Source organism: Schistocerca gregaria, chromosome 4 (assembly GCF_023897955.1).
Source record: "Schistocerca gregaria isolate iqSchGreg1 chromosome 4, iqSchGreg1.2, whole genome shotgun sequence".
Lineage (NCBI taxonomy): Eukaryota > Metazoa > Arthropoda > Insecta > Orthoptera > Acrididae > Schistocerca > Schistocerca gregaria.
The window spans coordinates 594056209-594200387 of NC_064923.1; positions in this window are offsets into that span (position 1 = coordinate 594056209).

Sequence of the window (144179 nt, forward strand, 5' to 3'; positions counted from 1 at the left end):
CGGACCGCCACCCCTCCCCGTGTATGTATTGTGGGGGGCAAACATTGAAATCTTCAATGAAACTCCCGTTTATTATGGTACATTACGATTCTACAGCGAATTTGCATACGTCACCAACCTTTTTATCTGAAGCACTATCTACGTTTCGCCACAGTTGATTCCGTAGTCGGAGGAATATAAATGAGTAAACAATCGTAATTTATGACATGCTGCTCAATGGCTTTTGAATATCCAATGGAACGTGTGACCTCACCTCCATTCTGGAAAGGTAGTACAGGTTTCTTCTGAATGGAAACTCCAATAACAGAAAAGTGGCTCTGAGCACTATATGACTTAACATCTGAGGTCATCAGTCCCCTAGAACTTAGAACTACTTAAACCTAATTAACCTAAAGACATCACACACATCTATGCCCGAGGCAGGATTCGAACCTGCGATCGTAGCGGTCTCGCGGTTCCAGACTGAAGCGTCTACAATCGCTCGGCCACTGCGGCCGGCTATGACAATCACAACGTTGTATTCCTCCGACACATCGAACAGATGACTACTCGACGCTCCTCCATGGCTGTGTTGCGAACTATGACATATCATAACAGGCGGTACATTGCGACCGGAGCTCACATATTTATGTAGACGTAGAACAGAAAGCAGCTCTAAACAGTACAACATGTCATTTGGAGAACAGACTTGCAAGTGGACTATGAATGTTGCGACCACAGACGAAAGAATTGAAATGCATCTGATTTACGGAGAACGTAGGAGCAGTGTTGAGGCTGTTGTTGCCTCGTATGTTGAGCTGTTTCCAGAAAAAGCTCGCTCTCATTTATTCTTTTAAAGTGCTGTGAACGCGTTTATATCTGATGGCAGAGTACAGACTGGCAAAAGGAAATAGAAGTAAATGTGTTACAGGAGAAGCTAATAAAATAGCTGCACTAGTGGCAGCGAATCACAACCCATACCACGCTTCTGCTTTGTCCATAGGGAGTACCGAATGGTTGTAATTAAATGTTCCCTATTTAACGCATTATAACACGGAAACTAATTACTGCACTAATACCAAACTTGGTAGCCTTGATGTACACAGCATGGAGTGCATGAATTCTGTGTCTCACAGCGCCACCACCCAGTTCCAGCTCTAGCCACCAACTGCTGTGGTCAGTAATCGTGATTCATAGTCTCACACACCTGACCGTTCCCAGTGTGCTTGTTGACGTGTTAACATGAGCTTTGATAAAAGGAGCAGGGAATTATTAGTGAAACTCTATTATCAAAACAATAATAACGCTGCCGTTGCACTTCTAAAATATCGCCGGCTGAAAGGATTATGGAAGGGTCGTTTCTTCTCAACCTGCTGTGCTGACCATGATGAAGAAGTTCGAATCAGCTGACGAACTGGGCGTCAGTCCGGTAAGAGACCGAGGACTGGTTGCACCTGTGGTGTCACCGCCAGACACCACACTTGCTAGGTGGTAGCCGTTAAATCGGCCGCGGTCCGGTAGTATACCTCGGACCCGCGTGTCGCCACTATCAATGATTGCAGACCGAGCGCCGCCACACGGCAGGCCTAGAGAGACTTCCTAGCACTCGCCCTAGTTGTACAGCCGACTTTGTTAGCGATGGTTCACTGACAAATTACGCTCTCATTTGCCGAGACGATAGTTAGCCTAGCCCTTCCGCTACGTTATTTGCTACGACCTAGCAAGGCGCCAGTATCCGTACTATTGATATTGTGAATCATGTACCATAGAGAGCGACGTTCGTCATTAATGGATTAAAGTTAAGTATTCCACCAGCTACGTCAGTTTTTCTCAATTCTAATTCCCTTGTCATGTTCCAGACCTCACGCCAGCCTGCGTGAGCTAAGACGCGTGCATTTCGGCCCCCTTTAGTAACCCTGTGTTGGCTTTCCTGCCAACCACAACAGCACCACAAGTGGTTGATGAAATCGCTGTTGCTATGGCAGACAACGCTGCGCGCAATTCCCGATCGTCAGGTAGTGCGTATGCTGTGTGTGTGTGTGGTTTGAGGTTTTCGGGCGCTAAACAGCATGGTCATCAGCGCCCAAACGCGTAGAAATTGGAACACATGCGGTGAAGGGACGAAGACTGACAGAGAACAAGGAGAACAGCTAAAAGACACAGACCTGACGCAGTTTCAAATCCTCCCATGCAGAGGCAAAACAAGAGGAGAAGAAACGGACAAAAAAAGAAACACAAGGAAAAGTGAACAGAAATCGAAGTGAAACAAGTAGGTAATCGTGACTGGTGAACCTCTTACCTAAATCCTGGGTGAGCCAGTCACCCAGCAGCACATTAAAACCTTCTCCCTAAAATCCGAGGCAACAGATTGGACAGGACACAAAACCGTAAGAACTTAACCACAGTCGTTGCGTCGTCTTGCAAAATACACGGCAAATCCGGTGGCAAGGAAACCTCCGCCCTCTGGTCAGAGAATAAAAGTCAAGTAAAATGTGGCGGACAGTAATCTGGACGCCACAAGCACTGCAGATTGGGGGGTCCTCCCGCCAGAGTAAAAAACCATGCGTTAAGGGACTGTGCCCGATGCGTAGGCGAGTGAGGAGAACCTCGTGTCGCTTGCAGGACTGGTAGGACGTACGCCATGGCCGCGTGGTGGCCTTACCAGACGCAGCTTATTTTCACCGGCTACGAGCCACTCCTCTTCCCATTGACGCATAACACGAAAACGCAAAAGTGAGGTAACAGCATGGAGGGGGACGGCACATTCAACAACGTGAGGGAGGGAACATGCATCTTTGGCATCCACATCCGCCAGTTCGTTTCCCCTAATATCCACGTGCCCCGGCACCCAGCAGAAAGAAACCTCCTTGCCCTGCCGTTGCAGGTGGAGTAGGGCATTGTGTATGTTCTGGACGACCGTATCTACATCTACATCTACATTTATACTCCGCAAGCCACCCAACGGAGTGTGGCGGAGGGCACTTTACGTGTCACTGTCATTACCTCCCTGTCCTATTCCAGTCGCGTATGGTTCGCGGGAAGAACGACTGTGTGAAAGCCTCCGTACGCGCTCGAATCTCTCTAATTTTACATTCGTGATCTCCTCGGGAGGTATAAGTAGGGGGAAGCAATATATTCGATACCTCATCCAGAGTCGCACCCTCTCGAAACCTGGCGAGTAAGCTACACCGCGATGAAGAGCGCCTCTTTTGCAGAGTCTGCCACTTGAGTTTGCTAAACATCTCCATAACGCTATCACGGTTACCAAATAACCCTGTGACGAAACGCGCCGCTCTTCTTTGGATCTCCTCTATCTCCTCCGTGAACCGGATCCCACACTGATGAGCAATACTCAAGTATAGGTAGAACGAGTGTTTTGTAAGCCACCTCCTTTGTTGATGGACTACATTTTCTAAGGACTCTCCCAATAAATCTCATCCTGGTACCCGCCTTACCAACAATTAATTTTGTATGATCATTCCACTTCAAACCGTTCCGCACGCATACTCCCAGATATTTTACAGAAGTAACTGCTACCAGTATTTGTTCCGCTATCATGTAATCATACAATAAAGGATCCTTCTTTCTATGTATTCGCAATATATTACATTTGTCTATGTTAAGGGTCAGTTGCCACTCCCTGCACTAAGTGCCTATCCGCTGCAGATCTTCCGGCATTTCGCTACAATTTTCTAATGATGCAACTTCTCTGTATACTACAGCATCATCCGCGAGAAGCCGCATCGAACTTCCGACACTATCTACTAGGTCATTTATATATATTGTGAAAAGTAATGGTCCCATAACACTCCCCTGTGGAACGCCAGAGGTTACTCAATGCCATCATCATCCCGGAGTGTCTGGATATGCTGTTTCGAGCCACTTACTGATTTAACGTAAGACCAGAACTTCCTAGGATTTTCTGTCAAGTCGGTATATAGAATTTTACTTTCGAATTCACTGAACGCTTCACGCATAGCCCTCCTTACGTTAACTTTGACATCGTTTAGCTTCTGTTTGTCTGAGAGGTTTTGGCTGCGTCTAAAGTTGGAGTGAAGCCCTCTTTGCTTTCGCAGTAGTTTCCTAACTTTGTAGTTGAACCATGGTGGGTTTTTCCCGTCCCTCACAGTTTTACTCGGCACGTACCTGTCTAAAACGCATTTAACAATCGCCTTAAACTTTTACCATAAACACTCAACATTGTCAGTGTCGGAATAGAAATTTTCGTATTGATCTGTTAGGTAGTCTGGCATCTGCCTTCTATTACTCTTGCTAAACACATAAACCTTCCTCCCTTTTTTTTATATTCCTATTAACTTCCATATTCAGGGATACGGCAACGGCCTTATGATCACTGATTCCCTGTTCTGCTCTTACAGAGTCGAAATGTTCGGGTCTGTTTGTTATCAGTAGGTCCAAGATGTTATCTCCACGAGTCGGTTCTCTGTTTAATTGCTCGAGGTAATTTTCGGATAGTGCACTCAGTATAATGTCACTCGATGCTCTGTCCCTACCACCCGTCCTAAACATCTGAGTGTCCCAGTCTATATCTGATAAACTGAAATCTCCACCTAAGACTATAATATGCTGAGGAAATTTATGTGAAATGTATTCCACTCTCAGTTGTTCAGCCACTAATGCTGCTGAGTGGGGAGGTCGGTAAAAGGAGCCAATTATTAACCTAGCTCGGTTGTTGAGTGTAACCTCCACCCATAATATTTCACAGGAACTATCCACTTCTACTTCACTACAGGATAAACTACTACTAACAGTGACAAACACGCCACCACCGGTTGCATGCAATCTATCCTTTCTAAACACCGTCTGTGCCTTTGTAAAAATTTCCGTTGAATTTATCTCTGGCTTCAGCCAGCTTTCTGTACCTATAACGATTTCAGCTTCGGTGCTTTCTATCAGCGCTTGAAGTTCCGGTACTTTACCAATGCAGCTTCGGCAGTTTACAATTACAATACCGATTCCGCATGTCCTGACTTTTCCCCGCTCCCTTTGAGGCTGTTGTCCTTTCTGTACTTGCCCGAGGCCATCTAACCTAAAAAACCGCCCAGTCCACGCCACACAACCTCTGCTACCCGTGTAGCCGCTTTCTGCGTGTAGTGGACTCAGACCTATCCAGCGGAACCCGAAACCCCACCACCCTATGGCGCAAGTCGAGGAATCTGCAGCCCACACGGTCGCAGAACCGTCTCAGTCTCTGATTAAGACCCTCCACTCGCCTCTGTACCAAAGGTCCACAGTCAGTGCTGTCGACGATGCTGCAGATGGTGAGCTCTGCTTTCATCCCGCTAGCGATACTGGTAGTCTTCACCAGATCAGATAGCCGCCGGAAGCCAGAGAGGATTTCCTCCGATCCATAGCGACACACGTCATTGGTGCCGACATGAGCGACCACCTGCAGATGGGTGCACCCTGTACCCTTCATGGCATCAAGAAGGACCCTTTCCACATCTGGAGTGACCCCCCCCCCCCAGTATGCACACGCACACGGAGTGCACATTGGTTTTCTTCCCCTCTCTTGCTGCCCTATCCCTAAGGGGCCCCATTACGCGCCTGACATTGGAGCTCCCAACTACCAGTAAGTCCACGCTCTGCGACTGCTCGGATCTTGCAGACTGACGGGCAACCTCTGGAACAGGACAAGCAGTCATCTCAGGCCGAAGATCAGTATCAGCCGGAGACAGAGCCTGAAACAGGTTCGTCAGACAAACTGGAGAGGCCTTCTGTTCAGCCCTCCGGAATGTCTTTCGCCCCCTGCTACACGTCGAGACGACCTCCCACTCTACCACAGGTGGGGGATCATTCTTAATGTGGGCAGTATCCCGGGCAGCCACAGTCGTAGTCCGATCGGGGGATGTGTGGGACGAGCTGACCGTCCCAGACAAATCCCCATCCGGACCCCCACAGTGATGCCCATCGGCAACAGCCTCAAGCTGTGTGACCGAAGCCAACACTGCCCGAAGCTGGGAGCGAAGGGATGTCAACTCAGCCTGCATCCGAACACAGCAGTTGCAATCCGCTGGGTACAAGTGTTGGATGGTATGAAGGGCACTCAATGAGTCAGAAGAGATGAGAATCTTAAGACTGGGAACACATCTCATCTGCTACAATGCCCGTGAGATCGCAAACAATTCAGCATCAAAGATGGTAAACGCTGCGGGAATTCGTAACTTGACGACTCGATCAGGGAAAACGCAGGAGTGCAGCTCCTCCGGTACTCTGACAAGTCTAAAATGACGCTGGGCCACTGGAGCAACGATGGATGCAGGCTTGTAAGACCCTGGAGTTGGGTTGCCACACGCTACACACCAAGGGACTCTAGCAAATGCTTGGCACGAATTCCGAATGGTCTCGTTGCCCTGGGACGACTGGAAAAGAGACGTTCCATAGCCGGTCGGGCAACGGTAGGGTACGCAGGGGAGGTAGGACAGGCAAGAAATTGACACCCTGTCGCACCATGAGGAGTTTCCGCCGGATGGCGAGAGGCGGTTCCCCTGCCTCAACACACAGGCTCGGGATGGGACCGACACGAAAGGCACCAGTGGCCAGACTGATACCCTCATCTTGTACTGCGTCAAGAATCTGCAGATACGAAGGCCTCGCTGACCCATACACGGTGCATCCATAGTCAAGACGCGACCGGACGAAAGCCCTATAAAGCTGCAGCAGACGCACCCGATCTGCTTCCCAGGACCGATGGCTCAGACACTTCAAAGTATTCAGTGCCTTCATGGCCCGCACCTTGAGGTCTTTAAGTTGCGGCAACCACGAGAACTTGGAATCAAAAGTGAGGCCCAGGAACCTCACAGTGTCGCTAAAAGAAAAAATGGTGTCCCTCAGACGCAATTCAGGGGAGGTAAAAAGACGTCGGGAACGATTAAAATGAACACACACACATTTGTCTGCAGAAAAGGTAAAACCCGTCTTTGCATTCCATGCCTCTAATCGCTTTATCGTAAGCTGCAACTGCCGACTAGCAGTGACAAGACCGGAGGAAGAACAGAAAACAGCGAAATCGTCCACAAACAAGGAGCACTGGGCAGGACTCCGGATAGTGGACGTGATACTGTTAATGACGACGGTAAACGCTTTCCTGAGGCACACCATTCTCCTGCACGTACAAATCACATTAGCACATTACCAACTTGATATCGAAAGAGGCGGTGGGAAAGAAAGGACCGAATGAAGATGGGGAGATGGCCACGAAAGCCCCACTGATGGAATTGATTGTGGATAACGCTGCTCCAAGTAGTGTCATACGCCTTATTAATGTCAAAGAATACACCTAGACAATGCTGGTTACGTAGGAAGGGCTACTGGATGGCCGCCTCAAGCAGGGTCAAGTTGTCTATAGTTGAATGACATCTCCGAAAGCCACACTGAGAGTGGCTAAGGAGCTGCTTGGTCTCGAGCAGCCAAACCAGGCGACAGTTAACCATGCGTTCCAACGTCTTCCCGGTACAGCTCGTCAAAGCAATACTCCGATAACTACTGGGATGCGTTCGGTCCTTCCCCGGTTTGAGGAGGGGAATCAAAATCGCCTCCCTCCACGAGTCAGAGAACGTGCTGGATAACCATATCATGTTAAAACAATTCAGGAGAACTTCCTTGGATGGCAGCAACAAGTGCTGCAGCATGCTGTACCGGATTTGATCATGACCGGGCGCAGTATCATGAGCCACAGACAGAGCCGAATCCAGTTCCCACATTGTGAAGGTCCAGTGTAGGGTTAAGAATTTGGAGACCGGAAGTCCAAGTGACCCCTCTCGATGGCAGTGCGATAGTGGCAGACATCTGGATCACAGTTAATAGTGGCGGTAGATTCGGCAAAATGCATGGTCAGTGTCTGGACAAACTCTCTCGGAGCCGTGCGGAGATATCCCTGATCAATGCCGTGACAGGTAGTTGGCTGCGTTTCACGGAAATCCTCCTGATGGCTTCCGATACTTTCGTAGAACTAGTGGAGTTGGAGATGGAGTTCAAGAACGATTGCCATGACGGTCGTTTGCTCTCTTTAATCACTCGCCGCGCCTTGGCCCTTGCCACCCGAAAGGCCCCAAGATTGTCAGCTGTGGGACGACACTTGAAGCGGCGCAGAGTTGCAAGACGGGTTCGGATGGCTGAGCGGCACTCAGTGGTCCACCAAGGGACAGGACGCCTCTTGGGATGACCGGATGACCGGATGACCGTGGGATTAACAATTCAGCAGCATGGGAGATCACGGCTGTAACATAGTCAACCCATTCGTGGACGCTGGCACTGTGTTCCAAAACAGCCAGATGGCTGAAAAGTGTCCAGTCAGCTCTGCAGAGGTGCCACCTGGGCGGCACTGGTAATCCAAAGGGGGTAGTGGTCACTAGAATGGAGGTCAGCAGCAACCTCCCACAGAGCAGAATCCGCGAGTTCTGTAGAGCAAAAGGAAAGGTCAAAAGCTGACGACGACCCAGAAGCAGTACAGGAATGAGTGGGAGCACCAGAGTTGAGGATGCACAGTTCTTCGGACGTCATGAGGCTTTCCAGAACGCGACCTCTGGGGCAAGTGTCGAGTCAGTTAAACATCCCGTGGTCCACTGTACAGAAGGTGCTTCGAATCATTCTCAAATGGTATCCGTGCAAGATCCATATCGTACAGCAGCTTGCACCACAAGACGCAAAACGAGGTGTTGGTCCTGGAACATCCTATGGACGGAGAAAGCTCGTATTTCTGTGACGGGTGAGTGAAACACACAGAGTTGCTCGAGCAAACGCGTAGTTGTGACGACCAAGGCGGACAGAGCCATCACACCGACGTAATCTCAGACGCCGTCGCAATCTGTTCCACCGCGCTACCGTGGGCGCCGCGGGCGGAGGGTATTTAAATCGGCCGCTGCCGCGACCGAACCCAGTTCCCCCTGAGCAGCCATAGCGTACTGATCTCCGTGCCGGCGCGTTCACAGGAGCTCAGTCCGTCAGTTCACCTGATGATGGCGACATGTTTGATCGCTGAAATATTGTGCCCGTTGGACACTATAGACCGGCAGTACACCCGTGGACATATTGATTATCAAATACGCCGGGAGAAACTCAATAATCACAACGATATAAAATGTAGACTGGCAATGGCAAGTAAAGCGTTTCTGAAGAAGAGAAATTTGATAACATCGAGTATAAGTGTCAGGAAGTCATTTCTGAAAGTATTTGTATGGAGTGTAGCCATGTATGGAAGTGAAACATAGACGATAAATAGTTTGGACAAGAAGAGAATAGAAGCTTTCGAAATGTGGTGCTACAGAAGAACGCTGAAGATTAGATGGGTAGATCACATATCTAATGAGGAAGTATTGAATAGGATTGGGGAGAAAAAGAATTTGTGGCACAAATTGACTAGAAGAAGGGATCGGTTGGTAGGACATGTTCTGAGGCATCAGGGGATCACCAATTTAGTATTGGACGGCAGCGTGGAGGGTAAAAATCATAGAGGGAGACCAGGAGATTAATACACTAAGCAGATTCAGAAGGATGTAGGGTCCAGTAGGTACTGGGAGATGAAGAAGCTTGCACAGGATAGAGTAGAATGGAGGGCTGCATCAAACCAGTTTCAGGACTGAAGACCACAACAACAACAACAATGTAATTTCAATTGCCAGAGGTTTTGAAAAGCCGAACTTAACTTCAAATGCAACTTCACTACTGAAAAAGTCAGTGTTAATAACTCACCCATATCGTTACAACCTACCTACCCGAGTCATGTTTTTTTGAAGACATTCAATTTTTCTTAAGTGTTTTCATTTATAAGCCAAAAGAATTTCATGTATATTTCAAAGTATTACGGCCAGCATTGCATTCGGCTGAACCTGTAGATAATATATTTTATTCTTTTTCGTGACAGAGCAGAATATAAAGCAATCCATCGTTGCTGCTTTAGAGGTAAGATAATTTTATTTATTTGTTATGTGCACAGAGACCGAAGTTATCAGTTATGAACAGGGCCAAAAGATTTAGTACCTAAACGGGCGAATGTATTTTGCAGTGACTATATTTCTTTATTGTTATTGGGAGCTGAATTGCCCAATCAGTTCGTATAAATTGTTGCTAACAATAACACAGAGTAAGCGCACCACTTGTAGTTATAACACGCTACACGATAACACCAGTTTCTTATGAATTCCCAGTTCAGGGAATCATTTAAGCATTTTAATAATTTCTTAAAAAGATACGCTACACTAAATTTATAAAAAACGTTACAGTGTCAATAGGTATTGCTCCATTTTAAAGAAAGTTTGTTTGCTCATAAAATAAACCTTATGTTTATTGGCTAACAAACGAGCTCCTAGTACCAATCCATTCTGTGAAAACCGCACGTCAATTTCACCCTCCATTTACGTAATATTTGTGCAAGTTGTAGGTGATTCACTCTCTCTGAATGAATTTATTTCTGTTTATTCTGTGTCATTTCTTTACAGCTGTCGACAACACAAGTGATATTTGACAACTACAATATAAGAAGCACTTGAACCAACGAAAATGTGGATGACTTCATTTCCGTGGTAGAGAATAAGCCCGAAAACACGATGCTGAAGGAGGAGTCTAAAACTTCGTTTTGTCAAGGTGGTTGTACCATTGTTAATACATGCAGCTGTATACATCTTTTCTTACATCCATGTGAGTGCACTAGTATTAAGCTAGCTGAAAAAGTTCAGACTTGTTAATGAATTGAGAGCAGTATCACACACAATGTACAAATTTTGGTATATTTCATATGACGTACACAAGTATGAATTTAGACTTTCTGTTAATTCTATTACGTGAAGTAGCGTTAAACAGGGGAGGTATACAAGAATTAGTTGAGGTATTTTTCATACCAATAGTTAAATGGTAGAAAGGAACCTATTCATTTCTTATTATTTGATATAAAGGGGTAGTAATTTAGAAGAGAAGCGAGTGGTAGCTTACGAAATGTGGTGCTACAGAGGAACGCTGAAGATGAGATGGGCAGATGTGGGAACTAATGAATCAATAGGGAGCCGTGTTGGAGAAAAATGCAGTTTATGGCACAATTTGAATACAAGACGGGATAAATTGAGAAGACTCGTCTTGAGGCATGAAGCAATCGCCAGTTCGGTAAGGGAGAGAAGTGTGGGGGTAAAAACTTTAGAGCGAAGAGAAGGGATGAGTACAGTAAGAAGAATAAAATTCAGAAAGCAGTAACGAACGCAACAGATATTTATTTTTACTGGTAACAGGTTTCAGTCCATAATTTAGGCCATCTTCAGGCCGAAAGCTCCATGACGACGGCTGGTGGCAGTGGACGGCCTCAAGACGGTCTGAATTATAGATCGAGACCAGTTGCCAACCAAAATAAAAATCTGTTGGGAATATATTGTTTTACTAAATTTTAATATCTTACACCGATCGCTGTCAACTCTGAATGAAAGAATGTTTTTTTAATATTTTAAACAGTAAGTAGATTTAAATGGATGTAATTTGCAGGAATAAACTTGACTAGAAGAAGGGATCGGTTGGTAGGACATGTTTTTAGGCATCAAGGGATCACAAATTTAGCATTGGAGGGCAGCGTGGAGGGTAAAAATCGTAGAGGGAGACCAAGAGATGAATACAGTAAGCAGACTCAGAAGGATGTAGGTTGCAGTAGGTACTGGGAGATGAAGCAGCTTGCACAGGATAGAGTAGCATGGAGAGCTGCATCAAACCAGTCTCAGGACTGAAGACAACAACAACAACAACAACAACAGTCAGGAATAAAGAGGCATGCACAGCATAGAGTAGGATGTAGGGAGCGTTTGGAGTGATGAACAGAACAATGGCTACACATATTACACATATAATTATACTAAGATGGTATCTGTCCTTTCGGACATGTCCGAAAGAACAGATACCATCGGTGACCATGCAGCTCTATACATACAGGGTGTTACAAAAAGGTACGGCCAAACATCCAGGATACATTCCTCACAAACAAAGAACGAAAATATGCTATGTGGACATCTGTCCGGAAACGCTTACTTTCCATGTTAGAGCTCATTTTATTACTTCTCTTCAAATCACATTTATCATGGAATGGAAACACACAGCAACAGAACGTACCAGCGTGACTTCAAACATTTTGTTACAGGAAATGTTCAAAATGTCCTCCGTTAGCGAGCATACATGCATCCGCCCTCCGTCGCATGGAATCCCTGATGCACTGATGCAACCCTGGGAAATGGGGTATTGTAACACAGCCGTCCACAATACGAGCACGAAGAGTCTCTACATTTGGTACCGGGGTTGCGTAGACAAGAGCTTTCAAATGCTCCCATAAATGAAAGTCATGAGGGTTGAGGTCAGGAGAGCGTGGAGGCCATGGAATTGGTCTACCAATCCATCGGTCGCCGAATCTGTTGTTGAGTCGCGTACGAACACTTCGACTGAAATGTGCAGGAGCTCCATGAACCACATGTTGTGTCGTACGTGTAAAGGCACATGTTCTAAAAGCACTGGTAGAGTATCCCGTATGAAATCATGATAACGTGCTTCATTGAGCGTAGGTGGGAGAACATTTTGACGAAACTAAAATGAGCTCTAACAATGAAAATTAAGCGTTTCCGGACACATGTCCACATAATATCTTTTCTTTATTTGTGTGTGAGGAATGTTTCCTGAAAGTTTGGCCGTACCTTTTTGTAACACCACTTGACCATCTTCTTCTTCTGTGTGAATGCACAAACAGTGCCCGAACTCTTACGGGAATCGGCAACGGGCCGCGAGTAATGAGTATAATGGGCAGGGGCACTACAAATGTAGTGCGGGACAATACGTTGAGAATGTGGGTTTCGCGGGAGGCGTGCCAGTGATAAAGCCCTGCAGTCGCGCTATCCTCTGTGTCCTCGGTGACTGAGATGGTTGCCGGCACGGTAGCTCAGCGTGCTCGGTCAGAGGGCTGCGTGCTCTCTGTGATAAAAAAAACTGAGTCAAGAAATCAAAGATTAACTTGAACGCATGTCTTGTGACGTCCGCCGAGGCCAAACTCAACGAACTATACCGAAAAAAAAAACAAAAAAAAACAACTGGATAGAATGGATAGAGCGTCTGCCATGTATGCAGGAGATCTCAGGTTCTAGTCCTAGGCGGGGCACACATTTTCATCTGTCCCCGTTGACGTATGTCAACGCCTGTAACCAGCTAAATGTGTGCATTTCATTGTAATTTCACACATATAATTGTTACTGATGATGTTTTTCGAAGTTGTTATTTTGGTTGCTTCGTATATTAGCACATTTATTATGTATTATATGGGCCGGCCTCTGTGGCCGAGAGGTTCTAGGCGCTTCAGTCTAGAACCGCGTTGCTGCTACGGTCGCAGGATCGAATCCTGCCTTGGGCATAATCGTGTGTGATGTCCTTAGGTGAGTTTGGTTTAAGTAGTTCTAAGTCTAGGGTACTAATGATCTCAGATGTTCAGCCACATAGTGCTTAGAGCCATTTGATCCATTTATGATGCGTAAACAAGAAGAGATTTCAATTCTACACTTTTATATTTTGACATATGTACTCGTAGTTTCTGGCTGGGATGCCTGAAGGACTTCATCTGTTCATTCTAAAGAGATCAAGTTCGACATGGGCTTGATGGATGTTTATACAACGAGTAGAATCTTACCCTGTGGAGGCACCACTCCGCCCAGACCGAGTTTCACAGGGTGGTCCCGACGGTACGGAAGCCACCCTGTGGTTTGCCACCCCCCCCCCCCCCCCTACATCTACATCTACATCTACATCCATACTCCGCAAGCCACCTGACGGTGTCAGTCCCCTCAGGACTGACATGCTTCGCCGACCAGTCTTCCCCAGCACATCGGACTGATAACTCACCGGGCCAGCCTATCGTCTCAGCTGCGTTACGTTCTAGGTCCATCTGCAGAACCCTTTGATTATCCTCCTTTATTGTTATTTCTGATAACCATGGCGTGTTCGAGCTCGCTTGCGTCAGTGTATCAGCTAATGAATTTTCTTAGCTTCAGTTGCTTACAGAATCAAGAGAGGTATTTCATAAAATTAGAAAAGTGTACGTATTGCTGTCACGTGAACTAGTCCTGTCTGTTACGGAATAAGTCTTGGTAGCTGCGCAGTTTATCAGCTTCACCACCTGAAAGTGCTGTAGTAAGACTTCTCTTTCAAATGAATAGCCATACGCTGGTTTTTAAGGTCATAATAGCAATTTTACCAGTCTTAAGTCACGTCTTTAAGATCCTTCCGGTGATGACCACGTCTCTTAAAGTCTCTGTTTACAAACAGGTTGTTACTTCGGACATATGCGGACATAATACTTGTTACACTCCTGGAAATTGAAATAAGAACACCGTGAATTCATTGTCCCAGGAAGGGGAAACTTTATTGACACATTCCTGGGGTCAGATACATCACATGATCACATTGACAGAACCACAGGCACATAGACACAGGCAAAGAGCATGCACAATGTCGGCGCTAGTACAGTGTATATCCACCTTTCGCAGCAATGCAGGCTGCTATTCTCCCATGGAGACGATCGTGGAGATGCTGGATGTAGTCCTGTGGAACGGCTTGCCATGCCATTTCCACCTGGCGCCACTGTTCGACCACCGTTCGTGCTGGACATGCAGACCGCGTGAGACGACGCTTCATCCAGTCCCAAACATGCTCAATGGGGGACAGATCCGGAGATCTTGCTGGCCAGGGTAGTTGACTTACACCTTCTAGAGCACGTTGGGTGGCACGGGATACATGCGGACGTGCATTGTCCTGTTGGAACAGCAAGTTCCCTTGCCTGTCTAGGAATGGTAGAACGATGGGTTCGATGACGGTTTGGATGTACCGTGCACTATTCAGTGTCCCCTCGACGATCACCAGAGGTGTACGGCCTGTGTAGGAGATCGCTCCCCACACCATGATGCCGGGTGTTGGCCCTGTGTGCCTCGGTCGTATGCAGTCCTGATTGTGGCGCTCACCTGCACGGCGCCAAACACGCATACGACCATCATTGGCACCAAGGCAGAAGCGACTCTCATCGCTGAAGACGACACGTCTCCATTCGTCCCTCCATTCACGCCTGTCGCGACACCACTGGAGGCGGGCTGCACGATGTTGGGGCGTGAGCGGAAGACGGCCTAACGGTGTGCGGGACCGTAGCCCAGCTTCATGGAGACGGTTGCGAATGGTCCTCGCCGATACCCCAGGAGCAACAGTGTCCCTAATTTGCTGGGAAGTGGCGGTGCGGTCCCCTACGGCACTGCGTAGGATCCTACGGTCTTGGCGTGCATCCGTGCGTCGCTGCGGTCCGGTCCCAGGTCGACGGGCACGTGCACCTTCCGCAGACCACTGGCGACAACATCGATGTACTGTGGAGACCTCACGCCCCACGTGTTGAGCAATTCGGCGGCACGTCCACCCGGCCTCCCGCATGCCCACTATACACCCTCGCCCAAAGTCCATCAGCTGCACATACGGTTCACGTCCACGCTGTCGCGGCATGCTACCAGTGTTAAAGACTGCGATGGAGCTCCGTATGCCACGGCAAACTGGCTGACACTGACGGCGGCGGTGCACAAATGCTGCGCAACTAGCGCCATTCGACGGCCAACACCGCGGTTCCTGGTGTGTCCGCTGTGTCGTGCGTGTGATCATTGCTTGTACAGCCCTCTCGCAGTGTCCGGAGCAAGTATGGTGGGTCTGACACACCGGTGTCAATGTGTTCTTTTTTCCATTTCCAGGAGTGTATTTCTTCAAAAGTAAAGAACAGACGCATGTAAGGTTAGCCCCATGTGTAGCCAGTTACAAGCCTGAGCGATAAGGATAGTAAGGCTGGAATCAGACTGAATACTAAAGCAGACTATCTATACTGATTGAAGTGACGCGAGCTTTGACATTATAAAGACGCGCCCTTGGTTATTGTTCAGCTTCTTTAATCTATAGTAGTTTAAATACTATAGCTCAGAAGGTTTACTTCTTATTGGGCAATGAATTTGTTGACATATTTTGTTTGTACATTATTTATTATGAAAAGCATTTATTAAAATAAGCAGTACTAATTAACGCTTTCGCACTGGGTATAGGGCTTATGACCGTGGGCTCCATCTTGTGTGTTTAAATTTAGTTACTGAATTTTTTTTATTTATTCCTCTTGCTCATTAATATGTGCCAATAGAATCAGAAAAATCAGGACCCTATTAATTTACAGCGGTTTCATTAAAAGTGGCATTGAAGATTTAGAGCTTGTGAAATATTTTATTAACAATACCTTTTAAACTAATTAAGTGTTGATGGGAATTGAAGGAGATGGGACCTGGTTAAACTGACTAAACCAGAGGTTGTGCAGAGTTTCAGGGAGAGCATAGGGAACAATTGACAGGAATGGGAGAAAGAAGCACAATAGAAGAAGAATGGGTAGTTCTGAGGGATGAAGTAGTGAAGGCAGCAGAGGATCAAGTAGGTAAGAAGACGAGGGTTAGTAGAACTCCTTGCGTAACAGAAGAAATATTGGTCTTAATTGACGAAAGGAGAAAATATAAAAATGCAGTAAATGAAGCAGGCAAAAAGGAATACATACGTCTCAAAAATGAGAACGACGGGAAGTGCAAAATGGCTAAGAAGGGATAGCTAGAGGAGAAATGTAAGGATGTAGTTGCTTATCTCACTAGGGGTAAGATAGATACTACCTACAGGAAAATTAAAGAGACCTTGGAGAAAAGAGAACCACTTGTATGAATATCAAGAGCTCAGATGGAAACCCAGTTCTAGGCAAAGAAGGGAAAGCAGAAAGATGGAAGGAGTATATCGAGGGTCGATACAAGGGCGCTGTACTTGAGGACAATATTATGGAAATGGAAGAGGATGTAGATGAAGATGAAATGGGAGATAGTATACTGTGTGAAGAGTTTGACAGAGCACTGAAAGACCTGAGTCGAAACAAGGCCCCGATAGTAGACAACATTCTATTAGGACTACTGATGGCCTTGGGAGAGCCAGTCCTAACGAAACTCTACCATCTGGTGAGCAAGATGCATGAGACAGGTGAAATACCCTCAGACTTCAAGAAGGATATAATAATTCCAATCCCAAAGAAAGCAGGTGTTGGCAGATGTGAAATTACCGAACTATCAGTTTAATAAGTCACAGCTGCAAAATACTGACGCGAATTCTTTAGAGACGAATGGAAAAACTGCTGGAAGCTGACCTCGGGGAAGATCAGTTTGGATTCCGTAGGCATATTGGAACACGTGAGGCAATACTGACCTTACGACTTATCTTAGAACAAAGATTAAGGAAAGGCAAACCTACGTTTCTAGCATTTGTGGACTTAGAGAAAGCTTTTGACAATGTTGACTGGAATACTCTCTTCCAAATCCTAAAGGTGGCAGGGGTAAAGTACAGGGAGCGAATGGCTATTTACAACTTGTACAGAAACCAGAACGTAGTTATAAGAGTCAAGGGGCATGAAAGGGAAGCAGTGGTTGGGAAAGGAGTGAGACAGGGTTGTAGCCTATCCCCATTGTTATTCAATCTTTATATTGATCAAGCATTGAAAGAAACAAAAGAAAAATTCGGTGAAGGTATTAAAATCCATGGAGAAGTAATAAAAACTTTGAGGTTTGCTGATGACATTGTAATTCTGTCAGGGACAGTAAAGGACTTGGAAGAGCAGTTGAACGGAATGGATAGTGTCTTGAAAGGAGGAAGCAAAACGAGGATAATGGAATGTAGTCGAATTAGGTAAGGTGATGTTAAGGGAATTTGATTAGGAAATGAGACACTGAAAGTAGTAAAGGAGTTTTGCTATTTGGGGACCAAAAAAAACTGATGATGGTCAAAGTAGAGAAAGTATAAAATGTAGACTGGCAATGACAAGGAAAACGTTTCTGAAGAAGAGAAATTTGTTAACATCGAGTATAGATTTAAGTGTCAGGAAGTCGTTTCTGAAAGTATTTTTATGGAGTGTAGCCATGTATGGAAGTGAAACATGGATGATAAATAGAATAGAAGCTTCCGAAATGTGGTGCTACAGAAGAATGCTGAATATTAGATGGGTAGATCACATAACTAATGATGAAGTATTGAATAGAATTGGGGAGAAGAGGAGTATGTGGCACAACTTGACAAAAAGAAGGGACCGGTTAGTAGGACATGTTCTGAGGCATCAAGGGATCAGCAATTTAGTATTGGACGGCAGCGTGAAGGGTAAAAATCGTAGAGGGAGACCAAGAGATGAATACACTAAGAACATTCAGATGGATGTTGGTTGCAATAAGTACTGGGAGATGAAGAAGCTAGCACAGGATAGGGTAGCATGGAGGGCTGCATCAAACCAATCTCAGAACTGAAGACCACAACAACAACAAGTGTCGGTTCACGTAAACAATTTACTGAAAAGTGGAAAAACAGCTCTTTAATTTGGATGTGGTCTTTACTTCTGAATTTATCTATTAGCTCATATCCTTTTCCCTGCGCCTAGATCCACCAAATTTAGAAAGTGCAATATCTTTTGAAGGACATCACTTGTGACGAAATTAATTAGCTCATTGCAATCAAAATAATAACCTGAAGGTTCTGAATAACATATTTTATGGAGGAAATTTGATTCTACCATGCTGTTGATGTGCATTCTAAGTACTTCAAGTAGAAATTTAAACATCGGAATTTTTAAAAGAAATTTAGCGAGAACTTATGAAGTATGATGGGCGCCAGCCTGATTTGTCACAACACCAATAACAGTCAAGGAATACTTTTACGTTGGATAGATTCTTCTAACTACACTTCATAATTACCAAATACTGCAAACCAAACATACGAGGTCGGATTTAAAAACAGTGCAATGTTGTAAGGTGGAATCACACACAAGTTAACATCCGACAGGCGTCAGTGGGAATTACGTGAGACACAATGTGAAAGAGTTATATTCTGTTCCCATAAGCTTAAGGGCTGCACTCAGATCGCCAGCATAGCGGGAATGTGGGCTAGCTGGAGACACGTACAAATCATCATGCGACACATGGGGAGCATAGGCTGGAACCGCACAATGTACAACTTTAATCTTGAGTCTTTCACCGTGAAGCCGACGTGTCTCTGATGCAATGGAATATGACGGTGGTTACTAAGTGTTGATTCGAATGTAAATGTTCTTAATTTTACAATAATTATTATAAAAGTTACAAATGTTTATGACACCGAGTAATATGACAGGTAATAGAATATTAGAACTAAGAATTACTGGAGGTGTTAACAATCACAACAAAGGTCACATTTGAAAAGTCTTGCTTACATTAAAGGTTACTAATTATTCAAATGACCATTATTGAAACTGTAATTAGATAATAAGTGGGGAATGCCATAAACGCACCAATTAATAGAGTATAGGTAACGCTGTTTATAAATTAACTGCATTTATTCTTATAAGTTTAACTCACTTCTCTTGGTAATGAAAAGAATATGTGAGCATAATATACATCTTTAGTAATATCGTATGTGTTATTGTATTGTTTATGTCTTGAGACGTTACAAAAAGACCGTGATAAATATGAAGTTCTTTTAATATATTGTATATTTGTGAGAGCAGTTTTTATTTTGAACTGTTGTGATCATTAAACTTCGATACAGTGGCATGCGACGTCACAAAAAGTATTTAAGGGCGCACGTCGGCGTGCTTGATGTCTTTGATCGTTCTGACAGTGTTCTTTCTTTGGTGGCAGCTATTGTGGTGAGCTCCCGGAGGTAGAAGTATTTGGAGAGACGGCCGTGCGAGTTAACACTTTCCTGGGTTAAGCACGTTAGGCTTTGCGTAATTTTAAATGAACTCACACTGATACCTTAACTCTCTGAAGGCCTTCGAATACTCTGAACGCTGTTACTTTACGCTTGTGAGAATCGAGGCAGCAGTTAACTTTGAATGTTTTGTTCCAGTTTGTGGTAGTAGCTGCACGCGCAGACTTGATTATTTGGTTTTCAGTGATTGTGTAGAGTAATGAACTAGATTTAATGAAGGGACAATGCTTATGGTCTCTGAATGTTTGCTCATGCAGTTTCATAATTATGGCTTTAAGGAACGAACTTTGAAAATGCGTATTTCACGTTACGGTGTACTAGTTCACTTCGTTAGTTATTATTTGGTTATTAGCTTTAATTTGCTTCTGCCCTGATATGAGGTTGTCGTACGTTGACTCTTGATTAATGTCGATAAACATTTATTTAACTAAATTTATAATTCTGTTGAATTGAACGTTGATTCTTGGTTAATGTCGATAAGCATTTATTTAATGAAATGTGTAATTCTGTTGAACTGATCAACAACATTAGTCCTTCAGGACTCTTTCGTTCATTTTTAATATTAAATATTCGCAAACCCGCCTATAAATTACTAAAACAACTGAAAATTTCTTGTCTATACATAGGGTGCTACAAAAAGGTACGGCCAAACTTTCAGGAAACATTCCTCACACACAAAGAAAGAAAATACGTTATGTGGACATGTGTCCGGAAACGCTCACTTTCCATGTTAGAGCTCATTTTATTACTTCTCTTCATATCACATGAATCATAGAATGGAAACACACGGCAACGGAACGTACCAGAGTCACTTCAAACACTGTACAGGAAATACTCAAAATGTCCTCCGTTAGCGGGGATACATGCATCCACCCTCCGTCGCATGGAATCCCTGATGCGCTGAGGTAGCCCTGCAGAATGGCGTATTGTATCACAGCCGTCCACAATACGAGCACGAAGAGTCTCTACATTTGGTACCGGGGTTGCGTATACAAGAGCTTTCAAATGCCCCATAAATGAAAGTCAAGAAGGTTGAGGTCAGGACAGCGTAGAGGTCATGGCATTGGTCCGCCTCTACCAATCCATCGGTCACCGAATCCGTTGTTGAGAATCGTACGAACACTTCGACCGAAATGAGCAGGAGCTCCATCGTTCATGAACCACATGTTGTGTCGTACTTGTAAAGGCACATGTTTTAGCAGAACAGGTAGAGTATCCCGTATGAAATCATGATAACGTGCTCCATTGAACGTAGGTGGAAGAACACGGGGCCCAATCAAGACATCACCAACAATGCCTGCACAAACGTTGACAGAAAATCTGTGTTGATGACATGATTGCACAATTGCGTGCGGATTCTCGTCAGCCCACACATGTTGATTAAGAAAATTTACAATCTGATCACGTTGGAGTCCACATAACATCTTTTCTTTATTTGTGTGTGAGGAATGTTTTCTGAAAGTTTGGCCGTACCTTTTTGTAATACCCTGAATAGAGGCATTAAAGCACATGTGTGCAACTATGACGCCTAAAACGAACCAGTCAATAGTTCGTGCATTTTCCCATGCCGTCTCTGGAATTCATATCTTGCGACGTGCAGAAGCTGCATCCAGAGGACATACTTTCCAATTTAGTCGAAATATAATGCAAGGAAACTACGGCGGAACTGCAGCATTATCACAATACAAGGAAATACTGGAGTATTAGTCTGGCAGTGCTCAGTCAAGATGTAGGATGTGTCACATTTACCGTTTCAATCTCCGTTACAGTAGCGGAATAAGAAAAACTACTTCATCGTCCGAAATGACCTGTCACCACCTTGTACTTGTTGCTTTTTTTAGACATTCTCTTGCTACCCAAAGGTTCACCGATAATAAGAATTTTATGTTCAGCTGGTCCTTTATCACGTTAATCGTTATTGCTTCCACTAAGAAACTTTGTGTAATATGACTGAAGCGTGGCTTGTTTACGGAAGTGTAGGTACAAATGAATCAGATGTTCTAAGAAAATTAATGTATTTCATTTATGGCATCGTATGCTTGGACCTTAACTGATGGGATAAAATATCCATCCTGTCAGTCCTCCATAGCAACAAAACCATAACGCTAAGGTATATTTTTTAGATCGATAGATTACAGACTTGAGCAGGTAGTTCTTCAGCTCTGGCGTTCAGAGTGGAGCAACTAGAAAAACAGTTTCTGCAGTTCGAAAAACAAAATGCTATCCGTCGATCGTCTGTCTAAGACGCTTAAATTGTTTATATGTCTCTCAAAGCTCTTAGGTGAAACTCCAGCCGTGTTAGATAATGTATGAAAAAAATGGTTGTAACGGCTCTGAGCACTATGGGACTTAACATCTGAGGTCATCAGTCCCCTAGAACTTAGAACTACTTAAACCTAACTAACCTAAGGACATCACACACATCCATGCCCGAGGCAGGATTAGAACCTGCGACCGTAGCGGTAGCGCAGTTCCAAGCTGGAGCGCCTAGAACCGCTCGGCCACTCGGGCCGGCTAGATGATGTATGAGAAGTATTAATCCCTGTTAGTTTCATCGACGCTACAGTTTTTCGTTATTGGTAAAGAACACTGTCTTCTTCGCGACAGAACTGCAGAGAGATAAACTCAGATTTAAAAACGTTCCTAATCTAACAGAGAACTATATGACACTGACAACACCTGTGGGACTTTTTGATTCTGTGGTTTGAAAAATAATTTTTCTATTCAGTACACAAAATAATATTCACTGTTTGGTCTGGGAACTGGATGTTGTCAGTAGAGGCTTGATTAGTCGTCAGGACTGTGAATACAAACGCACTAAATAAATCATACCATTGCATACGTGCGTTGCTGTCTGCTTTATGACGGCGCAGTCATGTTACCGAGCTATGGTCAATGCATCATTAAATAGCTGGTTGATTCTGATGATGTCGTTTATACAGACTTATTTCGTCTGACCAACGTAACAGAATTCACATTTTTCCATTTATTTCTGCGAAGAAGATTTGCAAAACTGAACCGTCAGTTACTGCGACTTTCAGATGTTGCTGATGAAACGCCTGCAGTCCTCTCAGACAACGCGAAATGAAGATCATCTGTACCTCCGTAGCTGGCGGCAATGGCCGAGCGGTTCTAGGTGCTTCAGTCTGGAACCGCGCAACCGCTACGGTGGCAGGTTGGAATCCTGCCTCGGGCATGGATGTGTGTGCTGTCCTTAGGTTAGTTAGGTTTAATTAGTTCTAAGTTCTAGGGGACTGATGACCTCAAATGTTAAGTCCTATAGTGCTCAGAGCCATTTGAACCATTGGACCTCCGTACGAGAGGTCAGTTCCAGACTGCGTGGATGGTAGTCTCTCTTGGAATTAAAGTATTGTGTTTAGCAGGCGGTCAGTGGTAAGAGTAAGAAACAACAAAGAAGAATTACAGGTAAATAGTATAAACGTCCTAGGCTTGTTGCTTTGTGATATTTCGGCGTTGGTCAAAAACATGTACAGCACTTCCACTCTGGTGGAAACTGGAGCAAACTGACTATCCACGACTACGCTAAACACAGCGTCAAGCAGTTCGTACTGGATCACAGCGAACACTTTCGGACAAACGGTACACTCTTGCAAAGGATTCCCAGCACTGAAGGTGGGCTCCAGCCACGGCCTGTGCGCTCTGCTAATCGCGGGGAAGGCAGTGTGGATGGCGGCCACGTATGAGACGGTGATCAGCGGGGCCCGTCAGTTGCGACTCAACACCGAGAGGTTGCAGCCCCTGCTCGGGGATTCCTTCGCATCCCTGGTGCTGCGGCAAATTTCGCGACCAGCTGAGGCTTTCCGCCGGTGGATGGCTGCCTCCGAAAACGTCTCTACTCTACCGCCTTGTCGGAGCCTTCTTCACGTACAGTGTACTCCGTGTTCAGTTTGCTGAGGCGGTGTCGTTGGCTTTCTTACCAACCCGTGTCGTTAACATGGTGTTTCCGGCCGCAAATATTTTAGCCGTTTGTTTTGCAGCTGTCAAAGGAAGCCAAAACATTGGGGAACCTCATAAAACTGTTTAGTAAGAAGAATTTCCTTCACGTTTTGTCCCTGCTCAGGACTGGCAATGAACATAGTACATGGCCATGTTTAATTTTTTGGTCTTTTGCCTTCCTACTACAATGTTCCTACAAAGATAACCATAGATTTTAAATCCCTAGAAGATTAGATGGGTAGATCACATAACTAATGAGGAGGTATTGAATAGAATTGGGGAGAAGAGGAGTTTGTGGCACAACTTGACAAGAAGAAGGGACCGGTTGGTAGGGCATGATCTGAGGCATCAAGAGGTCACAAATTTAGCATTGGAGGGCAGCGTGGAGGGTAAAAATCATAGAGGGAGACCAAGAGATGAATACACTAAGCAGATTCAGAAGGACGTAGGTTGCAGTAGGTACTGTGAGATGAAGCAGCTTGCACAAGATAGAGTAGCATGGAGAGCTGCAGCAAACTAGTCTCAGGACTGAAGACCACAACAACAACAGTCGTGTGCATTCTTAGAATATCTTTTAATCTTTTATCAAGATGTATGCATCTCTTTCTTCTTTTTAAGAGATGGGCCAATGGAATCTTATTTAATTTCAGATATAGCATGTACTGCTTCCTCTTCCAGTTTCTTAATCAGAAAGTATACTTTCGGATGTTTTTAATTTACTGAGGAATTTAGTTTTCTATGCCTCCCTTCAACAGTATTTGTCATCCTGCGCTTCTGGTATAAAACAGGATACTAGGATATTCCATTCATAGATTGACCGTATAGTCTGAGAATTTCATTACATTTTCTCCACTGGGCGTTGTCTCTATTACTGCCACCCATGCCTCGTCAACACTATAGGATTGAAAATGCACCAATGCAGCAACCTAAAAGGGGTGCATTGGAGAACATTGTGTTCATACCTTTGATTGTATCCATTCCATTATTTAGCACCGCAGTTTATGGTGACCAGCCAGGTATCTTATTTTTCAATCCAGAAAAAGCATTTCATGTGTATTTTGTCTTGTGTCTGACAGAAAAGCGAACAAAACAGGAAACATCTTCGTCTCTTCCTCTGTGTCTCCCATGTCGACGTATATGATGTACAGTTATTCGAACTGTTTCGACCAGCCATCATATGTCCCGTCCAAAAGAGCAGTTCTATTTCACACTGGATTTTCTCTTCATCACAACCGAATACCAAGGAACAGATTCATCCTTCATTTTCATAAAATTTGCAACCCTTAGTTAATTTCAAAAAGTCTTCGGTCAGCTCAATATCTGAACTAGTGCCGGAACGGATAGCCCAGTAGAAGCCTTTCTTGCTTTACATAGTGCTGTCTTCGATTTCTCATAATCTGATAATTTGGGATATTTGCGACGAAATGTAAACGTATCTTTAAACTCGTAATTCCTATTAGAAATTTGCAAAATAGGCATTGCTTTTTGTTAGAGGACTCTTTTCCTCCAGTTATACATTCGTTTCTTAATCTGCACATCTGCTTTGTCAGGTGGGCTAGAATGTTGCTGTTAAGCTATGATTCTGCCATTTACAATATTTAAACGGCCTTGGCACAAAAGACTGGCATGCACATCACATTTTCTGTGTATCCGGTCGCGATAACGATTCTTGTGAAGATTATTTATGATAAGAAGCACTGCTTCACCCACTATACTCGGCCGATACAGCGCCATCGGATTTCCATTTATTCAAATTGCTATAGCATTTTGCAACAGCAAAAAATGAGAAAATGTCGATGTCGTCCAAAATTACGTCTGCAGATATTTTGCTCAAAAAGCGGTTGATTTTTGTCGATCGCCTTTGAATATTTCCGCATTAGATAGTTAAAGGTTGTTGATGATGAAGGTGATTACGTCATTGATTAAAAATATAAATTTGTTAACAATTCATCTGTCTTAATTTTATTTAAAATATAACATTTCCTTTTGTTGTTGTAATTATTTCCATTATTCACAGTGTAAAGAAGTTAGGTACTACAGTGACCGCAAAGTAATGCTATTTTTTACTTAAAATTCTAACAGCTGGATTTTTAATATTATTTATAATTAATTAATGTTATAACCACCCTGTTATCAACAATCTTTAACTATCTAGTGTTTTAATTTTCAATGGCAATCGACCAAAATCAACTGGTTTTTGAGCAAAATATCTGGAAATGACATTTTGGACATCATCCACATTTTCTCGTTTTTTGCCACTTGTAAACAGTTGTAACAATCGGAATAAGTGGAAGTCCGATGGTGCAATATCAGCCTAGTTTTCTGGGGGAGACATCTCTTACCATTAACCATTAATTTTTTCATAGTTCGTCATATGGATTACAGTCTTTCATTATCTTGTTGCAGAATAACATCTATTCTGTTCATAATCCCTGAGGACTTTTCTATTAAAGACTCATTTACATGATCCACTTGTTCACAGCAAAGCTGTGTACTCACAATCTGTCCAGGTTTCAGAACTACAATATGAGCGACGCTTCAAATACTCCACCAAACACACAATAGCACCTTCTCATGGTGTAAAACTGGCTTAGCTGTATTTCGTGGCAATTAATTCGGGGAGATCCACTGCCTTTTGCGTTTTGGATTATCACAGTGGACTGATTTTTCGTCTCCAGTGATCAAAAGATCAAAAAACGTTTCTGTATTGTGCCGCTGAAGCAATAACTTAGCTTCGTTTGGCTTCACCAATCTGTTGAAAATTCTAAGGCCCGCCAAGGTTGTTTAAGAGCGTCTGATAGTTCCTCGATTGTCTGACAAGGATTTGCTTCCAGTTCTACCCTTAACACCCCATGCTCTTAAAGCTGGTGTGCTTTCTGATCGACACGAGTCGGAAAGATCAAAATTACCGGATATGAATTTATAAAGCCATATTTGGTGGTTACGAACGTCTAATATACTTGGATAAACATCGCAAAACCTTTTCGTAGCAACTGTTGCATGACAACCCTCGCCAAAGTCAAAAAGCATACGATGCCGGATATGTACCTCTTGTGGTATTTGGCTGGAAGATTCAGAATAAATTGAAGAAAAAAACATAAGATTCAGTTATTTACCAGTATAAAAGTCATTTTAACCTTCAAATGTCTTTGGCTCGACTTTGAAGTTTACCATGAACTGATAAATGACAAACGAAAACCTGTGTGCGCAAGAACGGCATTAGTTTCCGGTCGCTGTCATAGCTTAGGCCATTGAGATAAAAAAAAAAGAGGGAGGTGGCATTACGTCACAAACTTGAAGCCTATGTCCACCCTCTTAACTAACCCAAAACATTCGGTAAATCGCATTCATACCTGCATAGTTCACCGCGGTTACACTTCACCATGACCTCAATCTGACTGTGTCACATTACTAGAGCAAATACACATTCAAGAACAGAAAAACATTCGAAATTGCGTTCCTGACGTTACTTTATACATGTATGCTCCATAATTTTAAATTTTTTTAAAAGTTATTGCGCGCACACGACAGAAATAATGAACAAGAAGCACTCGCAAACAGTAGTCTGCTAATGTTTTGGGCTACTTAGAATGGGGGCCGCTTTGGCTTCAAAACGACATACAGCGTTAAGTCTGTAACGCCACCTCCCTTCTTTTTACACCTCCTTGGCTGAGGCCCACAAAACTATACGGACACAAATGATCTCGGCAACGGCACTACCTGGCTGATGACGACAACACAACCGCTGACGATGAATGATTGGCGTAAATCACAAGTCATGGATGCTCTGCTCTGAAAACCCACGCTGCTAAATTGTTTGGTCGGAATGACCACGGTACCTTTGGCACCTATAAAAGAGTCACAAACACCACGATCGAACACCACGAGCCCATGTAGCCACTCAGGCTGCCATTTGGCCATATCCCTCCATGCGTTTCGTAACAGGCCGCTGGCCATTCATTACCTGCTTGAGTCCCGTCCGCCCACTGACACTGAGGAGTCTTTTCAGTACATTGTTGGTTGGTTGGTTTGTGGGAGGAAAGGGACCAGACTGCTACGGTCATCGGTGCCTCAGTAGATAAATATAGAGATGAAGAATGGTGTGAGTGGATGACGGATGTTGGGTGTGTAAAGACAAAAGTGTAACAAGAAGAATAGACCAAGGAGCTTCCACAATGACTGCACCACGATAACATCGTAGGGTTGCTCGACTGACTCTGGTGAGTAAACGGATGATAACAGCAGAAATCGGGACAGAGGTTATAGGTGAAGTGTCACCACAAAGAATCGGAAGCTGGACTATTGTATGGAGCTTATCGTAGACGCAGTACCAGATACAACAAAGCTGGCATTACGTGGAGGCAGAGTTAATTGCGGCATCGAGAAGCATCCTGTGGTGTTCAATGATGAGTTTCGCTTCTGCCTGTGGCGATTGGGTTGACACCAACACGTCTGTAGCTCACACAGTGAAAGGTCGCAGGAAGCAGGAATCTCCAGGAATCACAGAGTCGGCAGCTACTGGATACACAATAGCACTTATTTGGTAATTGTTAAAGTGGGGCTGAATATCTGTAGTAAAAGTGAAGACTGGTGACTTTCGGCATGACCAGGATATATAACTGCTTATTCTAGCACTGAAGCTCTATCACAAGCCCACTGATGTATGGGTCCATGACTAGCCTGCGTGATTCCCAGATTTATCACGGATAGATCACGTCTGCTATCCAGCCAACAGTTTTCATGAATTTTCACAGCGTGTGTTTCAAGAATGGCAAAAAATTCCTTCTATCTCTCTTTTCGTTTAGTCGGTTCCGACTCTCCGTGACTCCATGAACCAAAGAGTGCCAATTTCTTCTGTTCTGAACTTCCTCCCGTTGGCTTTCCGAGTTGGAACACATTACTCCTGTGCTGCCATCGATCCACCTCATCCTTCGACGTCCTCTTCTGCTAGTACCTTCGATCTTACCAGCAGTAGAGTCTTTTTTCCAGTGAAACATGTCTTCTCATGTAAAAAGTAGTTAGCTTTTGTTTTAGTATCAGACCTTTCAGGGACCACTCTGTTTTTATTTGCTCTAATATTTATCCATTCGTCCTCTTTGCAACCGAGAGAGTTGGCGCAGTGGTTAGCACACTGGACTCGCATTCGGGAGGACGCGCTTCAAACTCGCGTCCGGCCATCCTGAATTTAGATTTTCTTTGATTTCCCTAAACTGCTTCAGACAAATGCCGGGATGGATCCTTTGAAAAGGCACCCGATGCGACCGATGACCTCGCTGATTGGTCCCCTTCCTCGAATCAACCAACCGACCAAACTACCTCCGTCCGTGGGACTCTAAGAAATTTCCTCCAGCACTACAATTCAAAGGAGTCTATTCTTCGCCATTCCGCCTTTCTAATGGTCCAGATCTCACATACGTACATCACAGCTGGAAAGACCATAGCCCTTAAAACATCGATTTTTGTTGCTAAAGTTATATACCTACTTCTTAAAACCTTGTCAAGATTTGAAATTGCCTTTCTACCAAGCAGCAAACGTCTCCTGATTTCATGGCTGGAGTCACCATCAGCAGAAATCTGGGAACCGAGATAATTGAATGTAGAGACTACCTCCATTGTGTCTTCTCCTATTTGCCATGAAATGGTAGTTGAAGTTGTCATAATTTTCGTTCTCTTAACATTCAGCCCAAGACCAGCTTTTTCACTTTGTTCTTTCACCCTCAGCAACAATATACTAATCATCTGCATATCTAGGGCTGTTTGTATTTAACAAGTTTGTTTGTGTGTTTACATTTATCCCAGCTACTTTAATTCCAGTTTCTTCTTCATCTAGCTGGCATTGCTCATAACGCGCTCTGCATACAGTCTGAATAAGTAAGGTGATAGTATGCAGGGCTGCCATACATCTTTCTGAATCTTGATCCATTTAGTCGTTCTATGCATAGCTTTCACCCTGGATTCTGGGTCAGCGTAGAAAATCTCTATGAGACAAATGAGGTGATCTTGCACTCCCATATTTTCGAGCACTTCCCGTAATTTATTATGATCAACATAGTCAAAGGCTTTCGCATAATCAATAAATCAGAGATACACGTGTTTCTGGAATTTTCTTGCCCTTTCCATAATCTACCGAATGTTGGCAGTTTGACCTCAGTTTTCTCTTTCTTTACGAAATACTGCTTGTTGTTATTGTAGTTCTTGCTCTAGATACTGGCGAAGTCTGTTTTGGAAGATATTCAGCATAACTTTTCTAGCATGTGAGATAAGTGTGATTGTTCGGTGACCTGACCATTCTTTCGAAATTCTCTTCTTTGGAATCGGGATGAATACCGATCTTTTCCAATGCTCTGGCCACTGTTGCGTGCTCCGAATTTTCTGACATATTGAATGCAGCACTCTTACTGCGTTCTTTCCAATCACTTTGAACAATTCTGCTTGAATTCCATCATGTTCACTTGTTTTTAGCCAGGTTTTCGATAGCCTATTTGACTTCACTCTCGAAACATGCGGATCTACTTCTAAAATAACTTTAACTTCATCACAGTCATCATTGTCAGTATGCAGTTCTTTCTTATATAGATTTCCTGACATATTCTGCCCAACTTTCCTTAACATCCTCTGCTTCTGTATGAGATTTCCCATTTCTATCTTTTATTATTCCAATTTTCGCTTCGAATTTTCCTTTGACGTCTCTAATTTTCTTGTACAGACTCCTTGTCTTCCCTATTCTGTTATTGTCGTCAGCTTCTTTGCATTGTTCGCTAAAGAAGACATTTCTATCTCTTCTCGCTAATTTCTGAAACTTTATATTTTATTTAAACATTGCAGATCCATCCTCTTAAACTTTTTATTTCCTTTTCTGCTGCCTCCTTGACAGTGCTGTCTCTTCTGTCCACAGCTCTTGTGGGCTTTTGTCTTCTGCATGCATTAAATCTGCCTCGGACTTCTATTGTGTAATCAAAGAGTATGGTCTGAAGGTCGTATCTGTAAGATGGAACAGCTTTTACTACTTTCCTCAGCTTCAGCCGGAATTTTGCAATTAAGACCTTGTTACCTGATCCACAATCAACTCCAGGTCTTGTTGTAGTTGACTGAACTGCAGAGATCCACCTCTGATTGCGAAGTATGTAATCAGTTTAATTCTGGTGTTGGCCATCTGGGAACGTACAAGTAAGTATGCAGGCATCGTTTGGGCAGCTGGAACAGTGTGTTAGTAGTAACCAACGTATTATCTTGGCAGAATTATAAGAATCTCTGTCCTGCTTCATTTTGTTTTTGTTTTTTCGTTTCGAAACACCCATCTTTCAGGTACGTCATATCAATCACTTCTTAAATGCTTGTACTCTTTTCTTCTCCCAGTAGTCTTTCATGCTACCTGATCTCTTCTTTCTTTCCTCCTCTGATACCTGAATTGGTTTCCTGGTGTTGATCTTAACTAGGAACCTCTTAGTTTTGTCTTTGGACGCGGTCTTGGCTGTCACCATTCTTTAACATCACATCTACATTTACATCTACATGGATACTCTGCAAATCACATTTAAGTGTCTGGCAGAGGGTTCATCGAACCACCTTCACAATTATCTATTATTCCAATGTCGTACATCGCACGTAAGAATGAACACCTATATCTTTCCGTACGAGCTCTGATTTCCCTTATTTTATCTTGGTGATCGTTCCTCCCTAAGTAAGTCGGTGTCAACAAAATATTTTCGCATTCGGAGGAGAAGGTTGGTGATTGGAATTTTGTGAGAAGATTCCGTCGCACCGAGAAAGCCTTTCTTTTAATGATGTCCATCCCAAATCCTGTATCATTTATATGACACTCTCTCCCATATTTCGCTATAGTACAAAACGTGCTGCCTTTCTTTGAACTTTTTCGATGTACTCAGTCAGTGCTATCTGATAAGGATCCCACATCGCGCGAAAGTATTCTAAAAGTGAACGGGCAAGCGTAGTTTAGGCAGTCTCCTTAGTAGGTCTGTTACATTTTCTAAGTATCCTGCCAATAAAACGCAGTCTTTGCTTAGCCTTCCCCACAACATTTTCTTTGTGTTCCTCCCAATTTAAATTGTTCGTAATTCTAATACTTAGGTATTTAGTTGAATTTACGACTTTTAGATTAGACTGATTTATCGTGTAACCGCAGTTTAACCCGTTCCTTTTAGAACTCATGTGGATGACTTCACACTTTTCATTATTTAAGGTCAACAGCCACTTTTCGCAACATACGAATATTTCTTCAAAAGCGTTTTGCAGTTTGTTTTGACCTTCTGATGATTTTCTTAGTCGATAAACGACAGCGTCATCTGCCAACAACTGAAGACGTCCTCTTTTGTGAAGGCACTTCGGAAGACTGTGTTTAGTAACTGTGCTTTGGCAGCATTGTCTTCGCTGGTAACTCCATTGCTATCGTGCAGAGAAGGCATTGAATTTTTCTTGCCGCTAGCATACTTCACATACGCCCAGAATCTCTTTGGATTTTCTGCCAGGTTTCGAGACAAAGTTTCGCTGTGGAAACTGTTATAAGCATCTCGCACTGAAGTCCACGCTAAATTTCGAGCTTCTAAACAATTATGGCAAATTTAAACAAATCAAAACCCTCAAGATAGGCGATCTTTTACAGAAGCTCGAAATTTAGCGCGGACTTCAATGCGAGTCGCTTACAACCGAGCGAGGTGGCGCAGTGGTTAGCACACTGGACTCGCATTCGGGAGGACGACGGTTCAATCCCGTCTTCGGCCATCCTGATTTAGGTTTTCCGTGATTTCCCTAAATCGTTTCAGGCAAATGCCGGGATGGTTCCTTTGAAAAAGGGCACGGCCGATTTCCTTCCCAATCCTTCCCTAACCCGAGCTTGCGCTCCGTCTCTAATGACCTCGTTGTCGACGGGACGTTAAACACTAACCACCACCACCACCGAGTCGCTTACAACAGTTTCCACAACGAATCTTTGTCTCGAAACCTGGCAGAAAATCCAAAGAGATTCTGGACGTATGTGAAGTATGCTAGCGGCAACACACAATCAACGCCTTGTCTGCGCGATAGTAATGGAGATGCTTTCGAAGACCAGGCTGCCAAAGCAGAGTTGCTAAACACAGCCTTCCGAAATGCGTTTACAAACGAAGACGAAATAATAATCCAGAATTCGAATAAAGAATAGCTGCTAACAACAATAACGTAGAAATACACTCCTGGAAATTGAAATAAGAACACCGTCAATTCATTGTCCAAGGAAGAGGAAACTTTATTGACACATTCCTGGGGTCAGATACATCACATGATCACACTGACAGAACCACAGGCACATAGACACAGGCAACAGAGCATGCACAATGTCGGCACTAGTACAGTGTATATCCACCTTTCGCAGCAATGCAGGCTGCTATTCTCCCAAGAAGACGATCGTAGAGATGCTGTATGTAGTCCTGTGGAACGGCTTGCCATGCCATTTCCACCTGGCGCCTCAGTTGGACCAGCGTTCGTGCTGGACTTGAAGACCGCGTGAGACGACGCTTCATCCAGTCCCAAACATGCTCAATGGGGGACAGATCCGGCGATCTTGCTGGCCAGGGTAGTTGACTTACACCTTCAAGAGCACGTTGGGTGGCACGGGATACATGCGGACGTGCATTGTCCTGTTGGAACAGCAAGTTCCCTTGCCGGTCTAGGAATGGTAGAACGATGGGTTCGATGACGGTTTGGATGTACCATGCGCTATTCAGTGTCCCCTCGACGATCACCAGAGGTGTACGGCCAGTGTAGGAAATCGCTCCCCACACCATGATGCCGGGTGTTGGCCCTGTGTGCCTCGGTCGTATGCAGTCCTGATTGTGGCGCTCACCTGCATGGCGCCAAACACGCATACGACCATCATTGGCACCAAGGCAGAAGCGACTCTTATCGCTGAAGACAACACGTCTCCATTCGTCCCTCCATTCACGCCTGTCGCGACACCACTGGAGGCGGGCTGCACGATGTTGGAGCGTAAGCGGAAGACGGCCTAACGGTGTGCGGGACCGTAGCCCAGCTTCATGGAGACGGTTGCGAATGGTCCTCGCCGATACCCCAGGAACAACAGTGTCCCTAATTTGCTGGGAAGTGGCGGTGCGGTCCCCTACGGCACTGCGTAGGATCCTACGGTCTTGCGTGCATCCGTGCGTCGCTGCGGTCTGGTCCCAGGTCGACGGGCACGTGCACCTTCCTCCGACCACTGGCGACAACATCGATGTACTGTGGAGACCTCACGCCCCACGTGTTGAGCAATTCGGCGGTACGTCCACCCGGCCTCCCGCATGCCCACTATACGCCCTCGCTCAAGTCCGTCAACTGCATATACGGTTCACGTCCACGCTGTCGCGGCATGCTACCAGTGTTAAAGACTGCGATGGAGCTCCGTATGCCACGGCAAACTGGCTGACACTGACAGCGGCGGTGGACAAATGCTGCGCAGCTAGCGCCATTCGACGGCCAACACCGCGGTTCCTGGTGTGTCCGCTGTGCCGTGCGTGTGATCATTGCTTGTACAGCCCTCTCGCAGTGTCCGGAGCAAGTATGGCGCGTCTGACACACCGGTGTCAATGTGTTCTTTTTTCCATTTCCAGGAGTGTAGATATCATCGGAGTAGTGAAGCAACCTAAATCACTTCATAAAAGCAAATATTCTGGTCCAGACTGTATACCAATTAGGTTGTTTTGAGAGTATGCTTATGCAATAGCTCCATACTTAACAACCATATAAAACAGTTCGCTCTACGAAAGATCCGTACCCAAGAACTGGTAACTTGCACAGGTTACACTTAATTCCACTTAATTATGGGACCATATAATTGACGTCGATATGCAACAAGATTCTGGACACATATTGTGTTCGAAAATTATGAATAACTTCAAAGAATACGGTCTAATGACACACAGTCAACACGGATATAGAAAACATCATTCCTGTGAAACACAACTAGTTCTTTATTTTTCATGAAGTGTTGAGTGCTATTAATAAGGGATTTCAGCTTGAATCCGTATTTCTAGATTTCTGGAAGGTTTTTGACACTGTACCACACAAGCGGCTAGTAGTGAAATCGCTTGCTTATTGAATATCGTCTCAGTTATGTGTCTGGATTCCTGGTTTCCTGTCAGAGATCACAGTTCGTAGTAATTAACGGAAAGTCATCGAGTAAAACAGAATTGATTTTTGGCGTTCCCCAAGGTAGTGTTATAGACCGTTTGCTGTTCAATATCTATATAAACGATTTGGGAAACAATCTGGACAGCCGTCTTAGGTTGTTAGCAAATGACACTGTCGTTTATCGACGAATAAGATCAAATCAACTTAAAAACGATTTAGAGAAGATATCCTTATGTTGGGAAAATTGGCAATTGACCCTAAATAACGAGAAGTGTGATGTCATCGACATGAGTGCTACAAAAATGAAACAGGGTTTGGGGTGGACATCATTAAAACAAAGACGCTTTTCGTGGCTGCGAAATCTTCTCACGAAATATCAATCACCAGCTTTCTCCTCCGAATACGAAAATATTTTGTTGATGCCGATCTACGTAGGGAGAAATGATTACCACGATAAAATAATGGCAATCAGACCGCGTACGGAAAAACGGAGGTGTTCGTTTTTTCAGTTCGCTATACGAGATTCCAATAATAGAGAATTGTGAAGGTGGTTCGGTGAACCCTCTACTAGGCACTTAAATGTGATATGTAGAGTATCCATGTAGATGTAGATTTAGATGAACCATCCCGGCATTTGCCTGGAGTGATTTAGGGAAATCACGGGAAACCTAAACTACTGTCCATTAAAATTGCTACACCAAGAAGAAATGCAGATGGTTATCCATTGGACAAATATATTATACTAGAATTGACATGTGATTACATTTTCACGCAGTGTGGCTGCATAGATCCTGAGAAGTCAGTAACCACAACAACCGCCTCTGTCCGTAATAACCTTCAACACGATACCACAGTTCATCAAGAGTAGTGACTGGCGTATTCTGACGAGCCAGTTGCTCGGCCACCATTGAGCAGACGTTTTCAATTGGTGAGAGATCTGGAGAATAGGCTGGCCCGGGCCGCACTCAAACATTTTCTGTATCCAGAAAGGCCCTTACAGGACCTGAAACATGCGGTCGTGTATTATCCTGCTGAAATGTAGGGTTTCGCAAGGATCGAATGAAGGGTAGAGCCACGGGTGGTAACACATCTGAAATGTAACGTCCAACACTTGGGAGGCACTCGATAAAATATTCCTCCCATCTTTCAGCTTTCCATTCCATACTTAATGTTGTGGCTGACGATTTAAATTGCTTTATTTATTTTTATCAACGGTCAAACCCCCAAAAGCTAAATTTTATGGACCAACTATTTCTTCCTGCTTAACCATTTTGCCCCTTCTGTCTGTAGACATCTGCACACCCTTTCGCCTGCTTCGTTTGCCGATTTACTTTTTTCCTTTGTGAACTAAATTCTGTATGTCATGTGTTGTCCGCTGTTTTGAATTAAAAATTGTCTTTTTACTTCTACTGTCTTCTTGTTTGTCTCTCAAAGCTGCGCATTCGTCTTCTACTCTATCCCTTTCAACAGTTTCTGTCCGGTGTTGCATAACCCTTCTTTTGGAAGGCTCGGCAACCTCTGGCCTCTTTAATTATCCAGGTCCCCTTTTCTTCATTTCCTGTCTATTTGCAATTTCTTCACTTTCAATCTCCTTCGTAACCAGTAGATTATGGCCAACATATCCTCCTGGAAATTTTTTAAAGTTTAAAGTCTGATTCCGAAATCTCTTGAAATCATATGATCACTTTGAAACCCTCCATATGTCTTCCACATATACAGTCTTCTTCGATGGTTTTTAAACCTAAGTGAGAGCGATTGTTAAATTGTGCTTCATAATGGTTTCCTTGTCATATAATTGGTGATCTCAGTTGTATTTATAAGTAAAAAGATACTGCCTGGAATACATTTCCTTTTATGACGTCTACCGGTTTAGATCCGCTTTGCCGTTTATATTCAGGTATGACACCTCAAGATGAAATCGTTTGTTCCTTTTCACCAGTCCATGTTCTCCTGCTATTTTCCTCCTTTGTTTTTCTACTACCAAACTGCAGTCATCCACCACAATAAAATTTTCGTCTCCTCTAACTGTCTAAATAATATCCTTTGTCTTACATTACCTTACCTGTCTTGCATTTGATAATGTGTTCACCATGCTTTTCATGACAGCTTACTCGCATTCCTATTTTCTTATTCATTATTACCCCTATTATGGGTTACTCCTATTCAATTTTGTTGTGGTAACTCTTGCTGACAAGTGCAGTCGCTCAGCTCCCGGTACAACCACATTTCGGCAGCTCTCACTATATCTAACTTTCGCCCTTTCCATTTACCTTTTTAAATTCTCTTATGTATCTGTGCGGTTAAGAGATTTAACATTCTATAGTGCGATCCACAGAATGCCAGTAATGGATTTTCCGGTAACGACATATTAATGAGAAGTTCCCCGCCTGGAGCTGCGAATGGGGAACTATTTTACCTCCGGAATATTTTACCAAAAGGATGCCATCATAACTAAGCCTCACAGTAGAGCTGCGTTACCTCGAGAAAAAATTAACAGTGATAATTTCCCCGAATATCCCCTTTCTTCCAATCGTTCAAAGTACCAAGGCCACATTGCCTAATGTTAAGGTTTCAGATCACTGAGTCATGCAGACTGCTGCCCCTGAAACTACTGTAACGCTCGGTAGCCCTCTACAAAAACCAGAGGTTAGTCTGACGTCTTCATAGCTACACCTTTGATGTATTTGCATCTACGGTACAAGTTTCTGTATCATTGAGACAAGCAAACCATCTCCATAAAGTCCCAAGGGCCGGCCGCAGTGGCCTAGTGGTTCTAGGCGCTTTAGTCTGGAACCGCACGACTGCTACGGTCGCAGGTTCGCATCCTGCCTCGGGCATGGATGTGTGTGATGTCCTTAGGTTAGTTAGGTTTAACTAGTTCTATGTACTAGGGGACTGATGACCTCAGATATTAAGTCCGGTAGTGCTCAGAGCCATTTTAAATGTCCCAAGGTTCATTGGTACGTGTAGTATTTTAAAAATGCGCTGAAAGTCCCTGTAAGAACTTGTAGCAAAGAATAAAACAGTACTAGATACACTATATATAAGGTAAGGAATGATGAGGTTCTACGCAGAATCGCAGAGGAAAGGAATATGTGGAAAACACTGATAAGGAGAAGGGACAGGATGATAGGACATCTGCTAAGACATGAGGGAATGACTTCCATGGTACTAGAGGGAGCTGTAGAGGGCAAAAACTGTAGAGGAAGACAGGGATTGGAATACATCAAACAAATAATTGAGGACGTACGTTGCTACTCTGAGATGAAGAGGTTAGCACAGGAAAGGAATTCGTGGCGGGCCGCACATCCGAGCTGCATGGATGAACGCTGATGGTATACCCACTGCGTAGTTAAGATCCCAGTAACAATCTGGTATCTATAATTATTAATAAAAAACATAAGACCTTAACTATTCAGTACACAGCAAAGTACATTTCTGAAAACATAAAATAATGTAAAGCTGTCACCAGCCTGGAGGTTGGTTTGAATAACTCCGTCCAGGTCCTACTGAAGACGCTACGTACTCACCTGCATCCAAGCTTTAAACTGTCTTACTCTTGCTGTTATAGGGGTACCTAGTAGAGCCGCTGATGAGATACTGGCGTATAGATACATCGATTTTTCTCGTAAAAGAAGAAAAACTAGGGTGGATCGAAAATTAATGCCAGAAGTATTATAACAGTTTAAATAATGAATATGTAACAGCGGAATTAGTACTGAACAAAGTCATAACTGTTCTCTACACAATACCACCGTTCAACATACTAACCATGCATGTGTACAAATTCGTGCCATATATAAGTTTGGAGAAATTCAGGGGTGTGCTTCTTAATCCGCGTTCTTAAGGCTGGCCGGCCGGTGTGGCCCAGTGGTTCCAGGCGCTACAGTCTGGAACCGCGCGAACGCTACGGTCGCAGGTTCGAATCCTGCCTCGTGCATGGATGTGTGTGATGTCCTTAGGCTAGTTAGGTTTCAGTAGTTCTAAGTTCTAGGAGACTCATGACCTGAGAAGTTAAGTCCCATAGTGCTCAGAGACATTTGAGCCAATCATAAGGCTGTTTTAACCTCATCCGTGAAGAAACTGCATGGCGACGCTATAATGAACATCAGTAATGTGTGGCGTTGGGTGAAAATTTGGTAATGGAGAAGCGGACAGATAATTCGCGCAGCGGCCGCCTGGCAGAACCATGTCACTGATGCCAATCGGTGATGAAGTGATTCGAGGAGACGGACTTTTATAGAGTTCAAAATAAAGAGCCTTTATTATAGGTCAGAGTAAAATGGATAAAGGGGAAAAATCCAGAATTATTACAAAGTGACATACTGAAACACGTGAAACTGCAAGATAATTTATTTTAATTGCACCACCGTTTTCGTTCAGACATCATGTTACAGTGAAAATTTTTGTTAGTAGTAGGTGGCACATGTATGTAGCATAAAAGAAATGTCAAAACATAAAATTTTTAATTAAGATTTTGTTATACAAGGGTAGATGCGTGTAGTCATGGAAAACGGTCTCTGACCGTAACCAGACGAACAACTAAAAATAAATGATATACCTTTACGTATTATACACTACTGGCCATTAAAATTGCTACAACAAGAAGAAATGCAGATGATTAACGGGCATCCATTGGACAAATATACTAGAACTGACGTGTGATTACATTTTCACGCAATATGGGTGCATAGATCCTAAGAAATCAGTACCCAGAACAACCACCTCTGCCCGAAATAACGGCCTTGATACACCTGGTCATTGAGTCAAACAGAGCTTGGATGGCGTGTACAGGTACAGCTGCCCAAGCAGCTTCAACACGGTATAATACTTAATCAAAAGTAATGAATGGCATATTGTGACGAGCCAGATGCTTGGCCACAATTGACCAGACTTTTTGAATTGGGGAGAGATCTGGAGAATGTGCTGGCCAGGGCAGCAGTTGAACATTTTCTGTATCCAGAAAGGACCGTACAGGACCTGGAACATGCGGTCGTGCATTATCCTGCTGAAATGTAGGGTTTAGCAGGGATCGAATGAAAGGTAGAGCCACCGGTCGTAACACATCTGAAATGTAAAGTCCACTGTTCAAAGTGCCGTCAATGCGAACAAGAGGTGACCGAGGTATATAACCAATGGCACTCCATACTATCACACTGGGTGATACGCCAGTATGGAGATGACGAATACACGCTTCCAATGTGCGTTCACCGCGATGTTGCCAAACACGGATGCGACCATCATAATGCTGTAAACAGGACCTGGATTCATCCAAAAAAATGACGTTTTGCCATTCGTGCACCCAGCTTCGTCGTTGAGTGCACCATCGCAGGCGCTCCTGCGCCATGGTCTCCTCGCTGAAAGTCCATGCTGCTGCAAACGTCGTTCAGCTGTTCGTGCAGATGGTTGTTGTCTTGCAAACGTCTCCATCTGTTGACTCAGGGATCGAGACGTGGCTGCACGATCCGTTACAGCCATGCGGATAAGATGCCTGTCATCTCGACTGCTAGTGATACGAGGCCGTTAGGTTCCAGAACGGCGTTCCGTATCACCCTCATGAACGTATCGGTTCCGTATTCAGCTAACAGTCATTGGATCTCGACGAACGCGAGCAGCAATGTCGCGATACGATAAACTGCAATCGCGATAGGCTCCAATCCGACCTTTATTAAAGTCGAAAATGTGATGGTACGCATTTCTCCTCCTCACACGAGGCATCATAACAACGTTTCACCAGGTAACTCCGGTCAACTGGTGTTTGTGTATGAGAAATCGGTTGAAAACTTTCCTCATGTCAGCACGTTTTAGGTGTCGCCACCGGCGCCAACCTTGTGTGAATGCTCTGAAAAGCTAATCATTTGCGTATCACACCATCTTCTTCCTGTTAGTTAAATTTCGCGTCTGTGGCACGTCATCTTCGTGGTGTAGCAATTTTAATGGCCAGTAGTGTAATCTGATATTTTTAAAAATTATCAGAGCTGTGGAACACAATCAACGAAATCTATTTATATAAACTGGTTTTGGTGCCTGTGTTCAACTATGGCCCAAAACTAAATGTATTGGTAAACGAAGCGAGTTTTTCTCCGACCGCGGTCGTGTCGTTGTGGTTGCTGTACCAGTGCACAGTGCCAGAGGCTGAGTTAGCAGCGCGCCTGCCCGGCAACGACACGGAGTTGACGGACCGCTGCAGAGCAGCAGCGGCCCCGATGCGCCGTGCGGCCATGCTCGGTGAATCCCCTGTCGTACAAGCCCGGCGCCGTGTCGACACGCGCACACACGGCTTTGGGGAGGGCCGTGCTGCCGCCGAAGCACGGGCGCAGCCGGGGACGGCGTGCCGTGCTGGTGTTGTTTACGCCGGCCTACCGGGCACCACCGCCCACGCGTTTACGTTTCGTTGTCCCGAGTCCCTCTGACGGTGGAATGGGGGGTGCGGCGCGAACGTAGGGAGGGCAGCGTGTTTGTTTGCTGAAGGCTATGACACGGCCCGGCCCGGCCGTATTGAATGCCCGTGGACAAGGAACAACAGAGGCCTGTACGTGCTCTACAGCGTTGCGGCCAGCCCGTGTACCTGTTGTTTTCACGCCTCTGTGCCCTCGCGAGTTCTTCTTTTTCTAGAGGATTGTCTCGCTGCTCACGGCCCCTCGTTTACATAACGCTCTGCAAAGCCTAATGTTAAAATGATGTGAAAAAGTTCGTTTTCTATCATTGGCCTAAGAGCTTTTAGAGACTGAAGGTGCATCAACGTGTAAATTTTTTCGATATTCAACGCGTGCCTTACAAATCAATCCTGTGTAGATAATCTCTATCTTTATCGTCGGGACCCAGCGAGTTTCTCACGTAACAGTGGTGTGTTTTGCTGTTGTTAGAGTGACACCACTTTGCGCAGCATGTGAGTGCACGAGAACGGACAGCGGAAAGAATATACCTCCGTGTCCAGCCTGGCAAGAATTATGAGACGGGAGGACAACACAGAAGACCCTGCACCACTTACAAGACCAAAAATGAATATTAGGGCGTAATGTATCGTTCATGGCGAGCTTATTAGAAACGGAGATCGAAGTCGGATTGGGTAACGACGCTGGACGAAATCGACTGCTCCTTCTTCGAAGGAACTTCGAGTTTCTTTCTGCAAACCAGTGTGAAGTGCACGGCAGATGGCACTTCCCATTGCACCATATTGTTCTTTTTTCCGTTACGCTCACGCATGGAGTGCAAGAAGAATGAATAGATAAATGGCTCCATGCATGTTGTAATTAGCGCAACTTTTGCATTTCGATTCCTACGGCAGCGTTATGTGTGGGTCTACAATATATTCCTAAATCATTCGCTTAACTTAGCATTACCAACGCATTTTCCACAACGTGCATTACCAAGAGGAGGGTGGTTTATGCCCACCCCAAGAGAATTATTTAAAAAAAGTACGAAATTCGTTAATTGTCGTTGACTTATGTTAACATCATAACTTTTAAAGATGTACAGATACGTCAGTATGTAACAACAACGACTCTGTACTATTGTACATAGCCCCCAGGGGCTCAGCATTCATTTGCTGGGTACGGGCTTGGTGACCCCGGGGTTCCTGAGCTGGGGACTGGTAAGCGCCGCCAGTCCCCTGTCACCGTAAGCTCTGGGCATGCTTCAACGACTACCGTGCGGCGCGGCGGTGGAGTGTTGTGTGTCTCAGGGAGTGGGGATCTTGGCTTGGCCGCCCGGATCGCGAGGATGGAATAAACCTCTATAAACAACCCCTCAATCTCAAGGTGTGCTGCTCGCCGATGAGATCCATGGCTGTTGAGGTGGAACAGTCATTAGCGGGCAACCTCTGGGGAACCTGCCGCACCTCAGTTGTATAAAGCTTACCTAGGCACGTGGGGCTCTGTCTAGGTGGACTTCTAGTTCCCTAGCTGCTCGTGGGACCGAGATCGAAATCCTTTTTTCCTCCTCCCAGCGGAAAGGGTGGGCCGCTGGAGGGTCCTAACACCCAGTCTCTGAAGAGGGCTCGTGCAGTCAGTCCCCCTGACTGCAGCACATCTTTGACAAGTGAAGTCTTTAGTAACAGGATGCATTCTGGTGCTCAGAATGTGTTTCTCGTTGTGAAACGGAAGGAGGGTAGTTTCGAGAAGGTTTCGCCCTTCTATATACAAAAGGGATTGGAGGGCATCTGTGGCTCCTTGAAATCGGTGAAGCGCTTACGTAATGGGACATTGCCAGTGGAAACTTCCACTTCCCAGCAAGCAACTAACCTCCAATCTGCTAAATGTCTTGGCGAGTATGCCATAGACACTGAAGTGCACAGCACCTTGAACTACAGCAAAGGTGTTGTGACATGCCGGGATCTAGCTGACATTCCCAAGGACGAACTGCAACGCGAGTGGGCTCCAGAAGGTATCGTTGAAGTCCAACACATCATGAAGAGGGTTGATGGCAATCTTGTCAAATCCGACTCCTTTATTCTGACCTTCAGTAGCACATAACTTCCTGAACATGTTAAAGCTGACTTCCTTCGCCTTAGTGTGAGGCCTTATTTCCCGACCCCAATGCGCTGTTTTAAATGCCAGCGTTTTGGGCATACCACCTTAGGATGTAAAGGCGAAGCGACTTGTGGCAACTGTGGTAAGGCTGCTCATGAAGGAGTTGGTGGCTCGTCTCCGGCTAAATGTATTAATTGCACTGGGAACCACCCTGTTTGGAGTAGGGACTGCCGAATATTTTTAGAGGAACGCAAAGTCCAGGAAATCAAAACAACCAAGCGAATCCCCTATGGTGAGGTCAAGAAGATCTATAAGTCGATGCAACCTCCCACATTTGCTACATCTTTCGCATCCCTGGTTCAGAAGCCTACTCCAAAAGTCGATGCCTCAACGCAGACCGAGGTGGTGAGTGTTGGCACTAACACCTGCAGCTGTCAGTGCACTTGCAACACAGCCAGTGTTTCAGAGCCGGTAGCCCCTACTCGAACGGCAGACAAGGGTATAGTGGCGAACTTGGGCCAGCCCCTGTCACCTCCAACAGCTGAGGCTGTTCCCAAGCCCAGTGCGCCAATTACCACTCCCACATCAGCTCCCCCAAAGCCCACCAAACCACAGAAAGCTCCTGTACCGCAGCAACACCGGGTCAAATCCCGTGGTAAACCGTCTGACCATGCGGCTGTTGTTTTACGTGGGGCTTCATCTGATTCTTCACCAGAGTTGATGGAATACGACGTATGTGTGGGGCAAGCAGCTCACCCCACACCTGCCCCTCCACCTGCTGCGGTCTCCCTGCCCCGTCGGAGAGACAGGATGAAGGTGCTACCCCCAACATAGATGGCTCCCATACTTCAGTGGAACTTGCAAGGGTTCAGGACGCATGTGGAGGAACTTCGTCTACTCTCTCAGGGTAGACCACTGTGTCTCTGTCTCCAGGAGACTTATTTCCATCCCTCATATTCCCCTGAGCTGCGAGGCTATACACTCCACAAAAAGGACGACCTAGAGGAGGTGTAGGTATTTTCGTCATGACGGACTACCACTCCTCGCCTCTCTCGCTTATGACGACTTTACAGGCTGTCTCTGTGTCTGTGCAAGTACGTCATCCATTAACTGTCTGTTCCCTTTACTTGCCCCACATGAGGCACTTGATGAAGTGGCCCTCACCGACCTTCTTACACAGCTCCCCCAACCATTCATTACTTGTGGTGATTTTAATGCCCACAATGTGCTTTGGGGCTCTGCAATTACCTGCCCCAGGGGTAGAGCAATTGAGAGGCTTCTCCTGTCATCCTGTGCCTACTTGCTCAATGGAGGACAGAGTACTCATTTCTGCACAGCGACTCTGCCATTGATCTTTCGCTTTGCTCTCCAGCTCTTGCCGCCAGTGCTCACTGGGAAGTGGTCGCTGACTTGCATGGCAGTGATCATTTCCCCATCTGGATTCACCTGCCAGATGGCGTGTGCCCCGAAAGGAGACCACCACGATGGGTTCTCAGTGGAGCTGACTGGACACTTTATAGCCAGTTGGCCCAATTCGAACACTGTGCGACTGTTGAGGTGTGGGTGGATCATATTACCGAAACGGTCCACCACGCCGCTGCAGCATCCATTCCACAGTCCATGGGCCCCCGGAAGAGACCACCTGTGCCTTGGTGGAGTGCCGACTGCCGCTCTGCCATCAGGACCAGGCGTCCGGCTCTGCGTCGGTTCAAGTCTCGGCCGACTGCTGAAAATCTTGCAGTCTTTCGGGTGGCGAGGGCAAGGTGTCGCCGCATTATTCGTGAGAGCAAGAAGAGGTCATGGCAACAGTTCCTGAACACCATTAATCGTTCCACCAAAAGTTCCATTGTGTGGGAGACCATCAGGAGAATTTCTGGCAGGGGAGGGAGGTGTTCCATAGCTGCTGTACTGAATAACGGCACTCTCCACACGGATCCGCGAGACATTGCCCAGACTATGGCAGCGTATTTTGCCACAGTTACTGCAACAACCAGTCAGGATCCAGATTTCCAGCGTCATAGGGCCGTTGCTGAGAGATGTAGTCTGAACTTCCAGTCCACATCTCACGAAGTTTACAACTGCCCATTTTCTATCTGGGAGCTGGATTCTGCATTGTCTGGAGCTCGTGACACCTCCCCTGGTCACGACAGGGTCCATTACAGTATGCTATGGTACCTCACAATGCGCAACAAAGAAATCCTCCTCGCACTTTTTAATGGAATTTGGGCGTCGGGTCACTTTCCTGACGCGTGGCGTGAGGCAGTTTTAATCCGTTTTTTAAAACCTGGGAAAGACCGCACGTGCCCGAGTAGCTACCGTAGTGTTGCCCTCACTAGTTGCATAGGGAACACCTTGGAGCGGATGGTCAACCGCCGCCTTGTCTGGATGTTAGAATCCCGGCAACTCCTTAGTCGCTTTCAGTGTGGGTTCAGGAAGTATCGTTCCACCTTCGATAACCTGGCCCTACTGGAGGCGGCTATACAACAAGCTTTCCTACGCCGTCATCACCTTCTAGGTGTATTTTTTGACATTGAGAAGGCCTACGATACCACTTGGAGGCGTCTCATCCTGGAGCAACTTCACGAATGGGGTTTTCGGGGTTGTCTTCCTCTTTTTATTCAGTCTTTCCTCTCGCCACGATATTTTAGATACCGAATTGGTGACGTCCTGTCTGATCGCTTTGAGCAGGAGAACGGTGTCCCTCAGGGTAGCGTTTTAAGTGTGACTCTCTTTGCCATCGCTATTAATGGCATTACGTCCATAGTGAAAAGTCCTGTCCAGTGTTCTTTATTTGTGAATGAATTCTCTTTGTTTTGCTATTCTTCAAGCCTTGCAACGACAACTCGTCAGTTTCAACTTACAATTAGACGTGTGTATGACTGGGCGCGGAAGAGTGGTTTTAAGTTTTCCACCGAGAAGTCTGTATGTGTTCTTTTTAAGCGTTCTCGTTCGATTTTACCCTTTCCTGAGTTGCGGATGAGGGACACTATTCTCACTTTTAAAGACACGGTGAGGTTTCTGGGGCTCATTTTTGACTCGAAGCTCACGTGGTTACCCCATCTTAAAGACCTGAAACGGCGGTCGCTTAAAGCTTTAAGTATTTTAAAATGTCTTAGCCACAGTACATGGGGAGCTGACAGGACTTGTCTGCTCCAGTTTTACAGGGCGTTTGTGCGATCTCGGCTCGATTATGGGTGCACGGTGTATGGGTCTACGAGGCCTTCTTACTTGAAGATGTTGGACTTTGTGCACCATGATGGGCTTTGGTTGGCCACTGGGGCATTCCGAACTAGCCCCATACCAAGCCTCTGTGCACAGGCTGGTGAACCGCCACTTCCTATGCGGCGACGGCTACTTACGGTGCGCCAGGCGTATAAAACTTTGTCCACACCATACACCCCTGCATACCCTGCCATTGCTCAGCCTCCTCTGGCACAGTTATTTCATACCCGGCAACGTGCGACGCAGCCCTATGGGATTCACGCACAGGATTGCCTCACTGCGATGTCTATGGCTGGTCTTCGTGTTTTGCGTCGCGGTTGGAGCAGATCCCCCCCCCCCCCCCCCCCCTTGGCTTCTCCGGAGACCCGAACTTATTTCAGATTTGACTAATTTTAAGAAAGATCGCACACCAGATTTTACATTCCAATGTCTGTTTTTTAACATTTTAGATGTGCATCACGGTTTCACTGTCGTGTACACTGATGGCTCCAAACAGGAGAATTTCATTGGCTGTTCTGTAGTGTTCCTTGAAAAAGTTACCCGGATTCGCCTCCCTGCTGAATATACCGATTACGCAGCGGAGCTCCACGCGATCCTGAAGGCACTGGAGCAGATGAATCGCGTTCGGGGCGATCGATTTCTTCTCTGCTCCGATTCTCTTAGTGCCTTACAATCACTGCAGAACCTGTATCCGACTGAGGCGATGGTCCAGCTGATACATGACCAACTGTACTTGCTCCAACGGCGGGGTACAGAAGTATCCTTCTGCTGAGTGCCTGGTCATGTTGGCATCTGGGGCAATGAACAGGCCGATCGGGCCACCAAGGAGGCCTGCAGAGAGCAGGGTGTGGTCCAGTGTCCTATTCCCTTGCAGTCAGTCATCGCTGCACTCCACAGGAAGTGCATGGAGTTGTGGGAGGACGAATGGCTGGCGGTGACGGCCAATAAACTGCGGTTGATAAAGTCAACCACTCGACCGTGGCGTTCCTCCTGCCGGTTGCTCAGGCGGGAGGAGGTGGCCCTCACACGTCTTCGGATAGGGCACTGCCCTCTTACACCTAGCTTTTTATTACGGCGGGAGGATCCACCGTTTTGTGATGCTTGTGGTGTGCACATCTCTGTCCGGCACATTTTAACAGACTGCATTTTATACCGTGATGCACGGGCAGAAGCACAAGTTGCTGGGGATCTGCCTTCTATTTTAGCTAATGATGAGACGTGTGTGTCTAGGGTTTGTAAGTTTTGTGATGTGTCTGGACTGTGGCCTAAACTTTTAGGCTGGAGGTTTTAGTGTATTGCAGAGTGGCTGACTCCTCCCCTTTTTTCCTTGCGGTCAGCCAGCCACTTCCATCTGCTACATTATTTTAGCTTCTTCTATCATTTTCTTCCTGTGTTGTGCATGGTTTACTGCTGACGCTCTGCTTCATCCCACGCTTTGGTGTGGGTGTGCACATGTTTTTCAACAAGTGTTACCCATGTTTTCTGTTCCGTTTTATATTCCTGTTCTGGGATTTTTCTTGACACCCGTCTCACTAAGTTACTGAACGGGCGCTGAAGACCTTGCTGTCGTGCGCCCAAAACCCATCTACTACTACTACTACATATAAGTAATCCTTTTCATCTGATTTTACGATAAACATGTGTAATTGATGTTCTGATTTCATTTCTTTTTGTTTCATGCCATTATGTTAAGAAAACTGTAAATAAGTTTCAATGTATATATTAATGTTTATGTCAAATGTCAAGTAATATTGTAATAGAATTGAAACGTAACAAACGTAGAAACTGTTGTAAGATGTTTAAAATTGTAAGTGTGCGTCTGGTCCATACGTACGCAATATGTTAGGATACGTAGAATGCAAAACCTCGGGAGAAAACCTGGTCTGTCAGGGAGCGGTAAAAGGTGGATGGCCGGCGAGTGCGGGAAAATGCGCGCGGGCATGGACGGCACGACGGGCACAGTAGCGGCTGGAGTTTGGCACTGGTTTGAGCAACACCTTCTGGAGCGAGGAGGCTCTCCAGGAAGACATAGCTACACTGAGCCTCGGGTATGCCGTTCCAACTCCCACACAGCGTGGCAAAATTGTATAGGCACTAAATGGAAACGTATTGCTACGGTAAGAAGAATTAAAGTGCCGATACATCAAGAGCCTTATCTGTCATTGTCTATGTGCTCATTGCCTCGCCATCTTGCCGCCCGCCAACCGCCGCATCGAAACTAGCAGGTTGAAACTTTTAGTACTGTATTCGTATGGATCATAGCGTCAACTGTGTTTGTTTGGTGCAATAATAACCTAAATTTTACCAGAACTTTCCCATCATTTAATTATCCTCACAACTAGCCTAGACAGGGTCCTTTCCAAACGTTGTGCAATCCGAGTGCCCCGAAATGAAAATTAAAAATTGTGTTATTAATAATTATTTGCAGAACTAGCTATATTAGAATGGTGTTTAAAAGAAATGTTTTGTTAATGAACCAGTATTTGAATAGCGAAAGACTAACGAAGTCGAAAGATAACTTTAGTGTTGATATAGTAATGAGGTTTATTATTTCGATATAGATTTAAAGGCATTTAAATGAGCAGTAAATAAGATGAAAAGAGTAGTAATTTATATACTGCAAATTTTAAATGAATAATAAATTCAGTAATTACTTTTGTTTTAAATGCAGCGATCGTAACAGTTTCAGGGCCCCCCTTCATTGATTTGAATTCTGAAGTGTTCTAAATTGGTTCGAGCAGAAAAAGTTAAAGTCAATATAAAAGTCAAAATTTATCAGTGTTATATCTTCATCAAAATTGACAATTTATTTGTGGCATGAAAGTACAATTTCTAGGGTAACCTATGCCCGATTTTAATCAGATTAATAGACAGTATAAAGTTTTGTAGTGAACATTATCGTGTAGTGTTATGTATTCATGATTTTCCAAATCAGTACAGAATGTGAAACTATCAGTTCCATAGATTTTCTGGTTCTAAAATTCTACTATATTATGCAGTGTTACAACTTGTTGTTTTGCATGAATATGTACAGGGAAGAAACTCGGTTAATGCCCAATTAGGCTGGCGATCGTATTATTGTCACATTGGTGGCATCTTCTGGTTTGCTTTTGATCCACGCTGACATGTGATTGCACTTCGACCTTACTTGACGGGTAATTGTTGTTACAGAAAAGATGTAAGTCTGATTTGCAACCATTCAGGTACACGCGGTCGATATCTATGCGAAAATCTTTTCTCATAAGGTGAATCACGGTCACTGACCATAGCACAGGCTTTAACGAGTACTGTGTTAGGGACCACAAGTAGTGTCCCGAATGTGAAAATATCTTATATCTTTAAGTAAACACTAAGAAACATCAACGAACTTTGAATGACGTGTAGGCCCACAGACAAGGACGATAGATTTAACCCCGTTCTAAAAAAAATATAAAAATGCAAATTTCGTTAACTGTTGTTGATTTCTACTCACAACATGCGTTTTAAGGATATATTGGTGCCTATGTATCGTCCTGAATCTGAAAATATTGAGTATGACGCTCACTGTGGAAGACGTATATATGACCATGACTTAAAATTTGTGTTGAGTTTCATTGAACAATTTATATATAGAATCTAATAGAATAATTCATTAAAGCCAATGAACTTTTTTTCCAAAATGGGAAGTAACTGACTAGATCACAATTATTTTGAGAGGAGGGCACAGACTACTCCACTCCCCTCTGAGTATTGTGTGAGTTAATAACGCTTCTTCAAACTCCATAAGCAGGCATTCGAGGGGTAGTTTTCGTCCGTCTGAAAGCATCAGCAAGTTGATGTACTTCAGGGTTTCTGTGACTTTCTGCTGTGACCATGTGTACTGGCCTAAGTTGTATATGCTAAATGTCCCTTGTTCGTAGTATTTGGTTTGAAATGCATATTACTTAGGAAAACTCTGGGATGAGGTATAAGACTGTAGATTGGCTGCATTTTCACCTTATTCTACGAATGAAATTAATCCCGCATCTGCTTTACCTGCTGAAATGCAGTCGGCTGAAGCCAGCCTGATGTTTCATTTTTGTTAAGCAGTTGAATTAATTCCGTGATTACCTGTTGCGTACAGAGTGAAGCATGCGTAATGTGGGATTTCATTCGTATCTGGGACAGGAGTGAGGATGGCAGAGGTCACCCTTTCAGACTTTCCCCATAGTGGTTCGGTAGGTATTTGCTGGCCGTAGCAGCCGAGCTGTGGCCGAGCTGGTTCCGTTAGGATGTCAAAAGCGAGGTTGGGACCGGTCCCAGAAACCGGCCGGTACCTGGGCTATTGTATGGGATTGGCCTGCGTAGTTTTGTTCCGTTAGCACTGGTGGGTGGTCGGCAAGAGCTGTTTGACATTTCGGAACTGGGGGTCTCTTACATTCTACAAAAATCCGCCAGACCGCGACATTTACCATGAGCGCGTCTCCCAGTTGCAGGTGACCGCAGGCGTATGTGGAGGCGGCTGGACGTCGGGATGTGAACAGTGAGCATCTCGGAGCTGTCTAGTACGATAAGATCTCTATTAGTTTGGGAAGTGCATGACACGAGCGTTGACGGACAACTTCGTAGTGTGCCAACTATGCCGCCGCTTTGGTGGCGCTGTTAGTCTGGAAGAGTCCGCGTGGAGTGCTGGTGCAAAAACCAGACCGCATCCCGACTCAGTGGCGTGCGCAAACTTTAGATACAGAGCTCTCTTTTTCGCCGGAACTTGTACGTTGCTGAGGCAGCGGTTCCCCACCACTTGCTTAACCTAGATACAATTGACTAGAGGAATAACAGAATTCTGCGTAAAGGGGACAGCAATGTTAGGGAAGTGGGCTCTCATTGGCCGTGATTGATACAATTCATCAGATTGGTCTACTCGCAGTTTTGGTGGCATCTCGAGCAAAAGTGCGGTTGGCAGCAAGTTCTTAGTGTCATGCGGCTCTTGGCAATGGTTCGGCTTCCACCATTAGAGTTGCAGATTCAGATTCTGTTTGGAGATTCGGTTTCGAAGTAAAGCGTTGTCCGGCGCTCCGGACTCGAGATTGGTTCGTATGTGGGAATAGAGAGAGGTGCGACAACCCTCTGAGAGACCATTTGCCGCGGCTCCATCACGGCGTCCAGCTCATCAAACGAGTGTAAGTTCACGCAGCAATGAGGCGCGTCCGTAGCTCTGCTGTGAGAATAAGGGCGTTTTTATACAACTAGGGACTCTGATCTAGCCATGACTTCGCTGTCTGGTTTTTATACGTGCTTGTTCGCTTCACTTATCGTCACCGATGCAATTATCATTGCCAATGCGACGTTTTCAGTTCACTGACGTGCATCACGAGTTTAATTAAGAGAGTAATCGTCCTCCTCCTACTTTGTGTCCTTTTAGACCCAATATCCATCCTACAATCGTCTCCAGTCTGTGAGATAATTATATTTACATTTTTATTCCCGAGTTGTCTCACATTACGACAAAGTTTTAAAAAAAATCCATTTAATTTCAGTAGACTGAAGTCTCCTCTTTACGTCCACAATTATTAATCTGTTACAAGCTACAACCGACATCTGCCATTCATTTTTCGGGGTCACCCCTTTCGTAACTCCACATTTTGTGTCATCGTGTCATTTGACTAATTCTAGTTGTGACTAATGTTATAGCCATTGGAAACTAATTTTTTTTGTTTTTATAAGGTGAACAACTTGACATTTCGGAATGTTTAAAATTGAAACGCCTCCTTAGAAAAATTATACAAGTCTGTGCTTAAACTGACACACAATATTTTTAACGCAACGCAATCTGACTTTCAAAAATCCGTACAAAAGAATGGTCCTGACTAACATTAAACTATACGTTTCACAATTCACTTACCTCACAAAATCTTCGTTACTCGAACTACTGCAATACAGCGAGCGCCACTACTGCCAGCTAAATAAAAGATTCAAACTACTGAAGGCACTAACTACTGATAGGCATATTTAGCAAAAGAAAGATTTTGATAGAGAACAAACAATGTATTTACCTTAATAGTGTTCAAAAGTCATAATACATATAGCAGTTCATGACATCCGGTCTTACAAATTTCAAAACTCCGCCATCTCTCTCCCCACATCCACCACTGCTGGCGGCTCACCTCCAACTGCGCAACGCTACGCGCTGTTAACAGCCAACTGACCAACGCTACAATAGCGAGTATTGCAACAATGCCAACCAGCCACTGACTGCACACAGCACAGCCAGTGATTTTCATACAGAGGTGGCGTTACCAATAAAAAAACCTAAACAGCCTACTTACAAAATAACTATCCAAATTCTAAAATCTTTCTGTGCAACTTTCTTCGGATGGCTCTTTATTACAGAAACTGAACTACATTCCTAAACTCTAATGTTAAAACTCTACAAAATTAACGGAAAGGGTCCGAACACATTTCCCTGGCCGGCCGCGGTGGCCGAGCGGTTCTAGGCGCTTCAGTCTGGAACCCCGCGACCGCTACGGTCGCATGTTCGAATCCTGCCTCGGGCATGCGGCACTCTTCTGTCCTTAGGTTAGTAAGGTTTAAGTAGTTCTAAGTTCTAGGGGATTGATGACCTCAGATGTCAAGTTCCATAGTGCTCAGAGCCATTCGAACCATTTTGAACATTTCCCTGGAGAATTTCTGAAGTTCTTTCTGGGTCCATCGATGACATTCTGTCCAAGGTACCTTGCTGCCTCCATCCTATGAAACAATCGTCCATCAGTCATAAAATTTTATTTGATAACCCATGTGACCGTGTTTCGGTAATAAGCGTTGGTGTGGTGTTGAATCGAATTATTTTTGGAAGTCACGAAATATTGTATCTGCCCGACTGCCTTGATACATGGCCTTCAAGGTGTATGAAAAAACGGCATGAGCGATGTTTTCGGAGGATGTCATTCTGTTCGGTATACCCATTGTTCTGTTCTGCAACAGACGAATGTCAATTATGTAGCATTATTTGACTCGCATATTAGTCTTTCTGTTGACAACTGACAGCAAAATCTTTTTCTGGCAACTTTATCGCCATTCGGACGGTTTGTTGAAGACTTGTCAATACTTGTCTCGCTCATGGTGACTGCTGCACTATTTTATTCACGAAATATAATGCGGGTGCGACTGCATTTCAACACATTCTGCAGCCACTAGAAAAATAATATCATAGAATGTTATGCGCAGGTGGTTTCGCAAACATATGTACGATTGATGTTTAAGAAGGAAGGCGACTATATTTTTATCAAAAAAATTTAATTATTCATCAATATTCATGTTTTCCCATTCACAGTAATCCCCCTCAGCTACAAAACTCTTCTGCAAACGTTTCTTCCAATCCTCGAAGCACTTTTTGGTACAGCCTTGAGTGCTTCCAGCGATGAGTTTTTATTTCCTCAGTTGTTGAAAATCTTCGTCCTTTCATAGGTATCTTCAGTTTTGGGAACAGGGGAAAGTCGCAGGGAACCACAGCCGGTGAATATGGTGGCCGAGGCATGATTGTCGTGTTATTTTTGCCAAAAAAAAACTCTCAGATGCAATGATAAATGAGAAGGTGCATTGTCGTGATGCAAAAGCCATGAATTCTTTTTCCACAATTCCGGACGTTTTTTGCATATTGCTTCTGGAAAACGGCGCAAAGCGGTCTGAGGCGCCTTGCCACGGTTCGTGCGGCTCCTCCCGTCGGAGGTTCGAGTCCTCCTACGGGCATTGGTGTGTGTGTTGTCCTTAGCGTAAGTTAGTTTATGTTAGAGTAAGTAGTGTGTAAGCCTAGGGACCGATGACCTCAGCAGTTTGGTCCCATAGAACTTACCACAAATTTCCAAAAGGCGCATAACGTCAAGGTAATACTTCTCATTGACCTTGCGACCTTGAGGGAAATATTCATGATGAACTGCGCCGCGGTAATTGAAAACAACAGTGATCAAAATTTTTGACATTTGATCGAACTTGGCGTGCTTTTCTCGGTCTTGACTCTCCTGGATGCTCCCATTGGAACGACTGGGCATTCGTTTCGACTTATAAATCGTAAACACATGTTTCGTCATCAGTTAAGACCCTTTTGAGCAAATCAGGATCATTATTGACTTCATTCAAGAGCTCCTGAACGATGCTCACGCAACGGTTTTTCTAATGAAAACTGAGAAGTTTTGTAGCAAACTTCGTTGACACACGTCTCATGCCCAAAACATCCGAAAAAATTGTATGACACGAGCTGACCGATATGCCATCATCCTCAGCAACTTCTCTTACGGTAGATCGACGATTTTCCAAATCCATTTCCTTTACAGCTTCGACGTTATCACCTTTTGTTGATGTGCTGGGACGTCCAGAGCGAGGTTCGTGATTGGCATCTTCTCAGCCATCTAGGAAGAGCTTGTAACACTTGTAAACATTTTTTTACTTAAACCATACCCACCGTATGCCACTGTCAACTTTGTGTTTTAGGTCACTTAATTCCATTTTTCACAAAAAATGTGATGCAAATTTTTTGCTCAGTTTGTTTATAATAATCGAAAATCTCTGAGCACACTAAAGCACGTCTAACCTTTCTACCTGTCGAAAACAAACGAAGACTGCTGTGCACATGTTCGGGACATGTGCACCAACATAACAAATAAAAAAATGATAGTCGAACGTACCTTGCCTACGCAATTTGAATAGTCACCTTGTAAGTAGGCTGTTTAGGTTTTTTAACTGGTAACGCCGCCGCCACGTAGCGCTCTGTATGAAAATCACTGGCTGTGTCGTGTGCAGTCTGTGGCTGGTCTGCATTGCTGTCTGCCATTGTAGTGTTGGGCAGCGGCAGCTGGATGCTAACAGAGCGTAGCGTTGCACAGTTGGAGGTTAGCCGCCAGCAGTGGTGGACGTGGGGAGAGAGATGGCGGAGTTTTGAAATTTGTAGAATGGATGTCATGAACTGCTATATATATATATATATATATATATATATATATATATTATGACTATTAAGGTAAATACATTGTTTGTTCTGTATTAAAATCTTTCATTTGCTAACTATGCCTATCAGTAGTTAGTGCCTTCAGTAGTTTGAATCTTTTATTTAGCTGGCAGTAGTGGCGCTCGCTGTATTGCAGTAGTTCGAGTAACGAAGATTTTGTGAGGTAAGTGAATTGTGAAACGTATAGGTTAATGTTAGCCAGGGCTATTCTTTCGTAGGGATTTTTAAATTCAGACTGCGTTGCGCTAAAAAATATTGTGTCAGTTTAAGCACAGTTATGTATAATTTTTCCAAGGGGATGTCTCATATGTCGACCTTTAGCCGAGGATACCTCACCGGAATCTTCTGATTTTTTCTTGTAGTTTGTGTAATTAGTGTAGCTTTTGTTTATTGCTAGCGCGTAATCATAGAGAGAATTTCCTTTGTAGTTGCAGTCTTTCATTGTTGTACAGTAAAATAGTTGTGGGATGCATGTAGATTTGCACGAAGTATTACGCAGCTGCGCTTGCAATTAACTAGATATTATTTTCAGTGCTATGTTAATGTGTTCTCTTATTTTTGCTCTTCAAATTGTACTTTTTTTTGTTATCGTGTGAAATATTGTGACAATAATGGCGTGTGAAAAACGTAATACAAGGCTCCAAAGTAAACTGAGAATTGACAGTGAAGACGAAAGCAGTGTGTTAGCGCCAACATGTAATGAATTAACTAATGTTCAAAGTAGTAATTTGGTAATTGTGCGTATGGAAATGGAGCGGGTTGCAAATAATGGTGTAGGGAGTGAAATAATTAGTGAACAGGGAAGCATTATCGATCGATCGGTCGGCAACAGCTCGCCTCAGGATTCCGAAATGACAGGACACAATTTTGCAAATACTGTAGATGCAGGTTTTGCGTCCTCACCGTCTTCTCAAATAAGTCAAGACACATTTTGTGTTTTTCAAACTGCGAATATTGCCAGTTCAAATGCATTGCCGAATAGCACTAAGGAACATGTTTCAGACACCAGTGCACTGTTATTACAGTTAATGCAACAAATGGGACAAAAGCTTCAAAAGTTAGACACAATGGAACAAAATCTTAAAAAGTTAGACACAATGGAACAAAATCTTCAAAAGTTAGACGCAATGGAACAAAAGCTTCAAAAGTTAGACTCAGTGGAACATGCGCTTTAACAAACACGTGAAGATTTAACTACTGTATTACATAAAATCGAATCGAAATGTCAAAAAGTCTGTAATGACGTAAAAACACAAATTTGTAAGCATTTCCAACCTATTTTTTCGCGGCATGAAAATGCATTACAGAATCACGAAGCAGCCATCAAAGAACTGCTAACTATTGTTCATGAAAATCATGAGACCTTGCAAGCTACAATTGACTCAGTTGCATCTAGCAATTCGGTTACGCAACTTGCCAAAACTCAAGAGAACTTAAAGGATACAGTAGATACTCTGAAAATTGGTTCAGAAAGATACATGGAGGAAATTAGTTCACTATATGATAAAGTAGCCGAACTTTCAGATCAGTTCACTAACTTATCTACAAAGGTAGATGATGATCTGTATGACACAAAACCTGTAGCCTTCACTGAAACTGAAGAGTATGAACAAATTAGAAAATTCAATCAGAATCAAAATCAAATCAACACACAGTACAAAAGAGAAATGTGGGAAGTACAAGATCAGTTGGCTCAAGTAATACAAGAATTACATATTTCAGAGGACACTCGCGCCCCAGTACGGGAAGAGGGACATAGAAATACAGAACAACCACAAAATAATGACACAGGGCATTTCGGAAATCATGAAAGAAATTGGCAAGGTACACCGAATTTTGAGGTGGAACCGCCGAAACGACGTAACAATGACCGACATGCGACTCGCCGACATGATGATTTTGACTATAAGCTGTTCATTACTACACGTAAATTCAAAACATTTAAGAATTCTGGCAACGACATTCATCCACAAGCGTGGCTTCATCAATTCTCTCATTGTATTTCTCCCAACTGGTCATTAGAACACAGATTAGAATTTATGTGTGGCTACTTGGGGATGAACCAGCTGTAAGAATGCGATCGGTCATTCACGATTGCCACAGTGAAGGAGAATTTTATGATGCCTTCCTCTCAGCATATTGGTCTCAAGCTACACAAGACCGAGTAAAACATGGCATCATAATGATGAAACATTTCGAACAATCTGAATTTTCCAGTCTTGTGAAATATTTTGAAGACATGTTGCACAAGAATCAGTACCTGTCAAACCCATATTGCCCCTCAGAACTAATCCGCATTTGCTTAATTAAATTACCGGAACCTTTACGGCATATTATTTTGGCAGGACGTTTGCAAAGACGACATTTAAGCTTTTCAGGGGCTCTTACAAGAATTGGAAATTGACACTGACAATCGCGGAACGCGAAAACAGGAACGCAACAATTACAGGTCACATCCGTCGCAATTCCGCGATGAAAGAAATAATAACTGGACACGACAAGGCTATTCTCATAATACAAATCGTGACCAAAACAGACACGACCCGTATAACAACCGTTGGCAGAGTAGTAATAATTACAGGGAAAGATCACCTCTCCGCGGTAGTTACTATCACAGAGACAATCAGAGAAACAAACAATATGGGAACCAAAATAATTACTATCAAGGGAGACAGAATAACTTTAGACGCAACGGTCCAGCGTGCAGTTACGATTCAGAGAGAAATTCTTCACCACGTGACCGACAAGAAAGAAACTATGGAATCTACCGACATGACGACAGACGATATGATCGTAACGACAGACCTGAATTGCAGCAGAACTGGTGGGATTCAAACAGAGCAGGGCCCTCTCGACAAGGTGAATTTGTAGAAGTTAGGTCTCCAAATCCCAATAACGACGCGCGCCAACAAAGACACAATAGGCAATGACTCATACCGCTGGCAGCCACAAAACGTACTTCTGAAACTGACGACGCAGCTGCCGTAGTTAGTAATTACGTATAAATGGAAGTCATTATGGACATCTTACTCCAGGAACACGACGTAAAACATAACAACATTGCATATCCTGTGATTTACATTACAGTGAATGACGTAAAATTTACGGCGGTACTTGACTCTGGCAGTCCCATTTCAGTCATTAGTGAAACAGTCTTTAGCAAATGCAACAAATCGAACTATTGCCCCACACTTCCGTTACGTAAGATTAAATTACAAGGTGCAATCTTTGGGAAAAGTGTAGATGTACGCCAACAAACCAACTTAGAATTCTCTTGTCGAAGCCACAGCTTCTCTATGAACTTTCTTATTGTTCCATTGTTGTCAATGGAAATTATATTGGGAGTAGTCTTTTTCAATGAATACAAAGCAATCTTAAACTTTCACGATGCTGAAATAAGTTTAGAGAAAGAAGGCTAGTGAATAGCTTTGAAATTTGAGGATTGGCTCTCAAACCATGACGAGGAAATTAATCGGCTTTACCTTCTGTTAGACAACAGTTCGGAATTTTCTACGGAACTAGACACTAACAATCGCTCTGCAAGTACTGACAAGGATGATATCGACGGCATATTTGAAACTAATGAGTTAATCCAGAATAAAATTCAAACAATTGAAAATTGTAATGACACTGATAGGCAGGACCTTTTTGAGATTTTACAAGCACATTCCACAGTATGTACTCACAAAACAGGAACAATCAAGGGATTTCAATACGAATTTCGTGTTCGTGAGCATACTAAATTGTGTGTTAGACAATACATAATTCCAGCACATTATAGGGACCGTGTTAGAACAGAAATACAATCTATGCTTGACGAGGGCATTATTGAGCCTGCAGTAAGCTCATACAACAATCCATTACATGTTGTTGAGAAGAAAAATGGATCGATCGGGCTTGTCTTAGATTCGAGACAAATCAATACTATCATTATTCCTGAAACAGACAGGCGGCAAACGTTGGAAGAACTTCTTCAAAATTTTAATGGTGTAAAAGTGTTGTCTTCCAATGATCTCAAATCCAGATTTTATCAGATCAAACTTCATCCAGAATGTAGAAAATACACAGCTTTCCTTTGTTTCGGCGTTTGTTATCAGTTTCGGAAACTTCCTTTTGGTTTGAACATTTCTTCGGCAGCATTCATTCGCAGGCTAAATTCCATATTACCTGAGCTCTTAAAACGTCACATCACCTTATATATGGACGATATTCTGATAGCAGAAGCCTCATGGGAACAACATAATCGCATCCTCAACCGCGTGTTACATATTTTTGCAGAATCTGGAATTACAGTTAACTTGGAAAAGTCTGAATTCGGTAGGACAAAGGTGAAGTTTTTGGGACATATTATTTCTTCTGAAGGCATTCAGCCTGATCCTGAAAAGTTAGAAGCAATCAGAGCCATTTCAGTTCCATCCACAAAAAACAAGTCCGCAGTTTTCTAGGTCTCGTAAATTTTTACCGTCGTTTTCTGAATTTGCAGATTCTAGTTACACCAAAACTTTGTTCTCTCACTGGAAAAAAAAACTATTTGGAACTGGGACGAACAAGCACAGTTGGAATTCAATTCTTTGAAAGAATCGCTACTTAACGCGCCAATACTAGCTCATCCAGATCTCTCACAAGATTTTTGCCTTAGCACAGATTCTTCTAAAGTCGGTCTTGGTGCCCATTTATTTAAAGAAGCCAAAGAAAACGTCCTTACCGTTCAGAAAACCATTGCTTTTGCTAGGGGAGTGCTAACAAAATCTGAAACAAATTGTTCCGTTACTGAATTAGAAGCTTTAGCTATCGTTTGGGCATTTAACAAATTCCGTTTCTTTCTTTATGGTAAGTACGCAATAGTATACAGTGATCATCGTGCATTACAATTTCTTATGTCTTCAAAATTAAATCATGACAGGTTAAAACGTTGGGCATTCTTTCTGCAAGAATTCCACTTCACAATAGTCTACATTCCCGGCAAGGAGAATATTGTTGCGGACGCACTGTTACACGCACCGGCTGAGCTTGAGAAAAGTAACACAGAAAGCAACCTCGAGAAAAATTTCAGTATTCTTTACATTCAGAAAGTCGCCTTTGAAAACTTCATCACCACATCTTTAAAGGACATTGCTCATGAACAAGATAAAGATCCGATTTGGAAAGACATCAAAAGTAAATGGCATGAAAAGACACACACACAGATTCGACATTATTATCTTGTTAGAAACAACATACTGTTCAAATGACAAGCTATGGGTACTTTGCATTCCAGACGATTTTGTTAATAAGCTCATTTGGTGACATTCATTTCAGCTATCCACATTTTGGTCCACGAAAATGTTGTCATATTCTTCGAACGACTTGTTATTTTAACAATATGGAAAAGAGAATTCGAAGAGTTTTGTCTATTTGTAAACTTTGTCAAAAGGCGAAACCATCTACTGTCTCGCATCGTGCTCCATTGTTTCCTATCATTCCTACTAAATTAAAAGAATTTGCTGCTGTTGATCTCTTGGGACCGCTTGTTAAAACATCTAATGGATTTTCGTACGTTCTAGTCGCTGTTGAACTTACTTCAAAATTTGTTTCTTTCACTCCGTTACGTAAAGCCACTGGACGGTCTGTATCCAACGCCTTTGTTAAAAATTTCTTACGTGAAGTTGGACACGTTAGTAAAGTAATGTCAGATAACGGACCGCAATTCAGATCTGCTGTTTGGTCACGCATGCTTCGTAACCATAAAATCAAATCTGTTTTTATTTCATTGTACTCAGCACTTTGTAACCCGTCTGAACGGATTATGAAAGAAATCAATAAGCTTTGCAGACTTTATTGTCACAGAAAGCATCAGCATTGGGACAGATATTTACACTTATTTCAAAACGTGCTGAATGAAATGCCTCATGACTCCACTGCTTTACCACCTGTTCTTGTACTGAAGAATAAAGAACCACCGAACAGAATCAGACAGCTTGTACCTTTTCCGAATACACGTAAACTTCGACACAAAGACACAATTGATTTGGCTATTAAAAATATAAATTCTGCTGCAGAGAAAAGGAGAAAATTACACGGTAAAGCAAATGCAAAGAAATTATATATTGGTCAGAAAGTTCTCATTAAAGCCCATTCATTGTCACATAAGAAGAAACACTTGAGTCACAAATTCTTTCTAGTTTACAATGGACCTTACAGAATCCGACGTATACCACATGATAATTGCGTTGAAGTTGAAACTCTGCGTACTAGGAAGAGTAAAGGTTTACACCACATTTCACATGTAAAACCGTTTATTGAAATATAATCTGCTTTTTAACTTTGTATTTGCCATAAAACATTTCACTTCACATTTCTAGTATGCTTTGTCACACTGAGAAACTGTTAACATGCAACAATGTTTTTAAGTTAACTATCCAGTCTATAACCTAGGGAACATTTTTTAAACAGAAATTACGAATGCATTGTTATAGTGAACAGACGACACAGTGTTGTTATTTGTACCTTCTTGCTTGTTAGTTGCACGATTACGTAACGACTATAAGACTTACATATATTGTTAATGAGGTTTTAATGCAACATTTTGGTTTAGTTGAAAAGACATTCTTTATTTGAAGTACTTTCTGTGAGATTAAAGATGACTTACCATTTGGTTTCTTTGATAGCTGCACGATTATATCACGAAGCTACTAATGTGTGACACAATTTACATTGTGCTTTTGCGGTGTATCTGTTTTATATCTGCACAGTTTTTCTGAATTCTTCTGGAAAGGAAAACATGTTTTAGTAGTAACTTTGTGGTATAGCTACAATGAGACAGCCTTTTCTGTAGCACAACAATACGTTACAGTACAGTACTTACCTCATCACAGCAATAAGCGTAGTAACTACGATATCTATACGCAAAGCATTTCACTTTTGTTTATAATGAGGTGAGTACATTGACTTCTGCAGAGTATAGCTTTCGGAGGACGATAACTACGACGCTTACTTTGTGTACCATGTGTATGGCAAGCACTACATCAGTGACAGATGTTTATGTAATTACACAGTTGGATAACTTCACACTTCCGAAAATTGTATTTTGTCTGTACTTTGTGAACTGTTCATATTTTTTCGGAACCATTGTGATACTATGAGAGATTTGAATGATGTATTTGGTATGGGATCATGATTTTTAAAGTACGTTTGAGGCAGATGACACTTTTGACATGAGCAGAGAATTTTTTTTAGGTTTTGAAATTATTGGAGGAAGCTACGACGATTTTGAGAGTTGACTAAGGTGTTACGATTTTATTATTACGATGACTATGTGTATTATGCTGTTGAGGTATGTTTATCATCAATAAGCTGATGCTATATGAGTAATTTGATTATGCTACATATTTATTATGATGAAATATTGAAGAAGTGTCTACGAATATCTATATGTGTAATAAAGCAAGGAATAATGAGTAGTGGTTAGGGACTCTGATTTGTGAAAAAGGATGTTGGAAACCGAGAATCGTACTTTAAGAGTTATGAAATGTGTGTATATGCGTGAATGTATCACTATGCTGGCGAAAGTTTTTTTGGACACTATTATATTTAAATGATTTTATTTGTACAGTTTTGTAACGCAAATTCTTGACCTTTGAATTTTTTTAATATGAGACTGCCACTGTAGCGGAAACTGGTATCGTAAATATTTCGATAAGACAGTTAAGTGACCACCGGCACGTAATGCGTCGTGGGCACCCAGCTGCACGACAACCACCTGATAAAAGAAAGCCATTAGTGTGTGCCTGTCAGAGGCAAAGGTGGAGAAAAAAAAGAGGCCATTATCCTCGCTATTGACATTCCTTTGTAGAAAGCATCGTAAATACGACACCCTCAAACTTGAAAACATGATTGCACTGTAGAGTTCTTAATTTATGAAATTTACTGAAATGAAATGATGACAAACATTTTATATCTATTGTCTTTCTAGCTCAGAGATTGCTCATTTTGTTTAATATCCAATTTCTATCTGCACTGCAGCATTGGTTAAAATAAAATTTAATAGATGTACTAATATCATTATTTTCTGTCTACAGACCCAGTCACGAATCATTTTATGACGTACTTTCTTGGAAAAGAGAGCACAAATAGACATTTCCCTTCACAGGAATTGCAAAAATAATTTTTTTACGATTTGGTAACTTATCTGCTAGCGTATGTTCTCGTGATGCATCACTCTAGTGTTAAGATGTGACGTAGGTATTAAACATTTTTACTGCATTATTTTTTCTGCTTCAGCTTTGTCATGTTTGGATATATATTATTACAGTTATTGCTGCTTGCTTTGCTTACTTCCTTTTTTTGTCATTGCTGTTGTATTAATTGTTTTGTGCTGCTGCATTGCCTCGTCCCTTAGTTAGGCATCTGAGCTCAGTAGATTTAAGTTAGCTTAAGATGTGGTAGGCTATATAAGAGAATGAGTTGCGATGAATTGGAAAAATGCATTGAGAAGCTATAAGAAAATGGTTTGGCCAAAAAAAGTATTTTGAAAAAAGATAAGAATAAAAATAAGTAGGGTTTAGGGACGACAGGTTTAGGTAGCATTTTCTTGGAAATAAATGATGAGGTAAGATAATGGAAACTAAATAATGAGGTAAGAAATATGTGAACATATAAATACAGAAAGCATGCTTGGAGAGAATTGTTTTGCTGGAAACAAATGTTGAAATAAGACGAAAGATCTATGAAATGAAGTTTTGGGTTGGACTGCAGTACCAAACGTTACACTGAAAACAAACCCTGTCCTTTCCTCCTGTGTTATTCTTCTATATGTTTATGTACCCTTGTGTATTTGTCTTTTTCCTGTCTTTATGTGTTTAGCTAAAAAGATTTATGTTTTAGAATTTTTCAAATACTATGTTATTTTCTTTGTAAATATGCTTAGACATTATTTATTCTGTTTTGTTTTAATGCTCATGTGTGAAGTTGATGTTTCAAAAGTTATTCTGATCTTTTATGTATTTTTCTTATGTCATCATTCCTGTAACACTGATGTATATGTTTATTTCTATTCTTTTGTGAAGTCCGTTATACTACAAATGTTATCTGTAGTCTTAGGTTCTTTAATATTGTATTTTGTGCCTTTGTAATTGTATTTTTATGTTGTAAATTTATAATTGTATAGACACCAGTTCTTCAAATTAAGTATCATTTCACTGCACACGTTTCTGTTGGTCATAGTATATGTGAGAAGTGGGGACTGTTAGTGTTTGCACATGTGTTGATAATTCAGGAAAGGACTGGACAACAACATTGCTGGTTCTAAGGACAATTCCAAAAACTTTGTGCGTGCACAAGTGGTGGTTGATGGACTTGCTATATTCTCTGCAAGACTCTTCGATGGTGATTGTGCACCTGCACAGTCGCAACAGATGGCTCCTGGCTATCTCTACAAGGACTGAAGTGGGTCTACACCTTTGATGACTCACCAATACCATTGTTTCTACAAGGACTGCAGTGGGTCTGCACCTCTGGTGGCCCAACAATACCGTAATCTCTACCAGGACTACAATGGGTCTACTCTGTGTTGACCTACCTACCAATATTCTTCAAAACTTCGATTGACTCTGCTGTGGGTTTGCTCTGTTGTGGTCCATTACCTGTCTGCATGTCAAGAGTCAGCACTGTCTTTCCATTGGAAGGACAACACTACTTCTTCAAGACTGCATGGAAATCCACTACTTCTGTGTGCATTCTCTTTTACTACTCAGACTTTGAGAAAAACACTGCAATTTTACTTTGATGAATGATCAGGACGCCTTCTGCTGAAATTACATGTCCAAGAAATTTTATGGAAGTTCTGCCAAAGTGCGATTTGTTAAGATTAACTGTGAGTCCTTGTGCACGAAAAGTTTGCAACAGTTGTTCCAGAATCAAATTATGTTCAGACCAGTTAGATTCCGGAATAAGGATGTCGTCTACATGTGTTGTGATTCGGTCTTTAAGTTCTGTCGGTAGTATTCAAACCGCGAATAAACGCTGCTGAAGAAATTGTTAAACCGAACGGTAATTTACAAAATTGATAACAGTCACCAAAACAGAGAAATGCTGTGCACTTTCTGCAGTTCGGATGGAGCTGAATTTGCCAAAATCCCGATTTCAAATCTAATGTGGAATAAATAGCAGAACCATGAAACTTCTGTAGAAGTTCTTCTAGTGTCTGTGGGCGATCTGTCTCATTAATAATAATGTCGTTGATGTGACGCGAATAAAATACGAGTCGAAGTGAGCTATCCTTTTTCTTAACAATATGGAGCGGGTTTATGTACGGACTAACTGCCGGTTCAATAATACCTTGGTCAAGCATAGCTTGCAATTCTTTCTTAACCTGTTCTCTGTGAATATACGGAATGGGATAATGTTTAGCTTTAAATGTGTCGTGTTTTTAACTTGAAATTCATACATGAAATCAGACATAGTACCAGGGATGTTGTCAAAAACTGGAGCTTGCTGTAAAAGGACACTGCATAGTTGAGTACGTTCAACGTCTGTATTTGCACTACGTTGTTTTACTTTCTCAAAAATCATTTGCATGACGTCGTAGTCTGCTTCGTCTGGTGTATTGTAGTTGTGTACGAACGTATCTGTGAACAATGTGGAATGACAGTTTATGTTACGTGATGCAGAAACGACGTCTGTCCGATTAATTGTTTGTTCTTCTGCAGATAAAGAGTGCTGAAATTCTAAGGCCAGTTGTACATTTTCATCCTTTAACATTAAATAGGAATTTTGAAAGTTAATAACTGCGTCGTGTTGTACCAAAAGATTCGTACCTAAAATACGTCTGTTGTCAATAAGGGAACAATCCAAAATTTGAGTGGAACGTATGACCTGCAATACAAAATGAGAAGTGTGTCTGTAATTTTACATCTACTCCTTTACCACATACTGCTCCTTTTACTTTAGTTTTACCTAATGGTGACGTAGGATAAATATTCTCTTCGTTACATTCGTTGAAAGTTTCCTCATTTATAACTGACATAGGTGATCCAGAGTCGATTACTGCTGAAAATGTGGATGATCCAATCTTTAATTCAATGACAGGGTGGCAAATGGTTTTTCGAATAACTAGTTTTTCATGCAAAAGAATGTCTCGGATGTCGTCAAAAGTAATAACATTTTCGTGAACAAGAGTCTGTGTAGCAAAAGTATTGCTTACATCGCTGGAAGGTTCAATCTGTGCTGTATCTAGTCAAATTCTATCTGACGTGCTGTAATTTGCGGGAGGATGCTGTTACATTTCCACTATTTGTACTGTTCTGTTATTTCTCCCTGACGCATTACGTTCGGGATGATATCTACTGTCTGGTTCATTCATGATAATCTGTTGTTGCCGATGATTCTGCTGCTGGTAAGACCGACTGTTACGCTGAAAACTGCGCTCATTACTTTTACGTCTGTCATAATAATCGTTGCTATACGGTGCATTGCGGCAGGAGTTGAAATGATGCGTATTCTGTACGTAGTGATTTCTTTGTTGCTGTGCGTTACTATTTGGTGGAGCCGACGCTATACGTGTAAGCGGCGAAACATTAAAGCTTGGTTGACCTAGCAGACTGCATTGTTGGTTATGTAAGCTAACCGGCTGGTTTTGATGCTGTTGCGGAGAAAACCCTCTATTGTTGCCAAAATGTGTCTGTGAATGCTGAAAATTTTGTACGTACTGATGATTAAACTTTTCTCTGGTATTAAAGTTCTCGTGGTTGTCATTTCTGGAGCGTACAATGATAACTGTCACTTTCAGGTAAAACTCGTTGTATCAGGTTTTCTTTACTCATTCTTAATCCTAGATAGATCGATAGTTGAAGAGCTGTTTTGATAGATATAAAGGATAGTAAAAGAGAAGGCAGCAGTGCAGAAAACTAAAGATGAAATAGCACTACTACGGCTCGGGGCCCTGTGCACGCCACGGCACATACTCATCGAAGTGTAATGAATCCCCTGAGGTCACTTACGCGCTGCAAATAAACTTTAGTTTCTGCGTTACAGGCAATGCCAGTAAAAATTCAAAAACAAATTGTTGTATCCAGGCCAATTCCAATTTCTGCATTACAGGCCAAGTAGATGAAAATACAAAAGCAAATTGTCGTATCCAGTACAAAGGATGTATTTGTGTTCTGCCATTTTTAAATACCTTAGATTTTTCTACGGATAAAAGTTGCTTATATTCAACGTTATCGTCTCTGAGTGTGTGAACGGGTTCAGGATTGTATGATAATCCGTTTGTCTGTGTCTGCTCGGAATCAAAGTCACGTACTTTCTGTAAATTACCTAAATTATACTGGCTGTGAGAATGTGAGAAATGTTCGGAGAGTGGCGTATGCTGTGTCGTGTTACAGGCTGCGACATTTTTCATCTCCGTCACTTCTTGCTGTAAAGACGACACTTTTCTACGCAATGTATTATTGGACGAACCTATCTCACTGATTATCTGCTGTAAATTTTGGAATTCGGGTGTTTGATTGCAAGTAATTGGTGACGTATCGTCTGATTTGGTGTCATTGTTATTTTTGATAACGTCAATACGACTGGCCAATTCATCAAATTTTTCAGTCAATGCTTTAACCTGATAATCATTTTTAGTGTCACAAGCATTAATTTGTTTTTCGATTTTACCGGTAGTTTTGTTCAATTTCTTAACGTCTGCTTTAATGGCATCGGGATCCTGTATTAACTCCAATTATTCAAGTCTGTTGGTCACTGTCTGAAAATTTACTGTGTGTGTGTCTGTTTTTGTTTTAAGATCGGAGATTTCATCATGCAATTCGGTGTTCAACTGTTTAATTTCGTCTGATATTGTTGTCTACGTATGTTTTCGCCTTCGTAAACATTTTACGCTTATCTTCCTGTCTCTGTGCAGTAATTATTTCCATGACTTGTTTCCTTACTTTGTTCTGTTCCTGTATGAATTTACGGTAACTCGTTTCACTGTTTTGTAGGTGGTGATTAAAACGTTAGTCAATTAGGCTATTCTGTTGTTCGAATTTCTTGTCTAATTTCGCATCCAGTGTGCGTGAAAGTTCTGACGACATTAATTTAAACTCGTCGCGTAACTGTGTTGCGTTTTCAGAACATTGTTTAGCGACTGCACTAATTTCATCTCTAAGTAATTTGGTTGTGGCTGCATCTGTATTACATATTTCTTGTGCAACGGATCTAATTTCTTCACTACTATTCCTAGCACTAGCCTTAATTTCCTCACGTAGCTGTTTTTTAGTTTCATTACACTGCTCGGCAACGGCTGTAATCCGTTCACTAAGCTGTTCAGTAGAGGTGTCAAGTTTTTCTTTAATCTGTTTGAGATTTTCATTAACTTGTTTGGAATTGTTGTCTTGTTTTTCATTCGACTGTCTGAGTTTTTCACCAAGTTGTAGCAATACTGCCATAACTTGATCCATGCCAAAAGTAGCGACTCTATTTTCTATGATGTGTGATGGTGTATCTGCATGTGACACGTTTTGAATAACCATTTGGTCATTGCCTGATTCACGAAAAGGTTCGCTAATCGGATGTGCACTGTTGGCCACTAGAGCGTAATCAAATAAATCTGACGTGTTTTGTGTATGTTGTTCACCTTCGTTAGAAACAATTATCTGTTCGCTACGTAAATTTTGCAAATCAGGCGTGTCAAACCGGACAGCGTTCATTGTAACGGAAAGTGCCGCATCATCAATTGTCGTTAAATTTACATTGGACACAATTGAATTTGTTTGCTCATCATTTAGATTAGAATCATTACTGGTGGTCGGTACGCACTGATTGTCTGTAACTGGAGGATTATCATCAAGACACTGAGTGTCGCTAGTATTATCAGTCAAATTATTAAAGTCGGCTTTTTCACCCATTACGACTCGCGATGTACTGTTAGCAGTTTTTCGCACCATTTTCACAACTCGAAGTTAAGCACAAAATCAAACAAAGACAAAGCAAAAATGGAACAAATACAGTTACAACAAAGAGCAATAAACTGCCGATGACCTGTGAAAGAAAAAGTGACAAATTAGTAAATGCGTTGCGCCAGATACAAACTACTTTTAATATCAAGTAAATAAGAGCAGATATATAACTGACTACTTCTCAGAAATTCCCAAAAATATGATCCTGGCCGGTTGTCGACAAGTGTAACCTCCCCACAGAAATAAAAATAATATGAATAATATTCTCATTTAGTGTAACCTCAAAACAGAAAAATTCCTAAACCTCTCAATAATAAAAACGTGACTAATCTCTTAATAAAAAATGTGGGTTAGTTATAACCTTTCAATAATTGATAGTTAATTTAACCTGGTAAATTTTGGACGTCAGCAATGCTGGGTCATGGCCCTGATTCATCATTCTGAATATACTGAAAAATCTTACCTTAATTAGATCGCCGGATAACACGTATATATCTGCTACTATAAGAAATTTTCCTGGCGCAGCTAAGTGCAATGCTGGCCGATAGTTTTGCTTATATAAAAGGAAAGAACTGATTTTTCTTTTCAATAATCGGGATGGCCGAGGATTGGAGAAATTAGTGAATTCTTTAAATTGAGATGAATGTCAAAAGTTACTTTTTATGAGAAAATTATTATTAAGAGATTCTTTTAAAAACTTTTACATGGGGCTTGATGTAACAATACTACATATGCGCGAGGCTGCTTTTACCTTATCCTAAAATGCTCAGGCTCTGCCATCGCTGCACACGATCGGCCCAGCCAACACGATCACCAGACGCGACTGCTCGCTAGCAACAACTTACTGCTACTGCTACACAGTTCCTGCTGCAGTCAGTACTGCTCTTTGGTCTCAGATTCTCTTCTAGCTTATATATCGCAGGCAGCTCGTGAGCAATACATCGAAATTACATCTGCTCGATTGCGCTAGCAACAAATTCTTTAATTATGGACCTCTTACAATGTCACTGAACAACTGGCTGTATTGCGGTAGTTAAAAGACCCACTTCCTGTTATAATATTTTGTAGATTACTTTCCCCAATATTTTGCCTAATGTTGCCACTGTCTCAAGGCGTTTTTTATTTTGTTAGGCACCGACTGTCTACGTTATCTACAATTTGCTTGCCTCACTTGTTTTCTACCGTTTTTCATTTTATGAAAACAGTGTTTATTAAATTTACTTTACTAGTGCTTACAGTGATTGTTGAACTTATTTCAAGCATTAGCTTTAAAATCGTCTAGTGTTTAAATCTGCGTATACTCGTACTTAACGCTGCATTACCAGCTACCACTCTGTATTGTGACCAAACAGATTTGCACTGTGTCCGTTAAAAGATACCTGTTTGATCAGACAGCTGGCCAGTTGAGTGTGTTAAGCCCACATTACTTCCCATTTGCGGCATTTTGAACTAGTTCTCTGTCTGTGATTCTTCAGTTTCTCCCGGCGTATTTCTTGCTCGAACAGTCCACGGGTGTACTACCGGTCCATAGTGCCCGAGCTAGTTCTTTGTCTGTTTATAATTTGGCACAACTTTGAGATGAGGAAAGGTTCTTTATTAAGCCTTACGCCTTTCAAAATTTCATCATAAGACTGAAGATTTAAACCGAACTTTAGCAAAGAAACTCACGAAAGTAAGCACATACACAGAATATGATACCTCATCTCATACAGGCGTATTTGACATTGCCGTTCTCTGTTCGAGAAGAACCAGTGCCAAACTTTGACAATGGTTCTCTTCGAATAGACAACAGCACTGTCAGATGCACCTATATGAGATCAGTATTCTATCCAGTCTATATGCTCACTTTAGTGAGCTTTTTACTGAAGTTTGGTTAAAACTCCAGTCTGATGAAGAAATTTTGAAACACGTAACGTTTAATAAAGAACTGTGTGATCAAGACCTTCCTATGTATCAAAGTTATGCCAAATCTGAATGGTCTTCTGGCTCTACCATAGAGGTATTTCAACTTCAAGTAATGGTGTTTATTATTTGTCAGTTGCTTATTCTGTCATGCTGTCCGGTGGACTTCCATGGCACTGTGTATTTGAGGGGCTACTGCCCTTGTCTGCTGCCCCTGAGGTTTAGCACTGGTCTCGAAAAGCTTTTTCAGTTATTTTGCTTATAAGTGGCTTGTTTTAAAAGGAGTCTTTGAATCTGTACGTAAAACTCACAAACACCTCCTAAAGGCGTCCTTTAATATAAGTTCACTCTACCGTTCTGTTTGCTGCTGTGCCGCAGGAACCTGTTATGTAGCTATTTATGGGCTTCTCGTATATCCACCAGATTTCAGGGAAGATCCTAACGGATTTTCGCCAATTTTAAGGCTTGCTTAAGTGGACAGCGGCCACATATCTTTGTTTTAAAATACTATTAAAGCAGCTTATAAGAAAAAATTTAGGATTTGGGTCTGGCAATGTATTTAGTTTTAGTATTTAAGTTTTTAATTTGAATACATTATGGGAGTTACAGTGATCAATGTGTTACAAATATTTAAAATCAAAAACAGTCTTGATCCCAATTTATTTATTACTTCGACCGGTTTCGATCACTACTATGGTCATCTTCAGACCAATGAGCAAGAACCTCCTTCTCCAGCACAATGAGGTTCTTGCTCATTGGTCTGAAGATGACCACAGTAGTGGTCGAAACAGGTCGAAGTAATAAATAAATTGTGATCAAGACTGTTTTTGATTGTAAATATTTTTAATTTGTAACTGTTACTGTGATAAGTCTTTGGCGCAGTTACGAAGAATAATTATGGGTTTGCGTTGCACCGTTGTCTTGTTACCTGTACTCTATTGTGTTGTACTACATCTACTTGTAGCTTAAATCTTTTTGACTTACCAATGAATGACGTATTTCGTCAGTCCTTAAGTCAATATATCAGTTGCGAGGTTTGTCAGACCATTAACAGCCACTGTTGAGTAATTGTGATTTAATTGGACTTGATTATAGCTCATTTGTACAGCAACTGTGGAAGAGACTTGTCATTTACACTTCAACCGTTTTCCTTATTATTTAGTTTTCTTTGCTTATTACACTTTGATCGCCACTTGTACTGCAAGTCTTTCTTTTTTTAACTTTACAGTTTTTCGTTTCCTGTCGTTTCATTATTGGTGTATTTTTATGATTGTAAAGATTTTGCCTGTTTTTATTGAACTGTTGTTATAATATACTTTATTTTGTAGTTCGAATACCTTTCCAATCACTAACAGCTCCCTATTGGTTCACGATCCCCCCTATAAACACCTTTGACACGCTTATTTTGATTTTCCATCGCTAAATCCTTTAAGACAAAAGCCGGCGTAGATCCTTTGAGAAACCAACGTAAAAATATCTTGAATATCCGAATAATTTAGTAGAGCAAAGAGAAAACCATAACTGATAGTAACTCCATCTTCTGTCTGGAGTATGGGACTACGACTGATCAATATTCAATAAAACAATACCAGTCGCCGTTATTTAGGTTTTATTTTTAGGCTACCAGTTTCGACGATACATTACGTCATCTTCAGGCCTGCTTGAATCGAGTAACCTTCGTGTTGCAAAATACAGCAGCACTTTTAACTGGTCTCTTAACGATTATTACGGTCATGAGTGCTCCTTGGACAACTGTCAGCAATTTGGACAGTTTTCCATGGAGCACGCATGCCCATAATAACCGTTACGAGACTAGTTAAAAGTGCTGCTGTTTTTTTAAACACGAAGGTTACTCGATTGAAGCAAGCCTGAAGATGACATAATGTATCGTCGAAACAGGTAGCCTAAAAATAAAACCTAAATAACGGCGACTGATATTGTTTTATGGGAAAACCATAACTAGTTTCTGTCGATGTCAATGAAATTCACCAGCAGTCAAGTAACTTAAGATGTTATTTTATTTTATTTTGAAGGCTACCAGTTTCAGCATTTCATTATGCCGTCTTCAGGCAAACGAACGAAAATATGATATATGGTAATAAATCAATGGATGTCTGTAATGGACAAATAGAGGTAACTACATTGCGTTACTGAATAAATAGATGATTCAGAAACGATCAAGGTTGTTAACAAAAATGTACTTTCTCACCAGATCAACATGTCACTCCTTATTTCAGCAGTGAACATAGTCCACAATCCAGCTTTAGCAAGAAGTGATTTCATATTTCTCGGCAGGCTAAGGATATATGCCAGACTGAGACTCGAACACAGAATTTGCCTTTCCAATACAATTTTGTTACCGACTGAGCAAACCAAGCGTAGCTCACGATCCGTCCACGGGCCCTAAGCTGTGCCTAAACTATTTCTACGCGATATCCATTATCTCGTTAGTGTTAGTCCCGCAAGGTATGCGGAAGAACTGCTTGGAGTTTGGGAAGTGGGAGAGAGGTACCAATTTTAGCTTCGATCGTCTCCGTATATAACTGTTTTTCACGTTTTGGTGGGAGTGCTTATTTTGATAGATGAAAAAAAATAAAATATTTCAGTAGTGAAATCTTCTTTATGAAAAATGACAGCGATCCAGCATTTCTTTAAGGGTACTTTATAGTAATCTTTGATCGCAAATTGCTATCAATAATGACCGAATTCAGTGAGTAATTACTTTTTCATACATCGATATGTATACATGGTGATGGAAAAGGTTAAATGTTCTGCTGCAGTAATACCAGTAGGCACAATACTGTAGTGGCGACTAATAAAGCGTAGTAAATGATCAGTGAACTGCCTCACAGAAGAGGAACGAACATGAGCGTAACAGTACACCGTTTTTGTAATCAGGCACAAGCATGGCAGTTATTAAACAATTGTTCTTAAAAACTAATATATCTACTGTCGCTACAGTATTCTGCCGTTCGTCCTTGATGTCTCAAAGTAACTTCTTAACGTGATTTTACCGTAGTATATTCCAGTATCACCGAATTGGTTATTTCTAGGTCAACATTCAGGAACTGAGGAACTATGCAGTATTGGCTGGCCGCCGACCTGGTAGCAAGAGGTTGCGTAGGATTTCCTCCAAGCAATTTTGCTGTAAAGCTCTCTTAGCTGATGTTCCTCGCAGAAGCAATATCATCGCCAGAGGATTCTCTCGAAAGTGCAATTCTATATCTTGCAATTCTACGTGATGATGCTGGAAGCTATATTACTTGAAAAAATGTTCGTGGATGCCCTTATGAGATGTTTATTTACGAAAAGACGGGAATCTGGTAAAAATTAAACAGTGTATTATTTATTAATTCAAAGCTAGCAATTTCTAGAGAGCATGGACATACAACAGAAGCATTTCGGAACGCATCCTAGCGACGACTGGGAACTATAGCGCGCTGTCTAAATCTCGTACTTACCAATTGTTAAACATCGTAGCTGTTCGCACAACTTCGTTATCCTAAACATTGTTCATTTGTTTATTGACAACTGCTTTCTTGCGTCATAATACAGGGTGTAAATGAAGTCTGGGAATACTTTCAATTATTTATTGCACAAGAACCAAACATTGTACAGATATCATACGTACACTTGAGAGCAAAAAAAGTGGGTCACTGCCGAATACAACCAACATAGCGTAGCTGTGTTGCAGGTCCTTTAAACACCAAAACCCATTGGGTACAGTCGTTTGACCACACACAATGGGCACCGCAAGAGACTACTAGAGACCAAAGGTCTTTATGGCAGTCAAAGTGTCAACTAATATCGTCATACAAGACATATTAGAAAACACGTTCGCAGCAATGAGACACCCCGTAACATTCATCAACTAATCTTAATTACAACAAGTGACATTCCAACAGTTCTGAGAAAACGGATTATTTTACACATATCGTAGAGTAATCTTTAGTCAAAATTAAATACTTGAGACAATATATTGAGTTAAAAAGCTCTATGGGAATTAGAAAAAGTTTTTCGCTGTCGAAAAGGCTTTCCATCCACGAGCTGAACGTCGCTCCACAGCGAGTGGCTCTTGAAACTGGATATTGGACGAACCAGTAAAAAAAACCGCGATTAACACTCTACGGAAATCTCAACATTAACAGCGAATCACCAGGAATACCATTGTTCTCGTAACACATCAACAGCCGGCCGGAGTGGCCGTGTGGTTCTGGGCACTGCAGTCTGGAACCGAGCGACCGCTACGGCGCAGGTTGGAATCCTGCCTCGGGCATGGATGTGTGTGATGTCCTTAGGTTAGTTAGGTTTAATTAGTTCTAAGTTCTAGGCGACTGATGACCTCAGAAGTTGAGTCACGTAGTGCTCAGAGCCACTTGAACCATTTGAACCAACACATCGACAGCTACGTGTACACAAATTTGAACTTTCAATGACATGACCAACGTCGTAATTCTGGATCTGGATTCAAATCCAGCACCTTTAGCCATTGCTAACTAAGTTAAGCTTTGTTTGTGCCTTATTGAGACCTGATCACTAGGCATAAAGAGACGTGAAGTATAGACGTTTGCACCAGCATCCGTTATCAATTCATATCCTGAAAATAAATGACGAACATGTTTGTACTGAACTGGGAATCCTGTCATAATAGTTACCTTCCTGGGAACTACCCCCAGCAACGTTTAATATGGTGTCTTTCACAAGGATCAAGGTGTGCTCATGTTTAAAATTGGAATGCCATCATGTAAAGCTTGTGACAGGGATGCGAACCCAACACCTAATCGGATTGTTAACGAAGCGAGATTTTGGAACCTTAAATTACGATAGAACTGTTTTTGATTAACTGGGATTCGAACCCAGCATATAGCCCCATCGTATTCTAGTCAGGAACAGACGATAAATAGCTATTGTTGGTTCACCAGTAGCGAGATGTGCGCATGTTTAGCTAGACATCAGGCAACGAAAAGTTCTGTTCTGAATGGAATTCAAACCCGTCAGACGTGGTCATAAAGACACTATAACTACCAAATTCTTTTCCGATAATACACTCCTGGAAATGGAAAAAAGAACACATTGACACCGGTGTGTCAGTCCCACCATACTTGCTCCGGACACTGCGAGAGGGCTGTACAAGCAATGATCACACGCACGGCACAGCGGACACAACAGGAACCGCGGTGTTGGCCGTCGAATGGCGCTAGCTGCGCAGCATTTGTGCACCGCCGCCGTCAGTGTCAGCCAGTTTGCGTGGCATACGGAGCTCCATCGCAGTCTTTAACACTGGTAGCATGCCGCGACAGCGTGGACGTGAACCGTATGTGCAGATGACGGACTTTGAGCGAGGGCGTATAGTGGGCATGCGGGAGGCCGGGTGGACGTACCGCCGAATTGCTCAACACGTGGGGCGTGAGGTCTCCACAGTACATCGATGTTGTCGCCAGTGGTCGGCGGTCGTCGACCTGGGACCGGACCGCAGCACGGATGCACGCCAAGAACTTAGGATCCTACGCAGTGCCGTAGGGGACCGCACCGCCACTTCCCAGCAAATTAGGGACACTGTTGATCCTGGGGTATCGGCGAGGACCATTCGCAACCGTCTCCATGAAGCTGGGCTACGGTCCCGCACTCCGTTAGGCCGTCTTCCGCTCACGCCCCAACATCGTGCAGCCCGCCTCCAATGGTGTCGCGACAGGCGTGAATGGAGGGACGAATGGAGACGTGTCGTCTTCAGCGATGAGAGTCGCTTCTGCCTTGGTGCCAATGATGGTCGTATGCGTGTTTGGCGCCGTGCAGGTGAGCGCCACAATTAGGACTGCATACGACCGAGGCACACAGGGCCAACACCCGGCATCATGGTGTGGGGAGCGATCTCCTACACTGGCCGTACACCTCTGGTGATCGTCGAGGGGACACTGAATAGTGGACGGTACATCCAAACCGTCATCGAACCCATCGTTCTACAATTCCTAGATCGGCAAGGGAACTTGCTGTTCCAACAGGACAATGCACGTCCGCATGTATCCCGTGCCACCCAACGTGCTCTAGAAGGTGTAAGTCAACTACCATGGCCAGCAAGATCTCCGGATCTGTCCCCCATTGAGCATGTTTGGGACTGGATGAAGCGTCGTGTCACGCGGTCTGCACGTCCAGCACGAACGCTGGTCCAACTGAGGCGCCAGGTGGAAATGGCATGGCAAGCCGTTCCACAGGACTACATCCAGCATCTCTACGATCGTCTCCATGGGAGAATAGCAGCCTGCATTGCTGCGAAAGGTGGATATACACTGTACTAGTGCCGACATTGTGCATGCTCTGTTGCCTGTGTCTATGTGCCTGTGGTTCTGTCAGTGTGATCATGTGATGTATCTGACCCCAGGAATGTGTCAATAAAGTTTCCCCTTCCTGGGACAATGAATTCACGGTGTTCTTATTTCAATTTCCAGGAGTGTAGCTAGTAAAGGCATGTTTGTACTTTCAATGATGTGATGGAAAATACTCTGCTGGCTAGAATATGAATCCACAACATATCGTCGTTGGTGAACACAACGAACACAACGTCACATCCAAATCCGTTTTCACCAGTAGGATGGAGAGGAATCTTTGAACTTGAAAAGATGTAAGGAAACGTTTGATCTTGTAATGTTGTGATAAAAAGCTCAATATGTTGCTGTGAGTTGAACCGAACTCGTTACAGCTGACAACGCAGGAAGAAACGTTGAAAATGCAACTATTTTTCACCAGTAGTTCCGAGTGCACATATTATGGCTTGAAATGAAACAATGAATATTTTGTGCTGATCAGGATTCTAAACCAGATTGGTGCCTTTCAAGGAGGCCTACAAGAGTTTGCAGTCTTGGGGAACACATGGAAATCGAATTGGAATCCCAATCCAGCACCACAAATTTCGACGTCTTTGTTTCAAATAAAGTAAGAGCCTTGTGAACTTACAAGGGCATTGGTTCATTAAATGAAATAAATTTTCTAGTTTACGACGGCTTGCTGGTGACAGAGTCTCTGCCTTACGGGGTTTCTCCATCTGTCACAGCTCAAACGAATGCCCAGTCGGCAGCGAAGGGATGTTATCTTTACTGCGGACATTGAACTACGGAGCTTACTGGCGTTCTGCACTAGGCGTTACTAGGGGTGTAGGAGAGTTACTTGTGTGTGTTAATAATCTACGCCTGACGTGAGATGTGAACCTACCCGTTTTACACATCAATACAAGATTAATCCACCAGACCACAGAACCCCCTGCCCAGCACATTATTATGAATTGCAGAGTATTCATTAGATGTAGATGCAGATGTCAAGGGACGCGTAACAGGAAGTAGGGCGGGATCTGGGAATGGATGGAAGTGCAGAAGTGCAAAATATAAGCGTGAAATGCTTGAAAAGTATTGCTTGCTTAGATGTGTGCCATAGTTCGTTTTATCTTAGGACCAAGATATAAGGAAGGACTGTTCTCAGAACGAAGAATGGGTTATAGCGAAGGGGAGATCAAAGGATACTGTTTCATAGGTGGTGAGAGGAATGATAGAGACTAAAGACAGCAGCAATTAAAAGAGAAAATGCAGCGTCATTGGAAACCGCTAGATTTGTTTACAAAGTTTTGGGGGAGTGTAATAGAAGGGCACTTGCGGCGATAGTGTCAGAGAGAGAGAGTGTGTGGGAGAGAATAGAAGAGATATTAACAACGAGTAAACATAAATGTTCAAACGTGTATGAAATCTTATGAGACTTAACTGCTAAGGTCATCAGTCCCGAATCTTACACACTACTTAACCTAAATTATCCTTAGGACAAACATACACACCCATGCCCGAGGGAGGTCTCGAACCTCCACCGGGACCAGCCTCAAAGGCCATGACTGCAGCGCCTTAGTCCGCTCGGCTAATCCCGCGCGGCGAGTAAACATGATATGAAATCGTTGGCGTATTGTGTGGAGGACGGAGGGTGTATTCATGGATGGAGGGGAAGAGAGAGACGTATTTGAAATAACAATAACTACTGTGACAGAGTCCATTTACGCTGATTAGTTTGTAAGTATGTAGACAGGGTATAAATGAAATCAAAATAGAATGCTTAACAAACTGTATAATAAAAAGAAACCTACTTGAATTAAAAGGGCAACTCAAAGGAATGCTAACCCATATTGTATCTTTTCTGTTGCCACGCGATCTTCCACTAGCTCCCAATGAGGAAAAATGACGAAAAAGAAGACATAAAAAACATTATAAGAACTCTAATATTTTATCCAGAATCCTTCACTATCTATTACGCGTCTTGACATATAATGTATAAGCCGTCGGACGCAACAGCCTGAAGAAGCAACTTCCTCCCAGGCTTCCAGGACGCAGCCCCAAAGAGCGTCCAGAGTAGTTGGTTGGTTTCGTGGCCAGTTCTCTGTTAATGTTCTGGCGACCTCAGCCCACATGTTTTCCATGGAGTTCATATCAGCCGCCCGTAACGGCCAGTCTGTGACGACGCCAATCGTGGAGAGCCGCTGCTGAACAAATGCAGACTTGTGAATGGGAGAATGGTTCTCTTCCAATGTGACGTCCCCTTCAGCGTACAGCATTCGGACTGACAGAAGCATCACATTTTCCAACATGTGGCCATACTGCGCGCTGTCCGGAGTTCCTTCTATCCTGTGAAGAATTCCCGCCCCTCTCGCAGAATTCCAACCCCAGCAGGTAACAGATAGCCGGCCACTTCTTCTCGTCGTGGTTACATATTCGCGTCGATGGCGAGTCCCTTGCAGCATGTAAACGATTCGTGGACCGTCGTTATTGGTGGAAAACACCTTCTCATCAGTGACAATGACGTTGTCCCGCGAGGCCCTCAGGTGGAGCTCCGCTAAACCCAACCGGCATAAAACGTTGTCTTCACTGAGCTCTTGTTTCACGGCGGATCGTCGGACATGCAGTGCAGCGTCCCTCATCCTTCGGCGAATCGTGTCACTGGAGTCGGGGAAGTTGGTCTCCCGCCACAAATGCTTCGCGTTCAGAAAGGGATTTTCTCTGCTCCTAGACACTTGGTCCCTGTCTTCCTGCTGTGAGCTCACGCTCTTCCTGCCTGAGCCAGGAGCTCTGTTGGTGGTGCCTCTTTCAAGGCAGATCCTCCACCATCTCGTTGCAGTGGTATGTGGTACGCCATACCGTCTGCCAACTTCTCTGATGGAACATCCTCCATCTTCAATGAGAGCGACGACTCTATTTCGAATAGACCTCTCCCAGTGAGCCATTACGACAGACAGCCTGATGTGTATTTCTGCTTGCCGCTCTTATGCTGATTCCAGGTGAGTAGGTAAACATATTTACGTCAAACGGAGAGGCAGAGGCATGCGTCGCAGCCGTGCTGGCTCGTCCCGGGCTGTTGGCCCACCAACGCCACCGCCAGCTCGCTCACTTGCGTCTCGCCTCGGCCAGCCTGGCTGGCCCGTAGCTCGCGAGCCGCGGCTAGTACAGACCGGGGCCGCAAGGCCACGATCAGCCCTTGAAGAATCAAAAGTTATACATAACCTACCCAAGTCTGTAGTATAAACTAACGCAGCTACAGCTATTGTGCTATAACATGTGCAGGCACACCTAGAGTTGACGATTAATTCAGATATTTGACGAACAATACTTTCAAAAACACATTCGTTTTAAACATAGCTACCACAAAATATTTCACCTAGCTAGCAATAGCATGACGCAGGAAACTATTCTTTCTTGTAAGCGCTCTGCATTAGATGTGGCCTTAAGAAAACGTGTATTCAACCACGACAACTAATCGGAATGTAAAAGTAAACAGGATTGGCGGCAGCTTCTCCTAGTAATAGTTTATGCGTATTATATAATACACGTTTTGTGCACTTACAACATCTACTCAGTGTCTCTGAAACAATGTGTGCTGCACGACGGAAATTACTCTTTGCTGAAGCACTTCAGTTACATGTCAATGATACACGACTACTAAAGAACACTGCTCTTTACGGCAGTCAATCCACTTGTAGATTAACACCATGTTATCGCAGATATTACGCAACACGTTACTAGGAACGAGAAAGGCCTTAAGGTTTCCAACTAAACACGCTACTCCTAGCTACTACTGAATAAGAATTTGATTATTAACGTGTCTTCATAACCATGTGTGCAGCGTTCGGCTATCAGTCAGCATAGACGATTTCGTCGCCTTGTTTCTAGTTAAACGTGCTCACATCTCACGAATGGTGGACCAACATTGGACATTTCTCGTCTGTTCCTGGTTAGACAACGATGGCGGTAGGCGCCGGGTTCGAATTACTGTCTGGCAATACAACTTCAGTCGTCATTTAAGGCTCCAACTTCACTACTGGTGACAAACCGTGTTATCTCCATCCTGATTTTACGTACTTATTCAACAAATCCGATTAGGTGCTGGATTCGCATCCTTGTCACCAGCATTACATGATGGCATTGCAATTTTAAACATGTGTATCCTTTGTTCCGTGACAACGCAACAATAAACAACGTCTTTAGAGGTTAATTACCAAGAAGGTAATTGTCATGTTAGGGTTCCTGGTTCCGTGCAAACATTATCGTCATATACGTTCAAGTTGAGAACTGATAACTAATACTGGTGAAAACGTCAATATTTGACGTCTCTTTCTGCCTAGTGATCGAGTCTCGATAAGGCACAAATCTTTGCTTGGTTAACAATAGCTTTCCATTCTGGATTTGCATCCGGATCCAGAACGAAGACGTTGGTCATGTCATTTAAAGTACAACTTTGTGTACAAGTAACTGTTGAAGAGTAATGTGAACAATGATATTACTTGTGAGTCGCTGTTAATGTTGGGATTTGTGTAGAGTGCTTGCCGCCGTTGATCACGTTTTCTTTTAACTGCTTAGCATTACATAAAGTTGATGCGAAACCACTCCCTATTGAACGTTGAACGACGTTGAGCATGTGTTGGGCAAACCTTTTAGAAGAAAAGAACTTGTTTTCAGTTGCCATACAACTTTATAAATCCATATACTGTCTCAAATATTTAATTGTCCCTAAGGATTACTGAACGATTTATGTGACAAAATTAGTTGCCCCATAACATTTGAAATGTCACTTATTGTAATTAAGTTTAGTTTACAAACGTTAAGCACTGTCTGATCTCTTCTGTACTATTGTAGTGTTACTTTACATCTGCACGGATTGTCATAAAGACCGGAGTTCTCTAGTAGTCTCTAGCGGTACCCATTGTGTATCCTACAACGACTGTACTGTGGAGGGTTCCGACGAAGTGCAACATAGATATGCTATGTTGGTTGCACACATTCAGGTGCAGCCTACACATTGGAATTCAGGCGTGACCCACTTTTTTTGGTGTCGAGTGTACGTCATTTTGAAGTGAAACCATGAAAGGTTTTTTTTTCATGTTTACCGCCACAGCGTAATTTGGTAATTTGCCGATAGTCAGCGCTAGTCGCAAACATCATAAGTTCAGGTGCGGAGCGAGCTCTCTGTGTGTTGGAGCTCGACAAAAACAAGTGTGGTACAGCTGTTCAACGGATGTTTATGACCAAGTACGGTTAGAAGACACCTACAAGGAAAGCCATTTACCACTGGCACAACAGATTCGTTACAACAAGTTGCTTGTGCAGGGCAAAGAGAAGTCCCAGTGGAGTGGAGTGAATGTGGAGCATCTAAGAGAGATATTAATAAGGAGACCAAAGAAATGGGTGTGTCGTGAATCCCGTGAACTCGGAATAGCTCCAATGACAGTTTGGAGAGTCCTGCGATAGATGCTGTCTATAAAACCATTCAAATTTTAGTTAGTGCAGAAGCTCAATGACAACGACAAAGACGAGCGTTTTGAGTTTTGTTTGCAGTTGCAACAACTGGATGAGGATGGGGATGGCATTGTTGGTCGCTTAATTTTTAGCGATGAAGTCACTCTTCACACTAACTGGAATGTGAACATGCATAATTGTCAAATCTGGGCTGCAAAGCATCCATACGAATGCATTGAATTTGAGCGTGATTCCCCAAACGAAATTTTTTTTTGTGCCTTGTCACGTCGAAAACTGTACGGCTCATTCTTCTTCGCCGAGAGCACTGTGACTGAATATTCCTGCATGAACATGTTGCAGCAATGGCTGAAGCCTCGAATGCAATCGGACACTGTGTTCATCTTTCAGCAGGATGGGGCTCCACCCCATTTTCATCGTGAAGTTCGTGGGTACCTGAACACGGAGCTGCATCGATGGATCGGCAGTGCAACAGAAGGGTAGAGCTGTTTCATTAAATGGCATGGCCTCCCTGATCACCAGATCTAACTCAGTGGGACTTTTTTCTGTGGGTTCAAATGGCTCTGAGCGCTATGGGATTTAATATCTGAGGTCATTAGTACCCTAGAACTTAGAACTACTTAAACCTAACCTAAGGGCATCACACACATTCATTCCCGAGGGGACCGTAGCGGTCTCGCGGTTCCAGACCGAAACGCCTAGAACCGCTCGGCCACAGCGCCCGGCGACATATTAAAGATCTGGTGTATGTACCGCTTCCGCCATGTGATGTAGCAGAGCTCCGGGTGAGAATACAGGAAGCGACTGCCACAGTCTATGATGCCATGCTGGTATGGTGTATGGCAAGAATTCCATTACTGTATGACGTCTGCCGAGTCACTCGTGGTTCGCATATCGAAAGTTTGTAAAAAAAAAAAAAAAAAACTTTCATATTTTCTCTTCAAAATGCAATACGTATGACATCTGTACCATGTTTAGTTCTTCTGCAATAAATTATTGGAAGTGTTCCTGTAGCTTATATACACCATTTATTGTTGTGATAAGGTGTTTATCATCAAAGGGCTAAGTGCTTTTATTAGTAAATATTTATTAAACAAAATCACTTGGTTTGCGCCAAAATGGCTATGGTTTCCCTACGTATCATGCACCAATGCAAATATCTCTCCTACAGTTTGTCACAGCGACTTGTCTACTGACAACGCTAGAAAGTCCAGCGACTCCCTGCTATGCGTGTTACACTATGCGCTTTACAGTACTGCCTGAGCTCATTGAATGCTACTGCCATCTTCAGATGCGATGAGAATGTAAATATGGTACATAAGGAAATAAAATGTGCATTGAAACTGAGTGGTACTTTACACAGCCCCCTTGGTAATGTGAACACTAAGGACCGAGGACTTACCGTTTTTAGGGGTAGTCTGTACAAATTAGCCTATGTCAGTCTTTTTTCATCAAATTATTTATAGTTTTTCTCAATGAATAGTTTTAAAACAAAATTTAATTGCTCAAGAGACAGCAATAAATGTACAGCTAATCAACAGATTTGCTTAGATTTCCGTTTAACTAAATTAATGTCTTTGAATTTCTTTCTCATAATATTAAATATCATTACTCTTTCAAGTTATTGTGGTTGTTGTTGTTGATGTGGTCTTCAGTTCTGAGACTGGTTTGATGCAGTTCACTATGCTACTGCTACTCTATCCTGTGCAAGCTTCTTCATCTCCCAGTACTTACTGCAACCTACATCCTACTGAATCTGCTTAGTGTATTCATCTCTTGGTCTCCTCTACGACTTTTATCCTCCACGCTGCCCTCCAATGCTAAATTCGTGACCCCTTGGTGCCTCAGAACATGTCCTTCCAACCGGTCCCTTCTTCTTGTCAAGTTGTGCCACAAACTCTTCTTCTCCCAAATTCTATTCAATACGTCTTCATTAGTTATGTGATCTGCCCATCTAATCTTCAGCATTCTTCTGTAGCACCACATTTCGAAAGCTTCTATTCTCTTCTTGCCTAAATTATTTATCGTCCATGTTTCACTTCTATATATGGCTACACTCCATACAAATACTTTCAGAAACGTCTTCCTGACACTTGAATCTATACTCGATATTAACAAACTCCTCTTCTTCTGAAACGCTTTCTTTGCCATTGCCAGTCTATATTTTATATCCTCTCTACTACTACCATCATCAGTTATTTTGCACCCCAAATAACAAAACTCCTTTACTACTTTAAGTGTCTCAATTATTAATCTAATTCCCTCAGCAACACGCGACTTAATTCGACTACATTCCATTATCCTAGTTTTCTTTTGTTTATGTTCTTCTTATATCCTCCTTTCAAGACACTGTCCATTCCGTTCAACTGCTCTTCCAAGTCCTTTATGGTCTCTGACATAATTACAATGTCATCGGCGAACCTCAAGGTTTTCATTTCTTCTCCATGGGTTTTAGCACCTCCTCTGAATTTTTCTTTTGTTTCCTTTACTGCTTGCTCTATATACAGATTAAACAACATCGGAGACTGGCTACAACCCTGTCTCACTCCCTTTCAACCGCTGCTTGCCTTTCATGCCCCTCGACTCTTATAACTGCCATCTGGTTTCTGTACAAATTGTAAATAGCGTTCGCTCCGTGTATTTTACCCCTGCCACCTTTAGAATTTGAAAGATAGTATTCCAGTCAACATTGTCAAGAGCTTTCTCTAAGTCTACAAATGCTAGAGACGTAGGTTTGCCTTTCCTTACTCTATTTTCTAAGATAAGTCGTAGGGTCAGTATTGCCTCACGTGTTCCAACATTTCTACGGTATCCAAACTGATCTTCCCCGCGATCGGCTTCTACCAGTTTTTCCATTCGTCTGTAAAGAATTCGTGTTAGTGTTTTGCAGCTATGACTTATTAAACTGATAGTTCGGTAATTTTCACACCTGTCAACACCTGCTTTCTTTGGGATTGGAATTATTATATTCTTCTTGAAGTCTGAGGGTATTTCACCTGTCTCATACATCATGCTGACCAGATGGTAGAGTTTTGTCTCCCAAGGCCGTCAGTAGTTCCAATGGAATGTTGTCTACTCTCGTGGCCTCGTTTCGACTCAAGTTTCTTAGCGCTCTGTCAAACTTTTCACACAGTATTGTATCTCCCATTCCATCGCCATCTACATCCTCTTCCATTTCCATAATATTGTCCTCAAGTACATCGCCCTTGTATAGTCCCTCTATATACTCCTTCCACCTTTCTGCTTTCCCCTCTTTGCTTGGAACTGGGTTTCCATCTGAGATCTTAATATTCATACAAGTGGCTCTCTTTTCTTCAAAGGTCTCATTAATTTTCCTGTAGGCAGTATCTCTCTTACCCCTAGTGAGATAAGCCTCTACATCCTTACATGTGTCCTCTAGCCATCCTTGCTTAGCCATTTTGCACATCCTGTCGATCGCATTTCTGATACGTTTGTATTCCTTTTTGCCTGCTTCATTTACTGCGTTTTTATATTCCCTCCTTTCATTAATTAAATTCAATATTTCTTCTGTTACCCAAGGATTTCTACTAGCCCTCGTCTTTTTACCTACTTGATCCTCTGCTCCCTTCACTACTTCATCCCTCAGAGCTACCCATTCTTCTTCTACTGTATTTCTTTCCCCCATTCCTGTTAATTGTACTCTTATGCTCTCCCTGAAACTCTGTACAACCTCTGGTTTAGTCAGTTTATCCAGGTCCCATCTCCTTAAATTCCCACCTTTTTGCAGTTTCTTCAGTTTTAATCTACAGTTCATGACCAATAGATTGTGGTCAGAGTCCACATCAGCCACTGGAAATGTCTTACAATTTAAAACTTGGTTCCTAAATCTCTGTCTTACCATTATATTATCTATCTGATACCTTCTAGTATCTCCAGGATTCTTCGATGTATAGAACCTTCTTTTATGATTCTTGAACCAAGTGTTAGCTATGATTAAGTTATGTATGCTCTGTGCAAAATTCTACGAGATGGCTTCCTCTTTTATTTCTCTCCCCCTATCCATATTCACCCTCTATGTCTCCTTCTCTCCCTTTTCCTACTCTCGAATTCCAGTCATCTATGACTATTAAATTTTCGTCTCCCTTCACTACCTGAATAATTTCTTTTATCTCATCATACATTTCATCAATTTCTTCATCATCTGCAGCGCTGGTTGGCATATAAACTTGTACTACTGTAGTATACATGGGCTTCGTGTCTATCTTGGTCACAATAATGCGTTCACTATGAAGTTTTCAGTATCTTACCCGCACTCCTATTTTTTTATTCATTATTTAACTTACCCTGCTTACTTTTATTTAATTTTGTATTTATAACCTTGTATTCACATGACCAAAAGTCTTGTTGCTCCTGCCACCGAATTCACTAATTCCCACTATATCTAACATTAACCTATCCATTTCCGTTTTTAAATTTTGTAACCTACCTGCCCGATTAACAGATCTGACATTCGTCGCTCCGATCCGTAGAACGCCAGTTTTCTTTCTCCTGATAACGACGTCCTCTTGAGTAGTCTCTGCCCGGAGATCCGAATGGGGGACTATTTCACTTCCGGAATATTTTACCCAAGAGGACGGCATCATCATTTAATCATACAGTAAAGCTGTATGCCCTCGGGAAAAATTACGGCTGTAGTTTCCCTTGCTTTCAGACGTTCGCAGTATCAGCACAGCAAGGCCGTTTTGGTTAGTGTTACAAGGCCAGATCAGTCAATCATCCAGACTGTTGCCCCTGCAACTACTGAAAAGGCTGCTGCCCCTCTTCAGGAACCACACGTTTGTCTGGCCTCTCAACAGATACCCCTCCGTTGTGGTTGCAACTACGGTACGGCCATCTGTGTCACAGAGGCACGCAAGCCTCCCCACCAACGGCAAGGTCCATGGTTCATGGGGGGGGGGGGAGGGGCTTTCAAATTTAGGAAACGCAACACATCAACTGTAACATTTGAAACCACAAATATCGGTACCTGAATATTGATTAGGTACATACATTACGCTAAAATCATAAGTAAAATTTTATTTTACTTTCTTTTTTTATACTTACAGAGACGATAAAAACATCGCGTCCACATTTTCCTGCGGCTAGTTGGTTATATGAAAGAAATCCCTCGGAGCATTTTTCCGACAGTTTATACTACACATTCACAAAATAGACAGTATACACAAACATATTATAGGGCCGACGTAATACACATGCGAAATGTATTTCTCTTAACTACTGTACGGTGCATTGCCATTCACCATAAATCATTCAAAAGCGATCGCGACTGAAGGCCATTCTTTGAGAATCGATGACACTGATTCATAAATTTTGCCTCAAATAATGTTACTCGCCGGCCGAAGTTGCTGGCCCTAGGCGATGGGTTGCCCCTGTGTTTTCCCGATGACAGCCATCACATGGGAATATGGTAACTGCGATTCTTCATGCTGTCTACTTGGCAACATGTTTGGATCTTAGTGCACCTAAACTGGCGACGTGTGCTCCGAATTTTCGAATGTTTCCAGTTACCATTAAGTTTAACGTGAGAACATGCAACAAAGTCACATATTTTAGAAACAATATAATAGCGTTTGTTTACATTTCCATATGATGAATATTTATAATTATTTTCCTTATTCTGTCCAACTGGCAAATTAAAATTACCTTTTCAAACGATAATTTTAGTAGCTAATGAGCTCTTTGTCTTTGAATGAATTTCTTTAATTAATTGTCTATAATAGACAACCAACGCATCACGATACCACTAATGTTTTCAATACCTCATTCAAAAGTCATCAGATGTTAAGTATTTTAACTAATGTTTCCATTAGGTATTGTTCTTTAATTAATCACTGAGCTATAAATAATAATAGCCTACATGAAAACAATTGCACGTATGAATTTGGTTTAACCAAATTTCTTGAAGTTAGTACCATTCAGCTGGTTTGTTGGCTAATAGATATATTGAGACCCGTCCTTGATTACATCACGTTGGCTTTCATTCATGCTCACGCTCTGGTCACGTCAATTGTCGGCCACACCCAACAGAGACCCAGGCTGTCTGAGCTCTTTAATGCCTCAGCGAAATCGCAGAACGTCTGACTCTAGACTCTCGGTGAGTTCATTCAACTCCGGCTGCTTACTGTATAAAGACAAAAAATTAAACATACGTTATCTCGAAATTCTTGGAACTATTGTTTCTCTTAACACTCTTACACTTTTATTGTGCTACTACGTATTGACAATATTTCAGAGAGAAACAAGTGGGAGCCCTTTGATTCTATAATAAGAGAAATTTAGCAAGATTGACACTACACTAGCACGAGGCAGCAGACAGTCTCTCTATCCCTAGTGAATATACAACTATTTGAAAGCAAAGACCGACACGTCTAGCCTTGCAGATATTACTGTTTAAGGGTGAATGAGGAGACGACGTTAGATACTATACAAAATAAATGCTGTCCCTTCCCAACGGACTACAGCACACATAAAAACCATCCGTACAGCACAGAAGCGAATTCACCAGAGAGTATCAGCATGAAAAATGAAATTCCTTGGACAGTCACCTTTAGTGTTTCACTTGAGTTTGTGGTTCTGTGATAGTCGACCTAAAAGAGTAGAGTCTGTATATAAAGTTTTACTTTAAACGTTTGATAATTAATGCAGAAACGCAACAAATCTCGAATAAAGATTTTGTAGAGAACTGCTTAGATCAGGCACAATGTGAAGCGTTTCGGAAACATGCAAACGCCGACAGTCGGATGACAGCTGGCATCGGATTGTAAAATGTTTAATAGATTTGTAGTCTGACACGTAAAGAAACCAATCAAGTGTTGTGCAGCACCGTGGGAGTTTGTTATGGAATATGTGTCAGAATGAAACTAAGCAACAATCATCGCAGTGGAAGAATCTTCACCTCGTCAGACTGTCGTAAAGGATTCTATCACAATGTTGTAAGACGTTTCAAAGAGGACTTGAAGGGAAAACCTCCACAGAAGTTGCGTACGAAGGATTCGATACTTGGGCATGACAATGCACGACATCAAATGTTCTGCGTTATTCAGGAGTTTTTGACTCAAAACAAGATTACAGCTGGTCCCCATGCTCTGTATGCACCAGCTGTTGCTCCATGTCACTTCTTGCCTGATAATCAACCTGATAATCAAGATAATGGAACGAACATTTAATATAGTGGAGGAGATTCTTCAAGGGGAATCGTTTACTCAACAACTCACATAAATTTATAGATTGTCTATTCGACTAAATATCTACGGGTGGCAAATACGAAAAGGTTCAGCTGAAACCATAGCATAGAAAATGTTGCGGGGAAGGCGAAAGAAAGCGAAATACTTACAAGTTGCGACAAATGTACTCTACATTTGTCCGTCTTGTTCTGAAGTATGGGATCCTTACCAGACAGGTTTGAATAATGACTTCGAAGACGCTAGAGGAAGGGCGTTTTTTCTTGCCCTAAATTATGTCAGGGCACGATAACCGAACTGGCGAGTAGGTCAATAAAACAAAGCCGTATTTCGTTCCGGCGAGATCTTATTATCAGATGAAAACCTCGAATATTCTCCTCCGAATTCCAAACTATTTCTTTCACTGCTATCTACGCATGGAGAAATGACCATTATGATAAAATAAAAGAATCACAGCCCGCAAGGAAAGCTCGAATTTTCAAATTTCCGACGTTCTACTGGGGAGCGGGAAGGTACACAAATAGTCTGAATACTGCTGTATGAACACACTGAAGTGTGAATTGCAGAGTAATCATGCAATCGCAAGACGGCAGAAAACACTCAGATAAAGGAATAGTTCTAGGGTGTATTTCAAAAGTGGCAAAACGATTGGGATCAGTGCATTTAGTTCACAGGAGACTACTTCGAAGACGATAGTGCATAATACGATCTAGGGAAGGTACTAAATAGTAATGTGCAAATTAATTGGGATGAGCTCATATTCACAACAAAATGAAGTTTATTAGTTGTAACCAGTTTTGTCTTCCCATTTGTAGGACTCATGGAGGACTGTTGTAGCCTTGACTACGTACAACACTTGAAGGTCACCTCCAGCTCATCTGAGTGCTTGTATGTGTAGTAAGAGGGTGTGTTGTTTCTGTGTTCTCGACTGGAGTACTTTTTATTTCTCATAATATAAACACTCCACCTAAAAGGCGGGCAAAAATACACTCCTGGAAATTGAAATAAGAACACCGTGAATTCATTGTCCCAGGAAGGGGAAACTTTATTGACACATTCCTGGGATCAGATACATCACACGATCGCACTGACAGAACCACAGGCACATAGACACAGGCAACAGAGCATGCACAATGTCGGCACTAGTACAGTGTATATCCACCTTTCGCAGCAATGCAGGCTGCTATTCTCCCATGGAGACGATCGTAGAGATGCTGGATGTAGTCCTGTGGAACGGCTTGCCATGCCATTTCTACCTGGCGCCTCAGTTGGACCAGCGTTCGTGCTGGACGTGCAGACCGCGTGACACGACGCTTCATCCAGTCCCAAACATGCTCAATGGGGGACAGATCCGGAGATCTTACTGGCCAGGGTAGTTTACTTACACCTTCTAGAGCACGTTGGGTGGCACGGGATACATGCGGACGTGCATTGTCCTGTTGGAACAGCAAGTTCCCTTGCCAGTCTAAAATGGTAGAACGATGGGTTCGATGACGGTTTGGATGTACCGTCCACTATTCAGTGTCCCCTCGACGATCACCAGAGGTGTACGGCCAGTGTAGGAGATCGCTCCCCACACCATGATGCCGGGTGTTGGCCGTGTGTGGCTCGGTCGTATGCAGTCCTGATTCTGGCGCTCACCTGCACGGCGCCAAACACGCATACGACCATCATTGGCACCAAGGCAGAAGCGACTCTCATCGCTGAAGACGACACGTCTCCATTCGTCCCTCCATTCACGCCTGTCGCGACACCACTGGAGGCGGGCTGCACGATGTTGGGGCGTGAGCGGAAGACGGCCTAACGGAGTGCGGGACCGTAGCCCAGCTTCATGGAGACGGTTGCGAATGGTCCTCGCCGATACCCCAGGAGCAACAGTGTCCCTAATTTGCTGGGAAGTGGCGGTGCGGTCCCCTACGGCACTGCGTAGGATCCTACGGTCTTGGCGTGCATCCGTGCGTCGCTGCGGTCCGGTCCCAGGTCGACGGGCACGTGCACCTTCCGCCGACCACTGGCGACAACATCGATGTACTGTGGAGACCTCGCGCCCCACGTGTTGAGCAATTCGGCGGTACGTCCACCCGGCCTCCCGCATGCCCACTATACGCCCTCGCTCAAAGTCCGTCATCTGCACATACGGTTCACGTCCACGCTGTCGCGGCATGCTACCAGTGTTAAAGACTGCGATGGAGCTCCGTATGCTACGGCAAACTGGCTGACACTGACGGCGGCGGTGCACAAATGCTGCGCAGCTAGCGCCATTCGACGGCCAACACCGCGGTTCCTGGTGTGTCCGCTGTGCCGTGCGTGTGATCATTGCTTGTACAGCCCTCTCGCAGTTTCCGGAGCAAGTATGGTGGGTCTGACAGACCGGTGTCAATGCGTTCTTTTTTCCATTTCCAGAAGTGTAGTTACTCTTCATGTTTATGATTCTAACAGACATTGCCTCTGTTGTTAGTGTGCAAGAATCTATTGTTAAAATTTATTAGGAAATATAGTGATGCTGCCTGATTGTCTCCAAATAGACAGATGTCTAGAACTGTCAAAGCTAGACTTAAACAGTAGAATTCATCTTCCACAAGAGAATTTATTGTCTACTGTGGTTGAAATTGACTCCTGAACTGTACTGCATATGCTTCTTGATTGTGGGTGGGTGGCCTGAAAGCCAATAAAGAACCAGCCGTTAACACCTGCCATGAAGAAGAAACGGTTAGTATGGACCAAAGCATATAAATCTTCGAACTTGATCTTGACTGGAAACAAGTAATTTTCAGGGATGAGCCACATTTCATTGCTTAAGGCTACAGAGCAAGAAGTGTCACGGAAAGCCCTCATGAGGCAGTGAGTGCTAAACTTCTTGAACAGATTGTAAAACACGATGCACCCCTCTACTCCCCCCACCCCAAAAAAAGAAAGATTTTTTCACAGCTAGGTCCCTGAAGCACTAGTTTCAATTGGCAGAATATTGAATTCAAACAAATAAATGGAAATACTTTGGCACTGGGTTGTAAATTGTAGAGGAACATTTCGATATGTCTGCACCGGTGTCACACTTCTAAAGTAGTCAAGACGTCCATGGAAGAAAACAACATTAATGTGCTTCAGCGGCCTGGTAATCCTCCAGACTTAAATCTGATCGAGAATTTGTGGAGTAATGTGAAAAGGCTTCTTGGTGAAATGCACTTCTGAAAAAAAAAAAAAATATGCGTGTTAATAAATGTGGCAAAAGCAGGGTTTCCTGAGGACGAACTGCGAAATATTTTCTCTGAGAATCTCATTAAAGCAAAACGAGGACACTTTAGTCATTAATATTCAGTAAGCACCTGTGTTATACATGTAGCAGTAAATGTGTACAGTTAAATTTTAACCTCCTTGCCCCAATAAATTGGTACACTATTACAAATTTCATTATATTGTTTCGTGAACTTTTCAATGTCACTCATGCTACAACTTTCCGCATCAATTTTGTAAATGCTTCCGTTATGTGGTAAGGTATATCAATTCTCGTCAATAATGACACTCCAATCTACTAATCCCGGAAATCCCGTTATACGTGTAACAGAAGAGAGTGTGCAGATAAAAGGCGCGGAATTGCTATGGCCTAGTATTTAAGCGTCGGACGTGCGCTGCGACGTCGACGCGAGTGACACAGAAAAATTCGCAGGCCGGCTCGTGATGCCGGTCACGTGTGACGTCTGCGGACTCTCACCTGTGGGACAATGGGGCGGAATGCAAATGGCGTACGTCCGGCCGGCCGTCGCAAAATGGCGGCGGCGGTCCAGCTGGAGTGCTGGAAAGCTGGAGTGCTGGAGGCGCCGCTGACGACGCCAGACGGCCCGACGCGCCTCGCCAGCAGCTGTCAGCGGGGATTTGGCGAGGTTCGCGGGGGGCGCTGCTCCGAATAACAATCCGAGGTCTGTCCGGCCGTGTCCAGCCGAAGCGAGGCCGCCTGGGAGCTGCGGATGGCAGGGTGAGGAGCAGGGAGAGAGGGAAGAGGCGAAAATGCCGCGGAGAGGTGGACAGACGCGTCAACGCGTCGCCTGACGGATGGCGCCGCGCTGCGAGAACGTGCCAGCCCAGGCCGCAGCGCTCCACGCCTGTCCACCTCGCAGAACCTGCTGGCTGCTGCGAGGGCGGCCTCTGTCCACTCGCTTATCTCGGTGCGTTTTACTTTGTTTTGTTCTGCGTTGAGCGTGAAGCTGAAACTAGGAAATTACGTTTTCAATCAGTGGCTTAATGAAGGTTATGGCAATGGGTAAAACTATATAATTAACGTGACAACTAAGAAGCTCGTCACAAAGTATCAAATATCATCTCTAAAGCATAAAGCTGTGACTGTGACTGTGTTCTTAGTCCTTCTCTAGACATTAGCCCTTCATTGTGACACAATTTTAGCAAGAATGAGTGAGCTAGTGGAGACATGGTTGTCGAAGTCTGCATTTTGTACGTGGGGCATTGAATAAGTAATACAACAATTTTTTTCTTACTCAGTTTCAGATGAAAAAATTCGGCGTTTGTTGAGAGCATCATGGAACATTCTCACTTAATTCCCTGTAGATTCTTGCAGTTCCAATAGGTGGCGGCGCTTTCTTTCTTTTCTTTTTCTTTTTTTTCCCTTCATTTTTCCTTTGAGTCATCAGTCTTCAGACAACTTTGATGAGGTCCACGACGAATTCCTCTCCTCTTGCAACAGTTTCATCTCAGAGTAGCACTTGCAAGCTACACTACTGCCCATTAAAATTGATACACCAAGGAAAAACACAGATGTTACGCGGGTATTCATTGGACAAATATATTATTCTAGAACTGGCATGTGATTACATTTTCACGCAGTTTGGGTGCGTAGATCCTGAGAAATCAGTACCCAGAACAACCACCTCTGGCCGTAATAACCGCCTTGGTACGCCTGGGCATTGAGTCAAACAGAGCTTGGATGGCGTGTACAGGTACAGCTGCCCATTCAGCTTCAACACGATACCACAGTTCATCAAGAGTAGTGACTGGCGTATTGTGATAAGCCAGTTGCTCGGCCATCATTGACCGGACGTTTTCAGTTGGTGAGAGATCTGGAGAATGTGCTGGCTAGGGCAGCACTCGAACATTTTCTGTATCCAGAAAGGCCCGTACAGGACCTGCAACATAGTCCTGCATTATCCTGCTGAAAGGTAGGGTTACGCAGGGATCAAATGAAGGGTAGAGCCACGGGTCGTAACACATCTGAAATGTAACGTCCACTGTTCAAAGTGCCGTCAATGCGAACAAGAGGTGACCGAGATGTGTAACCAATCGCACGCCGGGTGATACGCCAGCATGGCGATGACGAACACACGCTTCCAATGTGCGTTCGCCGCGATGTCACCAAACAAGGATGCGACCATCATGATGGTGTAAACAGAGCCTGGATTCATCCGAAAAAATGATTCTTTGCCATTCGTGCACCCAGGTTCGTCGTTGAGTACACCATTGCAGGCGCTCCTGTCTGTGATACAGCGTCAATGGTAACCGCAGCCATGGTTTCCGAGCTGATAGTCCATGCTGCTATAAACGTCTTCGAACCGTTCGTGCAGATTTGTTTTCATTTGAAAAAAAGTGCTGCAGAGTCGCATCGAATGCTTGTCGAGGCATATGGTGATCATGCTCTATCAGAAGTAACAAGCAAAAGATGGTTTCAACGGTTCAGAAAAAATGATTTTGATGTAAGAAATGAAGAACGTGGAAGATCACCAAAATATTTCGAAGACGCCGAACTTCAAGCAATATTGGATGGAGATGTTACTTTGAGTCACAAGCAAATGGAAACAATGCTAAATATTGCAAAACAAACAATTTCTGACCGTTTAAAAGCCGTGGGAAAGTTCCAAAAGTGTGGAAAATGGGTGCCACATGAATTTAATGAAAGACAGACGGAAAACCGAAAAACCATTTGTCAAATTTTGCTTCAAAGACATGAAAGAAAATAAATTTTTCATAGAAATGGTACTGGCGATGAAAAATGGAATTAGTTTAAGAATCCTAAATGGGATAAATCATGGGTTAATCCGGGACAACCATCAACATATACTACAAAACCAAATCGATTCGGCAATAAGACAATGATCTGTGTTTGGTTGGATCACAAAGGTGTGGTGTATCATGAACTTCTAAAACCCGGTGAAACTGTGAAAAATAATCGCTACAGACAACAAATGATCAATCTGAACTATGCATTGATCGAAAAAAGACCAGAATGGGCCAGAAGAGATGGCAAAGTAATTTTTGGACACGACAATGTACCTGCACACAAAGCCAAACTGGTTCAGGATACAATCAAAACACTTGGCTGGGACCTGCTACCCCAACCGCCGTATTCACCAGACTTGGCCCCTTCCGACTACCATATGTTTTCATCAATGGGACACGCATTGGCTGAGGAACACTTCGATTCTTACGAAGAAGTCGAAAATTGGGTGCCTGATTGGTTTGCTTCAAAAGACGAACATTTCTATTGGAGTGGAGTGGTGTCCACAAATTGCCAGAAAGGTGTTCAAAATGTATAGAAAGCAATGGTAAGTACTTTTAATGAAATGATTTTACTTTTCAATTCAAAATTAGTGTTTTATTTTCACAAAAAATGCTCATTTCATACCGGTACTCCTGGTATGTGCTGGATGTATCTCAATCTCACAATAGCCTTCAAAATGGCATCTCTAATAGAGGTGTGTTCCAAGGACAGAGGTGTCATTGAGTTTCCTTTGGCGTAAAACCAGAACATTGCAAACATTCATAGGCGCTTGCAGACGGTCTATGGAGGCCTGGAAGTGAAGAAAAGCAGGGTGAGACGTTGGGTGAGGTGCGTGTCATCGTTGCAACAAGGTTGTGGAAACAGCAACCATGTGCCAGCCAGCAGCACAAAGCTGCAACTCCTGCAATGTTGAAACATGTGGACTTCCTCATTCAACCTGATTGACGAATCACTGTACTGCTGGGCGTCTCTGCCACACTCGCCCACAAGTTCAGTCCCTTACCGCCTAACAGAAGACCATAAACAGCAACGATGGATCATCTGTGCCGAATTGACTGTGTGCTACGAGGCTGAACGCGAGAAGTTTTTGTTGAACATCGTCACAGGTGAGGAAACATGGATTCGTTACTTTGAACAGCAAACAAAAACGCAAGCAATGAGTTACTGCCACACCACCTCCTCACTGAAGAAAAGTTCATAACCACACCCCCCAAACTGTAAATTCATGGCCACGGTCTTCTGAGAATCTGAAGGTGTTATTCTGTTTAATGTCCTTCATGTTGCAGCTATCTTCTCTGAAGTCTGTGCTATAGTCTGGAAATTAAAGAAACGACTTCAGCAGGTTCAATGCCACAAAAATGCAAGCAAACTTCCCCCTTTTTTGTGTCATCGTCTTCTGACTGGTTTGCTGCAGCCCGCCACGAATTCCTCTCTTGTGCCAACTTCTTGATCTCAGAGAAGCACTTGCAACCTTCATCCTCAGTATACTCCAATGTCGGTCTTCCTCTACTGTTTTTGCCCTCCACAGCTCCCTCTAGTACCATGGAAATCATTCCCTGATGTTTTGACAGATGTCCTATCATTATATCCCTCCTTCTTGTCCGTGTTTTCGACATAATCCTTTCCTCTCCGACGCTGCGTGGAACTTCCTCATTCCTTACTTCATCTGTCCACCTAATTTTCAACATTCGCCTGTAGCACCACATCTCAAATGCTTCGACTTTCTCTGTTCCGGTTTCCCTGCAGTCCATGTTTCACTACCATACAATGCTCCTGACCTACATACACATAAATTTCTGCTTCAAATTAAGACATGTGTTTGACACTAGTAGACTTCTCTTGGGCAGGAATGCCTTTTTTGCCATAGCGAGTCTGCTTTTGATGCACTCCTTGCTCCGGCCGTCATTGGTTATTTTACTGCCTAGGTATCAGAATCGCTTAACTTCATCTACTTCGTGACCATCAATCCTGATGTTAGATTTCTCGCTGTTCTCGTTTCTGCCGCTTCTCATTACTTTCGTCTTTCTTCGATCTTATCTCAGTCCATATTCTCTACTCATTATATTGTGCATTCCATTCAGCAGATCCTGTAATTCTTCTTTACTTTCACTCAGGATAGCAATGTCATCAGCGAATCGTATCATTGGTATCTCTCCTTGAATTTTAATACCAGTCCTGAACCTTTCTTTTACTTCCATCATTGCTTCTTCGATGTACAGATTGAACAGTAAAGGGGAAACACTACATCTGTTTTGGTGGGGGATTTTTCCTGCCCTATGTCATTAGCTTTTGTTAAGGAACTACCAGATGATCTAATTTTGGGGTGTGATTTCATCAATAATACTGGGTTATACTTGGATTATTCTGGGCACAGCTTTTTCTTTAAGTTCACTTCTGTAAAGCAGTTTGGTTTCTGTGAGTGTGCTAAACGTATTTTGCATCGGAATGTCGGCGCATTGGCAGCTGAGGCGGTGGCAAATGAGTTTGATCTTATCCATCTCTCGCAGCATCAGGTTTCTCAATTACGGGATTTTTACACGGTATTCCCCAGTTTCTTAGTGATAACTGGGGGGTAACTAATGTTCTTAATTATCATATCCATCTATCCGACGATATTCCGGTCAGGCAGTCCCCATATCGCCTCTCACCCCTGAGGTGAAGATACTCAAGGCTAAAATATCGCAAATGCTCCAACAAGGAGTGATTAGGCCTTCTACATCTGCTTATGATTCCCCCATATTCCACCACGCACTGCTACCAGTTAAATGCCTGGGCTAGCAGGACAGAGCGGATTAGGTTGTGGAAAGGGGCAAAAATAAGTTGCTGTCAGTTGCACTCAACATACAAACTTTCTTTATCAACATACAATATTACGACAAGGATGCAAAACACTCAAAACTTTAATCGACCTTCTTTGATTAAATTTAGATCGGCCGAAGGCCACATTCAGAATCCAAGACACAAAGCAAAATTGAAATACAAGGTTCTTTTGGAGGTTTCATCCAAGAATATTTTCTAAATCTTCAATCTAATCGGCTGAAGGCATTAGCAATTTAATTTTAATGGAATTAGGCTGTAGGTCGCATATTACGCAATAAGGGAGTTTCAATCAAAAGGCAGAAGGCCTTACCTTTAAACATTTAATGCAAATTCGTCTGAAGGCCCCATTCCAAAGAATAACAATATTATGCCTCAAGGGCAAGATAAGAAGATTAATTTAAGAGATATTGAAACTCGGCTGGAAGCCGCTCACCAACAAATAATTTAACAAGCCCTGGAAAGAAGAGTTTCAATTTTAAAGGGCAGAAGGCCGTATCTTAAAACATTTCATATAAAATAAAGAATAAGAATCTCATGCCTTAAGAGCAAGACAAGGACATTAATTTAAGAGATATTAATATTCGTCTGAAGGCTACATATCAACAAAGTATGTTTAACCGCTTAAGGCCTTGAAAGAGTTTCAACCTAAAAGGCGGAAGGCCTCATCTTAAAACACCTCCAGTAAAATTCGGCTGCAGTCCACATATAAAAATATAGCAATCTCATGCCTTAAGGGCAAGACAAGAACATTAATTTGAGAGATATTGATACTCGGATGAAAACCACATATCAGCCAAATAACTAAAATCCAAACAGGAAAATTACTACGTAACACACAAGGAACGGGGCTCAGAATTTTCCAAGGGTAGGTCTGGGGTTGGAACACCAACGCCCATTTAGATTAGACAGGCAGCCTGTCCAACGACTCCTTAATCTGGAGGCAACATAACCGACAGGCAACCGACCGACCAATGAACCAAATTAGTTCTGCTCCAAGCATCCAGCAAAACGACCACAAGATTTCAATAAACGACACACAGAATACTGGCGCCCACAACGACCAACAACACGTCAGCTGTCGAACTACAAGCCGCACTGGACAGCAACAACACGACGTGGAAAATACACTGCCTAAAATTACGTCAGTGACCAGGTCAGGTAACTGGAACGTCAACGGCCACAAGGCAAAAGATGCTGCTGGTGAACTTCAATTACAGGGAATAAACTAAGTAAAATTTCACAGGAAGACGGCTGGTATCTTAGCCGACTTAAAAACACACATTGTGTAAGGTGTCAGGCAAATCCAACACCTTCAGGGAAAATCTTACATTGTAAGCAAATCCAGTAGTATGTCACATAGCTCCGAATAAATCGTGACATTAAATTAACCAAAGTAATACGAGTAACAAGTGAGCAAATGGAATACCACAGACTAACACAAGAATGCCTAAATGCATGTCGTACCTTTCCACCGTGAGACCGATGCAGTTCCGAGGGGAGAAACGAGAACAGAAGTCGAGAGCAGAACCGTGTTAAGCTGGAAGGCCCAACGATAAGGGACGGACTGGACACCCACGTCGCCAGCTAACCAATAGGACAACGCCAGCTGCAAGTTTTAGCGTGAGACTTTTAGCGTCTCTGTTACGTCAAGGACCACCCCCCCCCTACCCCCGCAGCCCATGTTAAAAGCTAGAGCCCTCCAGAAAAACAGTATAGATCTTACGATAACGCTAAAAGTGCCACACCAGCTGCAGGTTTTTGCGTGAGACTTTTTCGCGTCTCTGTTACGTTGTAAACTTTAAAAACATTGCCCCACCACGAAAAATATAACGTTTCTCATTGGATAGACAGAATTTTTGTAGGCGGAGCTTAAGGTTAACAATGAGACCCTGATTGGTCAGATGAAAACACAGCCAGATCGTTTTTTTCTAAACGAACTACGGTAAATTGTAGTAAGGACAAGTGAGGAGGAGAGTTAGTTCCGAGACGGCGAGCTGGATGGCTGCTGCACCGGCCGCCGCTCCCCTGACGAACACCGACAAGGTAATGAACACACGCGATGCCGCATAACTGCGCATAAAGCTTCACTCAGAACTGCAGAAGTCTCATCTGTTACACCCCCTTTTTGCGTAACACTAGTGTCGATCGTCAATTAAAGCTCATGGTGTTCACATTTGCCACTTCAAGTAAAAATCTGAAACGCGATAATTTTTCTGTTATATAGTTATTGAGAAGCCACATCAGCCACTGTAATTTACGACAAGTTAGATAAGTTATTAAAGATAATTGAGGGTCACTGTAGACCATTTTTATAGTTTTTCTCTTTTGTGAAACTTAATTTAAACTTAGATTATAGATGTGATATGGCATAGGTGATGCTTCGATCCATTGTAGAACTTGGAAACCCATTTAGGGAATATTCGTTCACATTTTTGTTGAACGCAGTTGGTTTTTACCATCCTGTATTAAAACACTTCCTTTTATTAACAGTGCAATTTATAAACAATGTTTTGTGAGTAGAATAAAATTTCAATTGGTAAACTTAACTGCTTTTTCGACGTTATTTTACCAGCGAACTAAAAATAGGAAAGCCTTGAACCCCTTCCACTAAATTTAGTTAGTATTAAGATACTTTTACAGGGAGTGCAGTGGAGCTGACGCTGAGATCATTTAGTATTTGGTTATATCATCGCTAGTCTCACTGAACTTTTCTGAATTCTACATGTCATGTGTGGTCTGGCGTCTCCTTACCAGCAACAGGTCCCAGGTTCAAACTAGTCAATTCCCTAAAAAACACGCTCAGAGCGCCGTTGCGCGAAAGTGGTAGGGAGACACGATATAGAAAAGACACCACCATCAATGTTTAGAGTTGTTGCCAGCGGGAATGTCCCAAAAGCGACAACCAGGATCAAACGGAGAAATGTAAGTAAGTTAAGTGAGGACTCAACTTTCATGTCCAAGATAGGTGGGCGCCGAACATCATAGCACTCGCAAGCAGCACCTCACACTCCAACCGCGCGTGCAGGCTGCCAGTGGTTCCAGCCCGACTCCGCGCGATGGGGGCTTGCTTGCTGCTCCTCGCCAATTAACCGACTGACAGCTGGTCCGTCCGCGACTGCTGCTCTGTGGCGACTACACTGCTGGTGCGTCTCCCACTCACCCCTTACCCGACACACGACGACCTGGAAATACTATCGGTTGGTCCAGAGATGGTACGACACTGCGATCGATACGCGCTGCTGCTGCCACTCACGGGCAAGTACGTAAGGCAGGAAGTTAGTGACGCCAGTAAATGGAATAAGGAAAGAAGGCGGCACTACCGTAATAGAAGATGACAAACAATTAATGGGATGAACACAAGCCATGCACTGCTCAACCTAACCTCCTCCCTCAAACTCAATTCCGGGGTGGGTGGGAGGGTGGGGGGGGGGGGGGGGGGGAGGGCGATTCAGCGCCTGGGCTACCTGAATTTAATTGGGCTAAGGTGAACCCGGTACTGCTTACCAGAGCAGGTATCCTTCACCAACAGATTCACCGGGCCTAAAATATGCACGATAGTGCAAGGTCCCAGATGACGAGGAATAAATTTACTTAGATTCCAAACACGCACCTGCCTACCGGGGAAATTATGGACATAGACCTGATCTCCTGGCCTCCCCCTAAAGGTTCCCCGATTACGATTGTAACGCTCAGCTTGTTTAATATAGGCCCTGAGTATATTACGCCTGGCACAGTTCCAGTTTTCCTTGATGACTTGAGGACTAATATCCGCTGGACTTAGATCTTGAATTCCCCAGAAGTTCGAAAGAGGGCAAATAAACGGACAAGTATGGATCAAGGAGGCTGGAATAGCTCTCAAAGCTTCGTGACTGGCGGTATTAAAGGTAAAATTCAGCCAAGGAAGACTAGAGTCCCACTTACTAGACGTTTCCTGATGATAAATAATCAACGCGGATTTAAGATTTCGGTTAACTCTCTCCGCAAAGGATCCCTGAGGATAATACGGCGTAGTCTTAATTATATATTCTTCTTTCTTCGCTGCCTTTATTAGGAGCTATACCAATCTCCAGTAGCTAAAAATCGTAATGCAACGGCAAGTTGTTCAGCAGGACTTACAGCATCTTGAAAATTTGTGTCCTTCAATGTGTAGTATTGGGCAGTCATTTAGTAATACTACGAAGTCCGTCGTAGATATACGAACAAAATTTTTGACACCCTGTACGTCGTGAACTTTTAGGTCACTCATCACTGAACTCTAAGCTCCATGACTACACCGTTTACTGAGAAAATTACGCACCCACCATCTACGTCCCTTTCTCTGGTTTTTATTCTCTCGTTTTACAATTAGATACACAGCGTTAGCGCTTAGAAATAAAAGTTCTGCGTCAGACGCCATGTTTCGTGAAACTGGCTCGCTACATGTCGCCAGTGAGAACACTGTACTTGGCTACTTGTGCCGGGTACATCTCCCTGAACTAAGTCGCGATATACATGTGCCGAGATACTTTTCCCCACTACTTGTGCCGGGTACAAATCTCCACGACAAATCCCTCATTGTAAACGTACCTTAAGACAACACAAACCTCACTTAGGTCTGCGCACCCGAGAGGCGTTCACAAAACTTCATTCGATCATCCTTCCTCATTCACCCACAGCCCCTATCTTGCACCTTCCATCTGCTTGTCCCAATGGAGAATGCATTTCGCAGGAAGCAATACATGGATCATGGTGAGGTTATCGCTGCAGCAAGACCTTGGCTCTGACTTCGACTCGTAGAATGATACCATGTGGACATACATGCCCTTACACTAAAGTGGCATAAGGCCATCACACTGAACTAAGATTGTGTTGAAAAATAGTGTCTGTACGCAAAAGGCGTGTGGAATTATATGGTTATTGTAACCCTAAAGAAAACCAACCAGCTTTCAGAAGAAAATGTGTTTCATCACTTGCTGAGCACCCCTGGTATGTTTAGGATATGTTCTATTGCAGTAATCAACTCGACTACTAAGCAGTTGATTATTCATCCTAGGTAAGAAGTTGAAGTCGACAGCTGGCGTCACTGTGTCCTTATCAGAATCCGTTTTGACGCTGTTGTGGAGTTTCATCAGCTTCCCACAATTCTTCGTGTTGACAGCTTCCCGCAAGCTGGTTAGGAGATATCACTTATGTGCTCCTGTAACGGTATGTCCTTCAGAGCAAAATCTATCACACTATAACAAAAACAAAAAAACAACATTATCTTGCCTAATGGTAGTTGGGTCTTCATGAGTAGTAGTGGTAGGCTGTTTGTGGGATGGTTTCCATTGCTGCCAATTTTTTTCAAGATGGTGTGCAATTCAAATTTTGGCTGGAAATAATTCAAATTTTGGCTGGAAATAGGGCAATTTGGGTACCTCTACTATCCTAACTCCTCCACCCTTCCCTCCACTCCAACCATGGAAATGGTGGAAATTTAAAAAATTGAGGGAATTTCAAATTTTATATGTTCACCTTGAGGTTCAGTGGCCAACTGACCTCATTCTCAATGCTACAGCTGAGGGTGCTTGCTATTGGTCCTCCTAACTCCTCACCTCCTCTGCTTCCCCCTCTTCTACTCCCCTCTCCTGCTCGACTAGTGAGGAAGTTTCAGTCTGCACTGGGATACCAGATAGGATGGATGTAAGTCTTTAATTTATTGTATATGTGATATGTACAATGGACAAGATGTTGGTGTCAGGCAGGAAAGAGTTCAACAGCTGTATTAATTATAATCATGCAGCTGATGACTGCATGATGCTTGGGAAGTGCAGACATTGGATGAGTGTAAGAATAATAATACGTTTCTTCAAACAATGAAAGTGCAGTGGGACAGACTGAAGTTACATTTCACAGCTCATACTGATAGATACTTGTGGTAGAACTGTGGTCCTTTCATGAAAAGTCCAGACTTTCAATATGTGTAAGCACATAACTGAGGACTGCTTCCATACCTCCTTACATGAGGATTAGAAAGGAAAAATAATAGATTTATAAGGAGAATACTTTTCAGAAAATAATGGTGATGCATTGTGATGGGTTTAAGATGCATTTGACAACTCAAACAGATTGTTCTAAATGTGTTCAAACGTTTGTACCAGCAGCAGCACCCACTGGATTGTCTGAACCTGCAGTGATCTCTGCTGTGTCCAGACCAGCAGCAGTGGCAATTGGCAGCTTATTTGGACCTGCAGGGACATCAGGCCTATCGAGTCTGCGGCCCCATAGGATACTATAGCGCACCGGGATAGCATGTTTTGAGCGGTACAACGAGTTGATGTTATCCATACCACTTGTCAGTTCGTGTAACGAAGACACCCAGTCCCTGAACTCTAAAAATGTGTTCCTGTGGTCCTACTCCACACATTGCGGATCAGTACTGGTGTCTGGCATACTCTCCATCCCAGAACATTCCGGTGTTACTGCAAGGAAAGGATGCAGAAGCGGTGGAAGAGAAACTGCACATTCCTCCCAGTGCTCTAATGCTATTCAATTCAAGTTAAAACCTAACAAGCAGTTCCCTAAGGCGCTTAATTGTTGGTATAGAAACTTCAGTGGGCAGTGACTGGCTTGTTGTGTTAGAGATTGAAAATGCCCTGAGAAGTACTAAAGTGAGGTTTACAGAGTCACAATTGGATGAACTTTGTAATGCAGAAAGCTACATCAATCAACAGATTATCCATTCCACTCTCCCCCAGAGATTTGTTGAGATGGCCTGATGCCATCCAGACCATCACTGTATGACAGCACTTCACTCTGCTGAGATCAGTGTCCTGTCCATTTATTTACAGCACTCTACCATTACAAACTTGTTTGGTCTACGGATGGTGCCATCCATTGTGTTGAAAAGACTGAACTGTTGGTGTATTATGTTCTAAGTGCATATAAAAACATTGTGAAATATCGCCATATACAAAGCGCATATATATTAAATTTAGAACACTGTATCAATGCAAGACAAAAAGAAGAAACTAAAGGAATACCCACCAGTTTGAGGGAAATACGTGCTTGTATTGTACTGTATGTTAATGGAGGGCCTAGAAACGACAGAGAGACTCCGTCACCACTGCAGGCGCAGTAGTCCCCATACAACTACTGTAGTCCACTTCACCACTCCGCCACCCCTCACCGAACAACTCTTTCATGGTTATTGTGCGGTTCAGCCCCCAGTGGATTCAGCAGCAGACCCCCACAGTGTATACACTACAAGGATGCAAAAGAGCTAATAGATAGGCTACAACTGCTCATGGCATCAGCTGCTGCCAGTAGTACTGCTCATTTGAACAATGTTGTTGCAACAGTTTCTGAGCTTAGAGAGAGAGAGGTATAATCGAATGAAGACAGTTATTCGAGAATTGCAAAAACTAGCATGTAAAACATACCCTCATAGACATGTTATTATTAAAGATTTGGATGAGTTATGGCAGGCTGATCTTGTAAATATGAAGGAATATGGACATACCAATAATAGATTGAAATACACACATCAAAACATTTTACATCACCCAAGTTCCCAGAGCTCCTGAAGATAGACGTTGATTGTGGATATTGTATCACAGACACAGTCCCTTTGACTGTTCAGAGATGTCACTAAAACCGCCCAAAGATGTAACCAACCACGCATGAGCAGCGCCTGTTAGACAGAGGTGGTCCGACAGCCGATCAGTTCCAGTCATTCCACCAGGAAGGAGGTACACGGCTCGTGTTGTCTGTACTTCAACCATGCCTAGACAGTCAATACCGCGGCTCGATCGCGTCCGCATTGTTACTTTGTGCCAGGAAGCTCTGTCAACAAGGGGGTCCAGGCGTCTCGGAGTGAAACAAAGCGACGTTCTTCGGACATTAAGGAGATACTGAGAGACACGAACTGTCATTGACATGCTTCGCTGAGGCCACACAAGGGCAACTACTGCAGTGGATGACCGCTACCTACGGATTATAGCTCGGCGGAACCTTGCCAGTAACTCGACCATGTAGAATAACGCTTTTCGTGCAGCCACAGAATTTAGTGCGGAAGAGGCTGCATGATGCGCAACTTCACTCCAAACGTCCATGGCGAGGTCCATCTTTCCAGCCACGATGCAATACAGCGCTGTACAGATGGGCCCAACTATATGCAGAATGAACCGCTCAGGATTGGCATCACGTTCTCTTCACCGATGAGTGTCGCATATGCCTTCAACCAGACAATCATCGGACACTTGTTTGGAGGCAACCCGGTCAGGCTGAACGCCTTAGACACACTGTCCAGCGAGTGCAGCAGGGTGGAGATTCCCTGCTGTTTTGGAATGGCATTTGTGGGGGCCACGTATGCCGCTGATAGTCATGGAAGGCGCCGTAACGGCTGTAAGACATGTGAATGCCACCCTCCGACCGATAACGGAACCATATCAGCATAACGACATGGCTCGACTAGGGTGGGCAGAATGTTCCCCAGACATGAGTCCTATCGAACACGCCTGGGATAGGTTGAAAAGGCCTGTTTATGGACGACGTGACCCACCAACTCGACTAGAGTAGCTAGAATGTTCTACAGACATGAACACTATTGAACATGCCTGGTATAGATTGAAAAGGGCTGTTTATGGACGACGTGACCCACCAACCACTCTGAGGGATCCACGCCGAATCATCGCTGAGGAGTTGGACAATCTGGACCAACAGTACCTTGATGAACTTGTGGATAGTATGCCACGACGAATACAGGCGTGCATCAATGCAAGAGGACGTGCTACTGGTTCTTAGAGGTACTGGTGTGTACAGCAGTCTGGACCACCGCCTCTGAAGGTCTCGCTGTATGGTGGTACAAGAAGCGATGTGTGCTTTTCATTAGCAATAAAAAGGGCGGAAATGATGTTTATGTTGATCTCTATTCCAATTTTCTGTACAGGTTCCGGAACTCTCGGAACTGAGGTGATGCAAAACTTTTATGATGTGTGTAAATGTTAATGGTCATTGATACATACTCTAAGTTCGTCTGGAAATTACATGTTAAAACAAAAACAGGAAGGGATCTTGCATGGGTGTTATAGTGTTTGTTGCAGGCAGGACAAATAGATGTACAGACAATCTTCAATCTGATCACGGTAGAGAGTTTCACAATAGGTATTTCCAGATCGTGATGCAGCAGTATGGAATAAAACACACCCATCTGAAGGTGAGTATCGTAGATAGTCTGAACAGAACAATAAAATGTCAAATGTATATGCATTTTAGTCTAAACAGATCTTATAAATGGTGAGATATCCTCCAAGAAACAATTGCACAGTATAATCGAAACGAAAATAACGCAGTAAAAATGTCTCCATCAACTCACGTAGTAAATGTTATGTGATAAAAGTGTTGTGTCTGATTATGAAAATATAAAATTACTTTAAAGTTCGATAGGGAATAAATGAATTTTAACCTCATAACCTGTTTGCACTTTATTTCTTTCACACTTTGTCAATATGTAACTTTGCCAAGTTACGACATATGTGGTTCTCCTCAAGCACAGGAGGTATAATTTTAGGTATGCCTGATATATGTGTTTGGAAGCGGACATAGTCATGTGCCAGCTGCTCCGACAGCAAAACACGTGCAGCACATTAGGCGTTGTCTTATGAAACTATTTCATAGTTTCAAGTATTCTCCAACGTCAACATCACCTCTTTAATAAGACTCATCTTCAAAACTAATGTCACTTCTCTCCTACACATCCTTTCTGTATACAAATGGGACAGGTTTTCTCTAAATAACAACAAAGACTTATAGTAACAATTTTTTTCTTTATTTCATTGTTACAAATGGAATCTGATTCTAGAGACACAGTTTAGTTCTTGAGATACAATTTGGTTGCTTTAGACACAAACACAGATGCATGTCAGTGTACAATGATACAATTTGGTTCCTTCTACACATTGGTTCCTGAGGTACAATTCACAGATAGAATTTGTTTCACGTGGTATAATAAGTTCGTTTTTAGGAAATAGATACTTTTTTGATACTTTGCCAAACAGTTGGATTGGTTCTCTTAGAAAACATCAAACAGTCAAGCAGAGATACTTTCTTTACCTTAAAGTAGCACTATTTGAAATAATAACTACAGCCCACAGTCCAAGCAATTTAGAGCAACATGAAATTTTTTTTACGATGTCCTATGTATCCATGAACAATACTACATTAGTAGCAGTGGATGTATCCAAAATATCTAAAAGTTTCGTGGGACTGGGATGGACATAAGCAGGTGAAACTGAAAAACTAGACTATTTACAGATGTAACAAGTACGCATTTTTATACGGTGTCCTGTCAGACAGTTTACGAAAAAAAATGTAGAATCATGTAGAAATAATAGGTTCAGAAGACGTAGTAGTCGTTATTTGGTAAACCTGGAGTTCTTCCGAGCCTACCAGCAACATATGTAGTAACGTAAGAAGGAAGTTACTCACCTGTAACTTTAGTTAATTCAATTTATTTTCCGTTTTCCTATAAATTGATTCTTATTTTTCTAATGTTACGTTTTATTTCTATATTAATATTACCAATGATTGCTGTTAACATGATTTATTATTAAGGACGAAGTATAAAACGTTATATATCACCACGATTGAGGAATATGTATGGCCTGTTTGGTGTTTGCAGATAACAGGTGTAAAATTCGTAGCAATGAATTAAACTAACTTGAAAAATTCATGATTCTGGTACCAGGAGACAATCATCTCCCCTCAGGCACCGCATGGGCCCATTCAGGTAGTGGAAGCTCGAACTCCGATGGACCCTGGCTCTCGGGTAAACTCTACATCCCAGAATCCAAGATACCCCGCTGCTTGTTGTCAACTACGCAGGAATCTGGGACTGTAACAACATGTCGATTTGTTGGGAAAAGACCCCGTCTCTCCTCCATGAACAATACTACATTAGTAGCAGTGGACGTATCCAAAATATCTAGTAGTTCCATTGGACTGGGAAAAAACAGTAAAAAACTGGTGTGGATATAAGCAGGTGAAACTGAAAAACTTGACTATTTACACGTGTAAGTAGTACGCATTTTTAAACAGTGTGCTGTCAGACAGTTTACGAAAATAAAATACATTGCACTTCTTTTTTCATACAGATTGTTTTATTGTTTTATCATTTGTTCTATATAGACACACCTAAACTGTATACAAAGAATACATGGTGTGCAGGTAAAGTATGACACACGTGGTGTGCATGAAGAAAGAAATATTTACACAGTGTATTGTGTATGAAAAGAAAACTATTCACACTACAGTGCACATGGTGTGCAGTCTATTACTATTTACGCACTATGTTAAACAGGTGACACGCTTCCACACACGTTCATTCCTTTCACATCTTGATTCATTCTATATAGTTCCCTCCACCCACATCATGAAGTGGACAGGAAGTGAATACATCTACATGACTACTCTGCAATTCACATTTAAGTGCTTGGCAGAGGGTTCATCGAACCACAATCATACTATCTCTCTACTATTCTACTCCCGAACAGCGAGCGGGAAAAACGAACACCTAAACCTTTCTGTTCGAGCTCTGATTTCTCTTATTTTATTTTGATGATCATTCCTACCTATGTAGGTTGGGCTCAACAAAATATTTTCGCATTCGGAAGAGAAAGTTGGTGACTGAAATTTCGTAAAAAGGTCTCGCCGCGACGAAAAACGTCTATGCTGTAATGACTTCCATCCCAACTCATGTATCATATCTGCCACACTCTCTCCCCTATAACGTGATAATACAAAACGAGCTGCCCTTTTTTGCACCCTTTCGACGTCCTCCGTCAATCCCACCTGGTAAGGATCCCACATCGCGCAGCAATATTCTAACAGAGGACGAACGAGTGTAGTGTAAGCTGTCTCTTTAGTGGACTTGTTGCATCTTCTAAGTGTCCTGCCAATGAAACGCAACCTTTGGCTCGCCTTCCCGACAATATTATCTATGTGGTCCTTCCAACTGAAGTTGTTCGTTTGAGTACAGGTGACTTTCAGGCCCATCCTCACAAATGACCGGCGTATCTTCAAGAGGCGACAGGTCGATTTCAGAGTGCAACACAGCACAGTGTACATCTCATACCCTCGTGACTGAATACTAGTTTACCTCATTACACGTCGTGGTTGTGATGGAGCATCACAGACACCGCCGTAAAGACACCACAAGCAATCTTCAAACATGAGGGCCCTTGACACAAGACGACACACACCCTTAGCCCACCTCTGGATGGCACCACCAGATGTGCGATACACATATGTCTTCGACCTTAAACCTTCAAACTCCACAATTGTCAATCCATTCGACTTGTCTTTCATTAGACCAATAACTTTCTAGTTCTGCAGAGCAATACTATAAGGGGCCGCGGTGGTCTAGCGGTTCTAGGCGCTCACTCCGGAACTGAGAGACTGCTACGGGCGCAGGTTCAAATCGTGCCTCGGGCATGGGTGTGTGTGATGTCCTTAGGTTAGTTAGGTTTAAGTAGTTCTAAGTTCTATGGGACTGATGACCTGAGATGTTAAGTCCCATAGTGCTCAGAGCCATTTGAACCATTTGAGCCAATACTATAAGGATTAGAGGCCGTGTATGAAGACATGTCGAATTCATCACTGTAGTGCCTAGTTACTTCATGTGGATCACGTTTCTTCACCCAGTAGATGAAAATATCTGCATCTGTATAAAGTAACTTTGGGCTAGCGAAATGAAGTATTGCGAACGTGTTATGACGGCAGTACATCTTGAATTTGGACAGGTCTAGTATACACAGACCCACATAGAGAGGTTTCGCAAACTCTACTGCAGCCTTCGCCATCTTCATAGCGAAAAAGTTTTTATTCAATACGGCGACCCTTTGGAAATCTGAACTGGCAATGCATTTCCTTACGTAATAACGCACATCATCATATTCCATTCTAATAAGAATATCGTGGCGATTTCTAAAGTTCTCCACAGTTTTACCGAAAACTGCATTATTCATTAATTTAAAAAAAATCCTTTTCAGAGTCACATGTCGAGGAAGTCCTCTCTCTCCTGTTCAAATAAGTACACGCCTTCAGCCAGTGTTTCCCAGAATTGTCATCAGGATTGGGATGAAAACTGTGTCTCACAGAACTATTTGCTCTGGACATAGCAGCATATCGGCATGTGCATTATGCACACTAATAGGATATGCGAAGTCTCTCTCCACAACATACCCTATATCACAATTACCTATCACGCCACCTTTCTAAATATGTTATCTAATCCTTTGAGACCTTGGGGCTCCCACTGAAACCCACTACTGAGCAATGATGTTGCATGGCGTGCCTGTATAAGCTATTCACGTCTAAATACATAACTAGACTCATCAAATGCACTGAACATCTCACCCATCTCCAGGTTATTTGTCTTGGCGTGTATACGAACACGTTGGCGAAGTCCCTCACAGATCCCATGGTTTTGTTCATTTTATTGAGCATTGCATCCCAAAACAAACCAAGTGCTGTGTAATAAAAGACAGGATGGAGTTTGTATGAGGTCATGTATAGTGTTCAGCATTTCTCGAAAACGTACGCAAGCAAACGCACGTCCGTAGATGTGTACAGTTTTGCGCAATGACCTAAAGTAGGTATATAAAAGTCCTTCCAGATATTCAGAGCATTCTCATAATCTGCATCCGGTATAGCATCGCCTGTGAGATTACTATAGAAAGAACGTAGGTCAGGTAGTCTTGTTTCGTCGAGTTTTGCCGCCGTGCTATTCAGATATTCATACGGGAAATTCCTCTTCCCAGTTACAAGTTGAAACTATTCCTCGTTGGGGAATGCAGATTGGGTGATATCCATGTCCTTTGGAGGTAGTTTCAACAAGTTTCTGGAGTGGTGCTCGCATAAAACGTATCGAGCCGAGCAAACGGAGCGTAATTCCAGGAGTCATTTGTTTGGAGAACAACGTACATTTCTCAACACTCTGCTGACCATTCTTCACATCAAATTTATTCAAGGACCCAACAAGAAAGTGAGCATCATACCCGTACAAATTATGGAAGAAGACGAGTACGTGTCGTGGTAACTGATAGTTCAGGTTTCATGCATTGCGAGCCGCACCGCGAAATTTCCCCATAAGATGACAATGGTCACTATGACTAATTTCTTCTTTCCTGTCTAACGGTAATCCACAAATATGGCCGAGTTTTTGTACAGATCAATACTCTCCTGCAATTCGGTCATGGGAATGTTGATGCTGTGAAGCTTATCAACCTCACTTGGAAGTTTTTCGACATCAGTGAGCAACGCCGCTCCTGGTGTTGGTGGTGGTTCTTAAACTTTAAAAATTTCTTTTCATATGTTGGCATCTCAAGACGTACCACTTCCATTGAAGAGCAATCAATAGTACGCTTTGCGAGTGATTCGCTTGAGGAAAAGTAGTTGTGGCACGTGTAGCAAACATGCTTTTTATTCTTGCGTTTATTCTATTGGGAGGAAAGGAGACAGGACATATCGTTGATTCAACAACATACTGTTGATTTTAATTCTCATTTGAGATTAGCAACATATTAACACGCAGCTTGTGGTGGCCTGCAAAATTGGACAAATGGAGGGGTTCGACGTCTTTGTGGGTGATTTCACCGGTGTTAGTACCATCTAAGTCACAATACCCGCGAATATTATCACCTACTTTGTATTGTTTAGGACACTCCGGATGTTGAATATAATTTCTTTCGCACTCCAGGATAGACAATGCGAAACAGGAGTTTCGTATTTTATTCTTGAAATTAGTACACGCATCCTTGTCAGCAATATCTTTCGGTAGCTTGATATAGCTTGACCCTCCATTATTGTGTCATGGAAATGTGAGTGGAGTCGACATGTAGAACAAGACTGAGTGCTTTACCGGATCCTCTCCCGGCCATCTCTCAAAGCCTGTTGCTAATAGAACCAAAGGTGAGATCATGCAACCACTTAGTGATCGAACTGCTCTGCTATATCACAATGTTTTCCCTACAAAGAACTACAATAGCTTTCTCTTTGAGAGCCCTTTCCTCTTTGAGAGGGTGCGATAGTTCGCAACATAGTACGGTGCTGCTTCTCACGAAGGGCTATCACATCATTTACGAGTTACAATGATCTCTCTCTGTCCGCCCCGATAGCTGAATGGTGATCGTGACGTACTGCCGTCCTAAAAAGCCAAGGTTCGATTCCCGGCTTGGTCGGGGATTTTCTCCGCTCAGGGACTGAGTGTTGTGTTGTATTCATCATCATTTCATCCCCATTCGGCGCGCAGGTCGCCCAATGTGGCATCGACTGTAATAAGACCTGCACCAAGGCGGCCGGACCTGCCCCGTAAGGGGCCACGAGGCCAACGACGAAAAACACTTATTTCCATTTTCCATTGAGCTCTCTCTCCATGACAGCGCTGCACGCCAGCTGGAAACTTGTAACTTGAAACTTGAAGCTCGAGGAGCTCCGGGCCTCTCGCTTGACCAGAAAGAGCAGCCACGTTTCGGGGAAGCCGGCTGTCGCGACTGCGACTGCAACTGCTGGTTACGGCGCCGCTGTTTCTCTGGCAGTGTGTGTGTGTGTGTGTGTGTGTGTGTGTGTGTGTGTGTGTGTTAATGTGTGCACCAGTCCGTGACGGGTATAGCAGGGAGGTAGCGTGACTCCAGATGCCGCCGGTTGACTAACTGTAGAATGAAAAAGTACATTAACTAAACACTGAGACGTATCGGGTGTAGAGGGAGGAAGAAAAGTACATTGACTAAAAAAACACAGATATGGCAAAAATAAAACGTGTGAATATAATAATTTACCTTACAGTGAAGTTTTGCAGTCACGCTCATGATTGACATGGCAGGTGCACTCGACAATTTTTGGGGGCCTGCAACCTTCGAAAGCCTTCGAGATCTCAGGGTCCCCAAATGCCTGTATAAAAGCTTTGCACGTCATTGTAGTGGACGTAGCGTGCAGTGGCTTGCGGGACAGAGCACTGTAATCAGAAAGATTATCAAGGGCTGTCCTCAAGGCTCCGTAAGTGGACCACTCTTCTGGGATATTACCCTACTGGCCAATAAAATTGCTACACCACGAAGATGAATTGCTACAGACGCGAAATTTAACCGACAGGAAGAAGAAGCTGTTATATGCAAATGATTAGCTTCTCAGAGCATTCACACAAGGTTAGACACGTGGAGACACCTACAACGTGCTGACATGAGGAAAGTTTCCAACCGATTTCTCATACAAAAAGAGCAGTTGACCCGAGTTGCCTGGTGAAACGTTGTTCTGATGCCACGTGTAAGGAGGAGAACTGGGTACTATCACGTTTCCGACTTTGATAAAGGTCGGATTGTAGCCTATTGCGATTGCGGTCGACAGCAAAGTCGGATTGTAGCCTATTGCGATTGCGGTCGACTTTGATAAAGGTCGGATTGTAGCCTATTGCGATTGCGGTTTATCGTATCGTGACATTGCTGCTCGCGTTGGTCGAGATCCAATGACTGTTAGCAGAATATGGAATCGGTGGTTTCAGGAGGGTAATACGGAACGCCGTGCTGGATCCCAACGGCCTCGTATCACTAGCAGTCGGGATGACAGGCATCTTATTCGCATCGTTGTAACGGATCGTGCAGCCACGTATCGATCCCTGAGTCAACAGATGGGGACGTTTGCAAGACACCAACCATCTGCACGAACAGTTAGACAACGTTTGCAGCAGCATGGACTATCAGCTCGGAGGCCATGGCTACAGTTACCCTTGACGCTGCATCACAGACAGGAGCGCCTGCGATGGGTGCACGAATGGCAAAACCTCATTTTTTCGGATGAATCCAGGTGTTATTTACAGGATCATGATGGTCGCATCCGTGTTCGTACCTCTTGTTCGTACTGACGGCACATTGAACAGTGGACGTTACATTTCAGATGTGTTACGCCCCTTCATTCGATACCTGGAAACCCTACATTTCAGCAGGATAATGCACGACCGCATGTTGCAGGTCCTGTACGGGCCTTTCTGGATACAGAAAATGTTCGACTGCTGCCCTAGCCAGCACATTCTCCAGATCTCTCACTAATTGAAAACGTCTGGGCAATGGTGGCCGAGCAACTGGATCGTCACAATACGCCAGTCACTAATCATGATGAACTGTGGTATCGTGTTGAATCTTCATGGACAGCTGCACCTGTACGCGCCATCTAAACTATGGTTGTTCCGGGTATCGGTTCTCAAGATCTATGCACCCAAATTGCGTGAAAATGTAACCAATTGTCAGTTCGAGTATAATATTTTTGTCCAATGAATACCCGTTTATCATCTGCATTTTTTCTTGGTGTAGCAATTTTAATGGCCAGTAGTGTACTACATCAATCAGACCGGGAAGATGCTACCAAAGGTGTCATCGCATTCGCATATGTCACCCTAATAGGTGTCTCTGCAGATTCCAGGGCGAGACTTGAGGAAAACGCGAAGGGAGTGCTTGCTCAGATGCAACAAACCGACTAGAGCTGTTCATAAAACCACATTAATATTTCTGAACGGAAAAATTTCGTTTGCTAGAAATCCTTCCCTGGGGCTTTACGAATTACCTCTAAAAGGTAGCACCAGATATTTAGACAGTCTTCTAGACGAGAAAAAGCAACTTTCCAGATTATCAAAAATCTTTCCCTGAGAAAGGGCCAAAGTTATACTTAAGATTGCCCATGGAAGTAATGCGGGCTATAAATTGCCGTTGCATATAAATTTAATAGAGAAAAACTTCATATACATAGACAAGAAAAAAAGTAAAATAAAAGAACAAAAGAATGCTGAGGCCACCCACACGGGTATGTGTAGATTTGAGGGTTGCGAGGCACCCACATACCATCATGGGTGCTGTAGAATCGTCTAGCAATAATAAGTTTAGAAGTACACGTAGTAGCAGTACTTAGTTGGTAAATCTCAAGTTGTTCCGAGGCTACCAGCAACATATCTAGTAATGTAAGAAGGATGTTACTCACCTGTAGCTTTAGTTAATTCCATTTATTTTACATTTTCTTTTAAATTGAATCTTATTTTTCCAATTTTATGTTTTATTTCTACATTAATATTACCAGTGGTTGCTGTTAACATGAGTTATTACGAAGCATGTAGTATAAAATATTATATATCACCATGATTGAGGAATATGTGTGCGCTGTTTAGAGTTTCCAGATAATAGGTTTAAAATTCGTAGCAATAAGTTGAACTGACTTGAAAAAATCATGGTTCCGGTGCCAGGAGGCAATCATCTCCTCTCATGAACGACATGGGCCTATTCAGGTAATGGCAGCTCGAACTCTGATTAACGCTGGCTCTCGGGTAATCTCTACATCCCGGAATCCAAGCTACCCTGTTGCCTCAGGTCAACTATGCGGAAATCGTGGACTGTAACAACATATCGATTTGTTGGGAAAAGACCCCGTCTCTCCTCTACTACAGACACGAATGAAATATGTTTTAGCACACAGAAATTTTATTTTTATGTCTGCTTACAAGGCTGCTCCGACGTCTCATTGCCTGCTGGAGGCCGTTATAGCACCTGTTGTTCACATCTACATCTGCATCTAGACTCCACAAGCCACCCAATGGTGTGTGGCGGAGGTCAATTTACGTGCCACTGTCATTACCTCCATTTCCTGTTCCAGTCGCGTATGGTTCACGGGAAGAACGACTGCCGGAAAGCCTCCGTGCTCACTCGAATCTCTCTAATTTCACATTCGTGATCTCCTCGGGAGGTATAAGTAGGGGGAAGCAATATATTCGATACCTCATCCAGAAACGCACCCTCTCGATATCTGGACAGCAAGCTACACACCACGATGCAGAGCGCCTCTCTTGCAGAGTCTGCCACTTGAGTTAACTAAACATCTCCGTAACGCTATCACGCTTACGAAATAACCCTGTGACGAAACGCGTCACTCTTCTTTGGATCATCTCTATCTCCTCTGGCAACCAGACCTGGTACAGATACGACACTGATGATCAGTACTCAAGTACAGGTCTAACGAGTGTTTTGTGAGCTATCTCCTTTGCTGTTGGACTACATTTTCTAAGGACTCTCCCAATGAATCTCAACCTGGTACCCACCTTACCAACAATTAATTTTATATGATCATTCCACTTCAAATCGTTCCGTACGCATGCTCCTAGATATTTTACAGAAGTAACTGCTACCAGTGTTTGTTCCGCTATCATATAATCATAAAATATAGGATCCTTCTTTCTAAGTATTTGCAATACGTTACATTTGTTGCTGGTGTACGGTCCCCATCTGCCTGGCTGCAGAGTAAAGAGCCTCTAGAATGGTTGCTGTAGCTAGACGATTTTTTTTTTTAACATTGACATACACAGAGAAAGATTATACAGTCACTACAGACATTTTTTTCTGTAATTACGTGACTGTTGACGGTGAGTATTTTCTTCTAGAGTCCGTTCCACAGTTTTTTTACAGTCGGTTGCATTCTTGGTATGTAGGCTGTAACGGATCAAGCATGAAATAAACGTATGAACGTGAGACCACCGCTGCTACTACTGCTACAACTATGATAACAAAATATGGATTTTTTTATACTTACAAGTCATTCTTGGCTGGGGCTTTCCACATGAGACTGACCTCAACAGCAACAGGCTGAAGAATGTGCCATGGTCCGGGATCCACCTTTTCCCGTGTCTCCTCACACTCGACAATAAAATCGTGGAGATCTGCTGTTACGAGCCAAAAGAAACGGAATTACTGACGATAAATTCATTATAGAATTTACGGTCCCTGGCCAATTAATTAGACGCACTACAGTTTTTAATCAAATTTTGATTTATCTCTAAAGAAATTTGTTTTTTTAATACATACATTGTGATAAAATGATTATATGTAGTCTACTTCATAACTAAGGTGATATAACAAATAAATAAAACGTGGTATTTGTTATAAATATTTTATTCCAGTTATTACAACAGAAATTAAAATATTGTGAAAGTGGAAACATTAGTTTTAACATCGTGTTGAGCCACCTTTTGCAGCTGTGAGAGCCTTTATATGACATGAAATGCTGTAGATGCAGGACTGTACCGTGTCATGCATTTGCGGATGATGGTGCCACGCACGGATGATCTTCTCTAAGAGCTGTGGTTTTTTATGATAAGTTTTGCCACTTCCCTCTTCACTAGTTCACATACATTTTCTATTGTGTTTATGTCTGGACTATTACCTGGCCAGTCTAATAGAAGGATATTTTGTTCCTTCAGAAAGGATTTAAATGACCTGGCTGTGTGACAGGTAGCTCAATCCTGCATAAAAATAAATGGTTCCCCATCCGGGAACCATTCTCTGAGCTGTGGTATTAACCGTTTTTGCAGGACTGCCTTGTACTGGTCTTGCCTCTTTACGCTTTTAACCACGTAAAGACGTCCTGTACGCTTGCCACAGATGACAGACCAAATCATGACCTTAGCTACGTGTTTTACGGTCCGAATAATGCAGTCGGCATTAAATTTTTCTCCTGTTCGACGGTGCACATACTGAAATTTATTAGTTAAAATTTCAAAGGTGCTGTCATCGCTGAAGCATATCTATAAGAATCAAGAAACACAATTAATATACTATGAATAAATGTACTTAGGTTGGTATCATATCATAAATAATAATTTTAAAATTAAGTTACCGGTCTCCAGAAGGCCACATCCTTATCACACCACTGTTTAGCCCACTTCAGAAGTTTTGCTTTCATTGTGGCTGTTAACTTTCGTTTTCTAGCTGGTCGACAGGCCTTGAAATCAATATCCCCAACTTTCTGCGAAGAATGCGTTCAGATGCATTCACAATAGCCTCTTCCAGTTGAGATTTTATTTGTTTCGTTGTTGCACATTCTAGGTAAATTCTTTTGAGAAATATTTCTGACCTTGGTCTGAAAACTGGTTTTCTTCTACATTATTCTTCTTTCTGGGGCTCAGTTCTTCACCTGAATGAATTTTCTTCTTTATGTGACTCACGCTAGCTTCTGACATTTCCAACCTTCTTGAAATTTTCCAATTGGAATACATTTTCTTATTACTGAAGGCTTTGAACTCAGCTTTTTCACGAGGTGAAATGTCCCCTCTTTTGCCCATTTTTAAAGGTCACAATTAGTAATATCTTTTTGTTCAACAATCAATTGTGGTGTCGATATAACACAATTGATAATGAAAGAGAACAAAGTATTACAACAGTTACACGCGAGAACGCCACAGAACAGGCCCTTTCCTGTACGCTGTACTCTGCACGTCGATACCTATTCCCGCGCCCGGGTTCCCGGGTTCGATTCCTCACGGGGTCAGGGATTTTCTCTGCCTCGTAATGGCTGGGTGTTGTGTGTTGTCCTTAGGTTAGTTAGGTTTAAGTAGTTCTAAGTTCTAGGGGACTGATGACCATAGATGTTAAATCCCATAGTGCTCAGAGCTATTTGAACCATTTTTTTTTTTGATACCTACGTCAACAATCGAATGTCACGTTGCAACAAGAGATACAAAATTCAACAACGTAATAAGTGACCTGAATAACTGTCATAAATTATCCGACTGAGCACATTAAATATGGTACTCAATATGCAATTATTACAAGTAACATTAAAATGTGCAGTGCGTCTAATAATTTGGCCAAGGACTGTAACATGCTGAACTTTCCTGATTTCCCTACTACAACCACAGATCTACAAAAGAGAATTATTTACTTAGATTCTTGTTCGTCTTCTACAAATGTAATGCGCTTGCTGCAGATGCTGGAGTTGTTGCTGCTGGGTTCCATTTTTAAAGGCACACACACACACACACACACACACACACACACATACACACACACACACACACACACACGCACGCACAAGCACACACACACACACACACACACAGAGAGAGAGAGAGAGAGAGAGAGAGAGAGAGAAATAATTATAGCCAGCACAGCGGACAGAAGCAGAGTGAAAATGAGGGAGATGGATTGGGGCTTATGTAGACTCCACGTTTCACAGGCAGCCAATCAGAGGGCCTCTCATTTTGAATGCACGCTCACACGCTCAGTTAGAAAGGTCAGTTGATGTGAAGTTCCGAAAGAGTATTTTCAGAAACCAATGAGACTCATAATTTGACTGAAAGTTGCAGAAGTCTCTTGTCCGACTGAAAGAAGTTGTGATTCGTGACGTCTCACTTGTTTGTCAGAGTGCCACAAGTTTCTTTCTCTCTCCCTCTATCTCTCTCTCTCTCTCTCTCTCTCTCTCTCTCTCGTACTCTCACCATCCGTCAGGGCTTTGTAATGGACTCGCGGTCTAGCAAGGCACTCCATTCAGCAGTGGATAGTGGCACAGTGTATAGCGGTTCCGTTCCATTTCATAAAAGCACTCTCGGCGGTGGGACGCAGTATTCGAAGCCTGTCCTGGATAGTGAAGTATGTGTCGTGATTATTATTACCGGGAGGGAGGGGGTGCTTTTATTTCTCAGTAAGACGGTGTGCATTGTGGTTATTATATGTATACTCGTACTTCGTTTTGTTTTGCAGTTTTCTTATCTATACGACTGTAGTGCGAATTCTATTGTCCTTTGAAATATCTCGGCTGAAGGGGGAAAGCAAGCCAGCGTCAAAAAATAACCGTGGTTTATGGTCCTGTTATTCGGATGCTGATTGACTCGCTGCAGGCCGCAGCTGTAGTTTCGCTGACGGTCATAAACTATCGGCAGTGTGCGTGGCAGCCCCCTATAAGCCGCAATCGTACCAAAGCGTTGAGCGAGCCACACCACGACCCTAACACGACACATCACCCCCAACTCCGGCAGCCCGGGATCTCATGCCACGCCATGCTGTGTGCTAAACACACGATTACGAGCATCGACTGATAGTTGGTAACCTGTGCTGTGCTGACAACCGATAATTTACGAAGCTTTTTCATGTTGTTGTATGTCCTGCTGAATAGTACTGTAATATACCGATGAAGTGCTGCTACTCTTTGCGCACTCGTTTTTAGCATGGTGTTATGATTAGTAGCACGTATGTGTAGTCCGATTATTTACATTGCAGTTCTTGTCTTTTAACACTCTGTCATTTCTATTTGTTTTGTAGTTTTCTCGTCTGTAGGTCCCTGCAACAAATTCCTCTGTCTTTAGGAACACGTGATTTAAGGGAAGAAGTGATCCAGCATCAAACACTAGCCGTGGGTAATGCTCCTGTTATATGGGTGCAGCATGGCTCCTTACAGACCACAGCTGTAGTTCTGCTGGTGGCCACCAGATATCGTGACAGTTGGCAGCGCGCGCGACAGCCCCTCTACAGGCTGCAATCACACGCAGAGCGCCGAGCGAACCGCACTATCACCCAACACAATGCATAACGCCTCCGGCCGCCCAGCACCTCACGCCAAGCGACTCTATGCGTTAAATACGCGATTATGAGTATTGTTGTAGTAGTTTTTAACCTCTGCTGCGCTAACAGTTGGTAAGCACAAAGCTTTTTCATGTTTTTGTATCCTACAGCATACAGCTGTAGTTTAGAGACGAAGTGGTGTTACTCTTTGCGCAGTCGTTCTTAGCATGGCGCCATTATCAGTAGAAGGTATGTCTAGTCCGTTTTTCTTTTTACTGCAGTTTTTGTTTTCTAATACTTCGTAATTTCTAGGCATATACCATTTTAGGGGGTTGCTTCAGTTTTGGTTTTAGAGCTTGTCTATTTCCTTCCAATTCACAAGTAGATCAGAGAGATTTATTTCGACTTGCAGGTGAAGGGAGCGTCCTATGTAGAATAGCTGTTTGTTCTGAGTCCACCTACTACTACTTGTAAGTGATATTGTGATTTTTTCCAGCAGTCACATCGTCAATTCTGAGCCATATTGTGAGTTTAAGCACTCGTAGTGTAGCACTGGGTATGTTGATGTGTTGTTAGGAGGGATTTTACTGAAAAAAAAAAAATGGTTCAAATGGCCCTAAGCACTATGGGACTTAGCATATGAGGTCATCAGTCCCCTACACTTAGAACTAGTCAAACCTAAAGGACCTAAGGACATTACACACATCCATGCCCGAGGCAGGATTCGAACCTGCGATCGTAGCAACAGCGCGGTTCCGGACAGCACCACTCGGCCACTCTTTTCTTCAGTTTCCCCACCAAAAATAAAGTATGCTAACCTAACCATCCTCTCCGACAGCTGGACACAGACTGACCATTTCCCACCATTTCGAGGGTCAGGGTGGTAGTGGGGGGGTGAGTGACCTCCTAGGAGTAGGGGGAGGGGTGGGGCAGCTATGTTAGTGGAGGTATCCCAATATCCCTGTTTCCCGTCAAAATTTGAATTTCTTGCCATGATTTCAGAGTGATTTTTTCACGTTTACAGGCACCAACTTGGACCTGCCAACTTGAATATACCTGCTAACAATGTAAGCTGCCCCAGAAACCGCCTAGCCCCACTATTTCGGTCTGTTTAGCTGGTAGTGAATCCACAGAGTTGTACTGTATGATGCGTTATTCAGGTTCTAGAAACGTCTTCCTCACATAACCATAATTTTCACGGTGGACTGTTCCGTTCACTTTCACAAATTCAGCATTGATTTTTAGACCGCTGTTCCTCTTAAAATATGGCACTGCTTCGTTTTGGGTTCTGTAGTCGTGTGCAACAGAATTGTGAACTGGGGATTTCAGTGCGTAGCAGCAAATAATGAAAATATTAACTCATTGACTTTATTTTTTCGAGAAGGCAGTTAAAACCTTAAGACTACCCTTATACATATCCTTAATGACAAGTGCAGTAATTAACGTGGGGGCGATGTGTCAAATGTCCTAACCACCATGGCGATGGTAACATCAAAGTGAAAGAAAAGTCTGTTGACAGAGTATGAACAAAGACACACTGAACGACCTAAAAGGAAAGCATTTGTGAGCTGTGATCAAAAAGTTTCCGTTTGCTTGCGTAACTGCAGCTGACTGATGAGGCTATGTAAGCAGCGAAATGTGTGCAAGGGATTAGAGTGACCTTGTAACTGCAACAATTTTTTTCATTCTTCATATTATTAAGAAATCGAAATTCGTATTGCAGCTATAGCTGCGGTTTAATTTGCAACATTAATTTATATTTCTTAATAGTAATATGAGGGATGAAAAAAATGTTTCAGTTCAAGGAGCAAATCGAAGCAGTTGTCGCAAATATAACCTTCACCCATTATTGTAAAGTAAACGAAACGTTTTCTGTGAAGTAGATTCTGCAGATGGATTGGAAATACGGGTCCGCCTCTAGCCACATCTGCTGTCACATCCGAATTCCATAGCGGTGTCGGATACTTTAGATCAGAGAGAGCTACTAGCTGAATGATATTTACCTGTTTCGTGACGGTTTGTGACTTCTTACAATAACGTCCATTTTTAATTTCAACAGTTAAGAAGAAAAGACAATCTTACTGTTCTGTTGCATGTGTAGGAAAAAGAAATTTGATTAACGATGTTGTATAACATGTACGTTATTTATTATGTCTGCCGTTTTGATATATCCGTACGATCTGTCATGTGCTTTGAAACTAGTAATATCGTATGTGGCGACCGTCGATGACGACAGAACAGTGAATCAATATGTATTCCTGTACCGGATACAGCCGGTAGACAGCGCACTACTTGCAAACTCGCCATTGAACCGGATCCGCTGACCATCTCTAATTCTGAGAATTCGAACCTTGACCTCGACATAATGCCGATGCTCGTAGTGTATCTGGATATTTATCGTTGTCTCACACAGCTGCCAATATTAGCACATAATTACGTGCAGCGCCGACGTTCGTGTCTTCCTTGTACCATACTTCGGAATATTTTGCGTAGTGAGAAATAACATAGAGAACTTTAAGATAGTCCTCATTTATCGTTCCGTCTCAATGGTACATTTCTAATTAGATTACATGTTTCGATAGTTCTGATTGATCTTTAGATCTAAGTGGTCTTCTCTTCGCAGAACCTCACACCAATCTTAAATGTTATTCATTCCTATTACTGGTAATACGTTACAAAAGATAGGAATTATAGTGTAAGTAGACTGTTTAGGTTTTTATGTTGGTGACGCCATGTAGCGCGCTCTGTATTAAAATCGCTGACTGCGCTGTGTGCAGTCTGTGACTGGTTGGACTCATTGTAGGAATATTCGCTAGTGTAGCTTTGGGCAGTTGGATGTGAACAGCCCGTAGCGTTGGGCAGTTGGAGGTGAGCCGCCAGCAGTGCTAGATGTCGGGAGAGAGATGCAAGAGTTTTGAGGTATTAATACATTGTCTGTACTCTATCAAAATCTTTCATTTACCAACTATGCCCATCAGTACTTAGTGCCTTCAGTAGTTAGAATCTATTATTTAGCTGGCAGTATTGGAACTCGCTGTATGTAAGTAGTTCGAGTAACGAATATTTTTGTGAGGTAAGTGATTCATGAAGAGTATAGGTTATTGTTAGTCAGGGCTATTCTTTTGTCGGGACTACCGGAAGTCAGATTGCGTTGCGCTAAAATATTGTGTGTCAGATTAGTGATGATCAGAATATGTAAAGAGAAAACTGTCTGAGTACGTTCATTTTTGCTCAGCTGTTTGAAAATCAAATAACATAGAAGTTTACCAACACAGTCATTGTTTTCACTCAAAGGGCAAGTTTAAATAGAAACACTGGCCTCATTTTAGTATGCCATAAAATTCATTGTAAAAGACAAATCGTGATACGCTGGTAGGTGGTTCTGAGTAGTAGCCAAGACGAGTTACGAATGCAACTACTTAGATATGAATATGATCCAGGGTGATAGAAACATGGGTGATAGAAACATGTAATTCTCTAAACAGTTGCTGACTCTCTCAAGACGGTTATATTGACTAATAAACGACAAAAAGCTTTGTTACAAAATAACACAGTTCAAATTTGTGGTCACTGGAAACAAGTACTGTGCTTGTAGTTCTTGACAAACGTTTCCGCTTCAACCGTAATATTTCTTTTTAACCCAACAAGGTTTACGATATTCCGCAAGAAATTATGATGAATGTTATACGCGCCTATTACAGGTAATAAGTTACAAAAGAACTATAATATAAAAACACTGGCCTCATTTTAGAGGGTTATAAAATCCACTGTAAAAGACAAATGGTTATTTCCACGCTAAACGCGGCACCGAAGCGGAACCTCACGGTCCGTAACACTTTTCCCCGCACTACACCGTGTTAACATTTTGCTCTGCTGTTATAAGGGAGTTAAATTATACGGGCAATAATCCGGCTGTTAGCGCTGGCGGGTGTTTGTGTTGCGTTCCGCTGCGGCCATAAAAAGCGTTTCCCAATTAAAGCAAGTCTCGACCGACCAAAAGCAATGGAGGGAATCGGATTAGCTGAGCGTGACCGAAGATCAGCTGTTTGTAGAGGTGTCGCGTAACATCCTCACAACACGGTTATAAGCGTTCGACAGCGCGCTTACAGTGATTTCGTTACTACCAAGCTCAACCCATGTGGTATTTACCGCAAAAACGTGGACTGTGGTATCCCTTAGGTGCTTACTACGGCTAGAAGCTTTTTAAATATCGTGCTGCAGAAGAATGTTGGGGATTAGATGGGTAGACCACATATCTAATATGGAACAACTGAACAGAACTGGGGAGAAAATAAATTTGTGGCACAACTTGACTAAGGGAAGGGATCGGTTATAGGACACGTTCAGAGACACCAAAGGATCACAAATTTGCTACTGGAGGAAGCTGTTTGGAGTAAAAATCGTATGGAGGGAACAATAGATTAAAGCAGCAAGCTCATTCAAAAAAAATGTTCAAATGTGTGTGAAATCTTATGAGGCTTAACTGCTAAGGTCATCAGTCCCTAAGCTTACACACTACTTAACCTAAATTATACTAAGGACAAACACACACATCCATGCCCGAAGGAGGACTCGAACCTCCGCCGGAATCAGCCGCACAGCCCATGACTGCAGCGCCCCTTTTCTTTTAAGAATCAAATTAATTTTATTATCTGTAATATATGGTATCAACTCTTTATAAGCACCACTGGAAACTAATTTGAACAAATTAAGGTAAATGAAATGTCATTCATTCAAACTTCCAAATACTACAAGTAAGATAGTAATGTGAACCTAACATCAAATGCACAGGACTGATTGCCACTGATTATTCCTCATTTAACATTGAAACACCAACAGATATACATTTAATATTTTGCTCTGGTAAACTATGCTCCTCCCAAGCCAAGAGAAATGCCATTAACCTGCTATCCATTGGGAATACTTTCCTGTGAGAATAAGCTGACAACTGTGAGGCAGTATTGAAGATCACATTCATATAACTTTTCTATTCATCTTTACTGGAAACTAGCCAAGTACCTGATGTTGCAGGGGTATGTATTCTGTCTATCTCATTAACCCGCTTTCTCTGGCCATCTCCTCCATCCACCCCCCCCCCCCCCCGCCCTGCTCACTGTCTATGTCCTCGTGCCCCTTACTCTGTCCATCTCCTCCACCATCATATCTCTGTCAATCTGCCCTCCCTCCTTCCTCCTCTGTTCATCTTCCTCTCTCTCTATAATTTCACCTCTTCCTCCTCTTTGCCAATTTCCTCCTCCATTCTTCCATACATCTCCTCCTCCCCACCCTCCATCACCTTCCTTCTCTTTCTGGGTCCATCTCTTCCTCTCCACTGTCCTCTGTCCCTGTCCATCTTCTTTCTGTCTCCACTTACTCCTCCACCTCTGTCTGATCATCTCCTTCTCCCCCCTAGCTCTAGTCTCTCTCTTTCTCTCTGCCTATTTCTCCCACCCCAGTCTCTCTCCTTCTCCTTCTCTTTCCTCTCCTGTCTGTATATATCCATTGCCCCCTTCTCTACCTCTGCCCTCCTCCTCCTCCTCCTCCTCCTCCTCCTCCCATCTGTGCTTATCTCCTCCATCCCCCTCAGTGTCTATCCATCTCCTCCTCCCCCCTTCTCTCTCCAAGTTGTCACGCTCACTCCAGTAGGAGGCTGGTTGTTCTTACCCATACAGTATTTCTTTTCAGATACAAATAGTATGTGTAGCAACTTTGATGGCAGTAGTTCTAGGGGTTAAGGGGGGAGCTTCTTACCTATAGCTTTGTCCACATACACACAAGTAAAATATATTTCACATATATTTAACACATTTCACACGTATTCGTACACATATTTCACCTGTGTGTCTAGTGAATTTCGCCCTGCAGTTTCATTTTCAGGTAGCTCAACGTTTATGACGTCGCCCTGCCTGAACTACGTGCTGTACCATGATATGATTTTGCAAGTACATCGAATGGTGCATGTGGCTAATGTCTGCGAAATGTGTTCTGAATACAGTTTGTAAAAAATAAGTAATTAATTAAAACGTTATGCGTGATGCAGCGGTTTTTAACGCATCTAAGTGTTTATGATGTCGTATCCTGAACCATGTGGTGTACAATGATACATTTTTCTACGTACTTTCTTCGACATATGTGGATATTGAAACTCCCTGGCAGATTAAAACTGTGTGCGGACCGAGACTCGAACTCGGTACCATCTGAGCTACCCAAGCACGACTCACGCCCCGTCCTCACAGCTTTACTTCTGCCAGTACCTCGTCTCGTACCTTCCAAACTTCACAGAAGCTCTCCTGCGAACAGAGTTCGAGTCTCGGTCCAAACACAGTTTTAATCTGCCAGGGAGTTTCGTATCAGGGCACACTCCGCTGCAGGGTCAAAATCTCGTATGTGGATATTGTCTGCGAAGTGAGTTGCGAACAGAGTTAATGATAAAGAAGTAATACATTAAAACGTCATGCATGTTGTGGCAATTTTCCAAGTATGATCAATGTTCATAACATCATACCTCATGAACTATGAGTCGTTATGCACATTCAGCAACATACGTGACACTGTGAGCGAAAATCGTTGCGAACAGAGTTAGTAGCAACGAAGTAGTGAATTTAAACTTCTTGCATGATACAGTAGTTTCTCACGGATCTCAGTGTTTATGAATTCGTATCTCCTGAGCTAAGTCTCGTATAATGATGTAGATTTTCCTTTCATCATTTTGTGAGAGTCATCAGCGAGGAAAAGTTTCTTAAAGGCTTAAAATTTTGCGTAAAGTTCGTTGTAGAAAGGGCAACGTCCTTGCCGCAGTGGATACACCGGTTCCCGTGAGATCACCGAAGTTAAGAGCTCTCGTGCGTGGTCGGCACTTGCATGGGTCACCATCCAGGCCGCCATGCGCCGTTGCCATTTTTCGGGCTGAGCTCAGCCTCGTGATGCCAATTGAGGACCTACTCGACCGAATAGTAGCGGCTTCGGTCAAGAATACCATCATAACGACCGGGAGAGCGGTGTGCTAACCTCACGCCCCTCCTATCCGCATCTTCCTCTGACGATGACACGGCGGTCGTATGGTCCCGGTAGGGCACTCGTGACCTGAAGACGGAGTGCTTTTTTTGTTCCAGTAAACCAGTGCCACGTTGTGTAGGACCATACAAGGTTCTTTAAGTTCTGATTCTGACTGACTGTGTTGATCCTAAGTTGTAAACATGTGTCCTTCCACGAGTAGCTCAAGGAGAATGAATATGATGTTGTGGGAAATTCCTCTGTGATAAAATCGCTAAACTGTGTGTTTAATGCTGTTTTAGTTACTAGAAAACCTGTCTGTCACACTTGGTGACAGAATAGAATGCAGCTATTTCCGCTGTGTTATAAAAATCTGCAGCTATTAATTGGGATTATGAGTTTCATTTCACTTGTGTTACTTTACGGTTGGAATGTCTATAGGACACTCCCGCAGTGCTAATAATAATTTTATTCGTATATCTGGTCTTCACACCATGAAAACATCATTGAAAGTTTCGCAAATGTGTGCTCAGTATCGGCCAATAAACGCGTCTGCCAGCATTGAGTATATAGTATAATGCGGTGTCTCGGCAGACTTTAGCATGGGGAACATAAAGAAACAATCAAAATTTAACGAGAGAGATTAAGAAGTAGAATGAAGGTGGGAGTATAAGTGATCCGCCAAATCAAAAGTAAGCTTGTGTGAGAGAACGTCGGGACACTGCTGACAAACTCGCTTTTGAGATAGTTGAAATACGGGACAGTCTTGACGAATTTATCTAAGTGGAAGAGGCTAAATTGCGAGCGGAAGCATAGACGCGCGTGGAGAATAAATATGTCTCGGTCTGACTGTGAGTCCTGAGAAAGTGACAGAGACGAAGTGAAAATATTTTCTCAATAGAATTTCATGAAAAGAAAATAACCTCCAGTGATTTCCATTTGAATTCTCGAAGCACCTCCGTAACACTCGTGCGTTGATCGAATCCACCGGTACCAAATGTAGCAATACGCTTTTCACAGGCTTAGTTTTCCATTAATCCGACCTGGTCGGGACTCCAATACTCAATAAAGTGTCGTACTAGTGTTCCACATTCGGTCTCCTTCATAGATGAGTAACAGTTTTCTAGAATTCTCTCAAGAAATCGAAGCCGACCAGTCATCTTCCCTACAAGCAACTTCACGTGCTCCTTCCATTTCATATCGCTATCCCACATTAAGCGTCCATATTTAGTCGACCTGGCTGTGTCATGCAGCATACCTCTAATGTTGTATGCGAAGGTTAGAGGATTGCTTTCCTACTCATATGCATTAACTTACATCTTTGTATATGCAGAGCAAGTTGGTATTAACCACACCAAATGGAAATTCCTTCTAAATCATCCTCTCTCCTCCTGCAGTTGCTCAACGACATTTTTCCTCGTCAACAGTCATTGACTGCTGCTTAGGCTGTCTGTCAGATCATTTGTGTACTGTATGTAGAGAACGGAAGTGGTCCTATTACACTTTCCTGGAGCACTACTGACGATATCTTTGTGTCTGATGAACGGAAGCCATTAGGAACAACCTGCTGGGATCTATCACTTAAGAAGTCTTCGAGTCACTCGTATGTGCTCTACCATCTTTGATAGTCTCCAGTAGGGCACCGTGTCAAACACTTTTAGGAAATCCAGGAATGTAGAATCTGCCTGTTGTACAACATCCATGGTTCGCAGGAAATCGTGCGATTGAAAGGCAAACTGAGTTTTGCAGGAGCTATCTTTTCTAAACCAATTCTGAACTGTCGAAAGAAGTTTTTCTGTCTGAAGGAAATTTATAGTAGCCGGTGTAATGACACATTCCAACGCGGATACATACATTACCTCCAAGATTGTGCTAAAGATTAAATTGAGCGGGATGTAGAATATAATCTCTGTAATGATACACATTCTATTGTTAACTTGTAAGGGATGGACGCAAGTTTTGGTGTGTGCGGAAAGGCAGGCATCTTGTTAGTATTTATGGTTTGTGCGACGAGCAGAGCAAGTGTTATTGTCTCGTGAATAAAAAATAGTGAGAAGTATCCAAGTTTTACGAGAATTATTTAAAGCGACGTAGCATTGTATTGCTTGGTTTCCACCGTCTTCGTGAAGTAACCCGATGCCGACTTAGGAAGATACACACGGTCAACAAAGAGAAGAACATCGATGGCGACTAATGAATTAATACTGTGGCAGAAGGACTAATTCTACGTCTAAGGTGAGAACTCTGATTAAATCAACAATGACGTAGAATTCAAAAATGTAATTAATCGAAGTTGTAAATCATATTACAGGCAAAAATCACGCAGCACTGAATTTGCCCACATACAAGCCGGTCAATACAGTCCGTAAAAACGCGATTCAAAAATTCAAAAGTTACAGTTCGATATGCATAATTTTTTCTCTTTTCAAAAAATCAATAATTTTAATTTTATTATTTATTTCGCCACACTGGCGACCGCTGACAAGGACAGTGCTGGTGGAACAAAGAGTAAGTACGTGATTGTTGTACTACAAATGTTCTTGTACTAATTACTGTTTCTCGGCTACATGACGCACATGGAAAATGACGAATAAGGTGAGAACTCTGATTAAATTAACAGTGACGTAAAATACAAAAATGTGATTAATCGGAATTGTAAATTATACTGCAGGTAAATTTCACGAAGCACTGAATTTGTCCGCATTCAAGTTGTTCAATACAGTGTGTAAAAAAGCCTTTCAAAAATTCTACACTTCCATATCCATATTTATTTATTTTTTCAAAAAATCAATAAATTTGATTTTTTGTTTATTTCGCCACACCAGACTTAGAATATGCTCAAGATCTCAGCATCAAATCAATATGAGGGTACTGGCCTGTAATTTTGCTGATCCGTTATTTTATACTCATTATACAAGAATGTCACCTGATGTGTTTTCCGATGGCTTTTTACTTTGTGCTGGGCAAGAGAACCACGACAAAAGTAGTCAAAGTAAGGGGCGAATTCCGAAGTGTTTGTCTGTGGATAAGCACGCCTGTCGTTCATTGAAGAATTGCGCTAATATTCTCTCCTTCATACTTTGTTGGTCTAGGACTCCGGTAAATTGGTGGAGAAACAGTCCAGAGGTTGTTTCCAGCATAAATCTTTTACTTTTTGTCACCTACGGACACAATTCGAACCTGACAGGAAGCTTCCCTGTAACAACGTATTGCGCTGCAAACTCGCAGTTTCGTTCTGCTAAAGTAAACGATCGTAAACGTTGAAAGGTTCGTTCTGTGTAGTTATGCACCGCTACCTTTTTGAATCTCTCTTCCTCTGTTTCCTTCTATCTACGCTAGAGCCTGCCGGACGTGTGTGTAGCCAAGTCGTCACACTGACACGTGCTTGCCAGCTTGATACATTGCTCGGAAGGATTGAATTTAAGGGGCTGACCCGACGCTTAGTTAAATGATCTGATGATTATTATGTTAATATTGCGCAACGGATAACGCGGGAGAGGGCTCAAACAACCAAGTGGGCAAGGCAGTAAAAGCCACGTTCTATCATGATCTATGACACCACTTTGTTGGTAACATTGCTCTCTACGCAGGACTGGGGTTTGCAATGATCATTAAATTCAGGACATTGCTATCGACACAGGACTGGGGTTTGTAATGACATTCAGTTTATAGGTCATTTATTGTCTAGAGCCCAGAAATTTTACAAACTTAATATGACATTTATTATTTATATTCCCCAAAACTTTACAAATTTAATAACTGCAGCAAACAAAGTCAAGTCAAATATCTTCTAGTTTTGTCTCGCACTGAAGGTGCTTAAACTAACAGGCATCTCGTTTCTACTTAAGCACTGGGAAAGAGGATGGGACTACGTTGCTACCCTTGTGGTGCGTCTGCTGGGACAGTGATCGAAATTTGGCCCAAGCTTACTACTAGGACCGAATACCAAAAAATTCTCTTTGGCGGAAAAACGGGGGAACAAAGCAGACACAGACATCTCCCATATTCACAAAAGAAAGGAAATTCTTAAAAATTAAACATCCTGTGAAATTCTGGACACGAAAATAATCAATTAACAGCACACGTCAGCATCCTCACCTTAACTATTTTCCAAGAATGAACTGGTAGCTCGTTGGTAGTGCAATTCGGCACCACGTGGGTGACCGATACCAACAGCTAATTCATTCACACGCTCAACCTATCCTTCTTTATCAAAGTAGTTAGGACGTGCTGCTGGAATATGGGGTTTAAAAAGGAATCGTGAACAAAATTTATGAGATGGCCCAGAAAAATTTTACGTCACACGCTTAGAACCTTAAGTATGTCACACACGCATCTCCTACCAGGTTTCACGCGGAATAGTCATCCAAATTACTCATCAGCCGTTACGACCACGTGTTAACTAGGCGGGGTGAGGCCCCAGGATACTTTAATATTGCAAAGAAAAAAAAAGTGCTGGTTCTAAAAGTGAAACTATGCAATTTTTTAGAGCTATTGCTGCTTTCGTGTGCTGAAGGCACCAAGTGATTGCAGCACTATAAAGGGTTAACGCGAGCCCCCATGCTTGCCTCTGAAAAAGAAACCCTAACTGAAAACTTTAATTGTAAAGGCAAAATTTCTAAAAAAGAATGAATGAATGGCCGCAACGACAAGCTAACTATTTCAAGCCTGAAAAAGAGCGGATTAGTGACAGTGTAAAACATAGTACCTCATCCCTCGATGAAATTGGCGGCAAAGAAGGAGATTGCCCTCGATTCTGTCCGCTCAGTTGAGCCGCTACCCCAAGAGTGACCATATCATGGCGGCTCTCAACGGCCGTTCCCTTACATGGAGGGGAGGGGGATCTGTTAGCAACCCTGGACTACACCCTGGCAAACAGGTGCATCATCTCTGACCTTACTCCAGGCTTAGGTTGGCACTAACCGACCTACAGGGTGACCACATCTTTGCCTTCGCGCTAGTAGCAGATGAAGTCTTAATACAAACCCCAAACTTAATCAACCCAAGGCAAGGCAGTGGGATTAGGGAAAGGAAGCGCTTGCATGTACTTATGAATTTAATTAAATAAACAGGTAGTCTAATGCTTCACTCTAGATATCACACTGCCAGATTAAAACTATGTAGCGGGCCGAGACTCGAACTGGGGACCTTTGCCAAACTTTACAGAAGCTCTCCTGCGAACCTTGCAGGAGACGAAGCACTGGCAGAAGTAAATCTGTGAGGACGGGGCGTGAGTCGTGCTTGGGTAGCTCAGTTCGTAGAGCACTTGCCTGCGAAAGGCAAAGGTTCCGAGTTTGAGTCTCGGCCCGACATACAGTTTTAATCTGCCAGAAATTTTCGAATCAGCACACACTCCGCTGCAGAGTGAAAATCTCACTCTGTAAACATCCCCAAGGCTGTGGCTAAGCCATGTCTCTGCAATATCCTTGCTTTCAGGAGTGCTAGTTCTGCAAGGTTCGCCGGAGAGCTTCTGTAAAGTGTGGAAGGTAGGAGACTAGGTACCCGGAAGAAGTAAAGCTGTGAAGACGGGGCGTAAGTCGTGCTTGGGTAGCTCAGTTGGTTGTAGCTCAGCGTGTTCGGTCAGAGGGTTACGTGCCCTCTGTAATAAAAAAAAAACTGAGTCAATCGATCAACAACGAACATAAATGGATGTCTTACGACGTCCGCACCGAGCAGATGCAACGAACAAAAGCGACCAAAATGAGACATTAAAAAAAAGTTGGTAGAGCACTTTCCCGCAAAGAGAAAGGTCCTGAGTTCGAGTCTCGGTCGGGCACACAGTTTTAATCTGCCGGGAAGTTTCATATGAGCGCACACTCCGCTGCAGAGTGAAAATCTCACTCTGGTATCACACTATTTAAACTAAAAAAATGATGAACGTATAATGCAACAAAAAAACTAATTTTAATAAGATGGAACAACTGTTCCCTCTCAAGGTAACCTCAAATTATGTTGTCAACAGGGATAACAACATCCAGAGAGGCTTCTTGAAAAGATGGCAGACCGCAGCCAAAAAAGAAAGAGGGTCCTCTCGCAATGAATACCTCAGCACGCTACGAGTCGTATGTAGGTCACAGAGATGAACCCTGCGGTCTTCCCGGAAGGTCGTGCTGCAGCCAGCGCCGGAGCTGAGAACGCTTCCGACCGGGCATGAAATATTCAGCGGTTTTAATGCGCGCCTTCCGGCCACTTGGTCCGCACCCAGCACGAGTTCCGTGCGCCTTCTGTCCCGGCAGCGGCAGGCGGCTGTCGCGACTCGATGGGTCCCCAGCTCAGCTCGCTCCCACGCTGAGACGTCATCTGCAGCAGTCCTCTCAGGCGCCACTCCTTCTTTTCTTTACGCCTCGCTGCATGAATTCCAGATTTATATTCAATTTCCTTTTTCTCTGCAAAGGCTTTGTCGTGAAATATTTCTCCTTCCTCAACGGTGAAAATGAAAAGAAACACGAGTTTCCCTTGGCTGATCTGCTTCATTTACCTTCATGATTGTATCTATATCTCATCGAGAAAAGCCTTAGAATGGATAAAACAGCGGAAGACCTATGTTAATTCAAGAAGATAACGACTGCTATATAAGTAAATATTTCGTTTCCTGCAATGGAGTTTTGAGGCCAGTGTAAGTGAATAGACCTTACTTATTTGTTTGTTATCATAAATACAAATCTGCGAATGTGAAATGACAACTTAAATGTGCTACGAGCTCAAAGTCACATCGTTTACATGAGATTGGAAGGAATCCTGTGTGTGTGACAACCGATCTCGTTCATAAGCAAATAAATAAGCAAGCCAACAATTTCACGCTCTGTGGACTTGACCAGTGCAAACTGTTTGAAAAAACGTAACAGTATAAAAAAACTCTAATGTCAACCTGTATAAGAATCTAATCTGCAACATACACAAATTTCTGGGTTTTATATAACCTTGGTAAAACAAATAAATTAAGACAACCTACGGTGTGCAAAGAAACGAAGCAATCATGTATTTTGAATCTAAACCTGGAAAATGAAGTACTGGCAGAAACAGCAACTCAGCACGACACCGCTACAGCTAAAAAAATACTGCGAAAAACTAACTACAGGGAAACTGCGTTCATAATCTTGACACAGAGTGCCAATGAAACACAAAAAGTTAAGTCCCATAGTTCTCAGAGCCATTTGAACCGTTTTTCAAACACAAAAAATGGTTCAAATGGCTCTGAGCACTATGGGACTTAACGTCTAAGGTCATCAGTCCCCTAGAACTTAGACCTAGTTAAACCTAACTAGCCTAAGGACATCACACACATCCATGCCCGAGGCAGGATTTGAACATGCGATCGTAGCGGTCGCGCGGTTCCAGACCGTAGAGCCTAGAACCGCTCGGCCACCCTGGCCAGCAATGAAACACATGACTCAACCTTGAAATATTGAAATTTCAGTTAGGAAGGAACTTATCAAAGAAAACACTTATAGACTCTAATATGAAAGCTCATTTAATCTAATAACTTCCATGGTACAGTAAACTAACTTAGAAGATCAATCAATAGAATAATTATCAAGAACTTGACTGTGACGATGGTGAAGTGGACCAACAGCACAAATCTACAAAAATAAAAATAAATCGTTTACCTCATCAAACAATACCTTGTTCTTCATTTCAAAACCCTTTTTATGTTCATCCTCCTCCTAACAAATCTGCAACTCACATAGTTCCAAAAGTGCGCCCATGCATTACACTGTATACTCAATGAACCCTTCCTGCTGAAAATCGCATCTTTCCACTACTGATGTCAAAGATTCTACTAATCCAGAGTGCTGCCATCGCAGACACAGGCACTGTTGCCTAACAACTGTTCCTTTGGCCACAATTCTTCAAATATATCACATTAGTTTGCAAATATTAAGAACCTAATAACTTCATCAAAAATAGCCATCTTACACCATCCTTTGCAGGACTGTTTCACTCACTCATTCTGGACGTGACAGTTATTAAGGGATTATACCATCAGTCTATATGCAACATTGTTTTTGAGAAGTCTGATGAGTTACTACATTAGATTAGGTTAGACTCAGTTTGCGTTCCATAGACGCAAAAAATTAGATGATTCTCGTGGGTGTGGAACATGTCAGAGAGTATGACATAAAAATATAAAACATTTTAATATAACATTTGCTACCCTGCTCATTTGTCAGGAGGTAGTCGAAAATAAGTTAATTCAATGCAGTCAACTGGGACAGCTAATATTTACAGAATTAATACACTGTAAGAATGAAACACTCTTAACCACTATTAATAAATTATATCATACGCAAAATACCTAATGTTGACTGTTGTGACGAAGTTTTGTCAAAACTGAAATCTAACAGATATTTTTACTTAAGCTGACTTTACTGTCTCTGTTAAGGTTTTCATCTATGGAGTAGAAGGAGTTGCCTATCAAAAAGTCTTCCAGACTCTGTTCAAAACCGTGCTTTATCTGAAACCAAGTTTTTAATGGTTACTGGCAATTTATTAAAAATATGTATTCCTGAATATTGGACCCATTTTTGGGCCAAGGTAAGTGATTTAAGGCCTTTATGTAGATTCTTGTTATTCCTGGTATTGATACTGTGAACTGAGCTGTTGGTTGGAGATAGAGATGTATTACTTGCAACAAATTCCATTAAGGAAATTTAGATATCTGTTAATCGGTTCACGAAATCACAATACATGAACGTTGAGCTCAAAATTAATCAGTAATTGAGTCCCATAAGATGGTGTAAGATGAGAGAAACACACAAGAAATGTCGTTTAGACTCACATAAGCCTAAAAAGATACGTTCTGTGTCGTCTTCCCCTAAAGTAAGTAAGTTTACAAGGTGTTTCCCCTGAGAGTCGACAGACGAATTTTCTATAGTGTTTCGGCAGATATTTGGACTTTCGTTTTTGCAATGCGTAGCTGGAGTTGAGCCTAAACAAATACCGCTCATCAAGTCTTTCATGCGGCGCCAGCGTCGGTAGATACCGTCGGTTTGTTTCTCATTACAAACAAAATGGTTTTCAAAGTCGAATTTTACTTACCCATTTCGACAGATCTGGCCCAAGTTAGCATACTGCCATATTCGTTTTATCGATGTATGCTAACATAATGACCAGCACTCCACCTGCGACAGGACTGCCCTGGCCCGTACTGACTGCTACCACGGTGCGGAAAACCTGCTCTGTGGCTGCTGGAGTACTGATTATTTTTCGTGTTTTAGTGTTCCTGTTAATACATATCGATAAAAGTAATAACGTACTAGACTAATTTGGGACCGCTCTATTGAACGAGCACGTAAAAATGCGATTTTAAAATAATTTTTCTGTAAAGGGAACAAACCGACGCTTTCCCTCAGCGCTGGGCATCGTATGTGGTACGCGATGACTGACTCCAGCTACAAGTTGAAAAAACACCATTGCAAATATCTGCTGAAGTATTAGCGAAAATGCACCTGGTGGCCCATAGGAGAGACTCCCAGTATAATCTAGCTCAGTTTACTCCCGAATTGACATAAAAGTCAAATTATGAAAGATATTATAATAGTATTGTTATGTCAATCGAATTGAATTGTACCGCCATTCATCTTCACTAACATTGCCCATGGTATTATTTACCGAAGTCTCAGATGTCGCCACTCTCCCAGCTTACCATATCTGACACTTACACTATGTGGTCAAAAGTATCGAGACACGTGGCTGAAAATGACTTACAGGATCGTGATGTCCTCCATCGGTTAAGCTGGAACTCGATATGGCTTTGGCCCACCCTTAGCCTTGATGACAGCTTCCACTCTCGCAGGCATACGTTCAGTCAGGTGTTGGAAGGCTTCTTGGATTCGCAGCCCATTCTTCCCGAAGTGCTGCACGGAGGAGAGGTATCGATGTCCTGGCACGAAATGGACGTTCCAAAACATCCCAAAGGTGTTCTATAGGATTCAAGTCAGGACTCTGTTCAGGCTAGTTCATTACAGGGATGTTATTGTCGTGTAACCACTACGCCACAGACCGTGCGTTATGAACAAGTGCTCGATCGAGTTGAATGATGCAATAGCCATCCCCGAATTGCTCTTCAACAGTGAGAAACAAGAAGGTGCTTAAAACATCAATGTAGACCTGTGCTGTGAGAGTGCGATGCAAAACAATGAGAGGTGCAAGCCCCCTTCATGAAAAACACGACCACACCACACCATAACACCACCGCCTCCGAATTTAATTGTTGGCACTACACACGCTGGCAGATGACGTCCACCGGGCATTCGCCATACCCACAATCTGCCATATTGTGTACGTGATTCGTCACTCCACACAACGCTTTTTCACTGTTCGATCGTCCAATGTTTGCGCTCCTTACACCAAGCGAGGTGTCGTTTGGCATTTACTTGCGTGATGTGTGGCTTATGACCAGCCGCTCGACTATGAAATCCAGTTTTTCTCACCTCCCGCCTAACTGCCATAGTACTTGCAGTGGATCCTGATGAATTTTGGAATTCCTGTGTGATTGTATGGATAGATGTCTGCCTATTACACATTACGACCCTCTTCAACTGTCGGCAGTCTCTGTCAGCCAACAGACGAGGGCGGCCTGTACGCTTTGGCGCTGTACATGTCCCTTCACGTTTGCACTTCACTGTCACATCGGAAACACTGGACCTAGGGATGTCTATGGCTGTGGAATTCTCGCATACAGACGTGTTACACAAGTGACACCCAATCACATGACCAAGTTCGAAGCCCGTGAGTTGCCGCGGAGCGCCAATTTCTGCTCTCTCACGATGTCTAATGACTACTGAGATCGCTGATATGGAATACCTGACACTAGGTAGCAGCTCAATGCACATAATATCAAAAATGTACGTTTTTGGGGGTGTCCGGATACTTTTGATCACATAGTGTATGCTCCCTTCAGATAATTCAGTTTAACTGGCTTAGATAAACGATAAGGAAGTTAGAATAAAATGATCCTGCACATTCATCTTCATCATTCAATGTTAGCATTCAATAGGTCCTCCCCACGTGGGTTATTTTCGCAGTATTCTATTACTGACTCAAAGCGGCGCCCCCACAATCCCCCCACCCCCATGTCAGAGGATGATCGAGTCCTCAATCAGGAATGTATGTGTGTGTTTGTTGTTCTTAGCGTAAGTTAATTTAAGTTAGAATAAGTAGCATGTAAGCCTAGGGAGCGATGAAAAAAATTGTTCAAATGGCTCTGAGCACTATGGGACTTAACATCTATGGTCATCAGTCCCCTAGAACTTAGAACTACTTAAACCTAAATAACTTAAGGACAGTGCATAACACCCAGTCATCACAAGGCAGAGAAAATCCCTGACCCCGCCGGGTATCGAACCCGGGAACCCGGTTGCGGGAAGCGAGTACGCTACCGCACGACCACGAGCTGCGGACTAAGGAGCGATGACCTCAGCAGTTTGGTCCCATAGCAGCTTCCCACAAATTCCCACTTACTACCATGTTCTTTTCTCCTCTTTCTTTTCTTTAGATGGTTTCCAATATTTCACAAAATGGTATAACTTGGTTCGACCTCACCTATGCAGCGATAGGAATCGCATTCAAGTCGACTAGCGTGTCAGAAACAAGCTCGTATCATCAAGATAATCAGGTGGGAGTACTCACTGCAATAAAAACTCCAGAAACGTCAACAGCTAATGAACCGTCTCTCTAAACAGTCTGCATCTTACTTTAAAACAGTTCCTCTTCTTCCATCGACGAGTATATTATTAACGGCGAATGAATCTTCTTTCACAAGATACAACGAGCATGAGGACGGATTTAGTCTTGGTAATATATACTGATCCAAACAGTAGCTGATCCTATGTGTGGTTAAGGACATCTGACGACTGCTATCGTTGTGTTGCACACGCTACTTGCAACAATGAAATGTTACCGTCTGAGAAATTTGAAATCCTACTGCATTCTTAAGCAATTGAGTACATTTTGGATGTACAGATTACGAGTGATTCAATTAACGTTTTTATAAGTTTTATTAAAACGCTGCAACAACTCCAGGAAGAGCAGTTTGTAGAGTGGAATGCATGGTATTGAAGACTATTGAAGGGCATTCTAATACTGCAATTGTCTACGTGTATGAAATTAGTACATCGAAATCCAAAGATTCTGTTAGCTTTATGCGAATATGGGTGGCTAGGATTTCGCATCGCTGATACATACACCGCTTGACAGCTGCTGGCGAACAGCTTTCATTTGTTAAGCTGCAATTATCGGCTGTTCCGTGGCTATTGGCGGAACAACCAACCAGTGATAGCAAAAGAAAATGTAGGGGTGGGACGAGTTAACTGGTGCGAAGCCTGCACGCGGAAGCACTCTACACATACCACAATAAATGCAATACGTTGTTTCTCGATGGCTGTTGTGGAACCGATTGGTGCAGCATTCCGTGCAGTACGGCAAGTAGTACCCGTGGTATAGGGGTAGCATCTTTGATTCACAATCAAAACGACTTCGGACCAGGGTTCGATCCCCGCCACGGCCTAAATTTTAATAATTAATCAGCATTGGCGGCGAAGATTTCCGGCATAAGAAGTCAGCCTCATTCTACCAACGGCCTTGTCAAAGAGGGCGGAGGAGCGGATAGAGGTTCAGGGCACTCTCTTGTTCTAGGGGTGGAAAATTGCCCCTAAAGGCGGTAGAATCAGCAATGATCAATGACATGAGGATGCAGAAGGCAATGGAAACCACTGCATTAAAGACACGTGACGTGTATCCACAAGACATGTGGCCTGTAGTTGAAGAAGTGTAATGATGATCTCTCCATTGGCAAAAGATTCCCGAATAGTCCCCCATTCAGATCTCCGGGAGGGGACTGCCAAGGGGGAGGTTACTATGAGAAAAGATTGAATAATCAACGAAAGGATAATGTTCTACGAGTCGGGGCGTGGCATGTCAGAAGCTTGAACTTGCTAGGGAAACTAGAAAATCTGAAAAGGGAAATGGAAAGGCTCAATCTAGATATAGTAGGGGTCAGTGAAGTGAAGTGGAAGGAAGACAAGGATTTCTGGTCAGATGATTATCGGGTAATATCAACAGCAGCAGAAAATGGTATAACAGGTGTAGGATTCGTGATGAATAGGAAGGTAGGGCAGAGGGTGTGTTACTGTGAACATTTCAGTGACCGGGTTGTTCTAATCAGAATTGACAGCAGACCAACCGCGACAACAAAAGTTCAGGTATACATGCCGACGTTGCAAGCTGAAGATGAACAGACAGAGAAAGTGTATGAGGATATTGAAAGGGTAATGCAGTATGTGAAGGGGGACGAAAATTTAATAGTCATGGGCGACTGGAATGCAGTTGTAGGGGAAGGAGTAGAAGAAAAGGTTACAGGAGAATATGGGCTTGGGACAAGGAATGAAAGAGGAGAAAGACTAATTGAGTTCTGTAACAAGTTTCAGCTAGTAATAGCGAATACCCTGTTCAAGAATCACAAGAGGAGGAGGTATACTTGGAAAAGGCCGGGAGATACGGGAAAATTTCAATTAGATTACATCATGGTCAGACAGAGATTCCGAAATCAGATACTGGATTGTAAGGCGTACCCAGGAGCAGATATAGACTCAGATCACAATATGATAGTGATGAAGAGTAGGCTGAAGTTCAAGACATTAGTCAGGAAGAATCAATACGCAAAGAAGTGGGATATGAAGGTTCTAAGGAATGAAGAGATACGTTTGAAGTTCTCTAACGCTATAGACACAGCAATAAGGAATAGCGCAGTAGGCAGCACAGTTGAAGAGGAATGGACGTCTCTAAAAAGGGCTGCGAAGAAACCATGGGTAACAGAAGAAATACTTCAGTTGATTGCTGAAAGGAGGAAGTACAAAAATGTTCCACTGTTAAATGCAGATAGGTGCAGATAGGTGGAAAGAATACATTGAAAGCCTCTATGAGGGTGAAGATTTGTCTGATGTGATAGAAGAAGAAACAGGAGTCGATTTAGAAGAGACAGGGGATCCAGTATTAGTACTGGAATTTAAAAGAGCTTCGGAGGACTTACGGTCAAATAAGGCAGAAGGGATAGATAACATTCCATCAGAATTTCTAAAATCATTAGGGGAAGTGGCAACAAAACGACTATTCACGTTGGTGTGTAGAATATACGAGTCTGGCGACATACCATCTGACTTTCGGAAAAGCATCATCCACACAATTCCAAAGACGGCAAGAGCTGACAAGTGCGAGAATTATCGCACAATCAGCTTAACAGCTCATGCATCGAAGCTGCTTACAAGAGTAATATAAGAAGAATGGAAAAGAAAATTGAGAATGCGCTAGGGGACGATCAGTTTGGCTTTAGGAAAAGTAAAGGCACGAGAGAGGCAATTCTGACGTTACGGCTAATAATGGAAGCAAGGCTAAAGAAAAATCAAGACACGTTCATAGGATTTGTCGACCTGGAAAAAGCGTTCGATAATATAAAATGGTGCAAGCTGTTCGAGATTTTGAAAAAAGTTGGGGTAAGCTATAGGGAGAGACGGGTCATATACAAAATGTACAACAACCAAAAGGGAATAACAAGAGTGGACGATCAAGAACGAAGCGCTCGTATTAAGAAGGGTGTAAGACAAGGCTGTAGCCTTTCGCCCCTACTCTTCAATCTGTACATCGAGGAAGCAATGATGGAAATAAAAGAAAGGTTCAGGAGTGGAATTAAAATACAAGGTGAAAGGATATCAATGATACGATTCGCTGATGACATTGCTATCCTGAGTGAAAGTGAAGAAGAATTAAATGATCTG